The sequence below is a fragment of the Mustela erminea genome, chromosome X (genome assembly GCF_009829155.1).
Source record: "Mustela erminea isolate mMusErm1 chromosome X, mMusErm1.Pri, whole genome shotgun sequence".
NCBI classification, from domain to species: Eukaryota; Metazoa; Chordata; class Mammalia; order Carnivora; family Mustelidae; genus Mustela; species Mustela erminea.
This window is the reverse complement of record NC_045635.1, coordinates 89,485,898-89,628,576: the sequence shown is the minus strand read 5'-3', so window position 1 is coordinate 89,628,576 and position 142,679 is coordinate 89,485,898. Positions and strand designations below refer to the sequence as shown.

The 142,679-nt window shown below is 49.7% G+C and overlaps 2 protein-coding genes across 3 annotated transcripts; both read right to left on the bottom strand.

The window, feature by feature from the left end:
* Window positions 1-6,273: 6,273 nt before the first annotated feature.
* PRPS1 (phosphoribosyl pyrophosphate synthetase 1) lies at window positions 6,274-26,659 on the bottom strand. Its single transcript, XM_032330571.1, has 7 exons — window positions 26,384-26,659; window positions 15,715-15,898; window positions 14,655-14,753; window positions 13,475-13,599; window positions 10,394-10,567; window positions 8,090-8,249; window positions 6,274-7,364 (listed from the first exon to the last, which is right to left on the bottom strand). Exons 1-7 carry the CDS (start codon window positions 26,503-26,505, stop codon window positions 7,272-7,274), a joined length of 957 nt encoding a protein of 318 aa, XP_032186462.1. The 5' UTR covers window positions 26,506-26,659; the 3' UTR covers window positions 6,274-7,271.
* An 11,915-nt stretch (window positions 26,660-38,574) lies between these two features.
* FRMPD3 (FERM and PDZ domain containing 3) lies at window positions 38,575-113,056 on the bottom strand. Of its 2 annotated transcripts, XM_032330570.1 has the most exons (14): window positions 96,067-96,229; window positions 92,852-92,954; window positions 89,932-89,977; window positions 80,554-80,658; window positions 76,821-76,928; window positions 73,976-74,107; window positions 72,179-72,298; window positions 67,452-67,588; window positions 66,997-67,123; window positions 64,793-64,882; window positions 62,764-62,943; window positions 53,835-53,979; window positions 44,216-45,037; window positions 38,575-42,554 (listed from the first exon to the last, which is right to left on the bottom strand). In XM_032330570.1, exons 1-14 carry the CDS (start codon window positions 96,110-96,112, stop codon window positions 39,523-39,525), a joined length of 5,193 nt encoding a protein of 1,730 aa, XP_032186461.1. In that variant the 5' UTR covers window positions 96,113-96,229; the 3' UTR covers window positions 38,575-39,522. The 2 variants fall into 2 exon arrangements, with proteins under 2 accessions (XP_032186461.1, XP_032186460.1); XM_032330569.1 differs by lacking the exons at window positions 89,932-89,977; window positions 92,852-92,954; window positions 96,067-96,229 and adding an exon at window positions 112,229-113,056.
* Between the last annotated feature and the right edge of the window lie 29,623 nt (window positions 113,057-142,679).

Sequence of the window (142,679 nt, the reverse complement as noted above, 5' to 3'; positions counted from 1 at the left end):
TTTGAAAACTGGATCACTCATTAATTGCTGGTAGGAATGCAAAATGGCATGACTGCGGGGCGCCTGGGTGGCTCAGTGGGTTAAGCCTCTGACTTCAGCTCAGGTCATGATCCCAGGGTCCTGGGATTGAGCCCCACATCAGGCTCTCTGCTCCACAGGGAGCCTGCTTCCTCCTCTCTCTCTGTCGGCCTCTCTGCCTACTACTTGTGATCTCTGTCTGTCAAATAAATAAATTTAAAAAAAAAAGTCTTTAAAAAAAAAAATGGCATGACCGCTCTGGAAACCTGTTTGGGGGTGTCTTAAAAAAAAAACAACAACAACTTAACATGCAAATACCATACAACTCAGCAACTGCATTTCTGGGTGTTTATCCCAGAGAAGTAAAAACAGGTTCGCACAGCATCCTATACGTGAATGTCAACAGTGGTTTTATTCTCAGCCAAAACTCAGAAACACAAATGTCCTTCACCGGGTAAATGGTTAAACAAATTGGTCCATGTATACCATGGAATTCTACTGGTACTAAAAAGGAACAAACTATTGAAACATACAACTTGGATGAACCTCCAGAAAATAAGGCTGCAACTTAAAGAAAAAGGCAAAATGTTACATGTTGTCATATTCTATTTATACAACATTCTTGAAATGACAAGATCTCAGAAATGGAGCACTGGTTTGTTAATTGCCAGGGGTTCATGGGGGGGGGTCCCCTGGGTGGGAAGTGGTCATCGTTATTCAAGGCAGTGGTGGACTCCTTCTGGTGATGGCCCTGTTTGTATCTTCTTTGTATCAATAAATCACTTTCAGTTGTATATTACACTACAGTTCTGCAAGATATTACACTGGGAGAAACTGGGTGAAGGGCATATGGGATCTCTATTATTTTTTACAACTGCATGTGAATCTGTAATTATCTCAGAATAAGCATTTTAATGAAAAAAAAAAAAAGGAAAAGGGACTCTGTTCAGTACCGGCACAAGGCTCTGGAGCCTTCGCCCCGCCCCCCCCCTTTCCATGAGTCTCTGATGGCCATTCCCTATCTGGGTTGCTGAGGTAGCCTTCGAAGTCTGGCCTTGGACTTGTTAAACTGTTATTGTAATCTTCCTCAGGTAACCTGCTGCTGCTGCTCCTGCTTCGCTCAGCCATACCTTCACTTCTGCTTGCCCTTTGAATTCAACCACCCAGAATATTCAAGCCTGGCCTAATTTGCAGCCCCACCACTCCGGGACTATCTGGAGAGAGCATTTGGGCCCACATGGATGGATGGCCACCTCTCCACTGACTGCAGTGCCTGCCCCTTAAGCCCTCCTTGCCAGGTGCCCCGAGGCCCGGTACCTTGGACTGAGCAGCCCCTCAGCCGAACTTCAGCCTCATCTCCCATACTCCACGGTAACAGGGTCCACCAGGCACTCAGGCCAGAAAGACGGAAGTTGCCCTGGACTCCTCCTCCTCCCTCAGTCCCAACGTCAAAACATCACCAGGTTCTGCAGCATTTTCCTCCCAGATCCACTGTAAACGGGTCTTCTCTCATACCCTCCCCTGAGACCACTGCACAGCTGTCTACCTGGCCTCTCTCTTTCACTCTTACCCCCAACCCAGTCCGGTCTTCACATCAGTGCCACTGTAACTGAGTGACTCCCATCCTGCCAGCATCCTGCTTAAACCCCTCCGGTGGCTTCTCTTTGCTCCCTGGATAAAGTTCAAATGCCACAGTATGTCTTATGGCAACCACAGAATAAGCTTACACTGTTATCCTAACCAGGGCGCTTTTGAGAGCGAAAGGTGGTGCCGTCTATAAATACACTGGGACAACAGGTGTGTGGTCACTCTACTTCGAAGATCTTCATGATCTGGTCTCAGCAGCACCATCCCTCCTCACCACTCCCCACCAAACCCTGAAACACAGGCATACAGAGGCACGCATGCGCGCGCGCACACGCACACGCACACGCGCGCGCACACGCACACGCGCGCGCACACACACACACCCCAGTCTTTCGGGTGCCCACGTTAAGCACATGCTATTCTGTCTGCCTGAAAGATCCTTCTTCCCATTCTCCCTTTGGCGAATTTCTAACCAACTGTTTCCAAAGTCAAAATAATTTTCTCCAGGATGCCTTCCTGACTCCCAACACGGGCTGAGGCGTCCCCGCTCCCCCCGCCCCCACCCCGCCTGCCCCGTGCTCACATTGCATTTTGTTCTTCCCTCTTCACAGTCCTAATCACACCCAACTGTAAAGCGTTTCCTCTCTGCACCAGAGCTCCTGGGGGAGGGGGCCCTTGTCAGACTCGCTTCTGTGCCCCTAGCATCTAGAACAGCGCTTGGCTTGCAAAAAGGCACTGGGCTGCGCACTGAAACTTTGTGCACCTTCCTGTTTGCTGAATGAATGGGAATCAGGCACCCTGTTGTCCCCCTGGCTGCTGGGGTGTTAAGGGGAAGAGCGGACCTGGAGGACCCGCAGGCGCCTCTCAAGGCTGGACCTATTTCCCTCCATCCTCTGCTTGGCTCCCCCTAGTGGCAGCTGGGCAGCAGTGACCGGTCCCGTGGGCCACGTTGGCCCAGGCAGGAAAGAGATAGGCGGGGGAAGCGCCCTCAGCCTGGCTTCAACTCCTACTGGGCAGCCCTACCCTGCCTGGCTGCAGCCACAGAGTCCCCATCCACGGGGACCTACCCCACGAGGTCCTATCCCACGAGCTTTGAGGGTGAGGACTGAAGTCGGGTAGTGTGGCTCCAGGCTAACTTCCATGCTGGAAGGTAGAAAACTGCTGTTCCGTGTTTTGCCCTTGCAAAATGGATTAGTCAAGCCTGGCTGCCCTCTTTTGTCTTATATTCAAACCCTGGACCCGAGCCACAAAATGTGAGTAAGCTCAGGGCAACACTGTGGATGAAACGACAAGACCCAGCTGCGACATGAGTGGATGCGCCGAGTGTGGCTGTGGGGACTTGGAAAATCTAAGAATTGAGTCCATTGAAAACACAAAGCAGGGTGGAAGGGGATGGGATGAAGACCCGTTGGTTTGATTTTGCTGCAAAATGGGCTTTCCCTTCCCCCATTTGGAATTTCATAGTTGGTAGCTGAGCTATTGGAGGAAGGCCTTGGGGAAGAAAGGTGGGCGGGGAGGGGAAGGGAAAGATGGCAGAAGGGTCTCACTCTGGTGGCTTAGGGCATGCGTAGGAACAGTAGCCTGTCACTGAGGGGCATCCAACAGGCCAGCAACAAAGAGGATCACACTCACACAGACTCAGGCTGGAGCAAGGAACCAGCCAGGTTTCTGAGTCTCGGGGCAGCTGGTGAGGTAACCAAGGGCTGCAATGGAAAAAGCTACCTTGCCCCTTAGTCTCTCCTTTCTTTTCACTCACAAGCAAAAACACAAGAGAACATCCTCAAAAAAAAAAAAAAAAAAAAAAGACAAGTGGGCCTAAGAAGCTTCATGGCAAGACTACTTAGGAACCTCAGAGGCCAAGGGCATTTAGGTGTGCAGGCAGGAGAGCAGGCAGAGAGAGGAATGGAAGATGGTGATAAGGAAGAAGTGTCTGCTTTCTTGGAGCCCTTGGTGCTGAGACACAAAGTGATCTCCGGAAGGGTGAGGTCGTAGGAATCAATCCAGCCACCACAAGCCCTTTTCCTTTGCAATCACTAGGGCCATGGAGAACAGAACTATATAATCATTACCATGGGTATGCTGGGTCTGAATATGCCTGTGGCTATCCTAGCTCCACCACAGTTGCCCCACAAATACCTAGACTTTGAAAAAGGGGACTTAGAAGACACATGTTATCAAAGATTCTGTGGAACACTGCACTTTATCCATCAGGATTTGGGGCAGAATTTCCTTTACTCCTAAACAGTCTCAGAGTAGTAAAAAAAAAGGTCTGCAGGAGAAAGACAGGCCTCAAAACATGGCAGGAATAAAAGAGAAGGGGGGGAGTCCTGAGCTGTAGCATTCTTGCCTTTAACTCATGACCTGACGTCATCATAGGAGCCACCTTTTCCAAGCAGCTGTAGGGTGGGCGGTGGGGGACGGGTTTGGGGAGAGACCCCCAGTGTGTTCTTTAGGATAAAAGCCTTTGCAAAAGGCTGAGCCTGTAACAACAGCCTTCTGGGAGAGCCAGCAGTTGGCAAAAAGGCAGCAAATGACTAAGAGGCACAAGGTCAATCCTTGGCCTGCAAATGAGGTGTCAGTTAACTTCCAGTATGTTCCTGCCCCATGGTTGTACTAATTCTAATCCTCCCTTCTCCCATTTGCAGCTACTGAGGGCAGTATAGGACTCTGGTAAGCTGTTACCATGTGATGGGTAGAGGTGGGCGGCACTTTGGCCTCCCTGGAGGATGCATCTGGCGGGAGGCTAGAGGTGCCCACTAAAAGGTAGGAGGCTGCTTCCCCTTCCTAACCGAATGTAATGGCTCTTCTCACAACTAGGGCATTTACTCCTTCAGTGGTCTTTAGTCTGCATGGGGGGCCCCAAAGCAGGGCAAAACCTTCTTCCTTCATCCTTACTTCTGAAGTTCTTTCTGGGGGTGTGCCTCCAATACCCAGATCGCTTTCCAGAAGCCTATTCCCCACCCCACAACCAGAGCTAGTAAGAGACGGTAGGAGGCAAGATCGCTAAGACGGGCAGGTCTTTCTTCTTTAAGTAATTTGACAGAGACAGACACTGTGAGAGAGAATAAAAAAACAGGGAATGGGAGAGGGAGAAGCAGGCTTACCGCCGAGCAGGGAGCCCGATGTGGGGCTTGATCCCAGGACCCTGGGATCATGACCTGAGCTGAAGACAGAGGTTTAACGACAGCCACCCTGGCACCCTAGGTTTTTCTTTTTTAAACTGCAGCCTTTCTCCATGAGCCTTATAACCCTCAGGTCAAGGGCTGCATGCTATTAACAGTCCAATTAAATAAACTCTCTAGCCGAAAATGCTTCTATTCCCAATCTGGCAGGGAGATTGGCCCCAATTTGCAATGAAATCTCTTATAAAGGCATTAGCCTGGGGACTCCATTGAGGTGAGGTTTCCGTTGTTCCAAGGCCTCTCCCCTCCTCTGGCTCAGAGGGTGGGAGGTGAGGGATGTGGAGAAGCTGGGGATGCCTTTCACTCAGCAGCAGGCATCGGGCCCTTACAGGTGCAGGCCGATCCATCCTGGCTTTGGTGCCTCCCCTCTCACCCCACCACCTCTGTTCCTGCCGCTGTTCCCTAGTCGAGACCCACTTGTCTTCCAGGGCACTTGGGGGCTCTCCCGCTTAGAGGAGCTTGTGGCACTTGGCTGGGTGCCATAGGGGACTGAATACTGACCCTCTCCCAGGCAGAGGGGCCCAAAGGTGGGGACCAAAGGCCTCTCCTGAGTGACCTTAAAACCTCATTCTAGGAACTGGGTGACCCAAGGGGGCCCACAGTAGTCGAAATGTTTGGACACAGCAAGCCCTGACCCACTGACCCAGTACTTCAGGAAGCTGCATGAAGGGCAGGTTAGGGCACTGATGCTTCACGTCAGTGGCTCCTGGAGCAGCAGCCTGACCAGGTGAATGAGGACTAGCGGGTCAGAGGCACATACTTCAGAGCCCACCTCAGTCTCTTTGGAATCCACCCTGTTTTTTCCCCCAAAAGCCTCACTGTAAAGTTGAGATCCCAATATTCAACGTAAAGTGCAACCAAGGCAAACAAAAGCAGAACCAGGCTTCAAAGATAAAGGGGCGCTGAGCTCTGCAGAAAGCTCTGGAAGCACGTGGCTTCTCCCGAAGAAAAAGGGCACCCTTATTTAATGAAGCACCAAAAACAAAAACAAAACCAAAACAAACAAAAAAACCCCACTGAACGTTCTGGAATGCATTATAATTCATTCTTTAATTGTACACATTTATCTTCCCCAGTTTTTAATTAGGAGGCCTGATATGAAATGCCACACGTGTGTCTACTACCAATGGAGGGAAATTTTGCATTTGGCAAAATTGGTTCCAAATGAATAAATGATAGAAACTACACTCTTCCTATGAGAAAGTACTGAATGTCCAGCCTTGGGGAGAACCAGAGATCCAGGAGGCCTGACATGCAATGTACCCTCCGGTATAGAAGGCACAGAATCACACCATATGTAGTTCTCGGTAAACCCCAGACTTCTTAAGGTCTTACTATTGAACAGAACTGTGGCCAAGGTCTTCTCTTGGCTGAACCATGCAGCTAACAGTCTAGAGACGCAGAAGAGCTATCATTGGGCAGCAAGATCCCTTTAGACCAAATCTGCAGCAGAAAGATCGGTACAGACACGGTAAGGACCCACAAATCACACACAGACACTTTATTAGTTTCCTCTACAAGAGACAATAACATCAGTCTTTTTAACAGAAATCTCAGGTCACTGGAGAGACCAAAGAGATGGAAGGAAGATGAAATATTTAAATTAATCAAAAGGCACTACGACCCCACCTAAAACCTACTACCATGGTGGTAGCGGGCTACGGAAGATTACTCTATGACAAAAATAATCCGTGTCAATGTCAGAGATTACGCAGCAGGAAGCGACTTTGCTTTCCAGAAGACTGGTACGGGGACCACTTGCGCCCGGAGGACATCTGGCCAGGGGAAGGGCAAGATGGCTGAAGGTCAAGCCAAATGGAAAGGAATGGCCACAAAGGAGAATCCAAGCGACACAATCCCCGAGCAGGGGATGAAGGATCAGGCTTTTTCCTCCCAAGAAGCAGTCATTGCCCTGTGTGCTGCCTCCCCAACCAACCCCGGGCACCCCCACCCCCTCCAGAGAGTGGCCTTAAAGGACTCAGAGGCCCAAGCTGGGGCTGCCTAGGGCTCTTGCTGCCATTTCACAGAGACTTTTGAGAGCCTGTCACAGACTGGGGGTGGAGGGGGGAACCCGGGTGGCTCTGTTGCCCGGAGTTCTGAACCAAGGAAACCCTGAAGTATTCACATGCAAAGTAGTCTGTGCTTTCCCCCCTCCTCCCCGGGCCACATTCAAACACCCCTGCACAGCGCCCTCCAGAGCCTGAAATCTCGCTGCTGGGCTACAGGTAAAGCTACAAGGCTCAAAGCAGCGTCAAGCCAGAATGAGACAATGCAGGCGAGGGGGGGTTTTGAGGGGGGGTGAAAATCGCAGCAGTTAGTCTCAATCCGTCTTTCTCTACATTTAGGAGAAATGCTAATACACCCGATGAGGGGTTTAGAAAGCTTGGCTGGAGCAAGCTGGGCCTTCTGTGGAATTTGTCATCAAATACCAAGGGAAAACAGGGGGTGGGGTTCACTTTGTAAAAAGCCTCAGCGGTTACTCTATTATAAAGGGACGTGGCTGAACAGGTAGGAAACGGATTCCCCGTTGTGAGTTCTCCTGATGGCTTCTGCCAGGATCATGGAGATGTCGATCACCTGCGGGAGCCAAGAGGAGCATCAGGTTAGTGGCACACAGATGACCGACCCGTTGGCCGACACTGGTGAGCAGCCTCACAGGGAGCCTTCCCCTTCAGACCGCAGCACAGGGCTGCGTCCCCTCGTGAGCCACCCCAGCTATATTCTGCATAGTATTTCTCCACATGAAGTTCAGAGACTCAAGGGATTCTTGTACACACTTTAAATGAAGCAAGGCCTTGTTCTTTCAGCACAACAGCTCTTAAATAATTACTTGGAATTAAAGGAGTGGTCCCAGGACCTCCTGGTTTTGTGGGTCTCAAATGGAGCCAAGGAATCTGTGTTTTAACAAGAACCCTAGGTAATTAACTTAGGCTGTTTCCATAGCAGGCTCTGAGACACTGAAGTTCTGAGGGGTGTACCCCGCCCCGTTCACAGGTTTCCCACTGTGTCTGCAGGGGCCAACAGCTAAGAGTGACACACGCACAGTGTAAAGCATGGACTTGCAAAGTGGAGTGTGTATCACCATCACTGAGAGAGTCCTCTGTCCTCCAGAGGTTCGCCTTGCAATCTGAACTTTTAAGCGTGCTTTTTTTTTTTCCTTTGGGGTCACAGGTCCCGATGACAGACTCAGCCCTTAAGGGCAAAGGAGGACATCTTCAGAATCCAGACCCCCAACTCGCCACAGGCAACCGCCTCCTGAAAATACCTCACAGAGACTTCTTTTGCAAGAGTCCCCTCCTCACCTGTATTTTGGAGCAATGCTTCATCTTATCCTCCTGAGGTATGGTGTTAGTGACAACTACTGCTTCAAAGCATGCGTTGTTAATGCGAGAAATGGCTGGGCCAGAAAAGATTCCGTGAGTCAAAATTGCATAAACTCTGGTGGCTCCAGCTGAGAGAAGTCTAGAAGAAAAAGCAGAGTTGCTCTGGATTACTCACTTGTCTCACTTGTCACTAAAGGGCCTGAGTTAGCGGGGAGGGGATTTTATCAGAACTTGGGTGCCTTAGAAAAACACATCTTGCTCTCAGTTCTAGAGGTCAAGATCAAGGTGGTGACAAGGTAGCTGTCACCCTGAAGCCTCTTCTCTTGGCTTGCTGGCAGCTGCCATCTCTCACTGTGTGCTCACACATGATTTCTGTGTGCACCTATGCATGGGGGAACCAGCTCTTGGGTGTCTCTTCTTACAAAGGCACTATTCCCATCATAAGGTTCTCCTGCCATGGCCTCATCTAAACCTAGTTACCTCTCCCAAGGGCCCCATCTCCAAATACCATCACTGGAAGTCCTACGCTTCCAGTGAACTTTAGGGGGACATGATTCAGTTCATAGCAAGAGAAATAACTGGACTAAGAACTTACCTGAACTGGTTCGGATTAACGAATTAAGACTGGAAAAGACTGCTAGGCTCAACAAAATCCATCGCCTTTTTATCCTGGGCACACAGCTGGACTACATTTCCCAGCCTCCCTTGCAAAGTTAGGAGTGGCCCTGTGACTTAATTCTAGCTATCAGAATGTGGGCAGATGCAATGTATACCACTGGTTGGGCTTAGAAGAATCTTCCATGGTGATTCTCCATGCTCTTGTTTTCTCTTTCTGGCTGGCCAAACTGGAAATGTCTTCTAAGGTAATCTTGGAAGCCGTATGTTAAAGATGCAGCACCACAAAACCCAAAGAGGGACACTTACCTGCACCAGAGTAAACCAGGAACAAGAAACTATCATGGTAATGAACAGACATTTCAGGGAGCTGATCTGCTACAGACATTAGGGTCACCTTAATCATACAAGGACGATATGAGTTTTATCAATGTGTACTCCAGGATCCCAATCAGGAATTGCTCAGCCCATGAACACTTTCTTAGCCCCTTTTATATGCCAGGCCCTGGGCATGGCACAGATACCCCGAGTTTAAGAAAAAATTAGAAACAAGGCTCTCCACAGTCGTGTGGATTATAAGCAATGGGGAGCCACTTAAGGTTTTTAAGGAGAGGAGTGATGGGTTCTAGCCTTAGTTTCAGATAGATTAGCTAGTGGGGAGGCAATGAGAGAGATGGACTGGGGAGGTAAGAGACTGGTGGCTAGCAGCAGAATGAAGAGAGTGAAGGCACAGCTTGGAACAGTGCAGGCAAGGGATACCTGGGTGGCTCAGTTGGTGAACTGTCTCCCTTCGGCTCAGGTCATGATCTCAGGGTCCTAGGATTGAGCCCCACATTGGGCTCCCTGCCCAGCAGGGAGTTCTGCTTCACCCTCTCTCTCTGCCTGCCACTCCCCCACTTGTGCTCTCTCTCTCTCAAATAAATAAATAAAATCTTAAAAAAAGAAAATCACAAGGAAAATACATTTCTAGTACTGCACTGTATTTATAAAAGCAAAATGCATAAATGGACTCACACAATTCAAATCTGTACCAAGGGCCAATTCCTATCTTTTCAGGCCCATACATATCTACTTAATTTGTTTTTTAAAACTACCAAACATTGATTATTCAAGGGCACCTGGGTGGCTTAGTTGTTAAGCATCTGCCTTCAGTTCAGGTCATGATCCCAGCGTCCTGGGATCAAGCCCCACATTGGGCTCCCTGCTTAGCGTGGAGCCTGCTTCTTCCTCCCCAACTCCCCTGCTTGTGCTCCTGCTCTCACTGTCTCTCTTTCTCTGTGTGTCAAATAAATAAAAATAAAATCTTTAAAACAATCAAACTAACAAAAAGTTGAGTATTCAGAGTGGTCAAAACATTTTGCAAATAAAGTGGTGACAGTCGCACGACACTGCCGATGTAATTAACGGCCCTGAATTGTACACTTAATGTTCAAAATGGCCAATTTTATACTCTGTATGGTTTACCATAATAAAGTCAGGAGATATGGGGGGGGGAAATATTCATTAACGTATGCACACTGCAACTCAAGCCTCAGGTGATAAGTCTCCCAAAGCTAGTTACCATCCCCCTCGACTCACTTCCATGAGAATCCGCTGGCGTAAGGCACTGAGATGGCAGCGGGCTACGTGTTCCCCTTCTGACCACCGGCCCCACCTCTCCTCACTCACTTGTCAGCAGCATGGCAGATTGTGCCACAGGTGTCAGCCATGTCATCCACTAGGATGGCCACCCGGTCCTTCACGTCTCCCACCAGCACCATGCGGTCTACTTCGTTAGCCTTCTTCCGTTCTTTGTGAATCAGAGCGAAGTCCACATTCAACCGGTCTGCAATGGAGGTCACTCTGCAAAACAGGGTGTTCGAAGTTAAACCCAAGGACGAAAGACAGGGACTAAACGATGGGCTTGTTTTCCGGCGGGGAGGTGCGGGGGGAGGGAGGGAACACTCTTTGAAACCAAACTGTTCCCAGGGCTGGAAGAAAAGAGCTTTCATTGATTGACTTCTCAGAGGCCAAAGGCACAAAGTGGGTTTTATAGACTAAAGCCTCCTATCCTGAGAGCAGTTTATGAGCGTATTAGTCAGACTTCGATTATAATTAATTCTGGTTTACAGCGAGCGGGGGATAGCCAGATGCCTCACCAGTCCCAGGAAGCAGTAGGATGCGAAGGCACGTTCATTTAATAGATTGGCAGCAGAAGGGGGAGAGAGAGAAGACGTCATTAACTAAGGCCGCGAGTGCACAGATTGGCCCAATTTGACATGCGGATGTTGTGAGAAGTGAACCTGGTCCTGGCAGGAGAGGAGTCAGAATGCCTGTGCTCTCACCACACTCCCCTCAGTGCTCCACCAACTGTCAATGTCAACTGTACCTGGACACCAAGCTTGGAAGTTCCTTTTAGGAGCGCTAGAAAGAAAGTTATACCAATTAACCAGGAAAACTGGACATCTGGCCGCACAGCCTAAAGTATCTCCAAGTCAAAACGTCAGTCTCATTTTGCTATTACACAATAATACAAACCGAACTAGAAGGTGGGACAGGAAGACCGATCACTAATGACCAAGTCCCGTATAATAATTCACTCAACCAGAAATCGATTCAGCATAAATGACAGCGAGCTGCTCAGTGTAAATGGCATGCAGGCCTGTGGTCTGCTGTGCCATCCTCCCCCCCGTCCACGAAGAAGCCTGTGCCTTGGGTCTTTTTTTTTTTTTTTAATGCAGCACTGCTCCAACCAGAGCATTATGCCTGGTTTCTGCTATGACTATGGTCACGTGACTGGTGTTGTGCTGGATAGGGGAGAATGCATGAGCCTGTCACAGAGAACACAGAAGATCCGAACCACAACTTGGATGGCATCTATACCCTGACCTAGGGACCACACCCTGTGCTCTCCCTGACTACTGGGTGGGCAAGAGGAACATCAAGAATAACCCATCTGCTTGGAACATTTATTATCCAAAACAAATGCATGATCAAATTAGCTCAAGTGTCCCCAACCGTCCAGACTCGATGGCCAACAAACTCAATGACCGACAAAGCAGAAGGGCTGGAAAAGTCATTCCCTAAAGCCCTGAGGGGAGAAACTGCAAGTCACCAGCACACCGGGATCTCCACCAGTATACTCCGAAAACCCTACCAAGGCAGAAGTGATAACAGCCACTCACTCTGAAAACACTCCACTGCTGTAAGAACATTATCAACACACACACAAAAGAGTCACCTACTGAAGGCAGTTTTCCTGTACCCAACTTTGGAAAGAAAAGCTTGCCTGATTATTTATTTAAATCAAACATGACTATTTTCTAAGTCCCATGGCAAGATGGGAAAATAGTGGCCAACAAGTTAAGACAAGTTTGACAACTACCAGTAGGGGGATGCTTCTTAGGCGCACCGCTGTTACTGATGGTAACTAGCAATTACGTGGGACTCGTGAAGCCATGCCTCTGGCTGAATAACGGAACCCAAGTTCTCAGTTTGGTGGTTCTGCTGAAGTTAGTGAAGTAATAAGGTTGTTGGGAAACAGTCACTGAAAATCTGAGTGGCTTCAGAAGGATCTGAATTAGCTTTTCCTAATCATCTGTGTTTTGTAGCTTCTCCATTCTATTTCCACCAAGAAGAACACGTGTTTTCCTTTTGAATGCATTACTATTGAGGAAATCAAGAGCTCAGTCTGCACCAGGTGAACTGTAAAGCCCCTAAACTGGTAATCCTTGGCAATCAGTTTGTTTAAAATGTTAAAATAAAGTTTTTAAATAAAGTTACTCCACTTTATTTTCCTTGCTGCTTATTATCTTCATGCCAGAATGAAAATGGTCTAACCACCAGCATCATCAGGCAAGGAAAAACGCCTACTTGTCCACTAATAGCACGTAGTTTGAAAGTGGGTGCCATTCATTAGAAATCCCAATTTCCCACCATTCTGGATCGCTTCCCAGTGGTGTGGCTAGCTCTGCAGTGCCAAGCTGACTCATGGGTTTCAGTCAAGCCTACAACATGGTAACTACTTAAGGGCCCCCTTTGTGCTGCCCTGCCTTTCAGGCATGACTCAGGCCAGTAAAAGAGGGTTAGTAAAACTATGCCCAGCCTGTGCCCCAGCTCCACCCACTCTGAAGTAGAGCTGACCCTTGAAAGACATGGGTTTGACCTGTGCAGGTCCACTTAAGAGCCGATTTCTATTGGTGCAGTGGAGTACTGAAAACATATTTTCTCAGTAACATTTTCTTATCTCTTGCTTTCTTTCTTGTAATATACTATGTAATTCACATCAAATACAACAGGGTTAATCAGCTGTTTATGTTATTGGGAATGCTTCCAGGTAATAGTTGGCTGTCAGGAGTTGAGTTTTGGGGTGGTCAAAAGTTCTATGTGGATTTTTGACCACATGGGTGAGGAGGACGACACCCCGAACCCCCATGTCGTTCAAGGGTCAACTGTACTTAAAAACTGTCATCTGCTAGAAAAGTATCACTTTCTGGGGCACCTGCGGGGCGGTGGGGGGCAGTTAGTTATGACCTGCCTTCGGCTCAGGTCATGATTCCAGGGTCCTGGGATTGAGCCCCAGGCCAGGCTCTCTGCTTAGCAGGGAGCCTGCTTCTCCCTCTCTCCCCCACCCATATGCTCTCTCTCGCTATCTCTCTCTCTTAAATAAATAAAATCTTTACAAAAAAAGAAAGAAAAATACCACTTTTTGACACAATTGTCTGAACGACTTCCCCAGTACTTTGAGAATAATATGCATTCCAGCCATACCTCTTTGCTCCACCAGCATCAGGTGAGACAATAGTACAGTTCCTCCACTCAGAGATGTTCTCCCTTATCCATTTCAGGACAGCTGGCTCGGCATACAAATTGTCCACGGGGATATCAAAAAAGCCCTGTAGAAAGAAGCTGAGTCGTGTTTGCTTTGTTTTTCTGCACTTCCATTTATAAATGACCAATACAAAGAGGTTAATAATAATCTGCCCAACGAATACTTTCCTGTAACGTTCAGACTGATTGGGAGGCATGCCTGGTGGAAGAGACTAAAAATGGCTTCCTCAAACCTGGGCGGCACAAGACAGTCCAGCCAAGATGGGCAAGGCCTGGCCTCAGCTAACCCATAACTGAAGAAGGGGACATGAGTGAGCCCTTGGGAAGCATGGCCAAGTTCAGCCGATACCAGAACAGCCCAGTCAATGTGTAGACTCGTGAGGTCATACTGCCTTATGCCACTAAATGCTGGTTTGTTAGGGAGCAAGAGCTAACTGCTAAACCAGTTAGAGAAGCTAGTAGAATGTATTTATAATAAATGGTCACACAGAGTAACTCTAATACTAGCTGCTATTAATTAGTTGTGTTTCTCAACAAATCTGTTCCTCTTCTATGAAATGGGTAGAATCACCTACTCCGGTACCTCACTGGATTGCCACAAGCCTCCGAGGAGGATCTGAAAGTCCCTTTAAATAGTACAAAATAGAAGGTAGTATTCCACTCCCCTTTCTCTGGGTTTATGCTAGGAAGTAGGTTCCGATAGCTATGCCTCTCAATTTAATGATGACGGTAACAGTTCCTGTTTATTGAGCACCTGTCCTGGGCCAGCGTTCCACCATAAATTTCGTACTCACAGTGACAATGCAGTGTGTGTTCGGGAGGAGTTAAAATAACCTGCCCAAGGTTACAAAGCCGCTGACTGTCAGAGCCAATATTCAAACCAGGTCTGAACCCAAACCCAATGCTCTTTCTCCGAATCCCAGCCAGCCTCCCCTACCCATCCACCCCAGAGACTAAGGTCAGGAAGTATGCTGATGGTGAGCGTGCTTGCAGCGGTGTCAGTGTACTGGTTAATCTGAGCGGCACGTGGGCAGGTTTTTGCTCCTCTGCGGTCTCCAGCATTATCAGCTCTCTCCTCCCCAACCCCCTTTCTACTGCCCACTATTTCGCTTCCAGATACCTGAATCTGAGAAGCATGCAGGTCCATGGTGATAATATGATCCGCGCCTGCTACAGACAGCATATTTGCCACCAGCTTGGCTGAGATTGGAGCCCGGCTCTAAACGGAGGTGGAGGAAAGAAGAACAAAAAAACCAAACAAGCCTTTTTGAGAAACAATTCATTTGCTGGAGAAGCATCCCTTTAATGTGCATTTACTAGGTTCAAGGCACTGTGCTGCCAGGAAATTCATAGAAAGTGCCGTGGCCACTGACTTCATGAGTAGCTCAGTCTAGCATGAAGAGTAAGCGGAGTATCCCTTTTCCAAATCAGGATAGGCTTTCCGAAAAGTAAAATACCTTCCTACCTTTTGTTTTCTTAACTCAATGTGCATAGTTTCAGCCTATCGAGTGTTGCAATGCTCAATTATTTAAACCAGGCAGACTTAAAAAAGAACAGGCAAGTACACCTGCTGCACTATAAAACAGCAAAGGCGTTGCGCTTTACTCTGTGGGAGCACCATACTCTCTCAGAATAAAAATATCTGGCCTTCTCCCAGACATTGTATGCAAAATCTAAGCACCGATTATTACAACAGTCCTGGCAAAGTTTTATGTGTATTACCTTAGCCTCTAATACAGCAGACAAATGAGGTGAGATGTGTATGTGTGTAATGAGACTAAGCATTCGTGTAACCGACTTCCAAGTTTGATGAAGAGGTCACAGCTGGAACCCTGAGAGGGTCCCAGAGGAGCTACTAGAGTTTAAAAAATAATTCTCCTCCATGGTAGCTGGTGCTTAGTCCTACTGACATAATGAAAAAGTCGCATTGAGCTAACTGGAAGTCACATATGAATAGGTGGAACAAACACAGACTATGAATGTGTTGATTTATATAAACCAACCCCACATCAATTGTTTCTGAACACTGGGTGATACCTATGAGAGTGTGGTAAAAAAGTAATACATCTTCTACATATGGGTCTGAGGATTAAGGAGTTTTTGTGACTTTGGGCAAGTACTTCATATGATTTTAAAAAAAAAGTGTTTTTTTTTTTTCTTAAAGGAGATTCTGCTCCCACCTTATCCTTTTTATCCTGTCGGGCATAAGGGAAGCATGGGATGACTGCAGTAACCCGGCTGGCTGAGGCAATCTTGCAGGCATTAATCATGATCAAAAGCTCCATTAGATTGTCATTGATTTCGCCACAACCACTCTGAACAATGTAGACATCCTCTCCACGTACGCTTTCTCCAATCTCCACACTACAACGAGAAAGGAAGGAAAGCAAAAACAAGGAAGATATTTTATTTAGAATTTTTTTAAAAGATTTTATTTATTTATTTGAGTGCGAGAGAGAGAGAGAGAGAGAGAGAGAGCGAGCATGGCGGGGGAGGGTCAGAGGGAGAAGGTGACTCTCTGCTTAGCGGGGAGCCTGATGTGGGACTTGATTCCAGATTCCAGCACTATGACCGGAGCCAAAGGCAGAGGCTTAACCACTGAGCCACCCAGGAGCCACAAAAAACAAGAGATTTTAAAGCACTATCCTACACTTCTATGGACAGCAAGGTCTAAAAAGTACACCTTCCCTACTACTGTGCTGTTCATGGGTTACAGCCCAGTGGGGGTCATGTGGACACGGTCATGTGGACACATCCCCTCACTTTGGGAGAGCCCCTGTACCGAAAACAGTCTACTGCCTCAGTTTACTCCAGTATGCCATACAAATAGCTACTTTTACATGTGATGTGGCAGGAAGATTGGCTAAAGCACTCAGAAGTACTTGGAACGTAATTTCAGTGAGCTGCCTGTATCTCATTATAGAGAGGAACAAGACATGTGCATGCAAATTTGATACAAAATCTGTGACTGTCACAATCCACCCAGAACAAAAGCAGAAGGATCACGTAAGGAGTGAGTCACTACTGTTCTATAATGATGCCTTCTACAGAAGCCAATACATCTACCACACTGGCACTTCACTCAACAAATAGTCCATGTTCATATGCCAGTCACAGTGCTAAGTGCCAGAGACACATGGAGAACAAAACAGATGTGGCCCTTGCCTCCATTTTATGCTAACTGTATTCTGTCCAATTAGTAAGTCTTGTTTAAAAAACATTCCACAGGAATTATGGAGTAGGGCTATACTTTACCATAAAAAGAAAGTTTTAACAGCCACGCTTGAATCCTTACCAAGAATAATTTAGGATTAAAAAATCATAACCTCCGTGACACCTCACAGCAACACCACTTCCCGAATTAAACCTGCAGGGGCGGTGGGGGTTATTTGCGGATGTGTGTGTACAGTATGTAGTGTGTATCAATCAGGACTAGGCTAGAGAGCTGATGACTTCTAGCGATCAAGAGCAAAACTTCAACGGGAGGTAATTCCATTGCCAGAAGCAGGTGATACAGAAGATAATTATTTAATATTTATTCCTTTCCAATCCAAACGACAGTTGATTTTAAAAAGAATGGGATTAGTTTATATTACAAAACAAGAAAAATAAGTGCTAATGGTAAAAATCAAGCCAGAAATCAATGAGAACAGGGAGGCTGAGATTCCTGGTAGCCAGAACAAAGAAGAAAACACATTGGTCTGGAGTATCTGGAGATAAACCTTCAGGCACTGAATTCAAGAAGTATTTTATACCAGGGATCCTCACATTAAAAGTGCATTATTTTCTCAATAATCAATATCAATAAGGCACACCTGGGTGACTCAGTCAGGTAAGTGTCTGCTTTTGGCTCAGGTCATGGCTCAGGGTCCTGGGATCAAGCCCCACGTGGGGCTCCCTGCTCAGCAGGGAGTCTGCTTCTCCCTCTCCCTCTTGCTCATGACTCTCTAGCTCAAATAAATAAATAACCTTTAAAAAAGCAAAAAAAAAAAAATCAGTATCAATAATCTTAGTTCCTATACCGATAAAGTAGAAAATGGGCAAAATAAACCCAAAGTAAGCAGAAAAAAATTACCGTAAGAGCGAAGTCAGTGAAACTGAAAACAGGAAAACAAAAGCGAGAAACCAATGAAACACAAAGCTGACTCTTGGGGTAAGGGGAATTAAACTGATAAGCCTCAGGGCACCTAGCTGGCTCAGTGGTTCTTGATCTTGGAGTCGTGGGTTTGAGCCCCAGGTTGGGTACAGAAATTAGTTACATAAACTTCAAAAAATTTTGAAAACAAACAAACAAACAAACAAACAGATAAACCTCTAACAAGACTAACCAAAAAACAGCTTCACTGGAGAGCTCTACCAAACATTTGAAGAATGAACACAAATTGTGCACCATCTTTTCCAGAACACAGATGAGGCAACGCATTTTACATTTTAAGAGGCCAGTATCCGCGAGACACCCAAAGCAGACAAAAGCAAGCTAAGGAAACTACACAGAGGGAGAAGTGTGGGTGTGGTTACAACAGGAAGGAGCCTTGTGGTGACAAGATGGTTTTGTATCTTGACTGCCTCAAGGGCAGTATCATGCCTCTCGCATTAACACTACAGTTCTGCCAAAAAACTATAGTTTGGAAGAACTCTGGTTGGGAGACTTGGGAAAACTGGGAAACGGGTACACAGGATTTCTCGGTATCGTCTCCTACAATTACATGTGAATCTACGACTGCTGTGAAATTTGGTTTTAACAACAAAGGGCATTACGCCCCTCTTGTCCAGTTGGATTACGTTCTGAGAAACTACGTTAATACGGTGAGGGAATCTGGAAAACTCGGTTTTTTGATTTGATAAATAGCTCTTCTCCAAATACCTTCTCCCTAGTTTACTATGCAGCAGTCACATGGTCTGTCTTCCTCTAAGTTCCCTGCATCCATCCCTCCTCACGTCAGTGCCCTGCACTTCATCCCACTACCTGGAATGGTCTTTCTGTGAGCAGCTCATTTATTTCTCAGGTCTACAATCAAAGTGTGTCCTCTATCTTAATTTGAAAAAAAGTGACATCCCTGAGGACCAAAAGATTAAAAGTGACTTAAAAAAAAAATCAACCGGGGTGCCTGGGTGGCTCAGTTGGTTAAGCATCTGCCTTCCACTCAGGTCATGATCCAGGGGTCCTGGGATCGCGCCAGGCATTGTCTGGCTCCCTGCTCAGTGGGGAGTTCTCCCTCCTCCCCACTGCTCGTGCTCTTACTTGGTCTCTCAAATGAATAAATAAAAAATCTTAAAAAATAAAATCAACCAGGGCATCTGGGTGGCTCAGTGGGTTAAAGCCTCTGCCTTTGGCTCAGGTCATGATCTCAGGGTCCTGGGATCAAGCCCCGCATCCGGCTCTCTGCTCAGCGGGGAGCCTGCTTCCTCCTCTCTCTCTGCCTGCCTCTCTGACTACTTGTGATCTCTGTCTATCAAATAAATAAATAAAATCTTTAAAAAAAATTAAATAAAATCAACCAATTGTGCCATATAAGCTTCATTTGCATGCCGATTCAAGAAAGCAAGGCCTCCCCCATTTACGAAACAGGGAAATTTGGAACCCTAGTGCTCTTAATTTTTTTAGGCAAGAAAATGGTATCGTGGTTACTGAAATACATATGGGTGATAGAACATCCATGTTTGTTTCAAAATAATTGTGGGGAGGTGTGTGGGAGGGGAGATTGATAGATGAAACAAGATTAAAGCCAGTAATTGATACCTGCTGATCTGGGTGGGTGATGTGTACACTGGAGGAGACCTTTATACTATTCTGCTTCTGTTTGTTTGAAATGTTCCCTAACAAAGTGACTCTCCCCAATTACTACCTTCACAACTTACTACTTATCATGACTTGTTATGGGTTTATTTTTTACCCACTTGTTAATGGTTTTCTGTTCCCTTGGACTGCAAGCTCTGTGAAGGCAGGGACCAGATCCGTTGTGCTCTTCTGGACACAGTGAATTAGTAAGCACCCCCTCAGGATTCGGCTGCCCCTTGAGAGCCACTCACTTGAGTCAGAATGCAAACCTTCTGCAGGTGCGCTACTGAGAAGATTCAGAAGCCTGGCTTCCATCATCCCTCACAAAGTAACTCACTTCACCCTAGAGGCAAGCGGGTCCAACCTGTTTCTTTAGGATTTTGATAAATCTGCTCATACCCTTTCCACAGATAGATACCCAGCTGGCAGAGATTTTGTTTTGGGTAGAACCACAACCTGTTGGGCCCACCAGAGTGGGGAGAGTTACGAAGAATTTTATGGCAGGATCCTGCAATCTTGATACAAGAGGCAACCTAATGAACAATATGGCAATTTTGTGGACCCTGGTTTAGCTTAACCGATTGCTAGTTGTTTTTTTTTTTTTTTTAAAAGATCTTATTTATTTGAGAGAGACAGAAAGAGAGAGAACGAGTCGGGGGGAGAAGCAGAGGGAGAAGCAAGACTCCCCACTGAGCAGGGAGCCCCATGTGGGACTGGATCCCTGCAGCCGAGGTCATGACCTGAGCCGAAGGCAGACGCTTCACCGACTGACCAACCCAGATGCCCTGTGAACTGCCATCTATTAATCACCAGGATCAGCCTTAAAAAGCAATGGACTCTGTCGGTAATGTTAACTATGCCAATGCCAAAACTGCTTTCTGAAGACACTCTTCAAAAATTCAAATAGACAAGGAGGAGGGAGCCAGGAGGGGCTTTCTGGGAGAGCAACTTCCACGTTTCCAAAGTGTAGGTCCTAGAATGGCACTGTTCAATCTGGGAGGCACTGGACTTGTGTGGTTACCAAGCACTTGAAATGTGACTAGTGTGAGGAACTGAACTGAAATATGCTAGAAGCATAAAATACACACTCTATTGTGAGGATGGTATAAATAGAAGGAACAACATATCTCAATTTTAATGTCACTTAAGTGTTAAAACTACCCTATTTGGGGATATGCTGGGATAAATAAAAAATAGTATTAAAAAATTACAAACCACAAGCAGACAAGGCTGAATAACACCTCCCGGAGGAGACCATGTGCTGGTCTCCTTTAACAGGCAGTGGTGTTTAAAGAGACTTCTCACATCTCCTTTACTCACACTGCCCACCCACCCTGTGAGAAGTTCCAGGCTACAAGAGCTCCTTCTACGTTTTATGGTGCACAATTCCGGGGTCTTGACCTGGTACTTCAAATATCTGAGCAACTTCAAAACTCAAAATTCTTATGGTGAGAGCCCCATACCGCATCACCTCCTTGACTAAGATCTTCATTTCCCAGGAGTAGAACCAAAGTCAGGCACAATGATTTCCAATAAAGTCAACGGTAGTCTCTACATCTGATATGCGGGAGGCCTACGGCTCTTATTTCAGTCAAGAACACAGAGTATCATCCGTGGTCCAGATGTTCACTCAACCAGAACCAGGTTGTTTGATGAGAAGCTAGGGGAACAGTAGTTTAACAAGTGGTCCAAGAGAGCATTAAGAGAAGGGCTAAGTCTCTATTTCAAAGGTTTCTTATTTTCAAGTAAGACCAGAAAGCAATATCCATAGACCATGATGCCATCCCTCTTCAAAAATGCCTCAATTACCGGGGTCAATATAAAAAATACCTAAAAGGAGCGCCTGGGTGGCTCAGTTGGTTAAGCCTCCGAATCCTGACTTCAGCTCTGGTCCCGGATCTTGGGGCCCTGGGGTTGAGCCCCGTGTTGGGCTCCATACTAAGCAGGGAGTCTACTCAAGATTCTCTCTCCCCCTGCCACCTCTTCTCCCCTATCCCCACTGGCTCTCTTGGCACTTTCTCTCTCTGGAATAAGTAAATACATCTTTTTAAAAAACACCCACAAAATTGCTTACATTGCTCCTTATGTTACTCAATATCGTTATTTAAGGATCCCATCCATAAAATTCCCAAAATTTTGTGCTTGGAAGTGTCTAAAGTATCTTATGAAAATAAAAACTACATGATCCACTGCATATGTCTTTATCTTTATCCCTTTGGCTGCCAGGAAGTCAAGGGATACAGTTAAATTAACACTGAACTTCAGTAATCACTTTATGCCAAATTCTTGGCATGATTACGATAGTCCTTTGTTCTAGAAGGCTTCTAATGCATCTATTTAGTGAAATTTTTGTACGTGTGACACACATGACATGTGACACATCATGAAACATGCTTCAAATCCTTTTTTGAAAGCAGATAAGGTATGAATTGTAAAATTAAATTATCACTGCCAACTTACACATCAGGACCATTTGCTGAATATAATACTTTAGTAGAGGTGATTCTTTTAGAAATTATATTCTAACATCAGAGGTTTGAAAAATAATTTTTATAAAAGCACCAGCTCACTACCCTGTACAATCGCTGGGAACATTTCTGTGTTATTGTATCACCCAGCCATTCAGCCGTTTCCCAAAGCCAAATTCAGTACTAAAACTTACCCTCAAGCACAGACAGGTGTTATGACCAGGCATGTATCTAGTAACTTGGAAATTTTCTTTATTAAACAATATTCAAAATAAAGTGGTGCAGGGGTGCCTGGCTCAGTTGGTTGAGCTTTACACTCTTTGTTCCGGCTCAAGTCATGATCTCATGGATTGTGAGATGGAGCTCCATCAGGGCTCCACACTGCGGGGAATCCGCTAGAAGAATTCTCTCCCTCTCCCCACTCATGCACTCTTGTGAGCCCACTCTCAAAGAAATAAATAAATCAAAATCAAGTGGTGCAAGTAAAGTAGGACATTGCCTTATTTTACTGTGCATAGCTGATCTCGCTAATTAAGATCAATCCCTCCCTCCAGTAGTACTGTAGTGCACATTTTCCTAAAGCCTAAAAAGCCTGCAACCTACACTCAGATTATACAGCTCAGTCAAGAAACAGTTCAAGGATTCCTCAAAAAAATTTAGTATTTTTCTTATGGCTTCCTCTAAGTCAAAGAGATGATAAATTAGGCAAAGACTAATAACAGAACAGCTGTGCCTAAAACCTGTTTGCTCTTAATATACTCTATCAGGTGGAAAAACCTGGTTTAGCAATTTAAAGGGTAACATCCCATGTTCTCTCCCTCTAGCTAATGGTGTGTTTTCCAAGTGGCTTTGGGCCAATCATTCTCCCAATCTCCTAGTGAGGCCAGACTGGCTATGTCCATCCAATGAGAAAACTAGCTTTTCCTTTACTTTTCCTTTAGCATCAGGTGTAAGTGCATCCAACTAGCATGGAAGGCTACACAGAAGGAAATCAACTGAAATCTAGAAAGCAATTAGTAGTCTTAAGAAAATCTCAAGAATTCAGACGGAGACACTGGCATGTGCAAAATGCAAGGGATTAACTAACCAGGGGATATGGTTCTTAGGAAAATCCTCGGCAACCGAAGTTAGTCTTCCCCCTCTCAGCCTATCCAGAGTAACGAAACAAACCAAAGGTCCTTATCACTATTGAAGAGAGTAAACAAACAAACAAAAAGCCTTTTGAATATACTAAAATTTTAAAAGCCAGATGAGATAATTTATCAGCAAAAATTTAAACAGTAATACCTAGAGTTGGGCAAATTACTTAACCTCTGAATCTTAGTTCTTTCACCTGTAAAATGGGGATAATAACTTCTCAACAGGGTTGAGGGGATTAAAATGGATAAAGCACAGGGGCCTGGGTGGCTCAGTGGGTTAAGCCTCTCCTTCCCCTCACGTAGTGGTCCCGGGGTTCTGGGATCGAGCCCCCCATCGGGCTCTTTGCTCCATGTGGAGCTTGCTTCCCCCCCACCCCCGTCACTCTGCCTACTTGTGATCTCTCTTTCTCAGTCAAATAAATTAGTAAAATCTTAAAAAAAAAAAGAAATGGACAAAGATTTATGTTCAAAGGTTTTCATATAAAAGCATTAATAATAGGAAATAACTACTAGTAGGGACTTGGTTATCTAAAATAATGGTAAAACCGTCGGACAAGACTCTACAGCTATTTTAAACCATGTGCACTAAACATTAAGGGGAGAAATTATTCAAAAAATATTGCTACGTGATGAAAGCTAGGATATCTCAATATTTTAAGAGATTTCTTTTATTTATTTGAGACAGAGAGAGAATGAGTGAGAGGGAAAGAAAATCTGAAGCAGACTCCACACTGACCAGAGTCCAGTGCAGGGCTTGATCATGCAACCGTGAGATCATGACCTTAGCCAAAAAACCAAGAGTCAGACAGTTAACTGACTGAGCTACCCAGGTGCCCCAAACATCTTACATTTTTGAAAAAGTACTTAAACACACACAAACATCTGGAAGGTCATAGCTGAAAATGTGAACAGGTGATCGTGGGTGCTAGGATTATTTGGGATTTTTTTTCCCCTTGTCCTCTTCTGTATTTTCCACATTTTCTGCATATAATCACTTCCACTTCTCATCAACATTCACTGTGCATTTACTGTGTGGGACAGTGTTCTCCTTTACTCCTATCTCATTCAATCTTCACAATAATTCCATGGGTAGGGTAGATACTACTTTACAGATGACATTACTGGGGCAAAGAAAAGCAAAGATTTCAAATGCCAGTTCTCTGATTCCAGAGCATGAACTTCTAATCCCTCCTATCTACCTGTGTGTGTGTGAGACACTGACCTACATGTATGTATGTATGTATGCATGTTTCCTATATAACTGGATAGCAATGGATGATCTTGACTCGAGAAAAGCCACTCTGCTCAAAAGAGCACCACCCCTCATATTCTGCCAAATTGTACAGATAGTAAAATTGGCTCATTTGAGGCTGGGCTCTGCAGTTCCTCTCTCTGATGACCCAGAGTACCCACTGAGCCACTCTGTCCATGTCCTTTAGAGACCAGGAGTCATGCAGAAGAGCCAAAGGTTGGGGAGGGGGATGGAGAGGGGGAAGCTCCATAGGTAACATAGTCCATTATGTTCAACGAAGATTTTAGACCATCTAAGGAACCAAAAAGCTAATGATTAAGCCTGAAACAGGGAAACCAAACCAGTCAGCAATTTTCCACGTTGGGCTTAATCTTAGCCAGGATTTTCAAGCATGCTATTGTTCAGCTGTTTAAAAATGAAACCAGCCTGATCTCCGAAGTAGATTGGGATTGCTGATGAATTCAGATGAGTCAGAACACTAAATTATTCTCACCCTCCCTGTCTCCCAGTACAGCTTCAGGTTCTAGGATAATGCATTAGGCAGAGGGTGAAGGGGTAACACAAAGAAAAAGTCTTTGTATTTTTCCTAGAAGGGTAGGAAAAGAATTTAACAACCAGAGTTAAGGGGGCCAGAAAACCCCTCTAAATGAAAATCATTCTTGGCCCCTACCATACTGCCACTGGCAAAGTCTGATCCTGTAATGTCTTCTTATTATGGTGTCATAATGGTGTGGTCACAGCCAAAGACAGCAGCTTGGCCAGCCTCTTCTGACTAAGCTATTGCCTGGTTACAGACTGTGTCAGTGTTTGCACTATCATCTGCATCACAACCAGCGGCACAGTAAGTATCCAGAAGGAAGCTGTCCACTACACATGAATGCTTTTATCAGCAGGTCTAGGAAGGGTAAGGGAGTTACACTAGGGTAGTAAGTTTAAAGAAAGGAAAAAGGAAAGGCATCTAGGAATAAATGTTGCAAGCAACCTTAACTAATTTAACTGATTCTTGGGTTTGGAGTAAACTTTCCCCTTAACAGATGACTGTGCCCATGATATTGTGGGCACTGTCCTGATTTGATCAACAGGGCAAAGAAACACAAAGTATGAATACCAGAACAAGAAGATTCTACATTCTGGTGGAAGGATCAGGTAATTAAGTTTATCTCTAAGATGGCCCCCAAGGTGCAGGAGGAAGTTGAAAGTGGGGGGAGGGAGCAAGTTTAATTAGCAAGGCAATGAAAAAAATTCAAGCTGCAATGCACTATGCTCAATTCCGGTCTTGCACTCCATTATCTTTCCTCCATTATCTTAACACTCAGGGATAATAAAACTGTTTCCTAAATTCTCTACGGGGGCCAAGGGAAGTGGACAAGTTCAGGACAGAGTCTGCTAAATGAAAAACAGGTTTCTGTATGTATCATCCGTACCAGTAGCTGCACTGGGGAAGGTCAAGGATTCCAGAACTAAGGTTCCCTACCTAACATTTTCTGGATGGCTCAAGCTGAGATGCTGGCAATCAGGATGCAGAGTTGATGCACCACTTTAACTGAGCAGCTAGATTTAACTTCAATAGAGCTCCGCTTCTCAAGATGTGATGCTAAAGATGTGAAAAGCGAACGCCTGCCAATCCAGCGGAAGTCTTTAGTAATAATTTTGGCGCCCTCAGTACCTAATGTCAATTTTCCTCACTACAAAACCCGACCGACACCATTTCGAATTGAAAAGCTGCTTCGTAGACTCTAAGAGAAACACCGGGAGGGCTCAGTACACAGTAAGGTTCTCCCAAGCAAGCTGGTCCAAGAGTTAAAGCGAACCCAGTCCTGTCTGGATGGCTCAACAGCGAAGCGACAAAGCCACGTGTCCCCTTGGCTGAGGCTAAGCGTCTTTCCCTTTCCGTCGCTCTAGGCAGCCACTGTCCCCACCTTGGGTCCTCCAGCCCTTGCCTTCAAACCCAGCAGCTTTGCCTCACGCTCCATCTTGACTCCACCCCACGGCACGGTGAGAATGAACGTGACCCTCCCGCGAGAGGTAACATAACGGAAACAACCCGCGGGGCACGCTTGCCACGGAGCTGCCCCTTCCCCTACCCCAGCCCCCCACCCGGGTCGCACAGAACTCCCGCGGCGGCCCCATTCCCCCTACCCTCTGTCCCCCCGGCGTCAACCCCACCGCCCCGGCAGGTGAGGCCGGTCGGGGTCTCAACTTCGCCCTTACCAGGTCTCTTGATTACTGAATTTCTTAGTCACCACCTTGCCTAGTTCCAGGCCCAGGCGGTCAGCAATTTTCTGGGATAAGTCCTGGTGGGAGCTGCCGCTGAAGATTTTAATATTCGGCATCTTGGCTCACTACCCTAGGCACTCTCCGCCCAGCGATCACTGCTGCTGCCGAGACGGGACCCGAAGTCGGCCAAGAGACTCAGTGCTAACCGCTTAGCGTTGCTACTCCGCCATCTTACATTCCCGCCCGGCGCGCGGCTCTAAATTGCCCAGCGCCGGGGAGGCGGGGTCAGCGGGGAGGTCCCCACCCCGCCGCCCCGATTAGCTGAGCGGGAGCGAGGGGCGGGTTTCTCGCGGCAGCTCTGCCTGCCTCCAGTTGGCTGGAGGCCATGAAAAGGGCGAGGCTAAGGCATGGCCCCGCCCCCTGCAGCTAGGCTGTTGGGGAGCGCTGGCTCCCATGCGCCAAGCCGAACCACGCTTGATTGGGGGGGTGGAGGGATGTTGGTGACGCGTCGTGCCAGCTCTTGCTCGCAAGCGGGAATTCAGGCACGCTTATTTATCCCCTTTGGCAGCAGAGAGTAAGTCTGGCTCTGGTTTGCAGTTCCGTTTAAGAAAATCTGTTGATCGGGATGGCAGCCAGTTTGTCAGAACGAAGGGGAGATTTCTGAGCAGAAGTTTGCCTGTTTCTGAACGTGATTTTTATCTCTTTATAAGGGCTGGGTTGATATAAAACACGTCGACAGCACCGAGAGACACCCGTGGCACAGGTGCATCCAAAGGGCGTGTTTGCCCTTTGCAACTATGCTGTTTGCCTTTGCCTGGGAGACAAGTCTCAAGGTTTGGAAGTGGTTGAACGCACGCCACCTCCATCATCCAGAACCACGGCTAGAGAAAGTTGTATTTTGTTTTGGGCGATGGAACCAAGTGTATTCAAACTAGTGAAGGGGTGTGGATTTTCCAAAATACCCTGGCGATAAAGGTCTAATTTAGCTAACCCTTGGAAAGGAGAGAAAATATATGTATATATGTATGGGACTTGACATAAGGAGCCCGGAAGGAATCAGAAAACCTAGTTTTTGGTCTTCTGCCTCATGTGAGCCTCAGCGTCATATCTGCGTGTTGCTAATGTGGCCTTTTACACGGTATTTTATTATTTTTATAATGATACATGCACTAATGGAATCAAAGAGAGCCTTCATCCCTATACCACATTTTCATTCAGCATATTCGAAACACAGGTTAGAAGAGAAAAATCATACAATTTTAGAATCATACAATTTTAGCCATGAGCACCATAACTACAAGCTGTAAAAATAGAAGGGACTTCAGAAATCATCTAGTCTCCTAGCTTCATCTTACATATGCTGAAACTAAGTCCCAGAGATGGGAAGGGATTCGTCCAAGTGGCAAAGGCAGAAAATACTCAAAGCAGCATCCTGTGTTTCTCTCATTGCCATGTTCAGCAGTGTCCACGGAGGACCTCTCCTTCTGACCTCTTGTTATACTTTTAAGAGTGCAGAAATTTAATGTAGGCCCAGGTGTCAAGGGGTACTTGGAGAAGGCAGCAGATAACAAGGCAGAATGTTAGTAGTCTTCCATCATAGTTGATTCCTCAAATATTTACTGAGTGCTTTATTGCATACAAGGAAGTGTGGGAGTGCCTGGGTGGCTCAGTCAGTTAAGCATCCGACTCTGGGTTTCGCCTCAGGTCATGATCTCATGGGCCCTGGGATCCAGCCCCCAGTTGGATTCTGCATTAAGCAGGGAGTCTGCTTAAAGATTCTTTCCCTCTGGCCCTCCCCCCACTCCCTCTTTGTCTCTCGAAAATAAATAAATAGATCTTTTTAAAAAAGGCAGCAGGCTAGGCAGAAAGTATTTGCACCCAAGGGATTTGTTCATTCAAAAAACGTTTATTGAATACTTTTAATTACCTGTTCCGGGCACTAAGAATATGATAGTAAACAGTTCAAAACCCCTGCTCTCATGAGGTAATGTTCTCAAAGAAGAAATATTTATTTATTGATAAATAAAGACTATATATAATATGTCCAATGGTGGTAAGTACTGTAGAGGAAAATGAGGCAAGGAACTGGCCTAATGTGCCAGGATGGTAGTAGGGGAGAGGGAGTTTAAAGTGGGGTAGTCAGAGAAAGCCAACCTGGGAAAGCAACATTTGAACAAAGACCTGAAGGAGATAAAGGAAGGAGCCATGTTCCTATGTAGGACAAGCAGAGGGAACAGCAGGTGCAAGAACCCCAAGGCAGGAGAGTGTCTAACTTGTTTGCAGAATGGTACAACGGTCGGTGTGTCTGGTGTGGAGTGAGTGTTGGGGCAGTGGGAGTGGAGCATACCTGTAAGAGAAAATAAGGAAAATTAAGGTCAGTGAGGTAAGAGCAATTGGTGGGAGGCTGCTGACCATGGACCTTGTAAGACCTTGTGGGCCATTTGAAGGATTTCTGCTTTTACCCAGTCCAATGGGTTTTTGTTGTTGTTGTTTTAAGCAAAGCATGACATGCTCTGACTTCGCTTTTAAAAGGATCATCTCAAGGGCACCTGGGCAGCTGGGTTGTTTAAGTGTCTGCGTTCGGCTCAGGTCATGATCTCAGGGTCTTGGGATTGAGCCCCTAGCGGGCTCCTTGCTCAGCGGGGAACCTGCTTCTTCCTCTCCCTCTGCCCCTCCCCCTCCTCTCCCTCTGCCCCTCCCCCCTGCTCATGCTCTCTCCCATCTCAAATAAATAAATAAAAAGTATTAAAAAAAAGATAATCTCAGCTGAGAATAGAGTGTAGGGGTCATAACAGAAAGCAGGGAGACCAATAAGGTGTTGGCTTCTCAGTAGAGAAAATGAGACACTTATAAGCCATAGAATGATTTAATACACTAGCACATACAAGCCCCTCAAACACAGCGGCTCAAGTAAGACGGATGATTTCTCTCTGACATCACATGCTGGCCAGCCTAGGCCAATGGGACAGTTCTGCTCCATGCAAGGACATGAGTGCATCCACAATTCTAGCTCATGGGAAGGAAGAAAGAGGTCCAACAAAGGGCCCTCCTCGGAAGTGAGTCAGGTGGAATTTGTTCATTTCATTTTCTGTCATATCCCTTTGGCAAGAGCTCTGTCACATGGCAAGGGCTTAGTTGCAAGTCACACCTAGCTGCAAGCAAGACTAGGAAACACCTCGGGAGGTGGCCCTGTGCCCAGGCAGGAATGGAAAATTGATTTGGGGGGTATAACTAGAATAGACATCGGCCACAAGATCCAAACAAAGCAATATGCAGACTCAGTGGTAAGAGGTGTCACCTCTGAGCTGCACAACCTGGGAGGTGTTTTTGGAAGTCGAAGTACATGAGTTAGGCTGAAGAATGAGTAGGGTTTGACCAGGCAATGACTGGGAGGAGGTCTCCCTGGGCTTGAAGCAAAGGTAGTAGAGGGGGTTTTAAGAGGGAGTAGAGAGGGGTTTTCAGGAAGGAGAAGTAGTCTACCTTGGCTAGAGCATCAGGTACTATAGTGAGAAGTTATTCTGCAAGGATGGGAAGCCATTGTTCTGGAGAAAGGGAAGGACATGATCATAATTGTGTTTTGGGCAAATTTATCTGTAGAGGATGGATAATAGAGATTGGAGGCAGGTGACCCAGGTTGGGAAGGTAAGTTAGTCATGTCCCCAACTGGGCCACTAGTTAGAGGGTTTAACAAGCGGGTCGGGAAGAATGTGATTTGTGAGTCTCAATGTTTTGGAGATCACGGCTGCCTTTGAGAATTCTGTGAACACTGTGGATCATCTATCTCTCCAGATAACTGATCTTGGGACTGTGGACTCATCCGATTAAAGCTCAGGGCCACTGGGAGAATTTTGTAAATACCCTCTTCCTTGGAAGGGCTCCCTCCCTTTCAAGAGGTTTTCTCATTTTAATGATGAGGAATGACAGTGGGAAGAATGGCCTACAGGGACAAGGGTTCTTTCCCTAAGAGGAAACCGCCCTTAAAAGGATTTTACACCCCTTTGGAAGGAGCCCTCCACCCTTTCCCAGGTGATAGGTAGATGACAAAAGCCTGATTCCTGATTTGCTGACAGGTGCATGGAGGATTAATCAGATTAAAACAGCCCACCAACAAGCCAAAAAAATCCCCGTAGACTCAGAAACTCCTGTAGCAACCCTCTCGGGTCCCCTCCCTCTTCCAGAACTTTATGCTGTCGCTCAGTAAACTTTGCTTTGCTGCCCACCGCCCTTCATCTGGTCTACCTCTTCATTCTTGGAAGCCGTATGACCAAGAACCATGGGCACCCACCGAGGGGAAAGAAATCCTGCAACCATTTCTGTCTTCTCTGTTCTGTTTCTTTTCCCCTGTAGGTTAACATGACCTGTCCTCATGGTTCATATAGTTCGGTGATGGCAGGTGGGCATCTTGCATGTAAGCACAGCGGAGGGCTTTCAGAGGCCACAGCAAAGCGCATCACAACTGGAGAGAGTTCCCCACGTGCTGTCACCCCCCTGAGCTCACCAGCTGTCAGCAGCTGGCCTTTCCTTTGGGCCCTGAACTCTTCGTCTCACGTTCTTTGTCTTCAGGGAGCATGCAAGCTCTTTGAGGGCAGAGACCATGTTCTCCCATAGCCCCTAGCACAGACCCCTGAAGTGGGGGAGATAGGTGAGGAGGTGAGTATCTGGGGATTTTTCTAAAAGATTCCATGTAGGAGTCCTTTGAAAGAGCAAAGGACATATACGTAAATCATGGCTTTTATTAACAAAGTCCATCTTAAAACTAGTCCCATTCCAGAAGCTTTATCTCACAAAGCCAAGTTTGCTGTTTTGCCTTAAGTAGGATCTGGCCAGACCCTTCAGATGCATTCTCTCCTAGGGTTCTCATAAGTTGGTTTCCTGTGATTGTGGGCTTGATTATACAAGGTCCGTGTCCCAGGAATCTAGAATCATCTAGAGATTTAAGAGATGGGAGACTTCAGCACCCCCTGGGCAGATTAGCACTGGATAAAAAAACCCTGCAGGGACAAGTGGGCTCTGTAGTTTGCTCTGGTGTTTGACTTTTATGAGCTTTGGAGTCCTCCCAGTCTAATGACTGATTTGGGGAGTGTTTGGGTGATGCCGGAGGTACTTGCCTTTGTTTTAAAAATGCTTGGATCAAAGAAGTCAAAAAATGTGCCTTTTAAAAGCTAATAGGCCCTCCAGTTCAACCTACTCATTTTACTTAGAGAGAAACCTGATACCCAGCCAGAGAAAGTGAATGCCCAAGGTCACACAGCTAGTTCTTGAAAGAGCTTTGAGTAGAACAAAAGTCTCCTGGCTCCTGGTGTATGGCTCCTGCTTGCAGCTCTGTTACAGAGCCAAGCGAGCACCGAGAATTGAGCATCAAGCATCGTGGGCTTGGGGCTGCAGAACCTGCAATTCAAATCAGTTTTTTTCTAATGCTTGGGGCAGGGGGCGGGGGGACTGTCCACCTTCTACTTGGTTCTTTTGAATTTCTTTTCAGGTTCCTGGGGGGCATTGTACAAATATCCCTGCCATGCCAAGTTAGGAAAGAGACAAGTCTGTCCTTGCTCACACTTTTCCTACTGATTCCTCTGTCCTTGATGGCCAAGAGTCCTGCCATTGTCATCAAACACTGTTTTGCCTATAAGTGATATTAGGAAGAAGGAATGACAGCTCCTCCCAAGAAACCTGCTTGGCCATCCTGCAGATTTAGCCTCAAATGTAGATGAGGCAGGGAGAAGCAGATGGGCTCCTGAGTTTACAAGTGGGCAGGCTGAAGTACCAAGTGATTAGGGTTCTAGAAAAGTCAAAGAGAACGTGTTATCTCAGTGGCTTGGCCACTCCCCATGGTCAAAATCCCATAATGAGAGAAGGGATTTCCAACAGCCATGTTACCAACCAAGGCCACGCAGCATGCCTACCAATTAAAAGAGCAGTTCACCGCATCCCTATTGGTATGACGATATCTAACATTGCAGGAAGCCCTTAAGGCACAACACAAATTGCTTTATTTGTTAATCAGATGGCTTAAAACCGAACATATGATCATAATACCGGTTTCTGCTGGGGGAGAGGAAGAAGAAGAAGAGGTCTTTTAGAAGGGAGGCCAGGCCTAGCGGGTGGTCAGCATGTAGATCAATGAGAAGCCAGAGGAACACATGAGGACCCAGGATGTCCTGATGAGAAAGGGGTAGGGAGGGCCACCAGGGGTTGGGAAACAAGACCACCTTGGCCTCCTAGGCCATTTTGCCATGATCCTGGGAGCTGAACCCTCCCCCTCAGGTCTTTGAAATTCATTTCTCTTGCTGCCCTCCGCAGGACACCATAGGTTGGCACATGGCTAGGGTGACGGTGGGACCTCCTCCACCCCCAGAACTAAACACTGGGCATAGCAGCTAGACCTTGCAGCTGCCGCTGGAAAACTGGCTAAGGGTTTGGGGTTGAAAGCCCTCTCCTATGAGCTAAGCTTAAACGTTGATGAAAAATTACAAATTCGAGTCTCCTTCAATTATAGCTGCTTCTAGCAAGGAGCAGAATGCAGAGAGGATAGGAGGATGTCAGGGAGACGAGCCAGGGCCCCGGCCAAAGGCCAAGAAGAGCCTCGGGTCTGCCTGAACGTGTCCACACAGAACAAGTGTTCTCCACTGAGGTGCCCAATGTCAAAAGAAAGGCCCAAGGGGGCCAGGGGTCCTGCATATCCCTTTTGAGGGGAACGGACCGACAGATGGCTTTGACCGAGGATGACAGGGATTTGAAAGAAACAGGTCCCTGGGTTTCTAGTCGCAGGCTCTTGGTGCAAGCTTAGTTTCCGGACCAGTTGCAAAGGGGGGACATTGCACTTGTTAAGCTCCAATAGCTTGAACAGGGGATTTTTATAGCTGCTTTTCAGCCTTCTGAGCCACCAAGAAAGGCTGAAGACCCAGTCATCTTTGTTTTAGAGAAGAGGCACAAAGAGGTAAAATGACTTTTACCCCCATCATATATATAGTAAGTCAGCGACTGTGCCCAAAATAGCACGGAGCCCTTATTCTGGGGAACCGCTCAACTTAGCCCACACGGCCTCCCTGCTTCTCTTGCTCATTGCAGGTGCAAAATTCTCCAGCTTGGAGGGAATCTGGCTCTCTGTCTATTCTTGGGGCTGACCCTCTGCTACAGTGTGTAATAGGCAACATGGGAGGCAGGGGCTGGGAGGGAGGGAGGGAGGCTGACCCCACTTTTTCCCGGCACCGTGTCATGCCAGGTGTCTTATTCCTGAAAGAGTCCCTGACCTCTGCTGTGTGCCCAGATTCACGGACATAGGCCAGTCCTTGATGTCCTACTACGCTCACCTGATGGGCCTGGAGCGTGCCCAGTGTTTCCACCAAAGCGTATCTAGTAGTAGAGGATAGCGAACACTGGGTGGGTGGGCATGGAGATGAAGCTGGAAGTGTCAGACATGAGTCTCAAGTGTCTGAAATGGTATGTATTCTTTTTTCTTTTCTAAGATCTTATTTATTTATTTATTTATTTGAGAGCGAAAGACAGAGAGCATGAACAGTGGGGAGGGGCAGAGGGAGAAAGAGAAGCAGGCTCCATGCTGAGCAGGAAGCCCAATACGGGCTCGATCCCAGGACCCCAAGATTATGTCCTGAGCCAAAGGCAGAGGCTTAACCGACTGAGCCACCCCGGCACCCCAAAATGATATGTATTCTTTACAAGGCATGCAACTTGTGCATTCCTTGCTGTATTTTTCCACAAAAAAATATTTAATGTATCACTCACACGATATCCTCCTCCCAAATCTTTGAGAAAAATGCAAATGCATAAGGAGTGTGGACTCAAGACTCTGGTTTGGAGCATGGAGTGGGGGTGGTGTTCCATAATTTTGATGGTGGCCTTTTGGACACACTGTTCCACCCACAAACTTGAATGCACAGGTACTACTCCACCCCAGGGTTCCAAGGGGCATGTGGCACTGGGGCAGCCTGATGAAGAGAGGTGGGGGGCGGGTGGGCTTGCAGCATCCTGCACTTCATACCCCAATGTTGCCAGTGAATCTTCTGATGAGTGTGGCTGCATCTGTGCCTCTGTTTGTAGGGGAACTGCCTCAAAGGTGGGGCTGGACTGAGTCGTGGGGGTCAGCCTTTGAAAGCCTGGGTAGGTTTGAACCCTGGCTGGCTTACCACTTACCGGCTGTGTGACCTCGGGCTAGGGATTGAACCTTTTTCGGCCGCAGTTTTCTCCTCTGGGAAATGAATATTTTGTTTTTAGAATTTTATTTATTTACTTGACAGTGAGAGAGAGAGAGAGAGAGAGAGTGAGCACAAGTAGGGGGAGGAGGAGACGGGAAATGAGGCTCCTGGCCAAACAGAGAGCCCGAAGCCGGGCTCACTCCCAGGACCCTGGGATCATGACCCAAGCCAAAAGCAGACACCCAATCAATTGAGCCACACAGGTGCCCCTGAGAAATGAATATGATCATAGTCTCTCTCACTTTAGCTTAAAAAAACATATATATATATATATATATATATATATATATATAAAATTATCATTTTATTTTATATTTATAAATTTTATTTTATTGTATTATTTTATATTTATAATTTGATTTATATTATTATTTATTATTATTGTTAAGTAAGCTCTTTGCCAACTGTGGGGCTTGAACTCTTGACCCTGAAATCAAAGTTGCATGCTCTCTCTCTCTCAAAGGGTTGCTAGGAAAATTAAATGAGATCATGCGTGTAAAGTACTTAGCACAGTGCCTGACATATGGCAAGTGATCACACAGTTGTTTTTGCATATTTAAGGGCAGGGATCAACTTTTTTGCATTGTAGAAGGCTCTCTCATATTCCTTTTAGCCGAAGCCGTGAAAATAAGAATGAGGGGTCACCACCCAGAGGGAAAGACAGACATCACAGGCAGGAGGGCTGGGGCTCTTTCCTAAGTGGTGGGTCCAGAACCTACAGCTGGAAATGTCTGAGAGGGTGCCAGAATGTGCCTCAGTAATACTGGGAGTGTGGGAAGCACCCAAGGACTTGGGGGCCTGGGTGAGAAGTTGCTAGAAGCACTGAAGTGATTCAAGAGCTTCTGTCCTGTGAGAAGGCTGGCCTCCATAATTCTCCTCACAGTGGCTTCCAGCAGCTCAGGCCACTGGAACTAAGCGACCCTCCTGGAATCCAGGCCAGTGTTCCAGGGCCAAGGACTGACCCTCAGTGGTTATTTCCTCTGGCTGCATGGAGGAGCTCCTCTTCGCTCTGGATGCACACCCAGAGTCTGGCCTCCAGCCCACAGGATGAGGAATGGGATGTGGTTCTCACTCTCATCCTAGCAGCTGTTGGGAGGAATTCAATCCTAAGGTATATACATCGATGCCCCTTCCCAGTGCTGGCAGCTGATCTTCCCTTGCCCCTTTTGGCAAAAGAGAGTTCTGGCTGAGGCAGTTCCTTTCAATTGATTTCTGATGAAATTGCCTATTATCCACAGTGCCTTGACAACAGCTTGACAAAAATGTGACTCTGCCAGCACCATGGGCTTCCTGGGTCTATGCCAACTGCACGAACCCATTTTCCCATAATTGGCTGCAGCCAGAAAGCGGCAGTCAAGCTCTGGGGACTCAGGTCTGATAGGGGGCAGCTGAAAACCTCCGCCTCGGGCTCTGGTTCAGGCTGAAGATGGCGGGATATATACTTGGTGGGAAGATGGCGTCCCCCAGTGCTTGGGGATACCACACAGTGGTCCACACAGAAAAGGAGACCATCGGTCATCTCAGGAGAGCTTCTGAAGCTTTGGGAAAGTAGTGTGTGGAAGTCTGCTGAGTGAATGGGACACTGGACGATGGACCTGACTTCTCATTCTTTGACAGGAGAAGGCCAGGCTGCCTGGCTTCATCCAACTGCGCTGCCCTGGGTTAGCCATTCCCAGGGCAGTGAGGGCCCTTCGCATGAGGTGCAGAGGTCTGGGAGGGCTCTCTTATGACAGTCATCTCATCCAACACTCATTCATTCCATAAAAATTTCTTGAAGACCTACTACATGCAGGTCCTGTGTGGATGGATAGGTACCCAGGGTCTAGAACCGAGTAAGAATGCTTTCTGACTGGAGGGAGCCACCCATGGGCTAGAGGGCCCCAAATATCTGGACTGCCCCGTTGGGTTCTCTTAAGTGGTTGACAGGTCTCACTTTACATTGGCACTGCCTTCCTCTGAGTCCCAGCCCTTGGGGTTGTGGGACGGTATCCCCAGTGGGCGGCCCCCAGAAAAGCTCTGCGGCAGGGGCCAGGCCTATTACCTCGTGACCTCCCGCACGCAGAGGGGGTCTCTGACTGTGCTGTTTCTGCCTCCTCCTCTGTGCCCTGCTCCCAAACCACTTTAACCAGGACTTCTGCAGACGGGAGAAGATTATCTGGGAGGAAGTGATTCATCAGGGCGAAGGTACATGGTTGTCTTGTTTGCCTACTGGACAGCAAGGCCGGGGGAGGCTGGATGGAGCTGAAGCCGTCATGTGCCCACGGATGCCCAGGTGTCACCCCGAGGATGATTTTCTTTCTAATTCATCACAGGGAGTGTGTGTGGCAGGGAGAATATTTATCTTGTTGGCATGGGGGTGCCTCATATGCTCCTGGGGACCTGTGATTACTGGAAGAAAATAAGAGGATGGGAGAAGCGAAATCATTTCTCTCCATTAGCTATAAACTCTGAAAAGCCAGAGAGGTCAGCCCTCTTAGGGTCCTGCTGCTCTTATCCTTTTGAAACACCCCCCCCCCCCCAAAAAATTACCAGAGGGCATTGTAGGGGATTTGCGCCAGCCAAGCTATACTCCGAGGCAACTGGTCACGTTTCAGAGGGAGAGTACCCATTTCCCAGCTCCACCCAGAGAGCCGCCCAACCCTGTTCATCCCCTACCTCCTGGGCCCTTCAATCCCCACCCTCTGCTCCCTTCAGCTCTGAGGTCACAGCCAGGCTCAAGAGAAAGGAGTAGATCATATTCAATTCCCGTGATTATGACCCACGGGAGGCTTCTAAGAGGGGCAAAGGGGAGGCAGCACTAGCAGGGTCCTAAGCTCTTGTCACTCGCTGGGGCTCAGAGCAGTCCGGGGCGGGGGCGGGGGCCCACCACCAACCAGCGATTCAAGGACACAAGGACACCCACAAAGAGGCACTGCAAAGATATATTGGGATAGTAAGATGAATAGATTTAATCATTCTTGTTTGAAAAACAAGACATAAATTAGTATATATATATAATTTATATATTTTATGTAGTATATATACTATATACAGACATTAGAAAATGTGTCCTCTCCATGAGGCTGAGGGAGAGGTGAAGGGTGGTGGTGGAATGACGCGGACGGTGGACTGAGTGGCGAAGGTGCAGGATCAAGAAGTCGGGAGAAGAGGAAGACCACGACAGCCCTGGGGCTTGCAGTGGTCACGGGGGAAAGGGTTCCCCACTGGCTGCATCTCTGGCCCATTGAACGACTTGGTCCTAGGGGGAAGGAGAAGCAAGGAAATGGGGGGCTGGCTTCTGCAGAAGGGGCTCCCCTGATCCTTGCCAGTAGGAATCACCACTCGGGGAGGTGGGGGGGAATTTATTGCGCTGGGGGGTGCGTACCAAGGACGGGCGGGGGTTAAGCACAGTGTACATCTTTATAAAACTCACATAAGAACGAGAGATTTCCCACAGACCTCTCACATAATGGTGAAAGAGAGGCAGACACAGGGCGTGAGCATGTGGCAAACGGTGGGGCAGGTATGGAGAGGTGGACAAGAAGCAATCTATACAGAAGAAACATTGGCTTTCTTTGTTCCCTACAGTGGGGCAGCTGGTAGGGACTCCGTGTCTTCACTCCTAGGAAGGTTGTGGGGGACGGGGGTGGAGCTGGGGCCGGGTAGGGTGGGGGACTGGAGGGGGTGGGGACATGGCAGCAGTGGTAGATGTGTGTCAAGGAGGATGCTAAACAGTGTGAATTCCCTTCCAGATGACTCCGGAGAGAGAGAGAGAAAGAGAGAAAGAGAGAAAGAGAGAGAGAGAGAGGTGCAGGACTGCACCGGGTAAGGCGCTCAGCTTCTTTTCTTAGAGAGACAAATCCACAGGGTCAATACACAGCCAAAAGCATATACTCAGGATTAACATATCACGCTAGCTTCCAGAAGTTTAAGATATAGTCATCAACACCCCCCACCCCTACCCCCATCCCCCCTCCCCCCACCCCCCATCCCCAATCCGTAGCTAAGTCAAACTCCTAAGGACAGTCTGTCTGGTAGATGTTGAGAGAGGAACCGCTCGCCTGGAGCGCCAGCCCTGGCGCTGGGCTGGGCTGGGCCAGGCTGGGCTGGCCTGGGCCGGGCAGGCTCCGGGGCCTGCTCCGGGTCTCCCCGGGGCAGACATTTATCACCAGGTACCTAACCCAGAACGAGTGGGGTGATCCCAGATGCTTGCTCCCTAGTGGACTGAGCCACCCTGCCCATCAGTGAGGGACAGGGCACTTTGGGGATGGCTGGTGTGGAGCTACTGGGCCTGGGGGGCGAGGGCTCCCGAGGCCGCCAGCCTGTGAGGCAGGCCACCTACAGCCCTGCGTGGTGGCTGTTTTCTGCAGACCTGCCCCCCGGGCCCAGGCCCTCTAGGGTGGCTTCTGCCTGGTGAGTGTGAGCCCAGGGTGGGCGGGCACAGCTGGGGGGAGTGCCCTTGGTGCACCCCCCACCCTGCCGCTGGGCATGGTGTCTGGTGCTACAGCTACTGCTCCGTGGGGGGTGGGGAGCAGATGCCAGGAGGAGCTCAAGGCCTGTGGGCCTGCCTGCTTCGAGCCCTGGCTCCCCTGGCCCCCCAGAATGGAGCAGGAAGGTGAGCCTGATGTCACCTGTCAGCCCTAAAGAAGAGATAAAAATCCAGCTCTGCGGCAGGCAGGCAGGCGCAGTGACGAGGGGCCTTGGCCCTCACAGTGTCGACCAGAGGCCGGGGAAGGGGTGAGGGTGCCCAGGGTGGTGGCCACCCGGAGCCCTCAGGGAAGAGCCTTCATCCGGGGAGTTCTCACTCCCCGAAGACTGAAGGCCCGCGGACCCCGACTGGCCGGGCAGACACAGACACTCACCACGAGATGCAAAGACCACGAAGCTCAAACCTGGGGCCGTGGTTGGGGGAGGTGGGGAAGGGGGCAGGCCAGGGCGGGTGCCCTACTTGATGAGGGTTTTTAAGGAGCGGGTGAATGTGCTCATAACAGTCGCTGAAGTTGGGGAGCCCGGGGGGTGCCCAGTGGCCGCGCTAACAGCTGCCACCGCCTGCTGCTGCTGCTGCTGCTGTTGCTGCTGCTGCTGCTGCTGCTGGCTAAGGTTCCGGGTGGTGGACTCCTCAGCGGCGCGCAGTAGAAAGGTGTAGTTCCTCACCACCTCTTCGACCTTGGCCAGCAGCTCTTGGCGCTGGGCCTCGGAGCGCACGATGAACACCAGCCGCACGAAGGTCTCGATGAGGCTGCTCAGCACCTGGAAGCTGCCCGTGATGGCCGCCAGCATATGCGTAGGGCTCTTGTCCACGTTGGCCACGCGGCGGCACGAAGCCCGGAGCTCCTTGAATTTGAGAGCCAGCTCGAGCTTGTACTCGGAGATCTGAGAGACATAGGGCTTCGGCGCACGGGCCTCGGGGCTGGCCACGCACTGGCGGAGGACAGTCAGTAGCTCATTGGTGTCCAGCCTGGCAGCCAGGAAGCCGTCGGGCAGGCCATAGGCATGGGCCCGCAGGGCATTGATCTTGGCCAGGCTCCCCTCGAAGGTGGACACACGCAGGTCGATCTCCTGGGTGCGGGAGGCCTCGGGGCTGCTGCTGCTGCAGGTGGCAGCATCCAGCACCTGCAGGGTCCTGCTCACCACAGGCACCACCTGCTCGTCCAGCTTCATGCCGGGCAGGATCTTCATGGGGATGGAGTAGGAGAGCTCGTCCTTGCCGTCACTGGCGTCATCCGCCATGTCACACTTGCGGTAGTAGAAGCAATAGCGGATGGAGCAGCATTTGCCGCTCTCGCTGTCCTCGTCCAGGTCGGCGGGCTTCTGGTACACCTCTTCCGGCAGCGAGAACACTGCCATCTGTCTGGGACCTTTGGTCTCGGGGGCAACCTGAACGTATGAGGGGTCTCCCAGGGTCGGCGACTCCAGGGACTTGGTTTTAGGACCCAAGCCTAGGGGGAGGCCTGCCTCTACCTCCTTGGGCTCCCTGGGCAGCATGCCCAGGGGTGGGTGTGGATAGATATCGGAGGTCAGCGAGGCCCTGTCGCCCTGGTCCAGTTCACTGATACTGTAGCGGCGCATCAGCTTCCTATAGTTGGGAGCACCGAGACACTCCCCCCCTGAGGCACACGTGGTCAGGCAGGACATACCGCTCTCAGGGTCTGATCGGCACTCCCGGGATTCCAGGCTGGTGGAGCGGAGGCGCCCCGCGTTGGTGGGGCTACTGAGGCTCAGGCCCGGGCCGGCCTCCGGCTGCCTCTGGGTAGGGGGGACCCTGTCCCTCTCCCGCCCCCGGAGCCCGGGCACGGGCGTCTGGGGGGCCTGTGGCCGGCCCCCACGGCAGATGCGCTTGCAATCACAGCTGCGCCTCTGTTCCCGTGACATGCCTGGCCCCTGCTGCACGGGGCTGCTGCGCAGTTGGCAGCTGCAGCGGCCCGGCGCGGGGGGCTGCAGGTACTCGGGGCCCGGCAGCTCCCCTTGGCTGGGAGGCTTCAGAAGTTCCTCGAGGAACTCTAGTTCATACTGCTTCACCTTCTGCAGCTGGGCCTGCCGCTCATCAGTCTCCTTCTTCTGGCGGGTTGGAAAGGTGGCCGAGAATAAATTGCGGAGCCGGAAGGGCCCTCGGGAGGATTTGGGCTTGGTGGGGCCTTCGGAGGCCGAGTGGCCTCCATCCAGGGTTGTCTCAAGCTTCCTGGAGGGCATAGTGCTCACCTGCCGGCTGGCAGCCTGGGGCCTCAGCGGGCTCTGGCCTCGAGGTTGGTAGCTGGGGCTCTGGCCTCGGGACTGGCTGCTGGGGCTGTGGCCTCGGGACTGGCCGCTGGGGCTCGGGAGAGCCATGGAGTAGCTGGCTCGGGGCACCAGGCTGGTCTCCTCGATCTTGCTGCCTTGGGGCACACTCTCCAGCTGCCCCTTCTCCCCTTGGCTGGAGATGGCGGCCGGCTTGTGCAGGGCAGGCTTAGCCCCCTCTGGCCCGGCCTTGCCTGCTACCTCCCCTATGCATTGCTTGCTCAGGGACTCTCGATTCGCTCGTGAAAGATAACTTTTAGGAGGGAAACTTTGCCCAGGCAGCCGGTCCTCTTGTGGGGAGAGGTGCAGGCTGTCAGCCCGGCTGCCTGTGGGCGCTCTGGAGCCAGAAGAGACCTCTGGGCTCAGCGGCTGCTGGGAATTCCGTGAGGTCTCTGGAGCACCGGGGCTCATTTTGAACTTCAGATTCTTAGTTGCACTGCCGCCCATCATGCTAACTTCTGATCTTCCCATGCTGACCTCAGGCCTCCCCATGCTGGCCTCCAGCCTTCTCTCCCCGCTGCTGGGAGGGGTCACTATGGCCCCACTGGGGGCAGGTAGGCTCTTAGGGTGAACTACCTGCTGGAGGGCGGCCGAGATGATAGCAGGGGTCACACTGCCCTTCGGGTCCAGGATAAGCTTGGGGCTCAACCTGACTTCTTTGGGCAGGTTCTCCCTTAGCTCAGACACCTGCTCTTCACTGAGGGATGGTGTGGCTGCCCTCAGTGACATCTCCAGGCCTGCCCTCGCATGGCCGGGCCCTTTGTCCTCAGGAACTGGGGACAGCAGGCTCAGATTCTTCTGCTCACTAAGCTGTGGGGACAATGCTGGGTGCACAGCCAGGGCGTATGCTCGCTCTCTCTGAGGTGGCTGGGATTCTGATGGGAGTAGCTTCCTCCGAGCGCCAGGGGGGCCAGGACTCTGGCCTGTAACCGCTGGCTGCAGGGCTGGGTTGGGATCTGGGCGCCCAAGAGAGTAAGGGGCCGTGAGGACAGCCTGGGCGGCGCAGCTCTGGATCCGGAAGGGCAGGTCCTTGCGAGCCAGGAGGCTCTCCTTGTTGAGGTGCTGGGCCAGGAAGTAGGTGGTGTTCTGGTGCTGCTTCATGGCGGACACCATCTCTGACATGTCTGTGAGCTCTGAAGAGTTGGTTTCGTGGCCCGAGTCCAGCGATGATTCAGGGGTGATGGTGGCCAGTACAATCAGACCTAGAGGGACAGGGAGGGGGCTTGCTGCACTTACTCCAATCAAGTCCTTTCGCCAGCCTTACGTAGGAAGTTTACGGGCCGGGGGGGGGGGGAGCGGTGAGGGGGCAAGGGCAGCCAGCAGTATTTGCAGCCAGGGAGAAAGCCCTTAGATCAGTCCCAGGACTGGCCTGGAGGAGGGGGCAGGCAGTGGGAGGTATAGGGCTGAGGGGGGGAGGAGGGGAGGGGAGGGGCAGAGGGAGACAAGCTGGCAGAGGGCTCCTGAAGGGCGGGAATCCGAAAAAGAAACAAAAGAGGCATAGAAGAGATCGACAGGGCAGTGTGACGGCAAATTAACATGCACAGCGCATGCAGAACAACGTGCTAATCATCACTATTTTTAGACTCAATAGCGAGGAAATGTTTGTCAATTGTCCTGAAGAGGGCTGGCAGAGAGAGGCCCCTCTCTATCTGGCCCTCCTCATCTGGCCAGGCCAGCCTACAGCTGAGGCCCTTGTGCCTCAGTGTGTCCTCTCTCTGGCGACCACAAGGGGCCTCTCGCTAGCCAGGGAGCGGGTGCTCCAGACTCTGAACAAAGAGAAATGATGGGGGTGGGGGGGGTCAGGGAGGGGGGTGGCCAAACGCATGCAGACTGCCCACCACCAAGGATGCCCTTGCATACAGAAAAGGGAGGGGCTGGGTCTCTCCCTGGTTAGTCAGGCTGCCTCTGACCCCAAGCTCTTCTTCTTCTCTGCCCACATGTGCCCCCTGCCTCACACGCTTTCCCATATGCCTTCTTTTTCCCTGTTCCTTTTGTGTTGCTGTAGCATTTACCTGTTCTTTTTAAGGTGTGTGTGTGTGTGGAGGTATGTATCGTGAGTAGGGGTACAGTCTGACACGCATGCATGGCTACACGGTGGACGCACGTGTGTCTGTAACAGGGAATAGCATGCACATCATATGGCTCTCCTACCAAATAATACCCGCTGCTTCTAGCTACTACTTATGATGGAGACTAATAGCTTTATTCCTATGTGCTAGGCAGTGCTTTGTATGAATGATTTCATTTTGTGCTCACAGCAAGCCTCCGTGATATGACTATTGTTACCAGACCCATTGAAAATGACAAAAGCGGGGCTCAGAAAGGGTTAAGTGCCTTGCCGAAGGTCGCACTGAAAAAGAGTGAAGAAGCTAGGACTTGGGTGGCTCTGACTGGGAGCCCATGTTCTCAGGCAAGGTAAGGACCTCAGCCCTGAGCAGTGATGGCGCCTGGCCTCCCCTGACCCCAGGGCACTAGGTGGTTGGTTGGTCGTTTTATTTTTAATTCCAGTCATGTGCATGCTGGATGTTCTTTGCCTGTCTTCTAGATCTCTCAACAGTTTTGCTCTGATCCTCCATCCTGGCCTGGCTCCGTAGCTGTCACAGCCCTAGTCCCTGAGGTCCACCTGCAGGACATTTCCAGAGATGGAATGGTGAGAGCCAGAGCTCCAGCCGGAGCTAAGCAGCCGGTCCCTGACTCGGCGTTGTTGATCCCCTGACCCTATCTGAGCTACCTCTGGCCGTCCACTCCCCTGGCACCCCGCGGTGACTTTGACCTCTGCTCCGGAAGAAGCAATATCACCCGCTGGCCCTGCCTGGCCAGGAGAAGGAAGGGGAGGCAAGAGGGAGGAGGAACGGGCCGTTACCTGCAGTCTGTGGGGGTTGGGGGTGGGGTCCATCCTCTGAGGCTGCCAGGGCTTCCAGAGCCTGCAGAGTGGACACCAGGGCATCATCTAGTTCCTGGGCATGATCTCGGACTGTCCGGGTCTGCACACTGTCGATCAGTGTCACTGGAATCTCATCATACAGTAGCCCACGCAGGTGGCGTCCTTGTTCCTGGCTCTGGACCGCCCGGCGCTTGGGGTCATCCTCGTCTGAACTGTTGTCTCGGAAGCCAGGAGGGGGCGCAGCAATGGCAGGCAACAGCGATGTGCTCTCATCTTCCTCCTCTTCCTCCTCCTCACTCCCAGGGGGTGGGAGGGACATCAAGTCTACCATATTGTCACGAGAAGAGCCGGGCCTTCCACCTTTGCGAGGGCCCAGCTGCTCCTGAAGTTTGGCTTTGCAAGAGTCACAGTAGAAATTCAGGGCTTCCGCCCCAAGGGAATTGTCCAAGGTGTAGGACCGGGCCCTGCTGGCGCAAGGCTCATGGTCCAGGCTGGCTGCATCAAAGTCATCAGGGATCACATCGTAACCTTGGCCAGAGCTTTTGGACGTGGGGTCAGACTTGGTCCGGGGCCTGGTCTCCTCAAAGAAGATTAAGTTCTCGTTGACATCAGTCCGGCTTTCCTGTTCCTTCCTTTGTTCCCGCATGTGGAGGTAGCAAAAGCTGACAAGCTCAGAGTCGGCAGGCGGGGGCGTGCTGCGGCTCGACTTCCTGGGGCTGGTGCCCACGCTGCCCACATAACTACTCTCCTTTTTCCCCAGGTGGCCCCCAGGGACAGGGCGGTGGGCACTGTGCATGTAATCTAAACCCAGAAAGAGAATCAACAGATGAGCCCTGGTGTCGAGGACTGTGGCTGAGCTCCCTTGGCATATCTGGGGTGCCACTGGATTGGCAGGTACTGACAGAGAGGATTACCTGGCCGCTAGAGGTTAGGGGAAGGGGCAGCCATGTTGTTGCCAACCCTCAAAGTAGAGTGAGGAGACCAGCCCCATGGGAAAAGGCATGGGGTGATGGGGGAAGGAGCTGAGCACCTTGTTATCTGGGTACGCCTGGGCTCTCACCCAGGTATACCTGGTCTGAAAGTTAGCTGTCCACATACTTTAAAAAAAAAAAAGTGAAATTTTTTTTATGTCCCCCTGGGAACTGGCCCAGCACACCCTCCCGCCCTCCATCCCCATATTTTTCAGAGCCTTTCCAACCCCAGTGCTCTATTATGGATCTCTACTAGCAGAAGGAAATAACCTGACCAGTTCCTTGTGCCTTAGTGGGAAAATGCTAAACAGGCCACATATGGTGCCTGAACATTCCCATTTCGAAGAGGACTGTTACGGAAGGACCCTAGAAGACTAAAGCGCTACTGGTAGTATTCTGGGCATCTGAATGTGTAAAGTATATGGGAAAAGAGGCTGGGACGTGCGTATCTGGGAGGAGGGTAGGGGGAGCATTCTTCCAAGCCCTCACATCTCATTATTTCTCTGTATCTGGGCAGGGCTAGCCTGCATGCTACGCAGTGTTCTTGCCAACAGCTTTTTAATGACGGTCGGTATGCACATCTGAGAATTATCCATAGCGAATGAAATGCTTTCTCTCTAAATGCATTCTCTCTTGTAGACTGTTTTGGGGGCCCTTCTCCGTGTCATCTGGGAGAATATACTCAGATAAGGCCAATTCATTTTGCTAGCAGCAGACAGAACAACAGATGGCAAGAAAGCACTAACGAAGGCTAAGGTCACCACACATGAACCCATTTAATCCTCACAACAAGCCAGTGAGGTAGGTGAGGTCACTATCCCCATTTTGCAGAGAGAGAAATGGATCCATTTGGTTATGTGACCTATCCAAGGTCACATGAATCATAAATGGTGGCCTGGATTTGAACCCAGGTCTGAGGGACTACAAAGCCCATGTTTTTAACCAGTACCCTATTGTTCATCATGGCAGTCAAGATGCTAGAAAACAAAACTTCAAAAGGCCTTTCAATTTCCAGTTTGATGGAGTCAGTGTGTCAGTGTTGCTTTTCACAAGAGCTTCCAACCATCACAAAAACATGGTGTTGGCACTTTGCAACAGAGTCCCAAAATACATGAAGCAGAAACTGACTAAATCAAAAGGAGAAACACACAATTCAACGGCAGTCATTGGACCCTTCAATACCCCACTTTCAATAATGGATAGAACGATTAAACATAAGACCAACAAGGAGATAAAGGACCTGAACAACTATAAACTAAGTAGACATTAAGTAGTCACAGAAATCTATAGGACATGCCCCCTACCAACAGCAGAATATACATTCTTCTCAAGGGCATCTGGAATGTTCTCTAAGATAGACCAGATGGTAGGTCATAAAATAAGCCTCAATAAATTTAAAAGAAATGAAATCATACAAAATATGTGGGTTTTTTTTAGCATAATGGAATTAGAAATCAATAACAGAAAGAAATTTGGGAAACTCACAAGAATATGGAAATTAAACCAAACATCCGCAGATAGCCAATGGTTCAAAGAAGAAATCACAAGGGAAATTAGAAAATATTTAGAGATGAATGAAAATGAAGATACAACATATCCAAACTTAAGGGATCTAGCTAAATTAGTGTTTAGAGATTAAATTTATAGCTATAAACACATACATTAAAAAGGAAGAGTTTTTACATCCATATCTTAACCTTCCACCTTAAGAGACTTGAAAAAGAGGAGCAAACTAAACCCAAAATAAGCAGAAGGAAAGAAATAGTAAAGTATAGAGGACAGAAAAACAATAGAAAATCAACGAAACTAAAACTTGGTTTTGTTTTGTTTTGTTCTGTTTTGTTTGAGAAAGAGCTTCCATGCATGTGTGAATGGGGGAAGGGGCAGGGAGAGAGGGAGAGAGGGAAAATTGCCAGCAGGCTCCACGTTCAGTATGGAGCCTGATGCGGGGCTCAATCTTATGACCCTGAGATCACAACCTGATCTCAAATCAAGAGTCGGACGTTCACCTGACTGGGCCACCCAGGCACCCCAAAAGTGAGTTCTTTGAAAAGATCAATAAAATGGACATTTAGCTGTAGAGACCAAGCCAAAAAAAAAAAAAAAAAAAAGAGAGAGAGAAGATTCAAGCTACTAAATCAGGAATGAAAGAAGGACCATCACTACTGACTCTACAGGTACAGACTTGATTATATGGAATTATTATAAATAAGCTTATGCTAAAAAAAAAAACCACTAGATAACCTTGATGAAATGGACAAATACCTAGAAATATATGCTTAAAACTGACTCAAGAAGATAGAAAACCTGAATAGGCCAATAAAAAGAAAATAAATTGAATTAGTAATTAAAAGTACCCACCCATGCCCCCACTAAAAATAAAACTTGGGCCCAAATGGCTTCACTGGTGAATTATGGCAAATGCTCAAAACACTTAAACAAGTTCTTCATAAACCCTTCCAAAAAAACAGAAGAGGAGGGAACACTTCACAACTCATTCTACAAGGTTGATATTACAATGGTTCCAAAACTAGACAAAACATCACAAGAAAACTATAGAGCAACATTTCTTCCACATATTTCTTCCACAAAGTTCCTCAACAAAATACTAGCAATCTGAATCCAGCAACATAAAAAGTATGATACACCATGACCAAATGGTATTTATTGCATGAATGCAAGGTTGGTTTAGCATCCAAAAATCAATTAATGTAATACACCATGTTAATAGAATGGTGGACAAAAAACACATGATCATTTCAATAGACTCGGAAAAATAATTTGGCAAAAGCCACCACCCTGTCATGATAAAACTGAAAAACTAGAAATAAAAGGGAACTTCCTGAACATGATAAAGATTGTCTATGAAAAACCCATAGCAAACATACCTGATGGTGAAAGAGAGAAAGCTTTCCCCCTAACGTGACGACAAAACCCAGAATTTCTCTTCTTAACACTTCTATTCAACACTGTACTAGAAGGTCTAGCCAGGACATTTTGGCAATAAAATGAAATATAAGGCATCCAGATTGGAAAGGAAAAGTAAAACTATCTCTACGTGCAGATGACATGACCTTGTATAGAAAAAGAATCTCAAGGAATTCGCAAAAAATTATTAGAGCTAATAAGCTCAGCAGGATCACATGGAAAAGGACAATACAAAAATTAATTATATTGTTACGGAGTATCAATGAATAATCCACTAATGAAATTAGGAAACACTCTATTTCCAATAGCACCAAAAGGAATAAAATACACAGGTATAAATTGAACAAAAGAAGTGCAAGACTTGTGCAATGAAAACTACAAACATTCGTGAAAGAAATTAAAGATTTAAATAAATGAAAAGACATTCTATATTCATGGATTGGAAGACCCAATCTTGAGTGCCTTCCAATCGAACATAGCAGTACTTCCCAAACTGATCTACAGATTCAACACAGTCCCTATCAGAATCCCAACTGACTTTGAAAATAACTGATGAGGTAATTTAAAAAATCCATATGGAATCACAAAGGACACGTAATAACCAAAACAATCTTTAAAAAAGAACAAAGTAGGAGGACCCACACTGATTTCAAAACTTAATACAAACCAATAGTAATCAAGATGGTGTGGTACTGACTTAAGGAGAGACACATAGGTCAATGGAATAGAATTGAGAGTCCAGAAAGTAAACCCTCATGTTTATGGTTAAAGAGCCCAATTAAAAAATATAGACAGTTCATGAAGGAAGATACACAAATGGCCAATAAGCACATGCAGAGATGTACAACAGCATCAGCTATGATGATGCAAATCAAAACCACAAGATACCAGTTCACACCCACTACAGTGGATGTTCAAAGGAAAAAAAAAGATGGACAGGAATAAGTATTGGTGAGGATATGGTGAAATTGAGTCTTCCGATATTGCTGATGATAATGTAAAATGGTGCAGTCCTCTTGGGAAATAGTCTGGCAGTTTCTCGAAGTTAAGCATAGAGTTACTGTTTGACCAGCAGTTCTGCTCTAGTTGTATACCAAAGAGAAATGAAAACCTATGCCTCCAAAAACACTTGCACATAAAGGTTTATAACATGATTATTCGTAATAGACACAAGGTAGAAACAACGCAACTGTCCATCATCGGATGAATGGATGAACGGAAGGCAGTCTTTCAGCACTATGGAATATTATCTAGCCATTAAAAGGAAGGAGTTAGTGATATAGGCTACAACGTGAAGGACCCTTGCATTACACTAAATGAAAAAAAAAAAAAAAGCAAGCCACAAAGAAGACTATATATTGTATGGCTCCATTTACCCAAAATGTCCAGGATATGCAGAACTATAGACCCAGAAAGCCAGTTCATTCATGGTTGCTTAGAACTGGGTGGTCACTAGGAGGGAACCAGGGAATGAGTGCTAACGGGTACAGCGTTTTTTTTAGGAAGGGTAAAATGGTTCTAAAATTAAATTGTGGCAATGGTTACACAATCCTGTAAATATATTAAATATACTAAAAAAATGCTGAGTTGTTGGGGTGCCTAGGTGGCTCAATCGGTTAAGCAACTGCCTTCAGCTCAGGTTATGATCCCAAGGTTCTGGGATCAAGCCCCATGTCAGGCTCCTTGCTCAGTGGGGATTCTGCTTGTCCCTCTCCCTCTGCTGCTTCCTCCTGCTTGTGTGTGTGCATACTCTATCTTCCTCTCTGTCAAATAAATAAATAAAATCTTAAAAAAAATGCTGAGTTGTGAACTTTAAATGGGTAAATTTTCTATCTTTGAAATTATATTTCAACAAGGCTGATTCTTTAAGGAGCGCCTGTGTGGCTCAGTCACTTAAGTCCAACACTTGGTTTCAGTTCAGGTCATGACCTTGGGGTGGTGGGATTGAGCCCTGAATCAGGCCCACGCTCAGCACAAAGTCTGCTTGAGATTCTCTCTCTCTTTCTTCCTCTGCACCTCCCCCCTACTTGTGCTTCCTCTCTCTAAATAAATGAAGAAATAAATCTTTTTTTAAGATTTTTATTTATTTATTTGACAGAGAGAGAGACAGAGAGAGAGGGAACATAAGCGGGGGTGGGGGGCGGTGGGAGAGGGAGAAGCAGGCTTCCCGCTGAGCAGGGATCACAACCTGAGCCAAAAGCAGATGCTTAAAGACTGAGCCACACTAGGCGCCCCAAGAAATAAAATCTTTAAAAGAAAAGCTGTTTATTTAAGAAAAAAAAAAGCACAGCACTGGGCACCAAGTGTACTCTCAATCATTATAAAAAGGGCCAAAAAATGCGCTCTGCTCTTGAAAGAACTTCATGGGGTTTATCTCACCATAATCCTGTCAAATCTCTCCTGACGTAGGAGCTGTTATCGTCAGTTTCCAGATGAAGCAACTGGGACTGTTTATGGAATTTGTTCATGATCACGCGGCTAAGACATGGTCTCTACCTTCAGATTCCAAGCCCTCGCTGTCTTCCATGGACCCCACTGCCCTTTTCAATACAGAGTCCACGTAATCAGGTCAATCAGGCCTTGGTGGCTGTATCTAGATCTAGGGTACTTTGGATCAGCAGGGGGAATATTAACGTCACCACCCTCTGAGCCTCAGTGAAGAAGCGCTCTATAGCAGAGCTAAGCCAGGAGCACGAAAGATCAGTTCCGGAGGTTTCTATCCTCAGACACTGACCACAGGTCCGGGCCACGCACCAGGTGCTGACTACCTACTAGACAGCTGAACAGTCAGCCCAGCCAGCCTGGCAACAAGTTGCCATCAGAGGTGGCTCCCGGGGGCATGTCCCAAAGCAGGTGGTGACTCCTCTCAGATCAGGGCTGGAGGTCTAAGGATGGCTCACCTCCCTGCAAAGTGGGAACATTTCCCCACAGCAAGCTGACAAGGCCAGGGGAGGCCTAGCCCACTACTTGGTACTGTGATTCCCAGATCCGAGGAGCAATACAGTGCTGTGCGAAGGAGAAAATATGTTTGGAAAAGCCCAAGTCTCCTCCAGACATAAGGTTAGAAATGCTAGGAGAGCCAGGTGCGCTGGGCTGATGGCTGGAACAGTGTGCCTCTCAGATTCAAATCTGCTGTAAATTGCTCATCAGCTTTCCCCAAGGGGGATGTCCTAGTCTAGCTCTCTGTACTCAGCCACTCAGAAGACTGCCTTTTAAAAAAATGCTTGCAAAGAACAGGCTGGTGATCCAACTAGAGTTATGTTCAAAATATATGCAGTGTGTACACACACACACACACACACACACACACACACACACACAGTGCAACACGGAATCAAACAGCTTCCTATTAGTTGTCTTTGCTGTATTCTCAGTCTGATGATCAATACTGGTCAAAGGGACGATCTGGAGGCCTTTAGAGGCCCTCAAGTTCTTTCTGAATCACCCAAAAAAGCACCTAGTATGTTCAGTCAAGCTTTAGATCTCTTGTGTGTTGCTGGGCTTTAACTACATGAAAATGGGTGAGCCACGCATGGGATATACAGTAGCCATTAATCAGAATATTCAATTTACCAGACCAAGCTGTTTCCTAACCATGGCAGAAAATCAGGGACTTCTTCTGACTGGGGTCCCCACTGAGGCCCCCAAATCCTTCTTTTGCTGGATTTCTCCCAGGATACTGGAGAGAAATGGCAGCTGAGCACTGAGTTGGTGGGGCTAGCTGGCAGCTGCTGTGGGACAAGAATATGGACGGAGGCAGACAGATCAGCCCTTAAGTGGGCTGGAGCTTTGGCCCTGAGGATAAAGCCCAGAGGAGGCTTGCAGGATGCCCGTTCCCTAGAGATCTTCACTAAACAACAACTGGGCACCGGGGCTTCTTTTTTGGGATGAAAGTGTGGGGGGGTGGAACATGGAGGAAGCATCTCTCAGCTTTGTACCAGGAACCGATGGCCCCGCACTGTGACCTGGGTGGAGGGCTCCTCAGGGTGCTGCTTGAAGTCCTCCTGCTCGTGTCTTGGGGCCATGCGGTCAGATGTGCACGCCAGCCCCCGAACGGCAGGGCTAGGGCTCTAACCCTGCCCCAGCCGCCAGGAGCACTTAGTGGTTGCCCTTGAGCCAGCAGCTAACAGTTCAAAAGGCTAAGTACTGGGCCCAGGCATGGACCCACACCCCTGGAGAGGCAGAGAAGAACAAGGAGAATGCCACCGTGGTCCCTTGGGCTCCTGCACCGAGATGGGCCCTGTGCTAGCGACAGCCAAGCCACTGTCCCTCTGCAGGCCCCAAGGGGGATGCTCAGGAATCAGGGAAGGGCTTGGAAACCATGCCTGGCATTTATAGAAGCCTTCTTTCCAGGCTGCAACACCTTCAAGGGAATCCCACGGTCCTGATTTGCCTCTGGAGAAGCAACAGGGATGCAACTCTAGGCGTGTTCAGCGAGACTGAAGGGAAACAGGAAGCCTGTGCCCTCACTTGGTGCCATTATCCCTACAGAGAGATGCATACTTAAGAGCAGCACCGACCACGGTGCTGATGGGATGACAGAACACTCTGGAAGGCAGGTGGGACTACAGAGCCATTTCTCACTCCCTCATCTTGTTCTTGGCTGGGCTCCAGGCTCCTTCTTCTGTATTCCCTTCTCCCTTTCTCTCTCTCCCTATCCTGCTTAGCAAAAAGCATCATTGACTTAGCTGTGCTGACAGAGAGGACCAAAGAGGACAATGACAATACTAACACAGGCTTGGCCATCACTTGGCCATCTGCAGGCCTGGTAATACCTATGGCCATCTGCTTGGGAGCTATTTACCTGAGGACGCATGGCAACTCGGCCTCCTGGCTTCTTCCTATTTCTAGTCAGTTCCTTTGCTTCTCTATGTGGAACCTCTGTCTATGCCTTGGGGCCACCTGTCCTTAAGGCCACCTGTCCTTTCCCCAGTCTCTGTTCGGTGGACTGCCTTCTACGTCTTGTGGGCAATGTTAGGAGATGTACACATGGGCTTGTCATGAAGAGAAAATGACATGAGGGTGTGCTGTTCAGGTCTCCTGGCTTGGTTTGGGGCAGCAGGATCTGGACTGGGCTGATCGTTCCCAAGGCCCCTGTTTGTGCCAGCACCAGGACAGCTCCGAGGGGTAGCTGCACGGAGTTGCCTAACTGGGAAGCCTGGTGTTGGGGGCTGCACTTGACCTTGTTCTTGGTGGTCATCCCGTCATATCTCTGATATATACTCTAAACCCCCACAGTCTCTCCTACCCCAAGCTTCCATGGCCTCTTAACTCCAGGCAGCTCTGTCAATCCCCATTATGATGAATAAGAGAACGATTTTATCTTCACTTTCAACCTGCACCTTCCACAAAGCCCATGCCTCTCTCCTAGATCACTGTACCTCTAAAGCTGTGCCTTAGATCTACTGCAATTCTCTAACTGGTTCTACTTATTGCTTATTTGTTATTTTTATCTTACGTGCCTTCACTGACTTGATTGTGATGTGTTGTCACAGGCATCCTTTGTGGGACAGGCCCATCTGAACGTCAGCTGTCTTTCCCACTGGCTTGTGCCAGGAAGGAACCAGCCATATAGCACTGGCTCCTGGGAAATCAGGGTGCTGGGGAAATGGGGGTAAGCACTAAGGCAGCAGAGCCCCCCCCCGTCTCCAGGGTCCCAGAGGGGCTCCGGCATACTGAAAACTGAGGCTGAGCCCTACCTGCCTTGATCATTGGAGGCGGAAGAGGTTGGCTGGCCGGCCTAGAGAAGACCATCTTCCTGGAGTCCAGCAGGAGACGGCAGTACCCCGCAATCAGGCAGGCAAAGTTGGTGGCTTCAGGCCACTCCATCAACAGCACCAGAGGCTGGGGAGAAACGAGAAGAACCATTAGGACATGGGAAGGAGGGGAGCAGGTGCACGTCCAGGGGGACCACAGTGAAAAGATGACTTGCAGAGGTACAGGAGTCATACTTTCTAAACCAAAAACCGAGGCGTGTGGACTGACAGACTCTTCTGGTTTGAGAGTTTACTTATAGTGAGCTCCTACCCAGGTATCAAAATTAAATCAAACTTTAGTTTCACATTTAACGAACTACCTTTACTGAAAAAAAGATTAAAGTCATATAATATCATGTGCCTGCTGTGTGGTTGTATTTGTGTTTGTCGGGAGCCCGGCAGAGGTGTGGGCCATCTGGGAGAGATGGGGTGAACCTGGGAGTCCTGGCTGGACTGGGGAACATCCCTGATAGAAAGTTCCTGAACCCATAAACTATCTCTTGCTCATCTATAGCCCTTTGCGCCCAGTACCCAGAATGTTCCATGCAACAAAATCCTCACTGTGCCTTCTGGACACAGACCTTTCTGGCCTGCAGCCCTGCTCAGACCTCCATACTACCCCCTGTTTCCTAGAGTGTCCTCAAGATGTTAGTTGGTGCCACCTGAAACAGTTCCTTGGTCCAATAAATGTGTGAAACCCTGGGTCAAACAAAGTTACGCAGAGACTTGTACTTACAGGAACTCTCAGACTCTCAGACACTTTCACGTAGGAATGTGCACTGTGAAATGTTAACAGTGTGGCCAGGGGGCTTTAGGAGTCCAACGTTTCCAAATTATTTGACTAAAACCATCTATTTTCACAGAAAATCTCATGGTAGTAGGGTTGTACTTTTTTTAACCTATTTTAGGAAATGCTAGCATACTCTGTTGACTTTTTTTTTTTTTCTCTCTGTTGACTTTTGTTCTTGACCCTGAATCAGTCAAATTAATCCCAGGATTAGCTGGTTGACTGTTTCAGTGACTTGGCACTGATACACCAAAGGAAAGACAGACCTCTCCCAAATCAATATCTTTCCAAGAAACCTTCCCAATATCTGTATCGTGATTTTGTCAAAGTGTGGCTTGAAAGAAGTCTGGGTCAGATTGAAGTCAGCAGTGGGAGTATTCGTCCTGGGACAGGGCAGTGTCCTCCAGATAAAGACCCATGGAGACTGGCTGAAGAGGGAGCCATGGGGCCATGAATCACCTTGACTTTTGGCTGTTCCCAGACCAGGCATTAAGAACTGAAAGAATTAGGATGGAATGAATCCCTTCTCTCACCAGTGAGATAGCCATCGCAACAGTCCAATGAGAGGTGATGAGAGCCTCCATGAGGGTAGCGGCAATAAAAGGAACACCGTGGAAGACTTGGTTGAACTTGGTCACCAATTAGACTAGCCTTCTTGGCCTGGATCACCACCTGGGGAACAATTCTGAATCCAAACCAGCTCACCTTTTACATTAAGTTGCCCGAGTCCCTTTGCTGTCTGCCAGGATCCTGACACACAGCTCGGGTTGACTATTTTGTGGTTCATCAGACCAGGGTCTGGCAAATTTTTCTGTAAAGGGCTAGACAGCAAATGCTTTAGGCAGTAACTCTGCTATCATAGCCTGAAAACAGCCATAGATAATCCATGAGCTAAACAGTGGGTGTGACGGGGGTCTAAGGAAACCTTATGCACAGAAACAAGCAGTGGGTCTGGTCTGGTTTGATCTAGGAGGGAAGCTTCTTTTCAGCCCAACACAATGTTCACACTCATTTTCACAGCTCTCAGCTTGTTTCATTTGCCAACACTGATCCCCTTCTCTTTTGGAAATTCTTCTCTTTGCTTTTGTTCCCATGAGGTGGCACTGGATTCTCATTCTGTAGTCCCTGACCATTTCCATCTCTCTTTTGGGCTCACTCTTCTTGGACAGCCTCCCAAGAATCACCATCCTCTCAGACTCTTTGCCTACCTCAGTGCTGTGTCTCTATCATATAGTCTCTTGCTGGATGAAATCCTATCTTGAATTGTTTAGTTATTCTCTATCCAATGACACTGTGGGCCATGGCAAGGCATTTGGATTCCATCTCCCAGGCTGAGTTGATGATACTCCTGTGGAACTCACTCAGCAACATCAGGAAGAAAAGGGACCATCTGTACCCTGAGGAGCAAGTGGCTCCTGTCTCCAATGAGAAGGGGACCAGGGATGAGATGTCACTTTTGGGTCATTTGTTTTTTTTTAGTTTTTATTTTAGTTTCAGTTAGTTAACACACACCCTTTGGGTTATTATTAAGAAGGGGCAGAGGGAGTGTTTGTACCTCTAGTGAATGGATGCTTCTGTCACAACAGAATGCATACAACAGAATCTGTACATTCAAGAGAACACAAGGCTGACCTTGTGTACAACAAAGGAGAGACAGAAGTGGAATGGGATCGGGGTGAGAAGAGGGCCTTGACCCCCTGCCACCAATGGCAGAAGGATACCCAGAGGTTTGGGTGTGAATAGCTGCTACCACCATTACTAGGAGGGCCCAAGACTCACTAGGTTTGCCTCAAGAGCATTCGCTGACATCATGGTTGCTCCTGCTGCCACTGCTTTGCTTCAGGCCCTCTTTGTCCTCCTCCAACACCAAAACTTCTCAAGGTATGTGTGAATGGGTGACAAGGGGGCTGAGATCCCGACCCCTCGGCCTCTGGGTCCTGTTGCGTCTGGTCCCAAGCTGGTTCATCTGCTTATTCTAGTGGGCCATACATTGTGGCATTTTTCACGATATGGAAAATGTGGGGACACACTAATCTCAGGAATCCCAGTAGCCTCCTGACCAGCCTTCCTGCCTCCAGTCTCTTCACTTCACCTCAATTCCCTCCACTCCACCTCCATATTGCTGCCCAAGGTTCCAAAACACAACTCTCACTTAAAATGTATCTCATCACCTTAAACCTACTACCTTCTCATGTCACATAAACCCTTTAGGACCTGGACTCAACTCAGAGCTCCAGGCATATCTCCCGCTAGCTCGCCTGTGCCCTCCTCCCATCCCTGACCCTCTCCTTATGCTCTAGCAATGACACAGAATTTTCAGTTTTCCAGAGATGCCACGTTCTTTGATCACTTCCTAGCTTGACTCACATTGTTCTCTCTGGCTGAAATGCCTGCAGCCAACTCTGCCCACCGGGTGAACTGCCACATGCTGGTGGGATAGCTCGTGGACAGCATAACCCACTGACAGATGACAGCCATTTGTCGCAGAACAGGGCCAACACAGGTCCTGCCCTCATGCAGCTTATAATCTAACAGGCAATAAGACATAAATCAAATAATCGTACACAAGAATATGAGTGGAAGGTGTGATAAGCATTATGAAGGGAAAGCACAGAGAGTTATCAAAACATAGAATGTTCTGGATCAGTGTGTGGGTAGGTAGGTGTGAACGTGTGCTCCTGTGACTGATCTGTTTCAGAAGCTGGAGAGAGCTTCTCTGAGGAAAGGACCTTGGCTGATGACTAGAATGACATTCCATTTGACCAAAGTACAGGCTGACTGGCTTGACTGACTGATGGACAGATGGACTGACTCGCTGGCTGAGGAGCTGTCTGACTCACTGATGCCCCGGCTCACAAGCTGGCTGCAGGACAGGCAGAATGCCTAATAGCCTGACACCCTGACTGGTTAGCTGGCTGGCTGACTGGCTGGCTGGCTAATGGATGGATCAGAGGCAGAGAAACCAGCTGGCCAACTGACTTACCTGTCTGACTTCGTTTCAGTTTCCCTTGCTTATCTCTTACCCCAAATACAGCCTGATATGGGTAACAAAACAGCATGAAGGCAAAACCCCATGCTCAGAGAAGGGCCCGGGCATCCCCAGCTGGCTCAGTGCAGCACATCAGGTGTCCGTCCTCTGCACGCCCACATGGCCAACAGGGGACACCCCAGCATGGGCCAAAAGGAACTTGTCAAAGGAGCACAGATGTGCTTTTCACCAGCAGGTGTAAAAATCAAATCAAAGGCAGGCAAGCAAAGAGGTTGGATAGGTTTTCTTAGGAACCTTCAAAGACATTTTATTTTAAATAGGATTTTAACAATCGTGATGTCTAATGTAATGCTTGTCCCTACAGAAAGCACTAGAGCAATAAAGCTCAAACATGAGAACAGGAGACACACCGGGCCACAAGAGATCCCTTGGGACCTTTCTTTGAAGGTTTCTTTTCCCCCTTATGTGCTTCTGTGGTAATGGGGTATGGTCATGGCCCAATGGTGTGTCAGTCCCAGATGGCTGTCTATTGGAGAAAGAGCTCTGCAGTGTCTCACGGTCAACCCACTAACAGCAAGTAAGCAGAGTGAAAACTGTAACCAAATATGCCCAGGCCATCTTCAAACATTATTGGAGAAAAGGGGGTGGGGTTGGAAGCATGGCCAGCCATGAGAAGATAGAGCAGGGATTAATTTGCTATGCCCCAGCCCCAACTCCTTTGTGGGGTTCTCAGAGTGTTCTGGGAATTCACAGGCATCCTGCACTCTGGGATACCAACTAGGGAGGGGACTGTTCTTGGGGTAGCCTCAGTGCACTCCACCGTCTCTGAAAACTGGAAAAATATGGGAATCCAGGGGCACAGAAGGGCAAGGGTACAAGATGATGGTCCTTGGGTTCCAGGGGATTTGGGGTCTTGCCTCCAGGGCCCTGGGGAAGGCTAACCGGGCAAAACCAGCCAATCTGGAAACAAGGCAGATTATTGCTGTAAGGCAGTGGTTCTCAGGCCAGACACACATTACAATCCCCTGGGAAGCTTGAAAAACCTATATACCCCAGCCTCAACCCCTCAACATTTTAGTTTAAGTGGCCTGAGAGGAAGGGCCCAGGCAACCAGTGGTTTTTAAATCTCCATACATGACTCTAATGTGCAGCCAGAGCTAAGGATTACTGTTCTGAGTGAAGACTCTTAGCTTCACCAGGGCCTTCCAGAATATTCCCAGGCCAGAGTGACATATCTAGGAGGAAATGAGCCAAGTCTGGTTTCTAACTTTCATGCTCCTAGTTAAGGGAATTCAGACATTCTTTCTTCAGTACACCCTATGCAGTGACGTGCTGGGAAACATTAAACAAGTTCTATGAAGTCCTGATGGGTATTCTTTGTCAATTTCCCAAACCCCGCCCCCCTAATGCTTCCCTTTGTTCACATATATGGAGAGAGGTACCACTCAGTAAACACAGATACTGCTGATATGGGGTACCTCCAGGAAGCCTCCTTAATCCCTGAGCCAGAATTAATTTTGCCCTCCTCTGTATCCTGATATGCTCTTGATACCTCTTTTTTGGCACCCTCTTTGGGAATGCCACATATCGGCATACTTCTTTCTCTTCTACAGAGAGCTTCTAGAGGGCAAGGAGCCATGTTTTTCTTTTCGTTTCATGCTTGTACCTCCCATTGGATTTAGCCTGCTTCCTAGCAACACTGAGTTCATACTAAATGACCTTCAGATAGAAGCCTAGATCTTTTTTTTTTTTCTCCCTCAATCTTCCTCTTTTTCTCCCATCACCACATCCCCGATCCTGGCTCTGCTGCTTTATCTGCGAAAAGTATAAATAACCATCCTGTCAATTTCATAGGGCACTGCTTTGTAGCAATACACATAGCAGACATCTCTGATTCCAGATGCATCTGATCTTATGTAACAAAACTTGGGGGTGAGCAGCACTTTCTCAGTTAAATCCTGTCGTTAATGTAGGGGATGAGAGTTTCCTACTTGAAGGAATCTCACAGTTATGTTAGTTTCCTGTTGCTTCTGCAACAAATCAACACAGGCTTAGTGGCTTAAAGAAGACACACCTGTTCTCTTACACTTCTGGAGGTCAGAAGTCTGACTCGAGTGTCACTGGGCTAAAATCAAGGATCAACAGGGCTTCGTCCCTTCCACAGGTAACCCACAGTCCTTGACTCATGGGTCCTTCCTCTATCTTCAAGGCCAAGAAGGTCCTGCAGAGTCCTTCTCACCTCCCATTACTCTGACATTCTCTTCTACCTCCCTCTTCTACTTATAAGGATCCTTGTGATGACATAGAGTTTACCTGGATAATCCAGAATAATCTCCCTATCTTAAGGTCAGCTGATTAATTCCATCTGCAACTCTAATTCCCCTCTGCCATATCACATGGGGTATTTACATGTTCTGGGGATTAGGGCAAGGGCATCTGTGGGAGCGGGCCACTATTCTGCCTAGCAGAAACATTCTAATGCAAAATGGATAATTCCCCTGTGGTTTTTCACATGCACCGTATTGCCTGCTACAAGTGGGGCATACCTGAACTATCTACCACTTGACGGTTGCATTGCTCACCCAACCGTGTGCTGTTTCCCACTCAGCAGAGTGCAACCTTCTCCTAGACCCCTCCATTCACCCATGCGATGTCCTGTTTATCCCATAATGCGATCTCTCATCTCTCCATGCACCCGCCATTTGGCCCCTCCGTGTGCTGTGTGCATAGCCCCAGCCTTCAGTGTAACCATGATACAGGCAGCAGGCAGACAGAGTTAAGTATAATAAGACAGGTGCGTTGTGTGTACAAGAGGGGAACGTGTGTGGGCATTTGTGCGTGTGCGCTTGGTGAGTCTGTATATTTCACACTGGCTCTTTCTCTTTCTCATGACCACTGCTGTCTGTACAGCTCAGGCCCTGCTCTTGTCACTTAATCCCTGCGCTAGGGCCAGCATCCGCTCCTCACCTCCCTGGCTTCACACTAGCCTTGCCTTCAAAGCTTTTAGCCAGCTTATTCTGCCCACCCTCAATCTCTCCAATCTTTTTTTCTCGTTAGTCTCCTCTCCAGCCAGGCAACTATGCTTATCGACCTGCACATATGGCTTGCTTATTTCTGTGCTTGCTCTCTGCCAGTGAACACAATCCTACTTCTCTGTGCTAATCCGTGCCTATCACTTCAAGATCCAGCTTAAAACATGCTCTTGTGGGAAGTCAGTTCTTGTTAACCCCTTCCCATTCTTTTGTTCCATGTTCTGCACCATACTCACCTGCAAAATTTACTTCATGTTAACTTTTCTTCATTGCTGTTTTGCTTTTCAAGAAAATAACAGGTCTCATTTGTTTAGTACTTACTATGTATCAGGCAGTGTGCTGAGACCTTTTGCCTACACTTTCTCATTTAACCCCGAACGACCACCTTTTGAGATAGGCATTTCATTGTGCAGTTGAGGAAGTCAGTGTTCAGGGAGGTTAAGACACAATTTCAAGGACACACAGCTTAGGAAGTGGCAGAGCTGGGAGCTAAACCTGGTCTGTCAGATTCCAGAGCTCCATACATGTTCTGATGTTGTGTTATTAAGGCAGGATGTGTGTCTTTGTGAGGCTAGTCTCCCCAGTAAGACTGTGGTTCCACCTGGGCAGCATTCATGCCCATACCAGTGGCTGGATCGCTCCTAGAAATGAGAATAGCACTCCTCACTCAGTTAATACCCACTGACCCTGCTCAGCTTAGTTCTTCCCGGGTCTCTGGACCTAGGGGTCAGTGGTTCTCAAATCTGGCTATACTAGAGGATCACTTGGGGAACTAAAAAGTAAATAAATCCTGATGCCCAGGCTGCACCCTGACCAATTTGATCACAACCTCTGGAAACAGGAGCCAGGCATCTGCACTTTTAAGATGTTCTCAAGGAAAGTCTGTTGGGCAGTCAAGTGTTGAGAATGACTCATACAACACAGAAGAAGAGTCATCCGGAAAGTTGTTTCTCTGTTTTAAACCCTTTTTATTTCTCAGGAAGCCATATATACACTGCATGTCTTGTCTTTCCTCTCCCTTACATACCTGTCCACCTGGCTTTTTACCCAACAACCCTGGCAGAGGGCAGCAATCATTTGAGGAGGAAGTAGCCACAAGCCAATTAGGTATCAGCTCCAGGTAGGTTCCTAAACCAACGTGAATGCTGGGAATCACAGGTGGAAAAACTAACATATTAAAGCTTTCTGAGTTTCACAAAGACAAAAATAAATAACTTGGTCTTTGAGAAACAGCAAATAGTGCATCTCTTAATTTGCTAACATCACCCCCCTGGGGAATCCTTTCGGAAAGGAAAATTGCATCTACTCTAACAACTTCCGGCCAGCAGGCAAGCAAGGCTGCCCCCACCCCCACACTGGTGACTTGGGGGTTCAACAGGAGAGCCACGGAGTGGGTGGCTGACCATGGCTGCCAGACTCTACACAGGTAATAGGCGCTTGCCAGTCTGAAGGAGCGGATCTGTGGGGAAGGTTCTAAGATTCTGGAAGCACTAGACTCTGGGAGGTCAGATGTGGACTAGGCTCAGCCTGTTACGGGTCTCCCCAGGCCTCCGCATATTCATGCACCCCCTACTCCATGATTCCAAGTGTGTATGCCTACAGGAGGGCTCCCCAGCTGGTGTGCGCATATCCCTCCAGCCTCTGGGGTGGCCAGACAGGGCCTGGGGAGGCCATAGTTTCTGGGGCTGGACCATTTATCCCATCATTCCGCATGAATGTCATTTTCTGTGTGTGCTGTGACATAAGAAAGATTGGGAAGCCATGGCCTGGGGGTAGCTCCAAGTCCAATTGCCCTGCCCTCTGCTGAAGACCCCTTGTGGGTTGCTCTGACATTTCCTAGCCTCCTTCCCTAGCACTGGCTGACCATACTATGTGGCCAAGACAGCATGTCCCACAGGGCTGAGAAAGGAGAGAAAAATGAACCCAAAGCGGCCCAGGCTCTGAACCACTTAAGAATCACTGACCCTCACTGGGAAGGCTCAAACTCTCTTTCTCAAGTTTACTCCTCTCTCTGTTCCTAAGGCCTGTCCCTGGAGAGGAGCAGCAATTCAAAGCTGGGCTTACCTTGGCATCCATGATGCTGGTCTCCACCCGGGCCACGCCCTGGTTCTCCCGGAACAGCTGGATCTTACTGATCTTGCTGAACTCGGACAGCACAGTGGTGAGGTTGGTTTTGAGGTCAATAACATGGCTGATGCCATGACGGGGTCCCACCAGGAGAGTGGTGGCCGACTGCTTCTCATCCTGCGGACCGAGTGTGGTGGGCAGCAGTCACAGAGAGAAGGGCAGAGGAGGTGGGAGGAAACAGAAAACAGGCATTGAATCGGTTCTGTTGGGAGGTCTGGAAACATCTGGGGCTTAGGGGCCAGCGCAGGGGGACGACTATGAGGGGTAAATGGTCTTGGAACGCTCCTATTCCCAGGGCAAGCCCCGGGTCACTGGATGCTTTAGCCTCAGCAGCAGGCTGAGTGAGGTGGTCCATGATAGGGCTGGCTCTAGCAAAATCGGGATATAGGGGAGGTTTGTGTTTTAAAGTTTTGCAGTGTCCTTTTCCCCACCAAGCCCCAGGGGCTTTCCATTTGCTGCTGCGGGCCACTCAGTACCCCAACCCAGTGTTCTGCCCAAGCAAGTGGCATCCTGTGTCTAGTCTTCACTTCCTTGCCCAAGAGCCACCTAAGCTTGCACTCAGCCTCAGGTGTTGGGAGTCGACTGGGGGCTTAAGAGCAGGGTCGGGGAGCCCCTCCCTGTGAAGACATCTGTTCTTTGGCAAAACAGTCTTCTTTTTTAAAAAAAAAAAAATTATTTTATTTTTTGAAGGATTTTATTTATGAATGTATTTGTTGGGGGTGGGGGGACACCAGCAGGGGGAGCAGGAGAAGCAGGCTCCCCACTGAGCAAGGAGCCCAAAGCCGGACTTGATCCCAGGTCCCTGAGATCATAACCCGAGCTGAAGGCACAGGTTTGCTTAACTGACTGAGCCACACTAGCATCCCAGCAAAACAGCAGTCTTAACCCTATACGAATATCAGCAGTGGCAGGAGGGTAGACAGGGGTGGAGGGAGGGGAGTAGGCTTTCAGGGATCTGCAAGGACCCGTATGTAAATTTGTCCCTCTGCACCTGAGTACTATCAAGCCTGAGCCCTCTGCTGGCCCATTTTCTGGCATTAGCATCACCCCAAGGAACCTCTTTGGGTCTGCTATAGACACTTTGATAAGCGGCTTTCCATCAGTGTGACCCTCGAGCATGACAGCGTGTTCCCCCGAGCATGACAAGCACCTGCATCCAGAAAGCAAGGTGATCTGAATTCCCTTCCACCATGGCTCACTAGGGTGGACTAGCCTGGGGCGCAGATTTAGGGGGACCTCCCTGTGTGCCACCAGGGAGGGGTGTTACTACAGTGGGGACCCTGGGCAGGTAGGGGGAAGTATGCAGACTCAGAAAGCCTGAGGTTGGCAGAGGAGGGGATGGGGGTGCTGCGGGGGTAGGGGGAAAGGCAATGAAGCTGAGCAGGGGTTGACAAACTCTGGCCCGGGGCCAAATCCAGTCCAACTCCAGCGTTTACACGGCCCACACTCTGAGAATGATTTTTACATTTTTAAATGGTTGGAAAAAATTCAAAAGAACCATATTTTCTGACATGTGAAAATCCCATGAAATTCAAATTTCAGTGTCCATAAATAAAGAGATACTGGAATATAGCCATGCTCATTTGTGTCTGCATCGTCTATGGCTGTTTTCATGCTATAATGGCAGCTACATAGTTGTGACAGAGCCCCGCATGGCCTGCAAAGCCTAAAATATGCACCACCTAGCTCTTTCTGCAACAAGTTTGCTGAGCCCTGAAATCGAGGAAAGGGGACGCAGAACGGTCATGGAGGGATACTGAAAACAAATATGGCCTCCTACTTGACCATTTTACCAGAGGCAGGACTGGAGCACCATGGGGAGGGAGAAAGAGGAGGAAGAGAAAGGTCTTTAGAAGTGTTTGCTGACAGAGAATGCCACCCTCAAGCTCTAGTGGAGTCCCTCCTGCCCCCCACCCAAACCCAGATGCACGCAAGAGACTCCCTCCCCACCACGGCCCTCACTGACCAGGCCCACAGTGTTGAATAAAACGCCTGTGAAGGTCGGGAGTTCGTTCAGAATTCGAAGATACTGGAGCTTTGCCTGAATCGCAGAGCCCTGTGGAAATAACCCATGCAGGCATGTGAGAAGCCTGAGTTGCACAGGAAAAGCAAACCTGTGTTCTCAGGAAGGAGCATCAACATCTTAGGACGGGTGCTAGTCAGATGCGTCAGCAAGCCACGCTGGCTGTGTGAGTAGACCCTCAGGAAAACTGCGGGAAGGTTCCAGTTTGGACAACTCTTGCCTCCAGCCATACTATTTCCCTTTCTAAACCCTCCTCTGACCTCCTGATCCTCCTACCTTAAAAACCCAGCTTACTCATTTTGTTCTCAGGATCATTTCAACACCTCTCCCTAGCTCAGACGTCCCACATCTCCCACATTGTCTGCACCTCTGTCCTGAGATCCCCTCCTGCCGCCTTGGTATCAGCCATGCCCAGCCGGGGTCCCAATCAATGCCTTTAATCCTGAGCACCCCTAAGCTTCAAGCCTGCTCTTCCTCTGCCATCCGCTCATAGAAAAGTCTCTCGAAATGGTACCACTTCCCCTCGGCCTTTGAGCCAGAAACCTGTATCACACTGGGCTCCCCTCACATTCTCTCAACGGATGGCCACCAGCCATGATCTCACCTTGACTGGATCTCCTAACTTCCTCTCTGACCTATCCATACTCCTTTCCCTCAACCCCTCTGCACTGTTCTAAGGGCAGAGCCTAAAACAGCAGTTGGAGCCTGTCAGTCACCCGCTTAAATCCTTCTGTGGCTCCCCGATGCCCACAGGATGTCCTGTCCCGATGTCCATGGCACACGACGTGCTCCAGAAACTGACTCCTACCAGCTTCTCTGGCTTTCTCTCAGATCCCCTCTCTTGAGGCATGTGCCTTGCACTCTCTGTACTTGCTTATGCCGAATTATTTGCATTTCTTTCCATGCACAATGTTCTCTTATACCCCCACAGCCTTGTACAGATGGATCTGCCTGCCTGGGAAAGTCTTCCTCCTCCTCCCACCTCCCCCTCATCTATACAAACCCCTATCTGTCTGTCAAGACCCAGATCTGGCATCAAACGCACCAATTCCTGGCCTTTCCTATCTCCCTAAGGCTGGGCTGGGTGTTCCTCCTCCTCCGTGTTTCCAGAGCCCCCACGCCTGTTGCATGGTGTTGTGACTGACTGTCGCTCTGTGTTGTGACTGTCGTGTTTCCCCACTAGCCTGTGCCTGACTTAAGCTTGGGGAGCAGGCAGGCCTTTTTCATCCGTGCCTCTTCAGCCCAAGCACTAGGGGTGGGGGTGTCTTCAAAAAAATGTGTTTGCTGAGGAGATGGTCAGGGAGCGCTGATGTTCTCCCTCTGGGAGGAAAACAATTTGATTAAATATGCACAGCAAGGTAGGCCTGGCTTAAGTCTCCAAGGAAATTTGCATCTTAAAAGAGAAGCTTGTGGGTAATATAGGGAATCCGGAAGGGTAGTATATTGGTGGGGGGGGGCACTGTGTCCTTTGTCTGCGTCTGTATGTTGATTATGGTGCCTTTAACCACCCCTCCTGCCTCTTGGGCAGGAAGCAACCAGAAGACTGAGAAGGGCTTGAGACCTTCAGGGCTGGAGGGTGGGGACTGGGAGTCCCTCAGAGGGTACAGGGTACTGCAGTGACGTGAACTCTCGACTGGCTGCCCAGTGACCCATTCTCCAGGTCAGGCCGTGTCCCACCCGGCTGAGCTTTCATCTCCCAGAATTCCCTATTCCCCGCCTGACAGATTAGAAAACTAATGAAGAACAGAGAAGTCCTTTCTGTGGAAAACACGCCTCCCCAGAGTCCAGTGCTGTCCACACACAGCAAGTGCTCAATTGGCACAGAGGAAATGGGTGGAATGATCTGAGAACTGCCTCCTCCTGCATCTTGGCCCCTTTGCTTGGAGGATCCTGGGCTCCCCTGGTGATTTGCCCCTGAGCGGTCTCTGGGCGAGGCTCAGACTTAGGGAAAAATCACTCTCCACCATCATCCCCCATATCCAGCCAAGCTGGATGTGTACCTGAGTCAAAAACTGTGTGTGTGTGTGTGTGTGTGTGTGGTGGGGGGGGGGGTTCTCCCAGAAGACCAGACCTGCTGGGAAACCACACAGGAGAGTCCCATGGCCGCTAGCGCCCGAGCAGGGCACCCAATGGATGACACTGGGTACCTTGGTGCCGCTGGAAGGATGTGTTTGGTGGGCCTTCAGCTGCTGAGAGAGAGACTTCCGGAGGTTCTTCTCCTTGATGCCCTGTAGGAGGGAGGGGGGAAGAAAGGGCTCCAGGCCCCATTCCTTCCTAAAAGCAGAAAGAAGAAAAGCAAGAAATGAATGAGGGCGACAAAGTGGGGCAGAGAAAAGAAGGTGGTGAGGCAGAAATTAAATCTGAGAGGCAGAGGGATGCCGTCTGTAAGAAAAAGAGAGGGACAGGGCAAGAGAATTCCACTGGTCATGATTCCCTGGTAGAAGCTGGAGCTCAACAGCATCGCGGTCTAGGGGTGGGGAACCAGAATTCTCACTCCCACCCCAGGTCCTACATTCCTGGAAAGCATAGCACAGCTCAACCATTGCGTTTTCTCCCTTTACAGCTATTTGCCCCCTTCCCAAAGGGCCCTGGCACAACTCACTCCACATTCTTGAGTGAGATCTTCTGACTAGGTCGAGTAGCTGAGACTGTGATATAGATGTGGAGGGCAGTGAGGCCCAAAAGCATCTCCGGCTTGGGGTCCATTCCAAAGCGTTCACGGATAACATCGTTCCGACTCTGCAGGAGAGGGCAGTCCAAACCTGTCAGTTAAAAAAGGTGTTCCCTCCCCACAACCCCCTTCCAGCCTCCCTGCCCCATCTACTCTTCTGTATCCCAGAAAAGAACTGTGGTGTCAAGTAAGACATCCTAGTAAAAGGGGAGAGGAAGTTTCTCCCCTTGGGGGAGAGGCAACAGAAGAATCTTAGGTCTTGGGGACACTATATTGCTTCAGATAGGCTTCACAGGGATAGATGCACACAATGGCAAGGCCCAAATGGGCAGAATATCTAGGTCATTGCAAAAGTGAGACACGACACCACTCTTTCTTTTGTCCCATACCAAGAGGCCTAAACTCACTCCCCAGCCATACAGGGATCCTCTACTAGCTCAGATGGGAATTGAGAGAGATACTGGGAGGAGCTCTCCATAGCACTCTGATCCCAAAGCCCAGGGTGAGAGATGGATTGCAGGGATGGGGCAGATATTCTGATCCTTGGGGTCCGAAGGTCAAAAGCAGCAATGAGTCAATCCTCTCTGTTATCCTAAAGGGGGTCCCCTGGAACTACTGGCTAAAGTTATGACAGCCCCCAAACCCTAAGGGTCAGAGTCCCAGCTCTTGATGATTCAGCCTCGGTTAGACCAGTTGCCCATTTGGTTGAGGTGAAACCAGGATGAGCTGAGGGACTAGGGAGCCACAGTGGTATCACTGCAGCACAGGAGAGAGTGGAAAATGAATGTTTCATCAGTGATCATCTACGTAGAAAATCCAATGGAATCCACCAAATGCTTACTAAAACTAATGAGTTAGTAAGGCTGCAAGACATAAGAGCAACACACAAAAACCATGCTTGGAACAAACGGTTGGAAATTCAAATTAAAAGTCAAAACCGTTTATAATAGCATCAAAAATATAAAATATTTAGGGAAAAATCTGTCAAAATGAGTGAAAGACCTGTACACTGTAAACTAGAACATCCTGATGAAAAAAATTAGAGAAGATCTAAATAAACGTAAAAATATACCAAGTTCATGGGTCAGAAGACCTGTTATTAGTACGATGTCAATTCTCCCCAAACTGATCTATAGATTCAACCCAACCCTAATCATAAGCATAGCAGATTTTTGGTAGAAATTGACAAGCTAATTCTAAAATTCAATACAAAGGACCTAGAATAGCCAAAACAACTTTGAAAAAGAACAAAGTTAGAGGATAATTGCTACCTGATTTTAAGACTTACAAAGCTACAGCAATCAAGAGTGTGATGTTCGCATAAAAAATAGACCAGTAGATCAATAAAGAGTTCAGAAATAGACCCACACCTTTATAAACTGATTTTTGACAAAGGTGCAAAGACAAGACAGTGGGGAAAGCATGCTCTTTTCAACAAATGGTGCAGGCACAGCTGGATATCCATAATACAGAAGAGAGAGAGAGAGAGAGAAATTTAGTCGATACCTTGTACCGCATAAAAAAATTATGTCAAAATGGATCACAGACCTAAAGCCAAGATCTAAAATGCTAAAACTTCTAGGAAAAAAAAGAGAAATTTCCTGTGACCTTGAGTTAGGCAAGGATTTCTTCGATATGGCATCACAAGCATGATCTGCAAAAGCATTATCCATCAAAGTACACACTGAGAAATTTGACTTCATCAAATTGGTCCATGGAAGACACTGTTCAGAGACTGGAAAAAGAAACCACAGACTGGGAGAGGAAACTGCAAATAATATATCCAACAAGAAACTTGTATCCAGGAAGGAAGTCTCATAACTTAGTAACAAGAAGACAAAAAAACCCAATAAAAAAGTAGGCAAAGGATTTGAAAAGGCACTTCACAAAAAAAGATGTACGATGGCAAACAAACACATGAAAAGATGTTTAACATCATTAGTTGGTGGAAAATACAAGTGAGATACCACCGAGATACCACTGAATACTACTAAAATGACGAAAAAAAAAATTACTAACAATACCAAGTACTGATGAGGGTGTAGAGAAACTGGAACTCTCATACACAGCTGGTGGGAATGTAAAATGGTACTGCCACTTTGGAGCACAGTATTGGAGTTTCTTTTTTAAAAAGGAAAGAAAAAGAGATCTCCTGTATGATCAAATCGTTCCATTCTTAGGTATTGACCCAAGAGAAAAGAGAGCACATGTCATACAAAGACTTGTGCATGAATGTTCATAGAAGCTTTGTTCTAGTAGCCCAAACCTGGAAACAACCCAAATGTCCATCAGCAGAGGAACGGATAAAAACTTTCTGGTACATTCACACCATGGAATGCTACTCAACAATAAACAGGAATGGAGTAATGAAATACATAACAAGGGCAGATCTCAAAATCATTAGGCCGGGTGAAAGAAGTCAGACCAAAATAAATGTACATACCGTATGGTTTCATTTATATAAAAACTCAAGAAAATGTGAGCTCATCTATAGTGACAGAAAGCAGCTCATTTGTTGCTTGGGGGTTAGGGGTGGGGAGGGGTGACACAGAAGCCTGATATGCTTTATATCTTGATCGTGGTGATGGTTTCATGGGTATAAACTTGTGTCAAAATCTATCAAATGGTTGCTTTTTATTTTTTATTTTATTTATTTATTTGACACAGAGATAGATCACAAGTAGGCAGAGAGGCAGGCAGAGAGGGGGGGAAAAAGCAGACTCCCCGCTGAGCAGGGAGCCCGATACGGGGCTCAATCCCAGGACCCTGAGATCATGACCTGAGCTGAAGGCAGATGCTTAACCCACTGAGCCACCCAGGCTCCCAAATGGTTGTTTTAAATATGTGCAGTTTATATGTCAGTTAGACCTCAATAAAGCTGTTCTATATAAAAAAAGAAGAAATTACAGGTGAAGTTCATACCATCACGAAGAGGAGGGTCAGAATAGACATGGTCTTGACTTACAAATTCCAAAACAATCGAACCAAGATGATCCCTGGAAGCTTGGATGAAGAGATTTAGGGTCAATGAAATGAGAGAGCTAAACTTAAAAAATTCAGAGAGGAGCCACAACTCATTGCAGCCAGAGTGTTGGTGGAGGAGCCCAGGGCTGTTTTGAGAAATGTTCCTCACGTTTGGGATTGTTAGAAGAGACAACCATGATGTTTGACATCATCAGAGATGAGTCTGGAGTTATTTTTCTCTTCTCATCAAGTACTCTGTACGTTCTATGGGCACCTAGGACTCAACACATCCCCAACTGATCCCATCTATTCCCCAAACCCATTCCAGAAACAGCCTGTATTCCTTAACTTGCAGAATGAGACCACCTCTCCCAGACACGTATTGAGTCAAAGCCCACTGGTTCCACCTTTTCATTATCTCTTGAATCCTCTCCCCTACCCCCGTATCCAAAACTTCCCCGGTTCTGGCCTCCCTCAGCACCTATGTAATCCTTCAGAGTTGCTTATCTGCCCGGACCTGCTCTCCTTTCCACATTTCTGTACCCCTGCTCTGCAGCAGAATTTCCTTACCCCTGGCTACCCGCCAAGAAATCACCTGAGGAACATCAGCGTTTGGAGCGCGTTCCCACGGATTTTGATTGATTTGGTCTTGGGTGGAGGAGAATGGTTTTTTCCCCCCAAATCTTCTCAGATAATTCTAAGTGCAGTTAGGGATAAGACCCAATGCCCTAGAGCAGTGGTTCCCAAACACCACTGGACATCATAATCCCTCGGAGGGCTTGTTAAAACGCAGGCCTAAATCATTTTGTGCAAGTTATGACCTGCCAGCTCCTTCCCCACCTGCTTCTGGTCTCTCCCAGTTCATTTCTTTTTTCTTTTTTTTTTCCTCCCATTTCACTTCTTATTGCTCCTCACCTCCTGTTTTGCACTCCAGGCATGAGAAATTGCCCACTGTTCTCTCAACGTCCTGTGCTCGTTCCTGCCACCAAACCTTGGCAGATGCCTGTCCCTTTGCCTAGAATGCACACCTTCCACTCCCTGTCCACACAAGGCCAATGTCCACGTATCCTTTGAGGCTAAGAGCACACATGCATCACTTCCTCTGTGAGGCCTCCCCTGGCCTCCTCCCAAGAAGAGTTGGCAAACTGCTTCTGGCTGCTCCTGGTGACATCGTACTCTGCCGTCATCATAGGACCATCACGCTATTTTATTATTCACTTGTGCATATGTCTGTCCATGAGATTTAGCAGGCTGGGTCGATTCTTTGTTTATCTTGATGGCCAGCCCCTAGCACAGGGCGTGCTCTGGAGGGAGCGCTCAGCAAATGTTTCTGAATGAGCTGATTTGGGCATCATCTCCTTACGGGAGGGAGGCATTGGGGATAGGGCCCCCCTGCTACTCAAATGGGCTTGGTAAACCTTGGGACACTGTGATGCTGACAGAGTGACATGGGTTACCTGCTCCCCCAAACCGAGGAGCTCTGTCCAAACATCTAGGCGGGACTTGAGCCACAGCCAGCTCTGGTCACTGAGCTGAAAAAGGTGGCTGTGGCCCACAATGGTAGCAGCAAAGGAGAGATCCTTCACCTGGAGGTTGGAGTAGCTTACATAGAGACTTCAGAGTGATGGCAGAACAGCCTGACTGCTTGTTTGTCCATGGGTCTGTCTGTCTGTGTATCCCCAATCAGACTCTACCTGGATGTACAGGTACTCGAAAGCAGCAGGATCTCGACGCAGCAGTTCCACGGGGTCTTTGGGAAAGAAGCTTATTCGGAAGAGGCATTTCATTCCTTGGTAGTGTGTCCGCTGTACCACCTGAATCCCAGGGATGAGAGGGGTGAGGAAAAGAGATCTGGGAATCCGTGGCCCATGGCTGTAGTGGTAAGAGCCACACACACCTTGAGGTGTATCCTCAAGGCTGGGCTTGAGGCTGAGTGAGGTGGCCGCTTGCCATTGCCTCCCACCCGATCCAGCCCAATTATCCTTTGAGGAAATGTCTTGCCTACCCCTCTGGTCCAAAGAGACTAGAATTTTTTTTAAAGACCTTTAAAAAAAAAAGATTGTATTTATTTATTTGAGAGAAAGAGAGAGTGAGAGAGAGCGCCCGCAGAAGCAGGGGCAGTTGGAGGGAGAGAGAGAGAAGCAGACTCCCTGCTGAGCAGGGAGCCCGATGCAGGGCTGGATACCGGGACCCCAGGATCATGACCTGAGCCTAAGGCAGACTCTTGCCAGACTAAGCCATCCCAAACTGACTAGGATTTTTGAATCACTTAACCAGGACATGGCTTTTGTCAACAATGGGGTCTAAGGTCCAAGACACAAGATGGGAAGAGGGGGCTCCTGTTAACTCTGCTGGCACTGAGCCTCTTTACAAGGTGAAGGTGTTAGCCCTGCAGCGAGAAAAGAGTCAGAGAAGTTAAGTGGCTGATGAAAAGCAAGTCAAGCTTTAAAACCCCATCTGGAGGTATAGGTGATGCAAGTTGGCCATGTATGTATGTACAGGTAACTGCTGAAGCCGCCATAGGTCATGACGAATCATGATACGATTCCTTCTACTCTTGCAGATGTTTGAGGTGTGTGTTTTTTTTTTAATAAAAAAGTTTAAAATCCCATCTAGAAAAAGAGACCAATTGGATTCAGAAGGCCTGTTAAGGGGCCAGGGTGGTGTGTAGGCCTCCCTTCCAAGCTAACAATCTTCCTGCTATAGGTGGGAACCCATGAGGCTTTGGACGGCATTAGGGTGAGAGCTAACCTTGAAGAATTTTCTTTCCTAAAATCCCTGTGTGTGTATGTGTGTGTGTGTGCGTGTGTGTGTGTGTGTGTGTATGTTTGATTTGGGGGTTTGCTGCATGTCCATTTAGGCATTTCTACCCAATGGCCCCTCTCCAGTTTCCTCCTTCCCTCTCTGGGAATCCTGGTTGGCGCCCCTGGTTCTTCCTGGTGCCTCCCCATTAGTGAAGTACCAGCCAGCATTTCAGGTCTCCCCAGACTCTTTCTCCTACTCTACCTTGAAAGTTGATGTGGGTGACATGCTGCCCACCCCCCACTTAGCCCATTCTCCGCCCACACCTGTCCAGCCTCAGTGGTCTCAGTAGACCCCACTTGTTGACCTTTTCATATTACAGCCTTCAACGGAAGGCCAAGTTTCCCCTCGGAGGCAGAGAAGTCTAGCAGGCAGGGCCTCCAGGAGACAGCAGGCTTGACACCACTCTCCATCCCAGTATTCTGGGAGCCAAGCTGTGACTCACCACCCCACACTTTCCCCACTAGAGACCGAGACTAACAATCTTCATGCCCTTCTCAGGTCACGAGGAGCATTGCCAAAAGCCCGCTGGATGTGGTTAGTATAGACCTTAACTGAGAACTGTTCATTTCTGGGGGCTGGCTGGCTGAGGAAATCATTATGAATTTTCCAGAAAGAGGATGCCCGGAGTCCTCTTCTCTAGCAGAGGCCACAGACAGCTCCCAAGCCAGGCCGAAGGAGTTACTTACATAAGCCAGGGGCTGCTTGTCCTGGAGAAGCAGGAACTTGTGGTTCTGTTCCGGCCCAGCATACTCAAGGACCAGAGCGAAGTGCTCAATGTACCTCAGGGAAAGACGGTCCTGTAATGTTACCATCACATCCTGTGGAAGAGAAGAGAGCCTTGAGAGGGGGATACATTCCAGTTCTACACCACTCTTGGCACCAAACATGGGAGAGGGGGACCACACACCAAGAGAGATGGTCCTGGGCAGGAGGCGGAGCCCAGGAAGAGTGACCAGATGGAGACATGGGCCTTTAGGGTGGCCCAGGCCTCCTCCAGGCTGAGGAGAGTAACCCATGAGTACTTGGGCTCTGGGGAACAGCAAAGGTGCAGGGTGGTAGACGGAGAGGTTTCTGAACTTGGCCTGGCCAGACATTTGGCAAAAGGTGGTCATGGCTCTCCCTCCCTCCTTGCAGTCAACAAAATGTTTTTGGAGTGCCTACCAAGTGCACCACTGAATAAGGAAGGCATGATGCTGGTTCTTCCCCCACCTTGCACAAGTCAGGACGTTCACTCTAGCTTGTCCATCAACCCTTTCCTCAGGAGCGTACAAGAGCAAGAGCCCCAATTACGTGATTAAAAAGTAGACTATTTCTGGATTCATAATCTAAATCGAATGACTTGAGTCACTGGCAAAATGTTCATTTTTGATTGTAGCTGGCTTTTGGAGATGATCAATTTAGCAACTTGAAAAATATGTCCATGCAGAGAAACCACATCACGTGTCTTGTGTACAGTCATAAATCTGACTACATCGAGGCTCTGTCTGCTCCGCTGCCCTACTTTTAATATTAGGATGTCTGCAAACATGTCCTTGGGGGCTGCCCAGATGTCAGTTTTGAGACTTCTGTCATCTATTTGCTGTGACTGCAGCACACACACTATGTGTGTGTGTGTGTGTTTGGGTGTGTGTTCATGGAGTCAGCACAACTCAGCCCCCAGAGGCCGGAGAACAGCCGGCACGGGAATGTGCAGCTCCCTTACAGCCAGAGTTGCCAAACAAGCCCCTCCGTGAACATTCAAGGACGCCAAGCCATTCAGATGTGAAACTGGAAACTGGTGGGTACTTGAGAGTGTCTCTTTGTAGCATTCAAGTAGTTACAGAGGCGCGAGTGTGGCTGGAGCTCTGGCGGGGACAAATGAGGTTTTCTTTGCTGTTTAGCTGCCCTGGAATTGCGAATGCCCAAGCTGCTGATTGCCAAGCTGGTGTGACAAGTGGAACAGCCCCCGTGCTAGGCTGTTGATTCAATACCCAGGTACCTCTCTCTGGGACAAGTGGCTCGGCAGCTTGTCTGAGTTCCAAGAAATGGCAGCCGCACCTTTCCTGAGGTCAGGATGAGATCACAAGCCAGGGGACACTGCTGTCCTGAAAGGCTGGGGGTACCCGGAGGCAACAATGTTGTTGTGTCATTGGGTTGTTGTGAGGTCGGGGGATGCTCGGAGAAGTCTCTGAGGGGAATGAGAGGAGCAAATGTTCTGGTGTGGAGACAGAGCTTCAGAGGACATACTGATGAAGAGAAATAGCCACATCTGGAGGAGGTGGCACTTGGACACCCTTGGGTGGCCTAGCTGGGTTTTGATGTCCCTTTCAGAGGCTGAGACCTCCAATAGGCCAGAGACCATCCCAGGACACCCTAAGGAATATGTTTTGGTCCTAGGCCCCTTGGGGGAGCCACCCAGGCCTAAGCCTTCCGAAGAGACTCTCAGTTCCATCGTCACGGGGTAGGTCTGGTGTTCTATAACTTGGGTGCTACTGGTACTCTGGGCAGGACAGTTCTTTGTCATTCAGGGACTGTCTCACTCCCTGCAAGATGCTCAGCATCTCTGACCTGGAGAGACTCAATGTCAGTAGCACCCCAAACCATGGGATGACCCCAAATTTCTAAATGCAGTCCGGGAGGGGCTGAGAACCCTGGCTGAGAACCGCCGGCGAGGCCGACCCTGAACACCTGATAATTCCTCTTAGACAATTTTCCTGGCCCAGGGATTTCATTCTTTATAAGGTTGTCTTGTCCCCAGCCTGGGGACCTCAGGACGCCTTTGAGCCAAGTGGGTTTTTTGGGCAGATAGATGCTATCTCATTGGCTGCGTGGAAATTCATTCCGAGGATGGCATTCTCTTTCTTCAGGGGGTCCAGAAGAAGTAGGAGTAGTGATTTCTGTCCCAGATCCGAGTTGAACCTGGGGGTTACTCATTTCCTTGTCCCTCCTCCTCAGGACGAAGGGAATCACTGCAGCTTTTGGACAGCTGGCTGAGCTCTTAAGAATCACAGCTCAGTAACTACTCTTCTTGAGAAAGGAATAGCCAAAGGGACTGTTGCTGGACGTTTCAAATCTTGGTTCAATGCTTAAGATCCGATGGTTATTTAAAAAGCAAAGCATGGCTAGGCTAATCTCCCAAGAGATTGTGTTTGTTGATTTCTGTGTGTAAATGTACATAGGTGTTATCGTAGCAATATAAATCACTTTTGCTTTATAAATGTTTTAATGATCTTCACGCCCCTTAGCTCCTGAGAGCCTTGAAGGACCCGGTATAACATGGACACAGAGCAGTGCACAAGTAGGTGCACACGTGCACATGCACACACACACCAGACATGTGTAGCTGGGCACTCAGAGTCTCGCCTCCCCCCACACACCTTCATCCAAGGGCTATGTGTTCTTGCAGCCTGGGGCTCACAGAGGCAGAAGCACCAAGGCCACCTTGTTCCCCAGCAGCAACTCTCCACAGACCCAGAGACACCCAGGAATGAGCAGCCGTGTGTGACCCAGAGAGGGCAAAGTCTGACCCGAGAGAAGGGAGACTGTATGTACCTTAACAGTAGTCCGGCCATCAAAAGTGAATGATTTGATCTGCCCATTTTCTAAGAAGACCTTCAGGACATTGGGGATGAGGAGAAGAGCTTCTTTCTTCATCATTTTCTGTGAATAGGCAGGGAAAGGTCAAGGAGAGGGGCTCATTTCGAAGGCAGAGGAAAGCCAGAGGAGGGGTATAGGAAGGAAGAGAAGGGGGTGAGTGAAGGAGACAGAGAGCCAAAGGTATGGAAGGACAAGGAGACAGAGGAAAGAACAGATCAGTGATCATGCTACCTGCAGACCAGAACCAAATGCTCTACGAAAACATTGGGCCATATCGAAAGTTCACCTTTCATTTGGTATCATGGCGCACCCCCATTCTACTGTGGCTCAGCCTTCCACAACTAGGGGTGATGCTTGGCCCACAGAGACCACTGTACCCTAAACAGCAAATGGAAGGCCTCCTTAGGACCCACCTCACTCACTGGCTCTTATATGCTGACACTCCCCTTTCTACCAGGCCCTTTGCAGGCTGAGATCATGTCCACCTCCGTGCCTTTGCTCTGCCAACCCCCATAGTCTCCTAGGTCCTTTCTGACCTGGCCCCTGCCTACTTCTCCAGAGTCCTGTCTTGCCAGTCCAGGTACCCAACCTGCCCTTTCAACCTGTATATTTCTGACAACTGATCGTTCAGGGACCGTGTCACTCCCTGCAGGACACTGCGCATCTCTGACCCTGAGACGCTCAATGCCAATAGCATGCCAAATCATCGGCATGTCCCACAACACCTTCCGACATTTCCCAAAGTTGAGAGGGGGCAATGTCGACCCTGATTGAGGACCACTGGCAAAGCCCATGTTTGAACACCTGGTAACTTCTCAGCAAAAGTTTTCTCAGCCTCAGCCCAATGTCCCTTGACTTATAGAGTGGTTAAGTTCTCCATAAATATGTGTTAAATAAAGACTGTTCTCTCTGCCTTCCTCTTTCCCTCTGTGGCCAACTCCTACTCATCCTTAAAAACCCAGCTTAAATACCAATTCTGTAAAGTCTTGTCCAAACTCATCAGGCACTTGGACCTGGTGTTTCCATGTGTTCTCAGGGTAATATCACACACACCTCTTTCAGTGCTCTTAGCATATTTTTGAAGAATGTCTGTCTTTCACAAATGGTGAACTCGGCACTATTTAATCTTTGTAGTTCTGACATTGAGCAGAGTTCCTGGCACATAGTTGGTGCACAATACATGGGTGTTGAATATATGAGCAGTAGATATGTAACGTGTGCTTACTTGAATGATTAGAATCACCAGGAGAGTCCGATTGTTTTCCTGGGCCATCACCAGTTCTAGAGGAACCAAAAAGCTTTCTAAGATGGCCAGAAATTCTTAATTCAGTGGGCATTCACTGAGCCTCTCGTATATACCTCACACTATGCTAAGTAACTTCCATGAGAGCCAGGCAAAAAGAGAGGATTGGATTTGGTCTTATAATCTTGTTGTAGAGACTGGGCACGGCCACGTGAATCCACTAGAAAGCAAGTATAAACCCAAACCAAACCAACAGGTGTAAGATGGGTAAGATTTCCTAGGTGAGGTGAATTAGATTTTGATCTAATGGTGGGAGTGGACTGTTAGAGAGACCAGAAGAACAACAGTCTACATCTGGGGACCCTCACAGACATGAAGAAATGAACAAGCAAGTCCTCCCTGGTTGGGATTCAGTTGGGGGCGGTGGAGAGTCAGGAGTGGGTATAATGTTGGGAAGACGTGGCTCCCTGGTTCTCAGCCTGATCCTGAGATGCCTTTTTCCCACCAGGCCCAGGCTGATGACACCCAGCGGTGGCACGTTTTATTTAGCATACTGGGTTGGACTCAGATAATTACTTAATTGATTTTGCTTAAAAATAGAGTTGGCAAGGAACGCCCACTGGATTTATTTGTGCTCTGGCTGCTAAAGCCCCGGAACACCGAGGCAGAGGGAGGATGAGACAGTCTTGGAGTCACCTGAGCTTGGACTCCCCTAGGTCCTGAGCAACAGTGAGGCTGCTCGGGTCCACACTGGTTGCATGGGGATGGGGGTTGTGACATCAGGTCACTTCTGGAGCATAGCTAGAGTGGGAAGACTGATGTCTGTCTGTTTCTGTCTTAGTCAAGGGCCTTACACTGCACGTGGTGGCCTGTCCAGGAGTGACAGAAGGACCCTTGGGTGGGTCCCAGCCACTCTGGGGCACTTGCTTTGAGGTTTGTCTGGGGTCGGGCCTTGATCTTGACTGTGGCTAGCTGGGATGTAGGAGAGGGGAGTCATGTTGGGGGGAGGGGAGAGTAAGGAAGGGGGAGTAGAAGGGAAAGGCAGAGAGGGGAGGAGAGAAGGAGAGGAGAGACGGAAGGCAGGTTTTCACTGGGCGGCCTGGTCTTCAGTGATCACTCTGTAACACTGAAAGGGGATAGTCTGTCCTTTCCAGATTCAGTTTGCATCTCCTCTGGCTTTTTGAGGGCTTAGGACACACATGTCCCCTTAGTGGCTTGGCCCTTGGAGTGTTCTTCATCATGATCCCAACCTCCTACTTCTCTTGACGGAGATGGAGCCCAAACACCAACTATGCGATGGCTTCCCCAGGGGGACCCTGGAGTCCCCTGGCTTCTCAGCCTTCCCTGAACGGGGATGGAAGAGGGCCTGGGCTGAGGCTGGGATGAGTGCCAGGGAAAAGGCCATGGAAGACACCTTTGTTCTCTAACCCTTCTTCTGAGTGGCTCTGTTTCAAAGAACTACACCAGTGCCTGGCACCCCACTGACTTCCCCGCTCAGGCTGGGCCTGCTGGCTTTTCTCAGTGGCAGCTGTTCCTCTGTACAGACAGGCCATGGGCCTCCCAAGAGCCTAGCCCATAGATGCCTGCAAAAGCCCACAAACGGCTGTTAGCTCAGCTCTCCCCACCCCCCACCCCCACCCCGACCTGGCTATCGCAGACTTCTGCAGGCTCCTGGGGCACTCGGGCCATAATCCATGACTGCTTAACACACACCTCCTTGCTCTCCACCCATCTCTTCTCTGGGCTTATCTGGAGCAGACAGCTCAGCTCAGGGAAACCCCAACAGAACAATGAGAAAGACTGCAGGCTGGCCATAACCTCCCCGCACCCAGCCTGGCAGCTGCACAGCAATGGATTGTCAAGGATCACCTGCTTGTTGAAACCATACCACCCAGTGGGGGACACTGCATCGTCTCAACCCAAACCACTACCCCCCAGAACCCCCCCAACATTACTGAGCGGTATCCAGGGGCAGGGAAGAAGTGTTTCTTTTGCATCCCTTGCTGTGCTGGGGACACAGCAGGTGCCTAATGAAAGCTCTGTGACAATGAGAGTCTGTATCATTTCCCCCAGGCTGCTAGCCGATATCCTCTCCGGTCAAGCTGGGCCAGAGCAGGACCACTTTGATGCGAAGAGAGATCGATTTCACCAGCCGCTCTGGCTTGGGATCTTCAGAAAACTACTACCTCCTTCCTGCTTCTGTCAAACAGCCCAGGGATGTTTGTGGAGCGCTGGCTCTGAGCCTGAGCTAGACTAAGGGGGGCCCACATATTCCTAACTCACTGCTAGCCTGGAGCCCTGTGATTCTCCCCGTCCAGCCCCATAAGGCCGCCTGCTCCGCCCGCTCCAAAGAGCAGCAGATGAGCGCCTGCTCCAGAGGGAGACCTCCAGGGCCCCGCTGATTCTAGCTGAGGGCCGAGGGCAGGGAGCTAAAGCTGCACTTACTGCGTCTGTTTCTCCAACGGCCACCTGCTCAGAAAATCGGACCTTCGCAGGATTCGATCTCAGCCTGGCCTTCTTTGCGGCGCTGATGAAAGCAGATTTGGGGGACTGGAAAAAGAACAGAAGGCCGGTGAGTGCTCCATCCCCGGAAAGAACCTGACCTTTGCCACGCTGGAGTTAAGATGTCTCAGTACACTTCGCCTTGCTGATCAATAAGTCGATAAGTATCGATTCCCTGCTAGGTGCAAGGCAACGTGCTAAGTGCTTCTTCCACGATTGGTGTGTTCTGAGAAAAGCTGGGCGTGCACTGAATTCGGGTAAATTGAATCCCGTTATTAACACTCTAGGCCTAGGGGAGTTGGCAAAAATTCTTTAGTAATAACATCCACTGAATGATTACATATTTGGTGTTCATAGTGTGAGGTATACCTAAATGGTGGCTTTTATTACATCTGAATATGAGCACCTCAAAGGAGTTAAAGGAATGATCTTATTCATCTCACAGATATGCCCTGACCCCAGGAAGGAAATTATAGAACGACCCAAGGAAAACGAGGAATCTTGCTGAGGGGCCCCCTTCATGTCTTTGAGGGAATTTATTCATTTGTGTGGCAAATTTAGGGAGAACCTACTATTTGCAGGCACTGTTCGAGGTGACGAGGGATTCAGCAGGGAGCAACACCAAACTCCCAGGCCTCAAAGAGCATCATTCTCGCAGGATCAGAGAGACAATAAACAAATCAGTTCCTTTTGGGTAGCAGCAGACAAGGACTCTGAGGCCAAATCAAGCAGGGTGGAGGGCTACACAAGAGAACGCACTAGTGAGGAGGGGTGAGTGAGGAGGGCATTATTTTTGACTAGATGTTCAGGGGAGACCTCTCAGAGGAGGGGATATTTAAGCAGAGACCGGAAGCAAGTGAGGGAGTGAGAGCCTCCCAGACAGAAAGGATGATAAAGGCTCTGAGGTGGAAGGATGGGGCGCATGAGGAACCGCAAGGAAGCCCAGTGTGGCCAGAGCAGAGCGATGGAGGGGGAGCTGGAGGAGTTGCGCTCCAAGAGGCAGGTGGGGGCTGGGTCACGTAGGGCCTTGTCAGCCATGGTCAGAACTTTCGATTTGACTCCACTGGAGCGTTTTAAGCAGATAGGGTCTGACTTGCATTTTAAAAGGATGCCTCTGGCTGCGGTGTGGAAAACAGCGTAGGAGGGTCGACACCCAAAGTAGGGAGACCAGTTTGGAGTCTCCTATAATAACACAGTTCAACTATGATGGTGGCCTGGGCTAGGGTAGTCATAAGGGAGGTGATGGAAAGGGAGTGAATTCTGGACCTATTTTGAAGACAGAACCGAGTGATGTGTTGACGGATCGGATGTGGGAGGCGAGAAAAAGAGAGGAGTCAATTGGAAGAACAGAGTTGCCACTTACTAAGGTGAGCAGGACTAGGGGGTACATTGGGATTGGGGCTCCTTCAAACCACCTCCTCTACTGGCTTTGTCATGGAGCCCTGGAGTCCCACAATCAAGAATCCCTGAGAGTGAAGTTCCCGAAGGCCCCTGCCAACTGGGAAGGGGATCCATTACACTATTTTCCGCCATTAATGCTGCAGTTGAAATCCATTTACCAGATCAGCCACAGGAAGGGAGGGCCCTAAGATAAAGACACACCAGAAACAAATGTCCTCATCAGGACTTGGGCCCTGGTCCCAGTTGGGTCTCTTCTGGAGCCAGCAATCTCATTCCCCACAAAGGGTGGACTGTAGGAAGCCACCTGTTCCACCCAGGTACACTCGAACCTCAGGCGGTGGGTCTCCTTCCTGGCTGCATGGCAGAAAGAGTGGGGCAGCTTTCCAAAGCCCTGATGCCCAGGCGCCACCCCAGATCAATGACCTCAGATTCCTGGGGCTGGGGCCCAGGCATTGGCATTTTCTTTCTTTCTTTCTTTCTTTCTTTCTTTCTTTCTTTTTAAAGTTTCCAATGACTTCCAAATGTGGCTAAAGTTGTGGAGAACCACTGAGCTAAAGGCACGGAAGACTTCTCATCCTGAGCCACAGAGGTGGTTTGTTGGCAGCAGACGGTATGGCACAACAAAATCCAGGCCTGGAGATCATTGCAGAAAGTGATTACAGTATTGATTGTTCGTGGGAGTCAAGAAATGCCTTTGGATGTTGTGCAGCTTGGTGCTTAAATCCTGGGCAGGGGCTGCAGGCTGCAGCAGGAGCACAGGGCAAGGGCAAGATAGAAAGATGTGGAACTCTGTTCAAGCAGCGCTGCTTGGCTCCGTCTCCATAGTAGTCTGAATGTCCACCTGAGGCACCACAGACACAAAGCAGGTGAAATCTTCACTTCTACCCATCACTCCCTCCTTTTTCTGTAACCATCTGTCATCGGATGCCTTCATGCACCGTGGGGAATGAGGTATCTCTAGAGGCCTCAGCGGGCTATGTAGTCCACCCTTTATTTTTACACGTGAAAACGGAGGCCTGGGAAGAGGGTAGGGTTTGCTCAAAGTATCAAAATAATTTGGTAGTGGAGCTGAAACTGGAATCCAGATTTCCAGCATCTTGGATTGGTGACTAGGCCCCATAGCCCACTGAAGCGGGGTGTCCATTCCCCATCTTTCCTCCACTGGTTCCGGTTTGATGCTGGTCCTATTGAATGGACCTTTGAACATATGAAGGACCACAACTGGTATCCTTCCAGGTCTTTACCTATGAGGAAGGGACAGCCTCCTTGGGATCCCTACCAAAAGTCTCAGATTGGATCCTACCCAACAGATACGACTATATACAGAAGATCCAGATATTTTTATAGGAGCAAAACCACGAAGGAGGAAGTGGAATTGCCTATATTTTCAGGGCTTGTAATAATTTCCGGTGTCTGTGGTAGAGCTATTTTCAGCTTGTTCGTGCCTCATTCCTCACTGACCCTTGTCCTGTCCGTGTCTAAGACTCCGTTCTATTCTCAGTCTTCAGACTTGATCACTGATGGTGACTCACTCATCGCCAGCTGGTCCTGACTACATGTCACCGACTCACGTCTAGCCTGGTGCCTCCACACAGGTGACATCTGCCTTGCAGTGGGATAGGAGGGGCTCTCAAAGGTCGCCCTGTTCCAAAGCATTTTTGAAGCTCAGCTGCAGGGCCTGAAGTTCTTAATGTGAGGGTCACTCTCTTGAGTGAAAATACTAAGAATTGGGAAGGCCCTGATCAAAGCATGAATGTGGTCCCAAGGAGGAGTAATAAACATAATTCCTGGGCTGGATCCTGCCTGCCACCTGCTTTTATAAATAAAATTTTATTGGTATACAGTTGTGCTCTTTATTGGTATACTCAGGCTTCACCTGTGTTTGTTTTTGCAATATCATGCATCACCTACAAACCTTATGATATTTACTAGACAGCCCTTTACGGGGAAAAAAGTTTGCTAACCCCCGCACTAACTTTTTAGCATGCACTCCCCACTGTTTCTAAAACTTTCCTGATGGTAAGAATCACTGGGGAGCACTTGCCGAAGCACAGATTTCTAGGCCCACGCCGGACTTAAAAAAGTCAGAATCTCTAGGAGCATAAGGCACAGGAATTTATATTGTTGAAAATGTCCTAGCCCATCAGGCAGAGATTAATTGAGTACCTTCAAGCTGGGACATCTGAGCTCTTCACTGACCCCGTTTTTCCCCCTCAAGCAGTTGGGAATCTCATCTTGCAACAGGCCCCCTCGCTGGCGAAAATGAATTTTGGCTGGGAGCACGGGACCAGAATCAGGAAGCACCATTGGGGGCCACTGTAAGCCCCTTGAAGCCAATATGAAGCCAGCAGCTCAGTGGAATAAGCAAGAGACGAGAGGGCCTGCCTCTCGCTCAGGACTGAATTCAGCAGCTGGTGATTCTCTAACCATTTTTCTTTTCTTTTTTTTTTTTTTAATATTTAATTTATTTTTTTTTTATTTTATTTTTTTTTTATTTCCAGCATAACAGTATTCATTATTTTTGCACCACACCCCGTGCTCCATGCAATCCGTGCCCTCTATAATAACCATTTTTCTTTTTAATTTGGTGGCTCTATTAGGACAGATTTCAGGGTTGGGTTCAAAGTCGGGTATATGGCCCAATATTTTAGTGCAAGATAGAGCCCCACTTGGATTGCGAGAGGATAAAGCTTGGGTTCCTGCAGCACGGACAGCCTCCTAGTCTCCTTTCCACTGGTTTATTGTCTGACACCTGAGCCTCCTTCTAAGCAATCCCCATAGTAACCATTGTGGGAGTCTGAGAGCCAACCTAGGGCCAACCTAGCCAACCTAGTTTCATGGGACTACTACTGATAAGGGACCCAGAGCCTTCTGATCTGCTCTTGGGGCCTGGAGGTGAACATGCTCTCTCTTTGGCTTCCAATGCCCCCTGCAAGACACACATGACCCACATTCCTCATCTCTGGCCCCGACAAAGTTGTTCTGGGCACACTGCCCTGGGCACACTGGGCTGCTTCCCACTTCTGGTGCCCACCTCATGCTGCCTCTTCACCATCGTTGCCCTTCTGGGCCACCAGTGTCCCCTTTGCTTAGCTAAAAGCCATCTCTAAAGTCCAGCTCAAATTCCGCCTTGGTCCTGAGTTCTTCCCCAATTCCTCCAGTCCCCTCCCCAGATTTTCTATAGTATTCTCCTCCCCCTTTTCTCCCTCAGAGAGAAAGAGGCAGAGGGAGAGGCAGAGGGAGAGAATCTTAAGCAGGTTCCATGCCCATCACAGAGCCTGACAAGGGGCACGATCCCACAACCCTGAGATTGTGATCTGAACCAAAACCAAGAGTCGGAAGCTTAACCAAGCGAACCACCCAGGCACCCCTATAGCACTTCTGGTTAACCCACACTGCCGGAGCTCATGTCCCCCACTAGGTTGTAAAAGAAGAGATAAGATTTTATATTACTCTATTTACCCCTAGCACCAAGCATAGAGTAGGCACAGACTTAAAGAGAGCGGTTGATTGCTAAGGTGCATAATGCATTAGTTCACCAATTTGGCAGATACGGCCTAAGTACCTACCATCTGCCAAGCACCATACCTTGAGAAGCTCTGTGGAAAACTAATACTTCTGGAGTAGTTCTCATTATTTCGGCCTTTTCTTCTGGGCAGGTGGTTCCAAACAGAGTGGATCCTGGATCTTTGGGTACAAGTAAGTCTTCAGTACTGGAAAACTAGTTTCATTTGAAGGGCCTGTCTACTTTCTTCACGAGGGCCATTTTAAGTCCCAACAAAGTATTTTAAAAATATCAATTGAGGACCTACCATGTGCCAAGGTCTAAGGATACCAAAATGCATATATATTGAGTCAATCCCGGGGGATAGTCGGTCACTCAAAGATTACGGAACTCCTTTAAATACATCTGGGCATAATAAGTGGCTATAGAGGCAGTATGCATAGACGGGCCCTGGGAACGGACCCCTGTGATCACCCCCACTAAAACACCCTCAATGGTCTGACATCATAAATGTCAGTCTATTACAAGAACAGTGTCATCTGAAAGAGATCGCATATTAGATCAGTAGTTCTTGATACGTATCTTGGCTGCATAAGAATCATTTTGGAAGCCTTTTTGAAAGACCAACTCCTGGGTCCCGTCCCCAAAGCTTCAAATTCAATTGCTCAGGACTAAAGCCCAAGTATCAATAGTTTTAAGAACTTCTCAGGTGGTTCTAATGTATAGCCAGGGTCAAGAACCACGGTACTAGACCCTCCTCAGCCACGGAATGTGAAGCCAGAAGGAGCCTTAGAGGTATGAGGATTCCTGGGCCACAGGCTGGACCTACCAGGAGACTGTCTTCTGGAAGAAACAGTAATCACAATGAACACAGGCTTCAGGGCAGGGAGGTGCAGATAAGCTCTTATTATCTTGAGAGAAGATTTTCTGTCTCAGTCCATTTCTGTGACTCATGGTAGTTATGTTTTATAAAGTCACCTCAAACACCGAACCAATGAACACTGAACAGTTGCTCCTGGGGGAAATGCGTGTGTGTGTGCGTGTATGTGTGAGTGCGACATGCGTACACACAGGCGTGCATGTGTGTGTGTGCATGAGTGTGAGTGTATGTGTATGTCTCACAGATGATAATTTTGAATTCTAAAAACAACTCATCCTGGTAGATTCTATTTTCTTTCACTGGGAGAAAATGAAGTTCTGAAGTGTTAAGTGACTTGCTTGAGGCTGCCCCACTAACGGGTGCCAGAGTTGGGATTCAAAGCCCATCCAACTGCTCCTGAGCCTGACCTTTCTGCACTACATGGCACTGCTCCCTGCCATCTCTATCTTCCGGACACGTCCCGTGTGACGGCTGAAACAAGATGGCAGGGCGCTGCCCTATTTGACCTCAGCTGGAATTGTGTGCATTGGGAGACTCTAATTTTTCATGCTCTGCCTATGTCCATAAGTGAGCAGAAAAGCACCATGGGTCTCGGTTTGGTGGTTACGAATAAATTTTAGGGAGTAGGTGAACTTGCACATGCAGAATCCTGAATAGTGAGGATCGACTACACATGTATGCAAGGCTGACATTTACTGGGGAGGTGCTGGCATGGCCATTCCCATTGTGAGGGTTTCTTTCACACTGATTGGTAAGTAGCCACTGCCCTGAGCTTCCTGGGTGCCCCCTGACCTCTGCCCTGGGATCTCTTTATCAATGGTCAACTGAAGGGTTAACACCTGGCCCAGTTAGGAGGCCTCCAAGACTCTGCTCCAGTGCCCATGGCTGGCTTACATTCTGATCGAAAGTCTCTGACTGTAGGGTTAATTGTTTTGACTATGGCCCCTGTGTGTTTGTGCTCACTGCTATGCTCCAAGGGTTTAGAGAGCATAAGGCCAAGTCCCAGACTATAAGCTCTGTGAGGGTAGGAGTCATGTCTGTCCCATGGACTGCCATGTTCCCAGCTCAGAAGAGCACCTTGAATGGTACGTATTCAACAGATGTTTGCTGAACGGACCCACAAATGAGAAACTTTTATTGAGGTTGGTCAGGCTGCGGTATCTGGAAGAGTCTCAAGCCAGGTCTTCAAGGAAACAGACCCATGTTAGAAGAAGGGTGGAGCAGTACAAGGAGAGAAGCCTACAAGGTATAAGAACTAAGACCTGGACTGGGGGAGAAGGAAAGAGCCTGGCCATAGCAAAGAGGTCCTGGAATAGGACAGTGAGGGCATCAGAACTGGAGGGCAGAGGGGTGTTGGGGGTACTGGGATGGGAGGTGGGGGGCAGTGTTAGGCTTTTTATTCTGCACCCATGTTTGGACACTCGAGTCTGGGTTGCCGTGATGGCTGGGAGCTGGGTCTCCTTTATTCCTTCGACACATACTCATCAAATGCTTACTCTGTTGCAGCGAACGATACACAGCCCTGTCCTCGTGGAGCTGATATTCTAATAAGGTTTGGGTGAGTCACTAAACAGCCTGTGGTCCATCTGCACCATGGGACACTACTCAGCAATTAACAAGGGACAGAATGCTGATACTGGCCAAAACTTGGATGACTCTCAAGGGGGCTGTGCTGAGTGAAAAAAAGCCAATCCCAAGGGATTATGTGCTGTATTGTTTGGTGTATATAATATTTTGGAAATGATGACATTACAGAAATGGGTAACATACTAGTGGTTGATGGGGACTGAAGCGGGGGAGGGGGTGTGGCTTAAAATGGGCAAGGTGAGGGGTCTTGTAGTGGTAGGACTGTCCAGTGACTTGACTATGCTGGTGGCCCCGTGGTGGACCCACACCACATGTGACGGACTGACACTGAACCCTCTACACACATTGCATCAGTGTCAACGTCCTGGTTTCGAGATGGAAGTTTAGTTCTGGGAGCTGTAACCCTTGGGAGAAACAGTGTAAAGTGTACACACGGCTGTGTATACTAGCTTTGCATAGCTTTGCAACTTCCTGTGAGTCTATAATGATCTCCCAGTAAAAAGCCTACAGATAAAATATTTCTTTGAGGAAAGAAATGACACAGTATCAGGAGATGGGGACAGGTCGATGCTGACTTAAAAAAGGTAGTCAAGGAAGGCTTCTAAGAGACGACATTTGAGGAGAACTGAGTAACACAGTAACCCACAAGGAGAGGTAAAACACAACAAGCATGTTTTCTTTTCTTTTCTTTCTTTTTTTTTGGGGGGGGGGAACTGGTAGCCATTTCATGACAGGAGCCTGGGGAGTGAAGAATGACAGTCCACTGTCCACTAGGCAACTTGCTGTGCAGAAAGGCAGGGAGGGAGGAAGCGGTCTATTCGTTACACCCGCTAAGGTGGAACTTGCCTGCCCAGAGCTACAGGAGGATTGCTACTGAGAAAAGCCTGTTTGCCAGAGAGCAAGTTATGAGAGGGAGAGGGAGAGGGAGAATGGGAGGGGAGGGAGAGAGAATGTGCCTGTATAAATGTGTGTGTGTGTGTGTGTGTGTGTGTGTGTCACACTGAGGATGGCTTGGGGCCATGGGGAAAGGCAGTTAGTGCCAGAGCTTGATTTGAACCCATCCCTGACTGACGAGCCCTGCACCTGCACACTGTCCCTGGCTTTGTACGGAAAGGCCAACTCTCTGGAAAATCTTTCCCTCTGTCTCTGCCTGGGAAATCCTGCCCCATCTCTGGAGGTCTGGCTCAGGTGCAGCCTCCTCTGTGAAGGCTCTCCTGATTTCATGCCTCCTAACCCCAAAAGGTGGGACCTCTCCTGTGGCCATGGGGGTGGGACATTAGTGTTGGAGGGCAGGGCAGTCTCGGGGACACTGAGAAGGGACAACTAGGCTGGCGGTGGAAGGAGGGCTCTGAGTTTTGCACATTAAATTTCTGCACCTGGGTCTGTGCATTTGAGATTATTATTTAACAACCAGTTAGTGACTACACCAGGATAAAGATGAACCCGTCTGTCCAACTGTACTTTCCCACCAACATCATATTAAATTCCCCCCATTTGGTGCTGGGCCTCATATATTGCAAGGCATCTAGGAAATATTGCTATGAATGAATGAATGAGACTAGCTAGCACCCACCATCTGCAAGGACTTTATGGGAGTTGGACCCTGGGCAGGTACATTTTGAGGGGGCATAGGAAAAAAAAAAAGTAGAAAATCTGTCTGGGACCCCGGGGCAGTGAGCGTGTGGCCTCTGTGGGGGTAAAGCGTAAAGCAAAATGCACAGGGCAGAACACAGCACTGGAGAGCCTTTCAAAACCCCCAAGCCTTGAGGGTAGAAAGCAGAGTCAGATGTTCAGAAGGTATGCCTTGCCTTCACTCCTCACGCCCTGGCTCACAACATGTGGATTCTAGTCTTGCCGTCCACCCGCCCTCCCGTCACGGTCACTTTCCAATATGGGATTCTGTCACCTCCGTAGGGAGGAGGGGTGGCTGGCGCAGCAGCTCACTCACCTGATGAGTGTGCTGAACTGTAAGAACAATGAATTCCTTAGCGCTCCTACAGAGAGAAGAAGGAACAGGACAGTCGTGTATCACGCATTAGGTATTCATCTCACACGAGAAGCAACACCAGAATTCTCCCCTGGGCTGCATTCAGGGATACGGATTAGGCCAGTGGGCACTCTGAATATCTGTCCGGCTGCCTCGCCTCCCATTTTTTGTGGCAGTCAACGGAAACCATCCGTAGAGGTTCATGTGGGCATCTGAAGAAGGCATTACCATAATCTCTGGGGCTGTCATTTTTCAGGTCTTCCCATTCTAGTTCCCTCTCACGTTTGCTCTGTAGAACTCCCCAGGCCTTAGGAGAATTTTTTTTTTTTCTGTAGAATAGAAAATTCTCGAGGAAAACTGAAGGCCTGAATTATAGAACTGAATTGGCAATTTGATATTTAAGCAAGAGGAGGAATTCAAAGGAAAAACCCAAAGGAGGTCATTTGGTTATCATGACTCATACTCAGCAGATTTGTTTTAATTGAAGGACCAAAAAACGAGAGCCAGGGAGCAACAGATGGAACCAAGACTCTCCAGACAGCAAATATTCAAAGGGATGAGGAATCTGAAACTCCTCTGACAAGACTTATGCCAATGATCACACAGGCCATGAGGTATGAAAATTCTCCCCCGGGAATACACAATCCTTTAAAATAACTGAGAGAAATGGAAAGAGTTTGCCTGGAAAGAGCTTCCCCTCTCCTCACTGGACTTTTTCATGTGTTTCTGGGAACAAGGGTATTCAAGAAGCAGAGTCAAGATCACTTGCTTCTAGATATTCAAGGAACACCAAGGCCTCCTGCTCGAGGACTTGGAACATTTTCCACATTCAGTGAGGCCAAGTCCAGGGATGGGGAGCTCCTGGGAGAAGGAAGGAGCTGTGTTCCTGGGAAGCCCCACAGGAAAATCTGTCTCTTGAACAGGGCAGGGCATAGCGTAAGTCAGATTATGTGATCTGTCTGCCCCAGCCCCTGCCATATTTCCCCATTTCACATAGAACAAAGCCAAAGTCCTTATAGTGGCTACAGGTCTTCCCCTCTTTACTCCACTTCACATCCTGGCTTCTCTCCTGCTCCCCAAACATGCCACACTACTGCCTCAGGGCCTTTGCACTGACACTTCCCTAACACCCTCCCTCCTTTCAGTCTTGCTTTCGTTGTCACCTTCTCAATGAGGCTAACTCTGGCCAGGCTATTTAAAGTTGCATTGGTACCCCTGTGCCCAGCACTCCAGGACCCCATTTATCCCGATCCACTTTCTATCCTTTGATAGCCTCCATCCACTTCCGGTTTGCTGTACAATTACACATTTATCATGTTTATCGTTAAGGCGTGTTTCTTTCCAAGAGAATGTACACTCCAATGGTGTTTCTCTCTTATTCACTGCTGTTTATTCAGTGCCTAGAACAGTGCCTGGTGCACAGTAGATACTTGATAACAAATAGATTCATTGAATGAATGAAATAATAAAAATTGGCTAGCCCCTGAGGTTATCAAATGAATGAGCTCTGTCTTGATCCTGAAGGAGCTCCAGAGTCCCTCACGAAACTGGGCTACCTGTTCTAGGGTGCAAAGATATTCACTAGAAGCAGAGCAAAGACTTCTGGATGATCAGGCTGGAAGAACCCCAACATGTCCTCAATGGGGTTGAAAGGACTTACCCCATTTTGGTGTGGTGGCGGAGGGTAAAGGGTGGAGTTGGGTGCGGGGAGAAGCAATGGCCTACTGAACTTGGAGGAGAGACAAACCAAACATCATTAGGGACCAGACACGTTTCAAGATGTAAGCTGGATAGGGGAGCATGTCAAGGAAGACCTGCCCTGGACTTCGGGAGGGAGCATTCCAAATGCTTCCAGAGAAAGTGAGAAGGGGCTGTTGTATCCACAGTGTGCTAAATCTGCCTTTGAAGGGGAGGGAGTGTCTCTGGGGACAGGTGGAATTTGGGAGAAAAAGAAAGACAAGTGAGATAAAGAACATTCTAAAACAAGAGGGCCTGAAGGAGATGGAGGCAGAGATAGGCCAGACCACACAAGGCAGACAGAGAGAGAGAGAGAGAGAGAGAGAGAGAGAGAGAGAGAAGCACATAGTTCCATTTGGGGGGACACAGCCAAGGTCACCAAAGCTGAAGGCAACCCACGGAATTTAGAGCCTTTACCTCTATCTCTTATTCCTTATCAACACATCTATGATCTATGCATGGAGGGGTGTGTGTGTGTGTGTGTGTGTGTGTGTGTGTGTGTGTGTGTTATGTGTAGGGGTGAGGAGGGGAAAAGTCACCCGCCTCTGACACTCCTTTCTCTCTCTCACTTGCCCCCACCTGGAGAGGGAGCTAAGAAGTCCCACACATTGAGCAGAATCCACAATGGCAGCTTCCCTTCCTCAACCCATTAGCCAAGGATTCAACTTTTCTTCTCCTCAGGTTTGTTGTTGTTTGTTTGTTTCTGGTGCTGGGGAATATGGATAGATGAGAAAAAAATAACTAGCTCACACTTCACTTATCTCAGAGTGTTCTTTCTCCCTTTTTAATTTTTTGTCCAGAGTGTTCTTTTAATGGCTTGTTTGGTTCTCACCGCTCACTGGGTCTGTCCCTCTGCACTGAAAGTCAAAAACCAAGGGGTTTCAGTGAGGAACACAGTAAAGGGGAGGAAGGTGAGGTGAGCTCCTGCATAAGGCTGTTCTCTGTCCACATCACTGGAGAAAGCTAAGCCAGAGAGCACGAGGGACCCTGGGGCCCTGGGTAGCCAAGATCCCTGGCTAGGGCTGCTCTGCCTCGAGGGCTTCCCTCTTAGGGCCAGGGAGGACGGAGAGAGCCCCATGTCACTGGTGGGCCGGGTGAGGGGTCCGTGCTCAGCTCCTGCCAAGGCTCAAGAGGCCCCTGTTACCTGATGAGTTCTAAGAACCTTTCCCTGGGGGCTTCACTCACGTCCTCCTCATTAATAGCCACAATCTGGTCACCAGCCAGGAGCTTGTCCTCAGAGGGGCCTCCTGCAGAGGAGAGGAGAGAGGTGTGAGGGCTTGGGACCACTGCTGGGAGAGCAGAGGCCTGGGCGGGAGCCATCAGCGCCTGAGGGAGCTGAAGCGGGTACCCGAGCCTGCGGGAAAGAGTGTAGGCCTCACGGCCTGGTGGTAGCGGTGTTCGTGCCACAGCTGCCTGCGGCAGAGAGAAGGCAGAAGACGGAAGACAGAGCATAGCTCGGACCTCCTGTGGCTGCCAGTGGTGTGGGAGCAAAAGTCCCCAAGCCTAGGCCTGGCCCCCAGAGCAGGTGAATATGTGCTTTCCTGGTTGGGTTCTAAAGAGGGCCATGGGTTTCCCTTTCACCAGGTGGGATCTGCTCAGGCCCAAGGAATGACTTGCAGACCACTGAAGGAGGTAGAAGTGAAGGCAGGAGTGACAAGGAATCTTCTTACCTGAACAACATTTCTACTTGCTGGTCGGGAATGATGTAGGCAGTCACTTGCCTGAAGACAGGGGGACAGACTAAAAGACCCAGAGGGTTTATCTTCTCTCATCTCTGAGAGACACCACTCTTCAGTGAGGGGAACAAGCACAGGTTGGAAATTGGCTTTCTGCACTTCCCATCTCCACTTGCTGAGGTTAAGAAAGCAGACCTGTCTGGGGGCCATACCTTCCTGGTTGGGGTAAAGGATGGGGGTCAAGGGGTACCACCGGGTGTGCTGAATCTGGTGTTTAGCCAAGGCCTTGGAGAAAAGCTGTTCAGAGATTCAGGGAGAATGATAAGTCAGGCCCAGCCTAACTCAAGCCCCCAAAGAAATATGCACTGACAGGGCCCACTCTTGAACCAGCCTTGGCTCTTGTGTGTGCCTGCTTCCAAGGGCTAGATCCCAACTGTTCCCTCTCTCTATAAAGAAGTGCGCTGTGCAAATGCCAGAAGCAAGAACATACAAAACAATCTGTCACCTGAGCATGACCCGGTGGCTCTTGGAGCGTGGGGCCTGTGAGCTGAGGCAGCCGACGCAGCTCAGCCAAGGAGACTTACCACTCCACCTGCACTGGACCTGGCCACCGCCCCTGCCCCTGGGCCAAGTCTCCTGATAGCACAGGGACTTCGGGAGCAGGGAACAGGGCGGGGTGGAGGGTTGTGGTCAGCAGAAGCCCTGCTCTTGTCAGTTAGCCAGACTCGAACTTGAATTCCAAATCTGCGACTCACTGGTTGTGTGAACTTAGACAAGACCTTTCATCTCTGTCTCTCTCCTCATTTGGAAAATGGGAAGATAACAGTACCTCTACCTTATAAGAACGCGGGGTGGATACATGAAATGATGAGCACATAGCACTTTAGGTGGTTGATTGATGTCAGTATGAACTTGCTAGATGGTAGTTACAATCCTCCAACGGGGGCAATTCCTTCAACTCATTGCATTTCTTCTGTTTCCTCCTGCCAACATGCCAATCTTTTTTGTAGCGCGGCCACTGTACCCCTTCCCCACTCCCTCCCTTCCTTCCTTTTGATGGAAGCCAACCTCATGAAACTCAACTCTTGACGGCAGTGGTAGGTGTCAGTCTATTGCCACTTTCCCGGAGGCTGGCCCCACCATGACTGGTCCTCTATAGGATGCTGCTTGTCTTTCATCTTACCATCTTAAACACAGAACCAAAAAATCCTCTGCACTTGAGGGCCACCTGGGCCAGAAGCAGCAATCTGGAGCAACCTATGTCTTTATAGGGCCATGCCTGCCAAGCCCATGGTTTTCCGCGGCTCTCACCTGTGGCTCTCCTTTGTCCCTACCCCTCCAACTCTGCCTCTTCAATTTCACATGGCTTGAAGCCGATCCCCCCTTGTCTAGGAGCTTCCTTTGGCCCTGTAAATCCCGTCTCCTTTGAGGTCAAAAGTGGGGGCTCCTGGTGGCCTGCTACTAAGTTTTTCCTGATTCCTCTTACCCAGGACAGATTTGATTTCCCATCAGGGACTCAAAAACCTTCCAGCAGACTGCACGACTGACTCGGGAGCCTGGGGTCAGCCATGAACTCCTGTACTGGATTGTTTTTTCCTTTATGCCCTCTAGTTGAAAAGGGAGCTTACAAAAACTTTTTTTTTTCTTTTTCCTTTGAGGATTGCAAAATTCATCAAATTTCTGCTAGACCAGTTTGTACTCTGGCTGCTCCTCTTGACTGAGTGAGAAACAGTTGTAAACATCTAAAGCCTCGGGCCCAGAATGTCAGGAATAAAACTCCTTTCTGTCTGTCTTTTCTGTCAACGCCTAGTGGATGTGGAACGCAAGGGCACTTAGGCCATTGCCCCTTTTATTCATGACAGTGGGATTCCACAGTTCAGGTGCAGGCTTCCACTTGTTCCTTCCCACCTGGTCCCAATCAAGCCCCGCTTCTCCCACATCGGCATCAGACTGACCCATCCAGGTCCAAATCCCAGCTCCGCTGCCTCCTACCTGAGTGCCCCTGGACCCATCATTTCTCTTCTTCTATGCCTCGGTTTCCTCATCTGGTTAAACAGGGAAGGGGGACTACTCACTTTGCAGGATTGACTGGGAGGAATGAACAAGACAAGGAATGCACACAGTAGGTGCTTAATCAATGGCAGCTGTTGTTATAGCCACTGTGGCATTTGGAGATTCATTCCCCTCCCCTTCCTCTCCCACCTCTGGTCCGTATCCTGAATCCAGCCCTCGGTGGCTGATCTTTCTTTTGAGTGTGTACCAGTCTCCACAGCCCGGTGGTTAAGTGCTTGGGGACAGGAACTGTGTCTTGTCCTTCCCTATCATCTTGCCTCGCTAAGAGTAGGCAATCCATAGATACTTGTTGAATGGAATTGAATAGACATTTCTCATCCAAGGCAGCCTGGCTCTTTTATGAAGGTTCTACTATGAAGGTTCTACCAAGACTGTACTAAACCATCAACGGCAGTCTCTGTCTAGGCCCCAGGAAGACTCAGGGGTTTGTTTCCATCATTCTTAAAGCCCAGCTCCCTCACGCGGTCCTTAGCCAGCAATACTTTACCTGCTGTCTGTGAATTCTGTGGGATCACCACCATGAATGGGGGGAGCCCTGCTCTTTGGGAAGATGGGTGGGTGCTGGGGGAAGAGGAGCCGGGGCCAGGGGGACACTCTGAGGAACACCTACCTGGCCTCACAGATCGCACCACCACGGGCCGCTCACTGCCAGCCATGAAGCCAAAGTCATATAGAGGGTCTCGGTGAATGGTCACTTGTCAGAGCGTCTCTGTTGGCAGCTGCTCCCATTCCATAGCATTTGTGCTCTCTTCCTGCATCACATGACTGAGGGAAGGGGGAGATGGGAGCAAAACAAGATGCAAAGGCAACTAAGCCTCCTAACCGGCTGGGAGGGGACACGGAGGAGGGTGCTGGCCATGGCACATGGGGGCTCACACACTTGGCTTCCAGTGTCTTCTAGAATCAGCAGAGGCAACGACGGCCTCACAGTTCAGTTTGGAGAAAGAGGAATCTGGCAAGGAAAAGCCACCGTCTATGGGGCCAGAGCCAAAAGGAAAAAAAAAAAAAATCTGTTGCCACGGAACTTGACATTAGCGTCAGTCCTTTCCTCCAAGATACTAGGATTCTAGAAGGAGCCTAAGTGCAGGTATGTTATTCCAAAGGTTGACTGGCACTGCCCGCTGAATTGGCTAGTGACTCCCTAAGGGAAACCAGAACCTCAAGGAAGGGACCACGAGGCGGGCAAGTAAGTGGGGGAAGGAAGGCGAAGTCACTTCAGAATAGCCCTTCATGAATTCCTTGGGCAATTTTAAACTCTGATATCCCTTAGGTTCTATATAAAAGCAAACTATTTAGATGGCGTATATAAACCAATGTGCTGATGCGGAGGACCATTACCGTACACACTCAGTCGTACGTCATGCAGACTTACTTCAGGTAATGGGACAATAGGAAAGTGGCTCCTATGGGCAAGCAGGGGAGCTGTGTCTCATGGCTGCCAGCAGATGTGAACTCCAGTGGGCTGCGGGGAAATCACTGCCCCGGTGCCTGGAAGAGACTTCACACAGCTCTCCCTATGCCCACAGATGGAGTCGTTGAAGCTCAGAAAAGTTAACACGAGGACTTTAGAACGGTTCTACAGCAAGGACCAGGCTAAGGGCATGGGGACCGTGGAGCTTGGGAGGGCACCAGGTGCCAGAGGCAGGGAAGGAGGTAGAGAGGGCAATGAATGGCCAACGGGCAGGCCGGGGCAGGTGCAGGTGGAAGAGAGGGCACCAGAGCAAGAGGCTCACAGAGTCTTAGCTCCAGGATGTGGCACCGCTCAAGCCCCAGAAGAGTTCTGGTCTCACAAATGGGGCTGAGTTCCCTAGCCTCAGTGTGTGTATTCCTGAGAACCAAGGTTCCAGGCAGGGCCCGCTAAAACAAGATACAGAGGGGCAGGAGGTGATTAATCAAACTAGTATAAGGTTCGTAAAAGAGGTGGGAGGTTCTGACATGGGGAGAATGATTGCTGGCGAGCTCAGGATACCGGATTCCTCAGTTGCAAATGGTTTCAAGCGATTAGGTTGTTTATCAGGACACAAATTCGATAATTAGACTTTAGGATTATTTATCGGTGGCGGGGGGACGGTGGTAGTGGGAGATTTAGAGTAATTGTACAAAAGGGAAATACATAGTCTGGGGCTTGTCTCTTTCACAGAAGACCTCAAGAAGGAAGGCAGACCACAGCTGCCTGAATGACAGTCACATCAACTCTGGCTGCACCCAACCAAGCCAGCTTGGGAGGTTTCTATCGTCCCTTAGGGAGGCAGAAGGGGCTGGCCAGGATGTAGTCAGGGCCCCTGAAGGCAAATTCAGAAACTGGCTGCTGCGCTCCCACGCTGGTAGGACAAATGGTTACTTTCAATAGAAAGTCACTCAGAAGCTGGACCATGGCTGGCTGCTGTCCTAAGATAGGCACCCTCCCAGGACAGGGCCCTGATGACGGTGGCCCCAGGCTGGCACCTCTCTCATGTCTGAGCCAGGTGGCAGGCAGGAACTTGGCCTCGAAGAGATACAGAGAGCATCTTTCCTGCAGCTGCTATCTTGCCTCACCCCAGGGGCTGCTTCCAAAATGAGCCCCTCGCCTTCCTGTCTCTCATCTCATTGGGGCCCGAAGGAGCCTCTTCTTAGGGTGACACCAGCTCGTTTCTGACATGGGCCCCAGCCAGGGCAGGCTGGAGGATGTGTGCGGAGAGCAGGGACACTGGCAAGGAACTCCCAGGCATGGGTTCCAGAAACACTCAGTACGCTGTCCTGAGCTCAGGACCCCTGGCTGCTGCACACTCAGTTTTGCTGCCTTTTCCTTTTTCTGAAGCCAGGCATACTTTACTCTTGGCAGGGCCAAAGGCCCCGCCAATAATGATGCAAAGAACCACTCCTGGAGCCAGAAGAACCAGTGCACTAAGAGGCTTTTGTGACACAGGTGTTTTGCTTTCCTGTTTTAACTCACGGTCATTCATCAACAAGTATTTATTGAGTGCCTACTCAGAGCTTCGAGGGACACATAAGTTGCAGGGCTCTGCCCTCAAAGAGCTTCCAATCTAGTGTGGGGGAAGAAAGAGAGGTGTACACCGAACGGGAGAATCAGAGTGGTAACTAAGAACAGTAGCGAAGGTCCATAATTAAGGTCTAATTTTTTTACACATAGGCACCCCATCTACGCCCAGGGATCCCAGCTACTTCTCCTGGAGCCGCAGACATGTCTCACTCCCAGGTGGGCCTGAAGCACATTCGCCCCTGGGCTGTCCCTAACCGAGCTGGACTAACTGTCCCCAACTAGATCCTCCCCCCTCCCCCAATCAGCAAACAGCCCTTGCCTTCCACTGCCTGAGCCTTCCCAAGTTATCTCGGGTCAGGGAAGAAACACTTCCATTACCAGACAGAAGGCGGTTTTACAACGCAAATGGAAGTCAGCCCTTCCCTCCTGGGGTCTGCATCTTTCAGGGACAGTAGTGCAGTCTCTCTGAAATTTTTGCTAAGTGCCTGGAGACTTGGGAGTGACAATGAAAGCAAGCGGTGATGGATGACAGGAGCTCAGCTGTCCACGGGTCACGTGGCTTCCCTCCTGGGGCGGGGGGGTGGGAGGCAATTTCACTTTGAAAGATGTTTGGTTTCTGATCTCTTCCAACAGGGCAATCGGGAACAAAATCATGGAGCAGCTGAAGCTTGTGGTCCTCCCTCCCCTACCCACCACTCCCACCCCAGCTTTGTTTCTGGGACCTGCTCTATGTTTCCAGACACGTGCAATGCCTTTGTTCTGACCCCTGCCTACCCAAGGCCCCCGAAAGGTGTCCCTTCGCCCCGCTCCAGGCTTGCCCCCTCTAGTCAGTGACCTGGGTAAAAGCCTAGCCTTTCTCTTCTGCCTAATGATAATGACACTTTATAGCCAAGTGCTTCTTTTCATTTTTACACCCATTACCTCATCTGAGAAAAGGTGCTTTCACATCCATTATCTCTTCACAGTCTAACTATCCTGCCAGAGAGGCTTGGTGACTGCTCCTCCTTCATCTCGGCCTCCAAGCTAGGTGACGAAGTAGGGACCCACGGAGGCTAAGCACAATAACAACCCAGCTGGAGCCAGGTCTCTCTCGGGTGGGGCCCTCCATCCTGGCGTCCCCCCACCCCCACCCCGCCATACTGCCTACAGTCACACAGGGGCCTGGACCCTCTCTCTGGCTGTTCAGTCCTCACTGCAGGGCTGGCCTGGCCCCACGGCCAGCAGCACTCCACGTCCTGGCTGAGTCTGGAAGGCCGGCCCACATCCTAATTAACCTGTCTCTGATCCTGTTCACTCAGCGTTGTTGGGAGAATGAAATGAGATCATGGCTACAGAAGCACTTTGGAAGGTTATACACATCACATAGTTGTGGAGGCGGCGACATTAGCCGTAGCCTTGATCTGGGTGGCTGGAGGGGCAGGGAGAGGAAGCTGAAGATAAACTTCACCGGCTTTCCGAAGCCCAGGCCCATCCCCCATCAACTCCTTGCCTGCAAGAGGCAGCCCCACAGTGGACTCGGTCCCCTTGCTTCCCAGGCAGCGCCGTCCCTAATCCAGCTGTCAGGTGGCCTGGCTCTCTGTGGGCACGGACACTAATTCCTCTGTGGGCTAAACGGATCCCTCCTTGCCATCCAAAGACAGACCACGAGCTGCAGCGCCTACCGACAACTGTTGTTAGGCAGGACATGGCTAAGGGGCAGGCGAACTGAGAAGATGGACTGGTTCGGAGCTAATGCTCTTTCCCGGGCACTTCTGGGCAGGAAGATAGAAATGTAACAGCTAGATTCCCAGGCATCAGCTTTCGGCTCTCCATCTCTCCTGGCCATTGGCTCCTTTTTCTTTACATTTGGTTGGCTCCTTAGGGAGTCTTGTCACTCCCCTCGCAACTGGCAGGATTTGGAGCCAGGTGGGACCAATTAGCCCTCTGATTCCAATCACAGGAGCCGGGTTCTTCCAGAAGCTCCAGAGATCCAGCATGGCAGCTGGGCCGCCAGGAGAGGCCATCTATTCCTGGTGTCGAGGATGGAAGCCCTGTCCTTGGGGTTCTGACGTCGCTGCCCTGAGTGTCCTCTTGTAAGGAGCTCGGGCACGAACTCTTCTTCTTCTTTTTTTTTTTTTTAAAGACTTTATTTATTTATTTATTTATTTATTTGACACAGAGAGAGAGAGAGAGAGACCACAAGTAGGCAGAGAGGCAGGCAGAGAGAGGAGGAGCAGGCTCCCTGCTGAGCAGAGAGTCCGATGCGGGACTCGATCCCAGGACCCTGGGATCCTGACCTGAGCCGAAGGCAGAGGCTTAACCCACTGAACCACCCACGTGCCCCAATTCTTCTTCTTTTAAGGGGGCCTTGCTTTGGCTAGCTGCTCCTCACTCACTTGCATGCACATATAAATCACCTAGGGGTATTGCTACAATGATGCTGATGGAGAACTGACTGAGATTCTAGCAAATTCCAGGGTGGTGCCCATGCTGCTGGTCCACAGACCACACCCGGAGAAGCAAGGATCTAAAAAGAACACAATTCTCAGACAATGGGAAGGTCACAGTCCAGTGGGAGGACAGAGGGGTTTTTATTTCACTGGGTTATGGCATCAGAGGCCCCGGTTAAAACAAAAATGCTTTCCTGGAAATAGGACACATAAAATCATGCCAACGAAGGACTCACTGTCTGAACCAGGGAACAGGGAGGGCTCTAAGTGGATATGAAATAGGACAAGTAAGGTTGCATTAGGGAAAAGGAGAGTGGGCTTGAGTTAGCTCCACTGAAGAGTTTGGTCAGCAGAAGGACAGCCTGAGGACGCGAGACATCCAGGACTAAGGCCAGGAGGACGAACAGAGACAGGAAAGTGCAGAAAACAACTCTGTCCACATATGGCTTCACTCTGGTCCCACAACGACACATTTTACAGATGAGAAAACTGAGCTTTGGGAGGAGAGATTAAGCAACTCATTTTCCTACACCATTTCTGCCAAAAACCTGTGGCCTGAGCAGATGCCCAGCAGGTGACATCGAGGAAACCAGGTGGAAGGATTCAGCAGACCCCTCCTCCACAAGTGAAATGGGACACACCCCTGCACTCTGTCACAGCGGCCTCCCTTGAGTCACCCCAGCGGAGGAGACATGCTGCAGACTCAGAACTGACCTCTCACACGCCTCAAAGTCTACCCTCCCAGGTGGGGGCTTCAGCTCATAGGGTCTGACTATGGGCCCATTAACTTCAGTCATCACCAGAAAGATGTCCCCTCACCTCCGGCTGTCCCTCGGACACCTACAGTCTCCTCTCCCCACAGTGGTCTGTTCACACACTAATGGTACCCTTCCCCTCCCTTCCAACACTTCCATTATGCCCTCTGGAACTCTCAGTCAGCAGTGAATTCTCCCACGTTGCCAGTTTCTTCTCTGAAAGGACCCTTCACCCTTCTCTCCCCACTAAGGCCTCATTTGTTCCTCGAGGAACAAACATCACTTGCCTACCAGTTCCCTCAAATGGAAGCTGGCTCCCCCCACCCCGACACACATTCAGATCTCAACACCTTCAGGACCTACACATGGGGGTAGGTGGCCTCCTTGCTTGCCAGTGCCACCTCCAGGCCAGTACTCCCGCTTCCTTTTGCCAGAAATCCTGCTCCTTTGAGGACCACGCCTGCGGCCCACTTCTACCACCCCATTTCCCCCATTGCTGCTCTCTACAGCTTCCTGGGTAGCCCCACATTCACTGAGGACTTCAGTTCCTGGTTGCATGTGATCTTACCCTCTACTCCAATCCCTACTCTGACAAAATATAACATGAACATGAAAGGTACTATTTTAGTCACTTTTTCAGGGTACAGTTCAGTGGCATGGACTTTATCACATTGTTGGGCAACCATCACCACCATCCATCTCCAGAATCTTCTCATCATGCCAGACTGAAACTTGGGACCTATAAAACGCCAACTCCCCATACCCCTCCCCTCTCCCCCACAGTCCCCAGCAACTACCATTTTACTTTCTGCATCTATGAATTTGCCGAATCTAGGATTCTCACATAAGCGGATGCGTAGGACATTTGTAGCATAATGTCATCTGTGTTGTAGCATGGGTCATAATTCCCTTCTTCTGAAAGTTTAAATAATATCCCATATGTGGGACACCTGGGTGGCTCAGTAGGTTGAGCGTCTGCCTTCGGCTCAGGTTGTGATCCCAGGGTTGTGGAATCTAGTCCTGAGTTGAGCTCTCTGCTCAGTATGGAGTCTGCTTGTCCCTCTCCCTCAGTCCATGACCCCCTCGCTTATGCGTTCTCTCTCTCTCAAATTAATAAATACAATCTTTAAAATCTTTTAAAAATCTTTAACATCTTTAAAAAATAAATAATATAAAAAATAAAATAAATAAAAAATAAATAATAATGTATACATGTGCCACATTTTGTTCATGTGTCAGTGGACACTTGGCTTGTTTCCACCTTCTGGCTCTTGTGAATAAAGATGCTGTGAACCTAAGTGTGCAAGTGTCTGAGTCTCTGCCTTCATGTCTTTCAGGATAGATACCCACAAGTGGCATTGTTGGATCGAATGGCAATTCTAGGTTGAATTTTTTAAGGAATTGCTCTAGCATTTTCTACAACAGCTGTGTGGCTAGCACAGTGCTAGCACTGTGGCCAGCACTGTGCTAGCCACAGTACCAACAGGTTCTGGTTCCTCCACATGCGTGCCAACACGTGGTACTGTTCTCTGGTTTTTGTTTTTTTGTTTTTTGATGATAACCGTCCTAGTCAGTGTGCCCACTCCAACTCTTGATATCATCGTTGGTGAGCTGAGCATACCATGATCATGGGGAGGCCCCAACAACAGCTTCCTTCACTCAGTCACTCACTCCATTGTCACACCTAGACTTGGGGCGCACCACCTCCCTGGTCACCCTTGCCAACCTCCCATTCACTACTACCCCACTGGGGCGCCGGGGTGCCTCAGTGGGTTAAAGCCTCTGCCTTTGGCTCGGGTCATGATCCCAGGGTCCTGGGATTGAGCCCTGCATCGGGAATCTCTGCTCAGCAGGGAGCCTGCTTCCCTTCCTCTCTCTCTGCCTACTTGATATCTGTCTGTCAAATAAATAAAATCTTTTTAAAAAAAGATTACACTGCTACCCCATTTATCCTGCCAGTTTCCCTCCCCAGGACCCCCACTGCAGCAATAATCAGAAGCATCGTGATCGCTTATTCACTTCCCACTTGGTACTCCCTTTCCCTAGAAATCTCTTCCTCTAGTCTTTGCATCGGCAAGATGACTGTGTCACCCTTCAGGTTTCTGATTAAATGTCATCTCCTCCGAGAGGCCTTCCTGGAGCCTTTCTCCTAGTAGTTTACTTTCTTACTGTCCCCCAACCTCCTTCTTATCTTCATTTCCCTTCATGTTCAAATTAGAGCTCCTGGCCCACCGTTATGATCATTCTCTCGTACCCACCTTCAACTCCCTTCCTTTCCTCTCCCTTTACTACTCTTGCCTTGCAAAACCTCATTCCGTGATGAAATCAGCTATATGCTTTCCCTATGCCTGCATCCAACTAGTTGAAGGCAGCTGGAGAAAAACCACACAATTGGGTCCAAGGCTTTCACTTTATATTCACTGTCTCCAACCTGGTGTGGGCCCTCAGTGCTGTCTGGCCACCACTTTCTCACTCTCTCAGATGACTATATCATAGTTCCTCCTCTCTCCTCGATCTTCCACACCTCTCCCCCTCCCCCACTGGCCCCAACAAGCCTCAGCTGATGACCTTGCCCCGTATGTGACTGAGAAAACGTGAACCATCAAATGAGAGCTACCCCAACCCCATCATCTTACCAACACCATGTCTATACTGCACCCCACCTATTTCTGAACCCATGATTCCCTTTCCCCTCCAATGAAAACGGGGGATGTTTCTTTTCTTCTACCAATGGCAGGTCTCTCCATTTATGCTCTGGTCCCATCCCCTCATCTTCTCAAGGATTTTGCTCCTTTGGGCATTCACTCTCTTCCCTAAATCATGGAGTTCTCCACCTCTCCGGAATCATGCTAGCATGCTGATGAAAATCACCCATTCTTAAGAAAATAAACAGAAATCACTTCCCTCCACTCTATGGTCCCCTTACACAGTCCCTTTGGCCCGCTCCCCTTCACAGCAAAACTGCTCAAGACTTTGCTATACCTATTGTCTCCACTTTGTTATCTGCCACTTGCCCCTCGATCCCCTATAATCTGCCTTCCACATCCATTACTCCCCAGAGTCGTCCTTGTTAGGGTCACCAGTGGCCTCCAAGCTCTGGGGGGTGGTGGGCAGGCTGACTTCGGATAGCCCTTCCCATTCTCCATTCTCATCTTACTCAACCTCTCCCTGGCCGTGGACAGAGTTGGCCGGTCCCTCAAGGGGCTCTCCTCTCTTGACTTCTGCGATGATCTCCTGAGTCTCCAACAACCTCTCTGCTCGCTTTTTTCCTCGTCCCTTTTATGGGCTTCTCCTCTGCTACTTAACTACTGGATATTGCCATGCTTCCTGACTCAGTCCCAGGCCTTCCCTCCTCTGCTCTCTTTCCAGGTGATCTCACCAGTCCCCTGGCTTTAAGTACAACCCATATGCACACAATCCCACATTCTCAGTCTACCTCCACCTTCTCTGTGAGCTCCCAAACTCTTATTTCCAATGATCTATTCCAACTTCTCGGCTTTGGTGACTCACAGGGATATCAAACTCAAGATGTCTCAAGCTGAACGCTCGATTTTCTTTTCCCCTCTAGCCTAGGCCTCGCTCAGCCTTCCTCATCTCAGTACGTGGCACCATCATCTCTTTAATGACTCAAGCCAGAAACCTCAGAGTCATCCTGGAGTCCTGTCTCTCCCTTTCCATCACCACCCCCTCCCCCGCCCCCCAACAGCAAATCCCTCAGTAAGTCTTGGCAGCTCTTCCTTCACAACCTGCCCAACTCTCCCCATCTCTACGGCTATCACCTTGTTCAAGCGACCATTATCTGTCCCCTGGATTCCTGTAGCAGCCTCCTTCCTGTTCTCCCCTTGGAGATAATGCCAAGTCCAAATCAGATACTGTCGCTCCCCTGCTTAGAACCAACCCCAGAGACCTCTCCCGCTACAAGTGGATAACATCTAGACTCTTCTCTCCTGGCCTACAAGAGGCCCAGTGTGGTCTCCTCCTGCCTTCCTTGCCAGACCCCCTCTCATGCTATTCTTACTCTTGCCTGTTACAGTCTGGCCCCACTGGCCTTTTTTCAGTCTCTGAACACATCCAGTTCTCTGCCACCTCAAGGCCTTCCTGCTTGGTATTCCTTTTTCCTAGGGAAACTTCTCTCTCCAATCTCTACATGGCTGGTCTTCCACCCTTCAGCTCTCCACCCATATGTCCCCTCCTCATAAAGGCCTTCCCTGAGAACTCTGGCCTGGTGATTCCCATTGCTACAGCTTGTTCATTTCCTTCAGGAGACTCATCACGATCTATATTCATTTATGTGATTATTTGTCTATAAACTCTCTAAGACTATTGACTGGGTCTCTTTTGTTCAACATTGTGTCTCCACCAACTAGTATGGTACCTGGCACCTAGGAGGTGACTAATAAATATTTTCTAAATGGGTGGATGGACGCATGGGTTGGAGTGATTTTGAAGCGTACAGATCATGATTCTTTGGGCAGTCCATGTGATGCATTACCGAACGCCTACTGCTCTGTCTCAGCCTGTGAAAGGTTTCTGGATGGGGAGTCTGGCCAGTGAGAGAAACTCCTTAACATCTCTGGGCAGAGACAAGGGCAGGGAGGGATCTGAGGGAAAGGAAGATTCCGGGAGGGCTACGATCTAAGAAGAAATGGAAGCTGGCATGGCTCCAGTCCTTTTGGGGACCTGAGGGTGGGAAATCTAACAGCTACTCCTTCTCAGGGAAGGAATGTTTCTTTTAAGGGCAAACAACTCTCCTTTCAGAATGGCCAGAGGTCTGGGGGGTGGTGGGCAGGCTGACTTCGGATAGCCCTTCCCATTCCTGGCAGTCTCTGGGTAGAAGATCTGTTTCTTTTTCTGAGGGTTGCCTCCCTCCCTCTGTTCCTCCAGGTCTTCATGGCCCTGCAACTTCCTCCTCAGCTGAACCTGGAGAGGCATCTTCTGGAAAACCTGCTGGTGTCTGGATTCATTTTCTGGTTGTCCAAACAGTTGCTTTTCCCCAGTGGGCTGGAATGGAGAACACCTGTCACCCGTTCTGGCAGCTCACGAGGGGCAGGTAGAGAGACAAAGGCTGTTTGTCCTTCCACAAACACCTGGAAGCCCGGAGTCACCTCACAAAAGACTGACCCTTTGATGCTTCTGGGAGGACATTGTGGGGGACCTCTGGGAAGCGCCCTCCCTCCTCCCTACTGCTCCCCTCAGGGGCGACGCATCCTGTAGCCTCAGACACATTGTCTAATAGGCCCAGACACGCTCCTAAACCCTTCCTGCTGGGGCTGCCAGCCCAGTGACAGTTGTGAGGCCTGTGCCAGATGTGAGGCTGATGCCATATGGCACCGCGGGTCACAAGGTCTAAAGTGGCTGCCTCTGAGCTGTGGCAGAATTAGTGGGGAGGTCCTCGCATTTGAGTCCCCACTCACCTGTCACCGGCAGAGATGGGGGGAGGGGGAACTGGAGCAATGGACTCCTCACAGGAGCTGAGAGGAGTTGTTGTGTCCTTCCGGAGAGCCCTGGGGACCCCAGCCCCCACTGTCCACATACCACACTGAAGACTTCCACTTCCGAGGGAGGGAAAGGCAGAGATTGAGCCAGACCCTGGGGAGAGGACAAGGAATGGAGGGGAAGACAGCTGGGTGGGAAAGGGGGCCAGGCAGGGCCGGGGTGGGGGGAGGGGGCATGACAAGAGGCAAAGAAAAACACAGATATGGAGAAGTGAGACAAGAGGATGGCCTCCAAGACAGGGAAGGAGAAAGGACCTGATTGAGGAAGGCAAGCCTGGCAGGGAACCCTTGGCCACCAACTCCAGTCTGCATTAGCCCTTTGCAGGTTGCTCTTTAAATGCCCAGGTCACCCCCAGCTCTGCCCTCAGTCTCTCGCAGCCATGAGAGGGCCACATGGTGGGCAACGAGAAACTTCTGCTACAGGACTTGGGGTGACCAAGCTCCTTGGGGAAGGGCACTGTGACTACGCACCACTGACACCACTGACGGCCCTGCCCGTCTCATGGATGGGGCCATGGTGAGCCAGGCGGCCCCTCTGAAACAGCCTGAGGAAGACACCCAGGACGCCATCCGAACTCGGCCTGATTCCCCAGCCGCCAGAGGCTGTGTTTTTTTCTTGTGAAAGAGGATGAGCTCAGTTGGAGAAAATCAGAAGGGGAGAGGATTCCAGAAGGTGGGAGGGAATGGTCATGATGAGAAAAGTAGAATTGGCAGAGAAGGGAGCAGCAGACCTGAATTCTTCCCCTCAGTGAGCACGTCTCTCCGAGGCCAGGCCGGGCGGCAGTGCTCTGACACAGAATGCTAGGCCAGGAGAGGGTCCCTGGCCACCCAGCTCTCTCTCTCTCCTCTTGGATCCTAGCCGCTAGTCTGCCAAGGGCTGAACTGTAAACAAGGCTTGGAGGCCCGAGATGGGGAGCAGGTGTGGGCAGGAGCTGCTGGGAACATCCCAACAAGTGGCTGCCTCCAGCAGCCAGAGATCCAGGGCTCAAATAGCGCCCTTCAGGGGGCTGCCTGGCAGGTTCTGGCTGTACAGGGCTCCCAGCAAAGCCTCCTGAAGCCAAACAGGGGCCTCCTTGGCTGGCTGGCTGTGCAGTCTCCCTCCTCTTCGTGAGGCTGTCAGGCACTGATGGCCTGGGCCACCAGCCTGGGATGCCTCCAGGCCCTGACTCTGGTCAAATCCCACAGTTGGCATGGACCTGGGAGGTTATTTACTTCACCCTTGCCCACCCACTACAGACTTCCAGAAGCGGCAGGGAAAGGCTTTCTAGAGAAGGGTCTGCCTTTGGGCAAGTCTGCAGGGCAGAACGGAGAGCATGCTGGTCTGGAGACAGAAGGGAGTAGGGGGCTATGGCAGGGGTGTGAAGATGACAGCGGGAGTGGGGGAGGGGGTGGGGAAGTGGGGAAGGGGGTGGAGGGAGCAGTGGGCCAGGAAGCAGGAAGCTGAGCCAACGCAGGGAAATGGAGAGTAAACATTTGCTCCTCTCCTCCCTCGCTCTTTCCCTCTGTCTCATCTGGCTCTGCTGGGGCAGAAGGTCTTCTCCCTAGTGCCCCCGTGGGGTGCCTGTGAGGAGATGGGCAGGCCAGTCTAGTTATATCTGGACAAAGAAAAGCCTACCTATCCCGTGGCTTTGCCTCCATGCCCGTCTGCCCTCTCCTTGCCTGACACGACGCAGGTGGTATCTGAAACCCAGGCACCATGCCCAGCAGGCACCAGGCTGACCTCCTGGGAGGGAGCAGACGGGAGCAACCCTCGGCTTCCCCCTCTGTGCTCTGTCTTTGCGCTGTCGCTTTTCCTGCAGGAGTACCTGGGTGGGGGCAGTGCAGGAATCAGGCCAAGAAACAGCTCCATAAAAGAAGTTATGTGAGCAGAGGCCTGGTAAGTTCCTATCACCCAGCCTGGAGGTGTCCTGAGGTGCCAAATACAACTTCAGGAGCAGAGCCCTTCTATTCTGCCTGATTGCCTCTCCCCACTGAGAAGGAGGAAGGAATGGTAAGGTCTTTCCTAAAGAAAAGGGAAGAACCTATGGAATCAGAAAAGGGGGAGGGAGGTTGGTGGACCCTCTGCCTAAGAATATAAGCCAAGGGCATGAGCAGGTTCAGAGTTAGTATCTCGGAGAGCATGAGCGAGCACCCAAGCACTCTGCACTTCTCCTGTGATGTTAGTCTGGGGTGGGGGGTGCCTGCTTCCTGGAGGTGGGGACAGTCAATTTGCAAACTTCAAAGAGACTGTGGGCTTGTCTCTGGTGGGGATGGTGGTGGTAAGGAGATTGCGCCCTACTCTCCAACCAGGCGTGGGGAAAGACATTATCCTAGGGGATCCTGAGAGCTTGCAGGCTCCCTACTCAGCAACACAGATTCAAAAACGGACCCCAGAGTTGACTCACTAAGGTAGAGAACCAGAATCAGGCATTTCAAAAAGAAGAGAGAAGGGTAAGGAAAAAAGGGTGTTTTTTGTTTTTTGTGTTTGTTTGCTTTTGTTTTGTTTTTGTTTTTCTTTGCCTGAGCTTCAGTCACCCAGAACGTTCTATTAACCAGAAAAGCCCTTCCCCAGGCATTCAGGTTTTGGGGTTTTGGCATTTCAGTGTATTTGTATTTTTTTCAGTGATTAAAATCTACAGAGCTGGAACTCTGTTCCAGAACAAGACAAGCTCTGTTTCTGCCTCCCTTCTTGTAAGGAGAATAAGAGCGGAGTCTCTTGCTTGAGCACAGGCTCTGCCCACCAGTTTTTAGATACATTCACTCAGGCATGCGTTATTCATAGATTCAACAAAAATTTACCAAGTACCTGCTATGTGCCCGGGCATGGTGCTGAGTACTGGAGACAAGAAGAGAAAATAGGCCCTTGAGGGAGGCTGCAGTCTGGAGTGGGGGGTGTGGGGAGGTGTGTGGGGGGGTGGGAGGTGTGGGGGGCGTGGGGAGTGTGGAGGGTGTGTTGGGGGGAGGGCAGATATGTGAACAACATAAAACCGTGCATCACCTGGAACCACAAGGGGCAGCAGAGGATGTGAGGAGAGTCCAGAGGAGGGCCCGTTGCTTACCACCCCCACGAATTCCAGCAGACACCCACCCTGCCAGGCTAAGCTGAATGGGGAAGGTGAAGAGGGGGAGTCCAGCCAATGGTCAAGGCAGAGAAGGACATTCCAGGAAAGGAATGTCAAACGTGACAGCAAACAAATAATAAGGACGATTTAGGAAAGAGGGAAACTTCTAGGTATTTGAGCCACTGCAATGAAAAGAAGAAATCAGAGAACCAATTCAGGCAAAACTGAAGGGAGTCTTCAGTTTCTGGTTGCAGGAATGAGGGCAGAGGACTTATGTGACCCACGGGTTCCTTTCATGCGGCCTTGTGAGATGATGTGCTGCACTCAGAAGAGGCCACACTGACAGCCAGGGACACCGCCCAGCCCTTGGGTCGTCAGCCATGCACCCTATGTACTACCCAAAAGGTACACATGGGAGGCCCCCCCACCACATCACAGAAGGAAGAGGGAAGGTTAGACTACCCACAGATACACTGAGACGCACCCATGGTAATGGAGACCAAAGTAACAATGCTCCCATACCCTATTATGCCCACACTGAAGAGGGCCTGTGGAAGCCAGCTCTATCCAATGGGCCGGGGCCCATGGTGGGGAGCTAGCTACCAGCAGAACCACAGCAGGACCACAAGAGAAGCAGGAAGAGCCCCTCCCCTTGGGACCTGGCCATATTCTGTTCAGCCCACGGGGACTACCCTGGGGGAAGGAGGGATGACTTATTAACAAGCGCTGGGCAATTCTACTAGGCAAGTACAGGCAGTGTTTCCTGCTGCTGGAATCCTGGCCAAGAATCAAGCCCCCTCTCCCTCCCCAGGAGGTGGGAAGACAGCTTTGCTCAGCATTGCAAGTAAGGCTCCAAAAACTTTTCAGAAAATAATTCCTAACAGAGGTGCTCAGATAGAGCCATAATGTTGGATTAACAACTCCAAGCCAGCAGACCAGACACTTGTCTAATTAATAAAACTTATAAAGCAGAACAACTTATTGATGTTACAGGCACGACATTAAGTAGTACAACAAAGCCCAGATCCATGCAGAATGCTGCATGCTCTTTAGGAAACCCTTTCTTCTGCAACCTGTACGATCCCTTCTTTCATACCAACCGGGGCTCAGGAAAAGAGGGAACAGTGCAGAACTCCAGGCAACTGGCAAGGGTGGGGGGCAGCTCAAGGGGCCCAGCTGGGGTAGAAGAGAGGTGATGGGGGCATTTCTGCTTCTGGCACACATCTCCCAAAGCTTAGCTCCCGTCTGGGCTCTGGAGGTAGTGGATCCGGGCTGGAATCCCAACTCTGAGGCAAGTTACTCAAGCTCCCGAGTCTCAGTTCCCTCATCTGTAAAAGGGGGCTCCTGCTAGTACCTCCTTCAACCCACCTCCGTAAAGATTGATTATACAAAGTGAGCGCTCCATAGATCATGGCTATTAGCAATGATTATTAGATAAGCACCTACCAACAGGGTCTGCCTTCCTGTTGCAGCCCACTTGGTCTGCCTTTCCCCACAGAACGTAATGAGGGTGGTTCAGATCTCTCTGGACCTTGAGCCCTGACCTCAGATCTCCAAAAGGACTTAGCTTTTCTGTGGGGGGGAAACAAACCACTTTCCTACTTCGGCAAAACCCATTTCTCAGAACATTTCTAGAGGTTAACAGTGGGGCTGCTAAGTAAGACAGGGTGGAGATTCCAGCTCTGGTTCTCACCAGCTGCGGGGACCTGGGGCTTGTCCACCTTTCAATTTCCGTCTTTTCCATTTCCTCATCTGTCAAATGGGATAATAGGAGGATCTATCTCCTGGAAGGGGGGGGGTTGGGTTGTGAAGATTAAATATAATACATGCCCAGCACTTTCAACTGTGGCAGGCACACAGAAAGCTCTGACTGAGTGCCAGCTACCTTCCTTATCGTACCAGGATTCTTACTGCTGCCTAAAGAGCTTGTTAGCACAATGCTGGGCACAAAAGCAATCAGTACCTACTGTGATCATCCCTACCGTCAGTAAAGATGAGTGACTGGTGGCAGAAGAAGGAAGGGGGATCTTTTCTGAGCATGGGTGGCACTGAGTGACTTAGGATAAACTCACCTTTGTGATCTCAGCTGTCCCCCAACCCCCGTATTGTACACAGCTCAAGAAGAGAAAGTGGCAGGTATGTGCCTGCATGTCCCGATCTGGAAGGTTTCTACAAGTAACGCACCACTTCATGGGATGATCTTGTTTCTCGGCCTCATGATGCTGCGTGAGCGCTGAGAGCACTCCAAGGAAGGCAGGCCGGCGAGGGGGCCGAGGCCCTGGGGAAGCCAGGGTCTTGGGTACAGGAAGCCTGGAAGCCTGGAGTGGAGGAGAGGGGAGCTCCTCTCTCAGGGGCAGGTGGGAGGGTGGTGGGAAAGATAGGCTGGGGCGTGGGGGGGGGGAGTCCTGCATAGGGGGAGCGGGGGGAGCGGCCCGAGCCCCGGGAGGGGTCGCCCCTGCCCCCCTCGCCAGGCGCTGCCCTCCCGGCTTCCCGCTCTCCTCGCTCCTGCTCGCCCTCCTCGCTCCCCCCCTCCGGCGGAAAACTTCCTGCTCGCGCCGCCACTTTTCCACCGGCGTCCACATCCTCAGCCCCGCGCATCCTGTCCTCTAGTCTCCTCGGTGCGGAGAAGGGGCCCCGCGGGCTCCCTGGGGGGCTCTGGGCCGGGTGGAGGGAGGTTGGCTCCCGACGCGCCAACTCCCGCCATTGACAGCGGGCGCCGAGGGGGCGCGGGCCCGGGACCGGGGGGGGCCCGTGCCCGCGCCTCCCGGAGTCACTCTGAGGGGCCGGCGGGGGCCCAAGCGCTCCGCTGCCGGGCCCTGGCCCCCCACTCCCATCCCGTCCCGTCCCCTGCAGCCCCCAGCCTCCGCAGCCGGGTGCCACGCTTTCCGGCCCCTTCCCAGGCGAGCCCGACCCCGGCTGCTCGGAGCGCCGTACTTACTGTTGGCGCCCTCTCTGGGCCGGGGCTGGGCTGCTGCCTGGCCCCGGGAACCCTGTCGCCGTCTGCCCCTCGCGCTGCCCCGGGCTGTGCCCCGCGCCGACCGGAGCGGCCGCGGCGTCTGTAAGAAGAGAACGATCACGACTGCCTTAGAAACCCAGCCCCTGCTGTGACTAGAATCTTAAAGAAGGAGGCGACTGGCTCGGCCCCAGAGCCGCGGCTGAGGTGGCGAACTAGCGAGGCCTCTGGTAAACACGGCGTCTGCTGCCTCTCGGCAGCCCGCAATCCGCCGCGGAGGAGCCCCCCTCCCGTCCTCCCCCCTCCTCCGGCCGCGGGGCGGGGGGGCGCGGGGGAGCCGGGGAGCGCCCGTGCGGATAATCCAGCTGCGGCCAGGCGAGCATTTGGGACCGGCCCCCGTGCTCCACATCCATTTTCCCACTCGGGCATCCTCCCCAGCTCGTAGAAATTAAAACCGACGTCCAGGGGCCGAAGCAAATAACCTCAGATACACGGGCTAGTAATAAGTGTGTGTGTGGGGGGGATCTCAGGTTCGCTGTCGCCTGCCTCAAAAGCCCCTCGGTGCTGCTGCAAAGCAACATTTGAATACCCACGTCTCCACTTCCCGTTTCCCCCTTTCTGTGACAGGACTTGTGATAAGTAGCGACTCCAGCTGATTTGCTGGGGACGGTGGAGGTGGGGACCCCGGGAAGCAGGATACTTACTGTCTGCAGCGCCGGGTGCCAGGGAGTGGCCATCCCTCTCTACCTCAGATGAGTCACCTACTGTGTGCCTGGCCTTGTGGGACACTGGAGAAGGTAGAGGACTTAGTCCTGGTCCAGGTGCTATACAAGAGATAGGCACTGAGCCTGGGAGGTCTGGGTTACGCTAGAAGGATCGAAAGGGGAGGGGTGCAGAGGCCCTAAGGGGGCCAGCAGCCAGTGTTCTAACGGAGCCTCTGGCAGGGACAGGGGGAGAGAAGAGACTCAGAGGGACGGGGTGTGGAGGGTGTTCCTCCTCTAGGGCTGATTGTGACTCCTTCCTGGTCCCGGAGTGAGGGCCCACGTCACTCATTCCTCTTTCAAGTGTGTGTAGAAAGCAGCCAGTGGGGAGATTAAGCCTTGTGGGTTCCCTAAGGGAGCTACCCTCATCTTCCTACCTTGACAGTGACATCTGTGAAATGGGAACCATCTCTTACTTCTTCCTTTTTGGTCAAAACAATGAGACAACACAGTATTCCCACCCTTCCATTCTGATCACACAAAAAAGAGCAGTCTGTAGTCCACTCTGCCTCATTCCTGCTTATCCACTCAGTTATTCATTTAGCAAACTTTATTAGCCTCTCTTTATGCCAGACAGCATGCCAGATGCTGGGCACCTCCATGATTCTGTGGGGGCGTCCGCACCCATGGGAGGGGGGAGGCACACAGGACTGGAAGTTTGGAAACAGATTTTAAGTCCCAGTTCTTTGCCTAAATAGTTGTGTGACCCTGGATGAGTCAAGTATCCTTTTGAGACCTCAGTTTTCTTGTTTGTTAAACAGAGGTAATAACACCTTCCTGTCCTAATTCACGGGGGTGTTTGTGAGGCTCAGTGGACATAATGGTTGCGAAGGAGCTTTGAAAAGTATAAAGCCACTAGACAAATGTCAAGGATTAGTCCCTCTCCGAGGTGGAAGCAGGGCTGCTGGGAAGTAAAGCTTAAAAGAATTCCTGGCTGACTCTCCCAAATTGATTGCACTGAATTCTGTCTTCCCCGAATCACCAGTCCTGCACCTGGGCAGGAGGCTCAGCTCTGTGAAATATCGTCCGCCCTCAGCAGTGCCCCTGACACTTGGGTTAGTGATGGCCTGGCTTTAAGCCAGGGAGATTGTTTGGGGGACTTGAGTGGACCCAGGGGACAGTCTTGGCTCTGGGTCTCTAATTCTCTAATTCCTGGTAACAGCCGCGTCCCTCCCCCAACTGGAGCCCACCAAGCCCAGGACCACACACAGAGATGGGTAGAAACCCCTTCGAGGCCTCCAGAGACACTCCTTTAGGGAGCAAGAGGCTTATGCCAGACAGCCCAAGCTGGCCTTGAGGGTGGATGCTCTCTCTGGCAGGGAGCTAGGAGTTCTGGGTTGGCCTGGCTAGCTGAGATCTATAGCAGAACTAGAGGAGCCTCCAGGAGGGTCTTCGGCTGGCTCAGCTCACCCCAGCAAGCCACCTCAACCTAAATAGAGCCACAGTCTAAATTATGACACTGTGCTTGCTGTGCAAATGCAGCTTTGAGCGAAATCCCCCAAGTTCCCAAAGCACTCTCCCCAACCCCCTGCCACTCCAAGTGAACACAGACTCTAAGGAAACGCCAGCCAAACCCTTTCCAGACAGATCGGATAGCCTCTTTCCTCTCTCTCCCCCTTCCCATCAGACTGTCACCCTGAAGCTCCTTCCCTAAGAAAGTGCTAGAACTGAGGAGGAACAGGAAGGGGGCTCAGGAGCCTGGGTACCAGGGCTGCCCAAGCCTGCAGTGGCTCTGCCCAGCTCTGGAGCCACAGGAGAATGGAAGTCAGAGGCGGCAACAGAAAGGAGCCCAGTCTTGGCCAGGGCACCTTCAGCCGGCAGGTGCCTTGGGGAGGCGCCGAACAGGCCGACTCCACACACCCAGCCTCCCTTGGCAGTCTTGGAGCCCCATTCCTCTTGCAGCTGAGGCTCCTCTCAATGTCTTCATAGATTCGCTTGTCACATCCATCTCTCCCAGGCTGCTCCTCTTAATAAAGTGCCCCTGCGGCCACTCTAGATAGCCCAATGTTATCCTTCACTCTCCCGCCCTTCTCCCCAGCATGGGCCACACAGCAGTGATTCAGGCCTCCTCGGTCACAGTACCCTCTTGGAGAAACGTTTCCTGAGCACCTGAGCCAGGGTATGATGGAAGCTTTGGGTGTGGGCATATCAATTACTCCTTCTTGCTGCCCCCCAACCCCCACCATGGCCTGGGCTCTGGATTCAGATCCTCAGCCTGAGTCCGCAAGCCTACCTCAACCCGCGTCCTCTTCCAGGGGCCGGCTATTGCTACTCTCCTCCAATGACATAGCCTGAGTCCAATTTGCAAAGTCTTTCTCTCAATGATTGTCAATAAATCCCACACCTATATCCCCCTGAAAGACCGGAAAGCTTCAAGATCCAAAGGAGAGTCTCCCTTGATGGTGAAATTTCAGGCAGAGTGACAGGCAACTGAAAAGACATATTTGATCACATCATGTTTACCTACGGGTAAGGCTGGCCCTGAGGATATTCTGGCATTTTCCCTCGGCTATAATGAAGACTTGGAATAATAGCAAAGAAAGCAATAGAAAATACACTGGGCGCGGAGCAGGGACATCTTGCTGCTCATCCCGGCTCTGGAGCTAATTAGATGTACAGCCCTACACTTTCCCTTTCTAGAGCTCGGTCTCTCCATGTCAAAAGAGAGCTGATCTGTAGGGTCCCTTCCTATTCTTCCCAGGCTCAGATTCTAGGCTATACAGCACTGAGGTAGCCTGATATCTCCTCCAGCACGGGCCCTCATTCCAGGACACTAGGCATGGCACTGTGTGTGCACAGGAGCTAGATGGGGGCAAAGGACTGGCGCTGTGGGCGTGAGCCTGACCTTGCTGTTCAGCAGTGCAACCAGGGTCCGACCCACCTTTGCCAGCGAACAAAGGTGGAATCTGTTCATTGCTCCTGCCCCATCTTGCAGACAGGACCGTTAGGTGGCCAGCAGCAGCTCTCTGCAGGTTAATCCATCTGGTGCCCTCCAGGACTGATTCCAGCTGTCCCAGGTCAGGGCTGACCTTACCAGTGAACACCTGTCCCACAATACCATCACATCTTCAGATTTTACATTCCTGACTTAGTGATCACTCAACACGCCCCCACCCCCACCCCCACCGCCAGGGCCCTCTGACGGGTCCCAGACTCCTTCTGATCCAGCAACCAGAGGGTTAATGCCTGGCCAAAAAGGGCCCACAGGAACACTGCTCTAGTTCAAAGGGGCAGTTCATCCTGCCTGGTCAGTGTCCAGGCCATACACCCATAGGGATATTCTTAATATCACCCTCCTCTGGGATTCCAGTTGTGTCTAATGCCCCTCCCCTTTCCCAGCCATTTCTCTGTGAAGATTTGTCAAGGGCTTCGCAGACAGAGGGATACCCTGCTCCTTGCCTCTGAGTCATGTGGGTCCTGGTCATTTCAGAGAAGGAAGGAAAATAAAGAAGCCGCAAGAAGCGGGGGGTCTGGCTCTGTAGTTAGTAGCAGCTGCCCTGGTGACCCTCCGCCTTGTGGTCTGGATCCAGTTGCCAGCGGGTGAAGGCAAATGTGTTGAAGTTGGAGGCACCCGTCCTCCTACTAGTCCCCAAAGGGGGCACTAATTCCGTATCCCACCGCCCATGGTTCCCTTCTGCTCTTCGCCAGAGCAAGCTTCCCTAGCACTGAAAACCCCCCTCGCTTGGCCCCTGTCTCCCCTCCCTCTGCTATTCTTCCGTTCCCCCTCCCCCCTGCCAAGGCCTGGCTGCTCCAATGGGTGCTTTGCCCCTGCGGTGCGAATGTTCTGTTCTGGCTGGGCCCTGTGTTAATTTGCTCGCATTTGTGAGCTGCTTTGTTAATGCGCGTGGCCTTTTCTCCATGTGCAATGCTGTTTCCCTCCTGCCGCTGTTACCTCCCCACCCACACCCTCCTTAACGTTGTAATAACCGGCCCTCCCCTGTAGAGAGGGGGTGAGGCTCTTTCAAAGCCCTTCCTTGTGGGCGCTTCGGTAGGTCTAGGTCGGTCCACCCACACCACCGCTGAGAAAACAAACAGGGTGTTGATGACTGCGCCCTGCAGGGCTGGGGAGAAATCTGGGGCTCCTAGAGGTGACAAGGCCAGTCTGTGTGGGCAGATACTGTGTGATCCTAGAACCACAGCTGTTACCCGCATGCTTAGGCCATCACTATGGACACTGCCCTCTGAGGCCCCAGCCAAGTGCCCAGAAAATGGCACAGAGGCGTACGCATGCATATCCAGTTTTGTTTAGGATTGTGTGTGTGTGTGTGGGGGGGGTCACAGAATCTCTCAAGGCCGCCCCCCACCCCGCATCAGTCTTTTCTAAAAGCTACCCCAGTGTTTCTCATATACACCCAGGGGTGGGGAGAGAATCATTGCCTGAAAGGAAGACGAGGGTGTAAAAACTTTAGCAGCCGAGAGCTTTCTTGAAAACCGTGGCTGTCTGCAGAAAGAACTGAAGGTAGGTAGCATATGGATGCTGGCCTCGCTTCCCTGCCTCAGTTCCCTCCTTTTTGCCTGAAGGGAACCATCCTGCAGGCCTTCTCAGCCCTTCCCCAGGCCCTAGATGGCTGGGTAAATCACTCGGCTCTGAGCGTGCTGTGTGGAAGGGTATAAAGAAATAGACACGTCCCCCTCCCCATGTATACTTGCTGGCCAATTACTGTGTAAGTGTAGCCTTAGAATCTTCTGCTGGCAGGGGTGGAGCTAAATTCCCTGAGTACGGCTGCGGGTCTCTCCGGAGGTGAAGGACGGAGACTTTCATGTCAATCACCTAGGAAGAGATATTCCTCAGGTAAAAGATGGGAACTCCCAAGGAATAATAATCACCCTAACCGCCATTTCACTTCTTTTAGCTCACTTAATCCCCTGAAGTAGGTAGTGGTATTACCCCTCCTTTATATTAGGGAGCTGAGGCCCCCAAAGGTGAAGTCACTTGCCCAAAGTTCACCCAGCTGGTAAGCAAGTGTGTTTTGTTTGGCCTGCACAGCATTAAAAATAACCAAAACAAAACACACAATTGATTCATTGCTAACACTGAAAAATGCTCAGAGTTCATGGAAGAATCTAGATTTCTGGCTATCTGGCAACCCTGGGCCTGTGAAGTCCCACCTGACCGTGAGCAGCTGGAGGGAAGGAGCAGTGCCCCTTCTAGATGAGGGGATGGGCTCTCTCCAGGTCACTCTAAACCCCACCATGCTTTCTGTACCTTAGCCACGGGGTCAGGTGTGGGCTGCCATTCAATACTGCTCTGGTCCTGTTGTGGTGCTATTCTTATTAAGAGAACAATAAAGAGGAGACTGAAATATTTCTTGGGCATACATCTGCTCTTGCCCTAGTGAATATATTGTCTCCTTTAGCTCTGGCCCTGGAGGTGTCCGAGCTTATGATCCAACCACCCCATTCCCCTTGACTGCCTCTTTTTAATGTGGGGAGAGGGAAGGCTGGGTGCTCATTGTGGTGGGGGCACTTGTAGGTGGCTGGGACTGTGTAGGTGGCCTCTGGCCCATTGAGGCATGCTGGGAGTTAGGAAGGAAGAATGGGTCCCCAGAGGACCCTGGCAGTGAAAGATGGGTGGTACTTTCCAGGGCAAGCTGTCTAGATTAGCTTCCTGGCCTTTATCTATAAAATGGACACAATGATAATTATAGGACCATGCCTACCTCATGGGGTTATTTTGAGGATTCAGTGAGTATAATAATACATGTACATTTAGAATAACACCTGGCTCAGAGAAAGTCCTTGACAAATGTTGGTTTCCCTTTTGTCATCCCCTAGACTTTAATATAGGGTTTTGTCTGAAAAGTGTCCACCTGATCGAAACAATACCCTGGGATGGGTCAATGAGACGGGGGAAGGTGAATCTTACAGATGCTTCTTCCGCACTGAAACGGTCTCCTTCTCGGGGCCATCGTGGAAGTTCTGGGTCACATTTTATTCTGGAGGACGACATTTCCTTCTCTAGGGAGAAGGCAGTCTTGCCCTGCTAGTGGACTCTTTCATACCTCCATGCTTTTACACTTGCTCTTTCCTTACACAGAATGCCCCCCACCACCTTGTCTTCCTGGCAAACTCCTATATATCTTTCTGGACTCTGCCTGAGTCACCTTTTCTGGGACCCCCACACTGAGCCTCCTCTGCCTCCCCAGGCGGTGCGAATTTAAAGGTCTACCCTCCTTCAGAATGTGAGCTTGTTGGGGGCAGGGCAAGGGAGTAGAATAGAGGTACTTGGGAAATTCTGACTGACATGGGCCGGCCAGGGGGAGGGGGCACGGGGATGTCAGGAAGAGGAAGGTTCGAGAGGACAGCCTAGCAGCTACATTTTCTGGGGCTCTCTGGTCCGGCAGACCTCCTAAATCTCCTTCTGCTCGCCCCCGCAAGCTGTTCAAACTCACATCCTCAATTCTCTATGCCCCCCAAGGGGGGGTTATGCTAAGGCTCACCTGTGGGGCAGGGGCAGGCTGATGTGCTTCTCTGCATCCTTTTCAGCATGCCCTGGTTCCTTGGAACAGCCCCTCACATGCTTCCATTCCCAGGCTGTTCAGGGTGTCCCCAAAGCACCAGGCACTTCCTGGGGGATCCCTCCTGCACATCCACATGGCGATATTTCATGGCCCCATTCCCTTTAGGCCCTCCCATGAGGGTCTTCCTTCCCAGAAAACAAATATCAATCTCCAATGCCTCCAACCAAAGTGGACTGCCAGCCCAGGGAGGCTAGCTGGGGAGCTATTTCTAGGTGAGAGGGGTTCCAATACCCCTTCAGTCACACCTCACAGCCTGTCCCCTAGGTCAACAGGGGATTTTTCGTACTCTGTTGTAAATACTGGTCTTTTGTGAGGGAGCAGGTGAGGACAGCTGGCGTGAGATCTCTACCACCCACTCTGTCTGCCCACCCCGCCATGAACAATAACCCAGGGCAGCCACGGAAGCCTCCCGGCTCTGCTCGGCAGTCTTCTCCTCCCCACCCCGACCCAGGGTGGTCCGTGTCACCATCTCCTACTCCCATGCAACATCCCTCCCCTGGTTCCTCCTGATGACTGAGTTCCTTTGCCAGGAGTAACCTGCTGGCATACAAAAACAACTTGAGAACCATTAACTGGAAAGAGCATCTTTCAGAAAAGTCAGATGATTCTAAGGCATTAATGGATACCTTTGCAATCCTGTCTCAGGAGGAGCTAATGTCTCGTAAACTGGCACTGGGCCAAAGACTGCTCGGCACAACAGCCCTCCAACCCTGAGAACACATGCCTTAGGAGCCAGAATGTGCCAGAAGAGCCCGATGAGACCTAGCAAGCAGTGAGAAAGCCAAGGACGTGAGCTCCCATAGAGTGCGGGTCCCAATGCCACATGCACGCACGTGTGTGTGGGAGCGCACACACTCATACACACACACACACACACACACACACACCCAGAGACATAGGCGGGGCCACACGCTGGCACTAAAACACCACCCACATTTTTGCTATAAGATCCACATGTGATTTGCCAACAAATTGCAAATTAACCTCCTAGTGAACAGATTAATGGTATTCATGGTAATTTACACTCCAAGTTTCATAGCAACAGACTTTGAGCATTCTGGTTGCATAAGAATTCAAGGATTTTCAAGTTCCTGGAGACATTGTAGTAATTAACCTGATAAGCCTATGCAAATTAGCCCAAATTTGACACTGTCATTTTTGAATCCAATATCTAGGGTATTTGCCCAGAAGGTTGCCTGTCGCAGCTCCAGCTCCTTGGCTTGAGGTGCTAAGCTGACAGATGCCAGTTTGCATTTGTCTATGCAAATGATGCCCCAGAGGAGAACGCCCCATCAGGTCCAGAAAGGGGCTGGACAGGTACAAACGATCCACTTACATGATGATGAGAATGAAGACAAGGTTTCCAGAGGAATGGGAAAGGGGTCCCGGCCAATTCATACAAGACTGACAGAGCTATCTTTCTAAGATCCTTGGTCTGAGGACAAACATTTCTTACTTGTGCCAGAGTTGGAGCTCTCCACGTGAAGGTCAGGAAGAAGCCTCCTTTTGGCATGTAACCAAGTGTCAGTGGAGTTTTTTGTCTTTCCAGAAAGATCAGCTTCCTAAAATAAAACCGAAAGCTAGGGTTCCCTATTCTTCCCTGGGAAGGTTTAATTGGCTCTACTGCCCATTTTGAGAAAAAAAAAAAAATCACCGACTATACTCAACTCTCATCAAATCAATCAGCCAATGGGCACAGCTTGCATGCTCTCTCCATGGGTGGACTGGCTCCTGTCTAATAGTGGTTAGCCTCAGAGGGTGGCCACTCCTCCTCACCCCTGTCCCCCACATTGAGCTCCATCCTTAACCTCCTTCTTGTTTGATCTCTTGAACCACCAGGACTCACTGAACCCTCTGATTAACCTGCCCTGTGTTTCCCGCTCTGTAAGTGCCATGGTAGAAAGTATCCCTGCCCACTGGCTATCCACTTCTGTTCCTAGATCCACTATCCGCGGGTTGGTTGCTCTTGGTGCCACAGCCCCCACAGAGTGTCTCGAAAACAGTTTTCTGGAGCCGCCATCTGGGGGGTAGGAAGCAGACGAGCGGAAAATCTCGCAGAGAAAGTGTCCAGGTCACCCAGACCAACCTGCCACCAATGGGCTACCATCTGGAACTCAGGATTCTCTGGAATGCAAGGCCAGCTGCAGTGATGATCACAGCAGCCTCATCACGCGCCAAGAGCTAACACTTGGAGGTGATAAAACACTTCCAGCTTCTACTGGGGCTATTTGGTGATAATCATCTTTGTCCATCTTCCTGAGCCATCTTTAGAACAGTGAGGATTTCAGAAGGGTTGGAAGGCTCCTTGAGTAGGTGCTTGGCCTCCTCTCTGATTATGTGCACTTGGCCACCATTCCCAGGTGCCTGGGGCCATTCTCCCTCTTGTCTACCTTCCCACTCTCACCATGCCCATGCCCCTGCCCCTATTCACCCAGTAGCCAACCCTTCTTCCTCGACTTCCAAAACCATCCACTGTCTACCACTCTGGCTCCCAGAATTGTGGGCCCAGTATCCCAAGACTTCAGAAGACTGCAGGAAGGATGGCAGCCATACACTTGGCAGCATCCCCTGTAGATATGTCAATCAATAGGCGATGATGATGATGGTGATGATGACAATGACAATGACGATGATGACAGTGATGGCAGCACCCATTTGAAGAGCACTTACTCCATGGCGTAGACTTTACATAAGCCTGACATGCAAGATCTCATTGAGTCTTTGTAACAACCCTATGAACCTTGGTATTCTCATTAGCCTTGTTTTGCAGACAAGGACATGAAGACAGAGGTTTAGGCAACTTGATCAATATCATACGGGTAATTGGTGGCAACGCCAGAAATTGAATACTGGCTGACAGATGCCGAAGATCTGGCATTTAAGCACTACCCTAAAACATCCCACACAGATACATATCACTATTTTCCAAACATTAGGCAGATGTCATAATAATTAACGAAATTCATGTTAAAATTGCATATGTTTATATTAGTTTGTGGTCATTCCATGTTCCTCAATCACTGGATGTGAAGAGTAAAACTGCTGTCAAGAGAGGTCCACGATATGGTTCCCCGACTTTAGCCAGGTTAAGGATCATGGGCATTTTGTGCACAGAATACTCCCCACATTCTCTCACCTACAAAGGCACTCATTCTCTTTCATGTTCACCTCCTGTTTTGGCTCAAAGAGCCTGTGTTTCTCTGCATATCTGACAGGGGTGGGAAGCCATGGTTTTTTGGTGTTGTTTTAAAGATTCTGTTTATTTTATCTGACAGAGAGAAAGACCACACAAGCAGGGGGAGCAGCAGAGGGAGAGGGAGAAGCGGGCTTCCTGCTGAGCAGGGAGCCCGACGCAGGGCTCGATCCCAGGACCCTGGGATCATGACCCTATCTGAAGGCAATCACCCAACCGACTGACCAACCAGGTGCCCCTGGGGGACCATGTTTAAAGCTCTCTGCGTATTTGGTCACTTGTTCAATAGGTATCTATTGAGCTCCTACTATGTGCCAGACACTGTTCTAGATGCCAGGGATATGGCAGTGGACAAAACAGATACAAATCCCTGTTCTCACAGACTTTGCATTTCAGTGACAATGAACAGATCAACAGGTGAAATGATTGATATTTTAAGGAATGATGAGTGCTTTGGAGAAAGATGAAACAAGGAAGGGGATATGGGTTTCTAGATGAATGGTTGCAATTCTAAATAGGGCGGTCAGGGAAGTCCTCTGTGCTCCTCAGCTGAACAAAGACTTGAAGGAAAGTAAGGAGTGAGTTCTATGGCTCCCAGGGGGAAGATCCTCTCAGGCACAAGGAACAGCATGTGCAAGACCCAGGGACGGAGTGTGTCTCAAGTGACCAAGGACTATGAAGGAGGCCGGCAAGCCTGGAAGTTGGTCTGGGGCACTGTGTAGGAATGGCTATGTGTATACAGGTGGAATCAGGCTGGGCTCTGTCATTAGCCCTCTAGGTGGCTTTTGAGGTCCACCTTAACCTTAACCTTAACCTTGGCTAGCTTGCAGGCCTAGCTCTAGGCAAAATTATGAGGCAAATGCTCATGTCTACCACTCCTTGACACCCTAGTCCTTTCGCTTTCCCGGGAGCCCATTTGCTCCCCTCAGAATTCAGAGGCTTTCTGATGCTCTCTGCCATGAAGGCCAGTCCCCCAGCTTGATGAATAAAGAGCATTGCTTGGGAGCCCCCTAGATCTGGGCTTTCCTCATGGTTTGGCAGCTAACTCGCTGTGACTTTCTTTGGGTAAGTCACCTACTTCTCTGAGCCTCAAATGCCTTATTTTTAAAATGGAAATAGTACGGTATTACAAGGATTAGATGAGTCCTGCATGTAAAATGCTGGGCCCAGTGCCTAGCACATAGTAAACACCCCCAAAATGGAAGCCATACTTAATTCATTCACACCTAGGTATAAAGCATAGAGAACAATCTGTGTGCCTTCAGTCCCCTAAAAGCCTATGGATATCTTGCAAGGAAAATTCTTGAATATGTCAATTGTAGATCAATCAGTAGAGTGAAAAAAAATTCAAGTAGAATCGCTATCATGGGGAGTGTCCTACACTTTTTAACACTACAAATGGGCATTTGTCACATGAGAAAGGTTGAGATGATCTTGGCGTCGATGGGCACCTTTCCTGGGTGGGTTTGAAGTAAGCTCTAAACTGATGGGGCTCAGAACAGTAGCGTTTCCAGCATCACTGAGCAGGTAAGACCTTCGGGTGAAGCCTTGGATCTTCCGAACTAATGTGAGGAGGTATGTCCATGATCTATTCCCTCTTTTCTCTGCCACTTCTGTCCTGGGGGGAGGGCGGGAGAGATCCCAGCGAAGGTTCCAAACCCAGAGCAGAAAGCCTCAGGGGTCAGCAGGCCCTCTGGCCTGAGGGGCCGCTTTCACACTTCCCTACATGACATCCTGCTGCTCGTGTCACTTCCTCTTCTCGTGTGATTGCTCTGAGCAGGCAATCCTGGCCAGCCACTGAAAGTGGCCAAGGAGAAAGTGGCCCAGATGACACCCACCAAGAAGCCTCGCTGAGAGTTTTGCCCATGTCCTAACCGGAGCCTGGGCATGGCAGCCCCTTCCTCTACAGAAGGACTGCCTCCTGGACAAATTTCTTGCAAATCAAATTTTCACATATCAAAGGCTATTTTCCATTTAACTTCTCACATAAAATTGGAGATGTATTTCTCTGAGGAGGAAAAAAAAATGGAGCCCTGAGACTTAATAAAAATCACGTTTATGAATGCAATGCAGCCACACACTTGAAAATCACAAATGTGAATGGAAAAAATGAGAAGTTCCTTATAAAATATTAACAATGCCCCCAAATGAGTCGCAAGATATGAATACAAAATAGCTAGTGCTATTGTAGTGTTTGGCACAACAGCTTAAAGGCCTAAGAGAAAAACAGCGACAGCTTAACTGAACAGAACACACCAGACTGAAAAGTTGCCCAGCTTTTAGAAAATTGCCTTTCTAATGTCCTACAGCAGGGGACCGACCATGAGACATTCTTTAGAGGGTCCGATCCTGAGCTCTAGTACTCCAGAGATGCTTCCAGATTTCCGAAACGAACATGTTGATCTGGGCCAGAGAACAGACCAAGCAGTGCTGTTTAAAAAATGCCCCAGGAGGGGCGCCTGGGTGGCTCAGTGGGTTAAAGCCTCTGCCTTTGGCTCGGGTCGTGGTCCCGGGGTTCTGAGATTGAGCCCCGCACCGGGCTCTTTGCTCCGCGGAGAGCCTGCTTCCCTCTCTCTCTCTGCCTGCCTCTGCCTACTTGTGATCTTTGTCTGTCAAATAAATACATAAAATCTTTAGAAAAAATGCCCCAGGAAAGTGAGTCTTTGGGTACCATGTAATGAATCCAACCCCCCCCCCATTTCTAAATGTCCTTTTGGCTGATGTCTTCTGATGGAGTCTCTAGACAATGAGAAATTCCTACGAAGGCCTTTCTAGCCTTAGTCTCTCCCCCAAAAGTATGTCTCAGAGGACACAAGACACAGAAGAGGCTCCATAAAGGCCTCTGAACCAGCACTTCTTGAGACTGAACCTGTGCACGGATGACCCACAGATGCTGTTACAATGCCGATCCTGACTCTGAAAGTCTGCGGTGGAGGTCTGAGCATCTACATGTCCAGCGAGCTCCCAGGGGTGGTGCCTGTGCACTGATCCTTCGGCCACACTTCAGGTGGCAAGGGTCTAAGTGTCAGTCCTCTTGGGGATTCACCATTCTCATTAACACGTGAAGAGCTCCGCAAAGCCCTGTGTCGTAACTTTAGCTTCTCTAACCCAGCATTTGTCAAACTTGTTTGTACTCAGAAATCTTTTTTTTTTTCCTCTCCCCATGATACCTATTAATTCCTCGAACTCAGGGTACTATGGAAGCCAGTTTGGGAAGTGCTGCTTAGGCCGATACTCCTCTACCCAGAGTAATTTTGCGTCATCTGAGAAGTAGACATTTGGGGTCACGGCCCCGGGGACCTCATCTGGGGCCAGTTAACAGTTCTGCAAAGACGAAGGTAAGCCAGGGTTGTGGATTGCCATTGGTTTTCAGGCTCCAAGCTCAATGACAGCAAAACACCATAAAACTCTATTTACCATCCTGCCATGCCTGCTCTTTTCCAAAATGCTTTACAACCTTAATGTGCCTTGAGCTGAAATGAAAGCAGGGAAAAGTAAGGTGATTTGGAGCAGAGAGGAACAGGTATTTTCCAAAGGGGAATGGAAGGACGTGATGAAGAAATAACACTGAGAGGAGACAGGAGGTGAGGGACCAGGAGTTAGCGGAGGCCAGGGGCAAGAGGGAGGCATCAGCAAGAGGTGCTGGTGGGCAGGATGCCCTGGGGCGGGGTGTGTGTGGTCATAATGAGGAGAAAATATACACTTACTGGAATCAGCCCCTAGAGAAGGAGGAGGAAAAGACACAAAGGGAGGAGTTACCTCATTTGCCTGACCCCTGCCTATACGGGTCCGGTTGCCTATTTTCCCAAGGTTCCGCTGTGCAAAGTGTTTGGCCTGGAAGGCCCTCTCTGGGCGGATTTCTCATGCTCACAGCCTTGGCTACAGGATGGAGAGGGTCTGGGCTGTCAGCTCCTGTAGGAGGGCGTCTGCTCACGCCCATGGTGGTCCGCTACGCCATGCCCTCCCCCAGCTGGCAGATGGATCTGGGAGAGCTCTTCCATTATCAGAAGCCAATGGCAGGCAGCACTCCTGAACTGGAAAGCAAGGGAAAAGCACGTACCCCCTGACGTGGGAGGCTGTACAACACAGGGGGATCAGGTTCTGGAGTCAGATTGAGGTCACACCCTAGCTCTGCCACACGCTTGCTGGGAGCCTGTCTGAACCTCAGTATTCTCTTCTCTAGAGCATGGCTATGACTAGGATCTATCTGATAGCAGTACAGTGAGGAAGGATGAGTGAGGAAGGATTAGGGTGATCTTGATAAGATGGTTAGGACAGTGCCTGGCACATAATAAGAATTCAGTAACTCTTAACTGTTGGTAATATTCTTTTGGTTTATTATTACTGAAAGCTGTGCTTGGTACAAAGGTGTTTGACAAACAATCACTGACATGATGTTGACAGGATGACAGTGACCATGATGATGATGAGGGAGCTTGCTTCCCCTTAGCCCTGCTTTGGCGGCTAGTGTCAGGAGGTGGTGAGTTTTGAACGGCTTTGTGGTCACACAGTCTTGGGTTTGAATCCCGGCTCTGCTACTGAGTAGTAGGTGAGCCGTCTTTCCAGCTGTAAAACAGGTATGATAATTCTAGTTATCTCCCAGTCTTGAGGGCAGAATGAGGCGACCTATGTGAAGCCACAAGCTCGGTGCCTGGGGTATTGTGAGTGCTGAGAGCTATTAGTCAGCTAGCTAGTTGAGCCAGTGTCCGAGAACTTGACAGAGCTCTGGGAAGGTTTTACGAGTCAAGGTGTCCTCACAGTCTGGTTTGAGAATCACAGACTAACAAAAGACCACCGAGTGTCTTTTAAATGCTACCATGTGACACACATAAAAAGGAAATGTGCTCAGGCCATATACAGAAACACACCTGTTTGCCGAGCAGAATTTCCAGTGTGTGGAAACTCCTGATTTGGAGCTCAGTGTTCAGTTTGTTTGTTTTTGAAATCGTGCCTTTTAGTTCAAACAGAGGAACTCAAAGAAGAGAGTGCTGGAACTCACTAGACTAGAAGTACCAGGCACACAGGTTTGGGTTACCCCCAAGCCAAAGCCCCTAGACCAGCGGCTGGCATATGATGACCAGTAAATATCCACTGAATAGATTGTCATGTTTTCACCTCAAAGTAGTTTTGTAGTCACAGTATATATTCTTTCAGGTCCTGTGTCAGGGATGTTTTTCCCTGGGAAAGTCCTGGGAGTCTGCAAACGGGCCAAATTTGAATATTAGCCATAAGGGCTAGACACCCACAAGTACACAAAGACTCCCTCAAGTGGATACACAGACAGTCACTCTTCAAATGCTTTGCCAACTTTGGGCCTCCCCTGCAAGATGTGGGCCCTGCTTCTTTGGATGGAAATAGCAGAGCCCGCGTCTGTGATGGTTCTCGGAGGCAGTGGAGATCGAAACGATGAGGCCATCCAGGGCTCTTGTCGAAACCATGTGGATCTGGGGTGAACTTTCAATTAGCTCGCCAGTTGGCACCAGAATCCCTCTGAAGGAGAGAACTGGAACTGTCTTTAGGGAAAGATTTTTGATAAGCTGCTTGCCTTGACAGCACGGGTAGGCAGGTGCCAAGGCAACAGAGGAGAAAGCGTAATGCTGGGTGGTGAAAAGGAACAGAACTTTGGGGTGTGGGGGAACAAAGAGGAGGGGAGTAAACGGAGGGAAAAGAGGGGAGCAGGAACAGGATAGGAGGTGAGAGCCTCACTGGGAGAGTGACCACGGACTCCTTAGGTCCGGGGCTTCCTGACTTCACATTTTAAGTTGTCTGTGCTTCTGTGAGCTCACTCCCTCTGTCCCTGAAAAGCCTTTTACGCACAATTCCTCTGGAGGATGGTTATTTGGGTGGGATTAAGGAAGAGGACCGGGCTCCACATTTTGGTCGGCATGAAAAGCTACAAGACGTGGAAGGTCTAAACCCACACTTCTTATCGCTAGCTAGCTGCATATTCGAATCACCCGAGAAGCCCTGAGATGCCCTTGGGGCCTCCCCTCAGAGATTCTCATGTGTTTAGTTTGGCGTGGGGGGGGTGTCTGGCATCAAACCTTCTCAAAGCTCCCCAGATGATTCTGAATGAGGAACCTGGGTGTAGCCCCACCAGCGTGGCTGGAATTCTCAGGAGAACCAGGTGCTTGCAGCCTAGGGTGGGGGACAAGAAGGGAGGCTTTCCCTGGAAATGCAGAGATCTGGGAGGGCATGGATTTTTGAAGGAATCTTATCTCTTGGGGAGGCAGGGGAGAACACATGGACAACCAGATTCCAGGGATAACCGGTGGCAGTTGTTCGATTTTTTTCCTGGGCTGTCCCCAGTCCCCCCTTCTCTGGCTGAGCGATGATCACTCACGACCTAGCTAGCTCACTGCACTCCACCTCGCTGCAAACATATCCTGTCTCCCCTTCCCATCAGGCTATATTTGCCCCGGATCTCATTTATTTGTGACCCTGCTTTTGACAGGTAGAAGCCAATGAGTCTGATAGATGAAAACTTCTCTCAGACATAAAAAAAAAAAAAATGTCCATTTTTAATGAGGGTCTTCAGAGGAGGACAATGACTCAACACACAGTAATATAATTTTCGGGGATGATGGCCAAGCATGGAGAATGTATTTTGTGGCCGGAAGGGACGTGTGGACGTTTTCAAAGCACGCCATGTAGGGGCTTTGAAGCTGCTTACCGGAGAGCCCCATCCGAGAAAGGTCTGGAACAGCTGGGCCCATTCTTTGGGTGTGCCCGGGGATGGCCCCCAGGGAAGACCCAGACACATCCCAGCCTCACAGGGCTCCTCCCACATCTGGCCAGGCCACCAGTGTCTTCCTCCCTGCCCCTCTGTTGGCCCTCCTCACTCTTTACCCCTCCAGCATTTTTAAAAAAGATTTTATTTATTTATTTGACAGACTAAGATCACAAGTAGGCAGAAAGGCAGGCAGAGAGAGGGGGAAGCAGGCTCCCTGTTGATCAGAGAGCCCAATGCAGGACTCAGTCCCAGGACCCTGATATCATGACCTGAGCAGAAGGCAGATGCTTAACCCACTGAGCCACGCAGGCGCCCCTACCCCTCCAGCATTTTATGCGGCTTTGAATAAAGTAAGCTCTACAGGCCGTGCTACTCCATGATGAATAAGGCAGGAGTCAGCGTTTCAGGGGTAGTTTAGCTGCAGCCAGAGAAGGCAGAGGGAGAGAATGGCAGATTGCAGGTGCCAAGTCCCTAGTTTTTATAGGCCCCGGCCTGAGGGATGGATCATTCTGTCATACCTCCTGAAGCTAAATGTGACAAATAAGTGCTCTTCCGGGGGGGGAAACCATTAAGCAGGATAGGATCAAGGAGGAAGGGTTCCCTTTCCTCAGTACCCCTCCCTCCCTCCCTGCCCTCCACCCTGGTACAAGAGCTAGAGATAAGGTGAGGGTGCAAGGAGCCCGAGGTCCCAGAGGCTACCATGGCTCCCCCAGGCATAGGAGCTTGAGTTGAGCAAACCGTGAACGAGACGTGTACTTAGCTGAACTTTTTCCTTCATGGAACTCGAATTCTTTTCTTATTGAACACAGAGCTGGGGTGCTTTTTTTTTTAATTTTTTATTTTTTATAAACATATATTTTTATCCCCAGGGGTACAGGTCTGTGAATCGCCAGGTTTACACACTTCACAGCACTCACCAAAGCCCATACCCTCCCCAATGTCCATAATCCCACCCCCTTCTCCCAACCCCCCTCCCCCCAGCAACCCTCGGTTTGTTTTGTGAGATTAAGAGTCACTTATGGTTTGTCTCCCTCCCAATCCCATCTTGTTTCATTTATTCTTCTCCTACCCCCTTAACCCCCCATGTTGCATCTCCACTTCCTCATATCAGGGAGATCATATGATAGTTGTCTTTCTCTGCTTGACTTATTTCGCTAAGCATGATATACGCTCTAGTTCCATCCATGTTGTCGCAATGTGCAGAGGACATGAACAGACATTTCTGCAAAGAAGACATCCAGATGGCCAACAGACACATGAAAAAGTGCTCCATATCACTCGGCATCAGGGAAATACAAATCAAAACCACAATGAGATATCACCTCACACCAGTCAGAATGGCTAAAATCAATAAGTCAGGAAATGACAGATGCTGGCGAGGATGCGGAGAAAGGGGAACCCTCCTACACTGTTGGTGGGAATGCAAGCTGGTGCAGCCACTCTGGAAAACAGCATGGAGGTTCCTCAAAATGTTGAAAACAGAACTGCCCTATGACCCAGCAATTGCACTACTGGGTATTTACCCTAAAGATACAAACGTAGTGATCCAAAGGGGCACGTGCACCCGAATGTTTATAGCAGCAATGTCCACAATAGCTAAACTATGGAAAGAACCTAGATGTCCATCAACAGATGAATGGATCAAGAAGAGGTGGTATATATACACAATGGAATACTATGCTGGGGTGCTTTTTAAGACCTAGCAAACCAATTAAATCTAGAACGAAGCTGTATATTTTGTAACATACTGAACAAAATTTAAGCAAGGGGACTGAACATTTAATTTGGTTCAGGAACTTTCTCCAGAGCTGGTAGATGCTTGTTTGGGAATGCTCTTCTCTGTCTCAGTCTTCTCTCCTGCACTCCCCATCTTCCCGCCCACTGTCCCCACCCCCCTGAGAAAATCCCAACAGATAAGTTCTTGCTGTGAGGTCCTCAGTCAGACTCCTGAGAAAGAAGGGCCTCACCAGCAGAGGAACCCACGCTCCACGGCATGAGAGGCTCTTGCGTTGCAGGCCACCTTCTCCCTTCCTTCCCCCTCACCAAATTACTCCGTTGGCTTAGCCCACTGGCGTGACTAAATTGGAACATTCTCCCGGGCTGTGTGGCTCTTTCCAGGAGAGTTCAAATAACAGGGAAGCAGACATTTCTGACGGAGAGCTAACTGATTTGGGGTTCCCTCCTCTTTGTAAGCCTCGCAACTTGGCATGACCAGATCTTTGGCCTTTCCAGTTAGCTAACAATATCTGTCTGGGCTTTGCACCCACCTCTGGGTAATGGCCTGGGCTGTGAAAAGTCCTGGGGTGGGGGTGGGGTGAATGTGTGGATATGGTGGTGAAAGAAGCATTGGGAAACCAGTGGTTTCTATTCCCCAAGAGGCAGCTGAGGAACTGCTGTTGGACTCTATAAGGCTTGGCTCCTGTCTAGTATCCACTCAGCGTTGGACTTACCCTGGCTTGCCGGGGCCTCTGGTACTGTGGAGGTACATCCCAGCCTTCTGCACTGGTCCTGGCTCTGAGACTCAGAACCCAACTGCCACTGTCTCGTGCCTCAAACCCCCTGTTCTTCTGGGCCAGGACCACACCCAGCTCCCCTCCCCAGGGGAGTCAGCTGGAGCCAGTGACGCCCATGACCCCGCAGCTTGTGGGGCAGAAGATTGACGGCAGGCCCTCTGCTTTCCTTCCCTGCCCCTTTTTCCACTGTCTGGCTCTTTCTAGCTCTGGGATTTGGAGAGGAGGGAGGAGGCAGAGAGGGAAAATGCTTTGCTGTTCCATTCACATTCTTCTTTGTTCAAGGGCTTTTGCTTGTCCTCACTTGAAGCGGCTCAGCTGAGAAGATGCTGGCCTCCCTGTTCAGAGTGGAGAGGCTTCAGGAATCTGGTTGCTCCCCCTGCTCCCTGTCTCCTCCCCTCTGGCTAGCCCCATGCTGGTCCTGACCTGAGGCCCCCTTCTTCCCCAGCAGCACTCTATTGGGTGGTTTGTTTCAGGCCCATCTAGCCCCATAATCCACTGGCCTCTGGGAGGGCCTGCTGAGTTCATTTGGAAGCCTTGGGCCTGTGTGGTCCGGGAGTTGGGGAGGGGACATTTTAGGCCTAGCCAGAAGGAGCTACTCTGATCCCAAGGACAACCTGGCCGCCTTTCCCCCTCAAACCTGGAAGGCTTCTACAGCCCGTTCCTACTCCTGACACAGCCCCTTCCCTGCAGTCCCAGGGGAACAGGCTGCGTGTCTGGTGGGGTCCTTCCACTGCACTATGTGGATATGACAAAACTCTCCAGCCAAGGACTCCTGGCCGCCGTCATCCTCCCGGCCTACCCTGCACATATGCTCCTCTGTAATGCAGAGCATCGACAAGGAGGCCTCCATCCAGACCAGCAGGCGGGGAGCCAGAACAAACTGCTTGCTCCAGGCGAGTCGTCGGCACCCCCCTCCCTTTGCCCTCGCATCTGGGCCCTCCTGGCCTAAGGGCTATGTTCTGGCTTTGACGGTGGACTACAGAGAGGCAGCTGGGAGGGGAGGGCACAGAAGACAGGGGCCATGGCAGTCAGAGCCCCGATTCAGAGAAGCAGTTGGCACCAGACTCCTGGGAAGGGAGCAGGCATCCAAGATGTGGCGGCTGAACCGAACAGGTGGGCGGAGCCCAGGGCCAGAAGGATGCAGGGCTCAGGGAGCTCAGAAGCCTAGGACTCTTCATGTGGTGGTCTCCGGCCTCCAAGACACCTGCCTTTGCTGGATTTCTTGCCCTCGTACTCAGAAGGTGGCTGGCAAGAACAAAGAGCCTGGGACCAGGACGTACACGGGGAGGGAGGGAGCCTCAGTGGGGAAGCTTAGGAGCCTGGGGATGGGTCACCATGGAGCATAGGAGCCCACGGCTGATGGCAGCCAGAGCCACAAGTAGTCTTGTCAGTGCCTTTGTGTATAAAGCTTAGAGGAAGCTACTCCCTCTGCGTGAGCACAGCCTCAATAACGGTATGGCTTTGGCAGAAAAAAAAAGTACCCCTTCATCCAAGTGGACTCAGCCCTGTACCAGAGTACAGGGTTCAGGAAGCCGAGCAGGGCTGGATTTCTGCCCCCTACTTAGCTCCTTGGCTAAGCACCTTTATGTAGTTGACAACCTGCACAACTGTGCCTGGTAGCCCTTACCGCAGCCAGCGACTCTCCTCCTTCACACTGAGGTGCGGGGAGACTGAGCTGCTGGAAGCCTTGCCCTCAGCCCATCCTCATTGGTTTAGAAGCAAGGAGAGATCTGGGTCTCTGGACAGGGATGACGGCAAAACCTGGCTAGGGCACCAGACCAGCAGGAAGCTACACTGTGACGCTGGGATGCTGACACCTTTTCCTTTCTGAGGAAGTTCTTTTCCAGGTCCTTCTACCCTTCAAGGACTTTGTAACTTTTGGCTTTTCCTGCGGTGTTATTTTGGCATGAAAATAATGCTCATATTTTTTGAACTCCTCAACCTGTCTCCTGGACTCCCCTCCCCCAAAGCCCCCTAACCTCCCGCTTCACTGCCCTGCCCAATACTGTCAGTGCTCCTACACAGCCAATCTCTTTGGGGACCCTGGTCTCTCGTGTCCTGCTCTCAGGTGGAAACTGGGCTACGTTAGCATGACGGTGAACCTCAGTTTCCTTATTGGTACACTGGGGGCAGATTGAGGTCCCTTCCTGTCTGAGGTTCCGTGACTCCTGTCCTACTTCTTCCCCCAGGTTCGCTCCCTCGCTCTGCCTTTCTGGCAACCCGACAGAGGACTGTGCCGCCCTCAAAGCTGTGGTGGGAAAAAAATATGGGCCCCAGGGCAACACATGGTGACCGCTGCGCTCAGCATCGCGGGGAAGAGGAGCTGGGCCAGGCGAGGCACAGGTCGGGAGCCTCAGACGAGACCAAGGGGGCTGGGCCAGCCTGGAGTCCGCCAGCGGCTACCTACTAACAAGCACCTCACAGGCATTAACTTCGTCTCCCAGCGGCCTTTCCGGCCTTTCCAGTAAGCCTCTGCTGACAAAGGAGAGGGAGGGGGAGCAGGCTGGAGATGAGAGTGAGGACCTACTGGGGCTTGGCCTGACTCCAGAACATGGCCACCTTGCTGGGTAAGACAGGAAGGGAGGAGGTGCAGGCCTTTTCCAAGAGCCGGTTTCTGGAGGCGCCACCTTGCAAAGACGTTTGAGAGGAAAAGCGCCCTCAGCTCAGGGGGGTTTTGCTGGCCAGCACGGGGTGTTGTGATCTTTTTAAAAAGGACTGGCTTAGGACACAGGGGCTCCCCCTGGGCTAATTCACTGTGTGGCCTTGGGTCAGTCCCTTCCCCCCTTGCTGAGGCTCAGTTTCCTTATGTGTGAAATTCGGAAGGAAACTGAACTAGTAAATAATCCCTAGCGCCCTCTCCTCCCCTCGTCTGTCCAAACTCCCACCTGCGCTGCATTCCTTTGTTCTGAAGACTCTGGCTTCGGCCATGCTTATGGCCTGATTTCTTTTTAGCCCCGGACTCCATTATTTTTGGAATACGGCTGTCAAATATGACATGGAAGGAGATCCAGTTTTCCAAAGGCTGAAGTCCCAGAGACTCAGGAGATGAAATGAGCGCTCACCAAGGCTTCATTCTGGCCTGCTCTTTTCCAGACCAGCTTGCTTCCGTCACCCTCCTTTAGGCCCCCCTGCTTGCTCCAGGCACTCCTGTGTTCTGTCTCTCTCTCTGCCTCCCTCTCCCTCTCTCACTTGCTCACTCTTGCTCTTCCTGGCTTGCTTCATCCTCTTGGTGGCATTTATCCTTTATGGTGATTAATGTAGACGCCAGGCAAATGCTGGCCAAAGGAAAATGCAAATTAAGTCCCTGTTCCTTTCCCTTGTGCCCTGGGAGGGTCAGTCAAAGCTCTTCTGTCTGTTGAGGAGTGATGAGGCCCCAGTGGGGCTGAGGCTGGGCAGGTCCAGCGACGCAATAGCGGGGTCAAAGGGATGCCCACAAATGACAGCTCATTGCATTGTTTTTTTTGTTGTTTTTTGTTGTTGTTGTTGTTGTTGTTTTTTAGGGGTGGCAATTCTCACCTAGATGGCTCTGCTGAGTTCTGAGCTGACCCTCGGCCCTGGCAGCAGGGAGATGGATGCCACCTTCGTGCTCCAGGCAAGAACATCTGGAGGGCCCCGAAATGGTGCCAAAGCCTCCCCTTCCCTCTCATCAGCAATAGCTCAAATGAGGAACAGAACACATGCAGCTAGGGGCTTAGTGACTGACTCACGGGATCCTTCCTTTGGATGACTCCTCTGGCCAAACTTTGAACCACCAAGTCCCTGGGGACCACCTTTCGGAAAGCCCTTCTGACCCTCCCCTGGAGGATATGCGATTGGATGAGATTTCGCGGGTGCAGCTGGGAGGCACCAAGGCCAACCCAAATGAACTGATGATGGTTTCGGCAACTTTTATTTCTCTGCCTCGTTCAGTCATGGAGGACTTGCGACCATGGCCATGAGCCAGAGGAGGTGGGAGGCAGAAACTGGCCAGTCAGCCTCTGAATAACTTGGAGCTCCTGAGATACCCCTAACTGTAAGCTGTCTCATGCTGCAACCTAAGGACCCCCTGTGGCACACCTTGCCTGTAACCCACCCCAGGTAACATCCAGAGTGGAGAGCCGGCTCAGCTCTCCCATCTTACTGTCAACTGACCATTAGTTGACCAAGCACACGCAGTCCAGCCTTGCCTCCTCTCTATCACGTGTTCCAACCTCCCACATGCCCTTTGGGCCCGACACCCATCTTTGGTACAGTCTTTGACTAAGATAGACAGCAACATGTCCATTTCTCCATAGGCCTGCTCATGTTCACGGCTTTTTTGAATCCTTGTACTCTGTTACGAAGATTTTCAAATATACGGAGCCGCTAAAGTGGCCCCAAACGATCCAATAATCACCTTCATATTCATCACCTAGAATCAACATTTATTGGTATTCTTGCTTTATCTATCTCTGTGTATGTATTTACATATTTTTATTGTAAAATATCACAACACAAAAATAACCATTTTAACTATTTTCCAGTGTACAATTCCGAGTACACTGAACTCATTAAGTACATTCACCGGGGTGCATCAATACACATCACCCCAAGAAAGTGGGGTGTCGAGGGGCCTTATTCCTCACCTCCAGCACTGTCCCCCACCCCCCACCTCCAAACAGAAGCTCTGTGCCCCTTAAATACCAACCCATCATCCTCCCCAGCCCCTGGTTATATCTTTTTAAATGCTGTATCATTTTAAAGTTTCAAACATCATGACACTTCACCCCTGAATACTTCCATCATTCATCTCCTAAAAATTAGGACAATCCAATATATCAACCATGCCCTTCTCACAATGAAGACAATTAATCTACTACCCAATTGTCAGAGTCTTCTTAACTAAACAAAGGTTTCCACATGTAAAATGAGAGTCATGAGTCACAGCTCGTCATTTCATAAACTTATGAAGTGCTATATAAATGTGAGATATTAATAACCTTATTAGATGATCTTGTAAATTGGTTTCAGCTCTAAAATTCCATTAGTATTTATCATTTTCCAAAGGGTTCTGCCTCCAGATTAGCTGAGGTGCCAGAGGCCACCCCCAACCCTTCCCAAGCTCCCCAGGGCAGGGAGACACCCCCGTGAGCAGGAGCCTCCGTTCCAGCCTGGCCTTTTCTACCCTCACACCAGATCAGCAATAAACAACTCTGTCAAATAAATCCATACAAATCCCATTAATGATTCCACAACGGAGTAAAAAGGCTAGAAAAGGAGGTTCTCAAGACTTGAAACAGGAAAGGAGCCTTCAGGGCTTGGCCACAGTCAGCGTGCCCAAGAAAGTGGGGTGTCGAGGGGGCCTAATTCCTCACCTCCAGCACTGTCCCCCGCCCCCTCCCCCCACCTCCAAACCAGGTTCTCAGCTCTGGGTCTCAAACATTTGGGCTCCTTAGTCTCCGTGTATTTGTCTCTATCTCCAGATGATCTTCACCAGGTCACCAATCACTTGAGTTTTCGGCTGCTTTTCTCCCAGCCATTCTAACAATCAATTTCTGTATGATTGCATGACTCGGCTTTGCAGTCTAGCACAACCAGGCACTGAGTCAAACATTTTCTTTTTTCTTTATTTATACTGTGTCTTGTTTCAGAAAGGATTTAAAACAAGGAGACAAACATTTAGTAAACACCCTGGACCAGATGCTCGAAACTGTGCGAGGTGTTGTGGGAAATGAGAGAGAACACTTTTTTTTTTTTTCCCCCTCATCCTCAGTTGAGTTTACGATTCCTGGGGAGACATGACTCTCTTGGGAGGCATCTAAACCACGACATCACTGGCCTGGGAGCTGGGAGTCCCGAATACCTGGGTTCTTACTCCCAACTCGGCCCCTCACCAGCTGTGGTGAGTGGAAAACTGATCTCACCTCCCTAGGCCCCAGTTCCTTACAGGTAAAATGAAGGAGCTGTGTGTGTCTGTATGAGCAGAGAGACAGTGCAGGGACGCTGGTAATATCAGTTTTCTGAGCAGAGGGGATCAGAGGGGTTTGAAAGGGAGATACATTTTTTTTTTCTTTAATCCTCCCTGTATTTTTGACTTGTTATAATGAGCATGTATTACTTTTGTGGTTAACTAAATCTAGTATTTACAAGTGGGGGTGAATGGAACTAGTTAAATTCTGGTTTAGCTCGAGCCTTGCCCCCTGATTACATGTGGTTCACACAATACCAAGTCTCTGGAGTAGGAAGGAGGGAGAGCTCAGTGAGGACCTGGATAGTCGGTAAAGGCTTCCCAGGAAAGGTGAGACTGCAGACACGCCTTGGACTGGTAGGGCCCGGGAGAGACATTCTTGGCAAGAGGTAGGGTTGACAAGAAACTAGCTGAGGCTGTAACAGGGAGTGCAGGGCAATGAGGAGAATAACTCTTTCCCAAGGACCAGATTCGGCCTAAGGTTGGTGGGGCAGGGGGAGCAGATATCATAGGCTGGGGAGGGAGCCTGAGAGCAGGAAAGACGCAGTGCAATGCCCTCCCCAGGGGACAGGTCCAGGCCCACCGGCCATGAAAGCAGCTGCAGAATCTTAGCAGCAGAAAGTCTAGAGGCCCTAGCCTGGTGCTCTTGGATCACAGAGTAAGCATAACACTTGGGTATTAGCTAATCAATCTCGTAAATTCATCTCCCTTTTACTGGGATCTGTCAGGAAGCTGATTAAATGCTGTGCGAGTGGGATTTGGCTCAGATGCTAGCCCGGAGCTTGGGGCTGAAGTTTTTCAATGTTCAGCTCATGCATAAAATTCATAGTTTATCATTACCCAGACTTGCTTCTCTAGAACTATCCAGATGGGAATATTTCTATATGACAGTCTTATCCTTGGTGAGCGGGATGCCTGGCCCCTCTCCCCACAGCTTTCTCTCTCTCTCTGCCCCCCCTCACCCCGCCCCCCCCAACCCTTGCCCCCGCAATGTAAGCTCCGCTCTGTCTGCTGAATCACCGAGCCAGAAGGCCAGCAGCCCTGGGGCATTCAACTGGCTCCCCCTCTTTCCTGGGGCTCCAAAGGGATTCCTTGGGGCAAGGCCAGGATCCTATACTTCAGGTATCCTAGGGCCAAGGTGGGGAGTAAGCTATGTATGCCACTGCTATCACCCCCCCCCCCCGATTCCCTCTGGATGTCCCTCTAGCTCTGTTGCCCCACTCATCCCTACTCTCGTCTCTGCAGGGCCCAAGTTCCTCCAAGTCACCTAGGCCTGGATTCCTACCCCTGAGGCCAGTCCCTTCTCAGTCCTGAACCCTCAGCCTAACCAGGTGAAGTAATCCCAGGAACGAAGCAGATGGGAACGACATGGGGGAGTGATTGAGCCCAGACCACAGACGTCAAAATTGCCCCTCTACCTCCCTTTCCCCTATCTGCTCCAGAGTCTAAACTTGCCCCCTGCCCTGCAATACTGCTTGATTTAGGAGCCTCTGGCCTTCATTTCCTCAGCTGGAAGGCCTCTTCCAGATGTGAGATTTCCTCTTGCTGTGATGACGCATTACAACTCCAGCAGTCACAGCGGAATTTGGAAAGCCCATGCTCATTCCTAGTTGTCTTCCCCAGTTTGGCCCCCAAAGAACAATGCCACTAGGGCCAGCGCTACCACGTACGAAGCACTCGCTAGACACCGCCCTGGGCTTGCTCAGAGGTCTCACAGCAGGGAGCCTATCTGAACCTGCGGCCTGGCCTGTCACTGTCCTGGAACGGTGAAAGAAGGGGCTAAGGGGTTTGAATGGCTCGGGGCCAACACAGCGTGTCCTCGGGGGTGTACATTTTGGTGAAGAAATGGGGCAAATGATTAAACTTCAGCCAACAAGGGTCCAATCTTCGGACCCATCACTTTATCATATACATTTTTTTCTTTATTCGGCTGTTTGGAGAAAGAGGCAAAGGGTAAAGAACTCGGCCCGTATGAGGGGATAATTCAAGTAAGTAATTTCAAGCGGGGGTGGTCTGCTTTCTGTACCCATTTTCACCTGGAAAGTGGAATCCTGGCCCTCTGACTTCCAGAAGTCAGTGCTCTGTCTGCTCTACCATACCGTCTTCCTGTGATCCTAAACATCGGGGCTGATATTTAGAAAGCAAGGTCCCTAGTGATCAAACACCAGCTCTATTTCACTGGACCTTCTATCCTAAGGCAAGAAAGAGGCCTCGGACTTTTGGGAGAGTTTCCACAATGAATCAAAATGAAAGCCCCTGACCTGCTAGAAAACTATGTTATTATCTGCCCATCCCCAGACATTCCCGTCAACCGAGGTTTTGCTCCATCTATGGATAATTCTCCTTTAGGCATCTGGAAACAATGACTGAGCTGACATTTCATTGGCTCAGAGATTCTTCTCGAACCAATGATTGCTTTCCCCTTTGGATGTTGTTGAGGGAAGAGCAGCTCAGGCTAAGGTTGGGGCAGAGGAAAAAGGAACCACAGAAAACAAACATGCGTTCCCAGCCTAGGGCCCCTCTTCCGCAGAGCAGGGCAGACTCTTGAAGGCAGCACAGGGGAGGGAAGGCAGCCAGGGTTCAAAGGCCTTCACAGGCCACAGGAAGACCGTGCTGCTAGCCGGACAGCAGACAGAGAGCACCATCCCTCTCACACACGCCGGGTGTGTCGTCCACGTGTGTGACACGTCTGCATGCCAGGGGAGAAGCTGTTCCTCTCTGGGAACGCACACGCACATATGCATATAGATATTCAGACACATTTAGTGTCCTTACTCTAAATTCAGAGCTAGTCCTGCTGCTGGTGGAGGTGGGCCTGATAGTCCTCTAAAATAAGATTCTGGAATCAACACCCATTCTCTTTTGGGCGTCTCCCATACCAGGCCTTCCTTTCGTCAACCTGTTCCCCACAGTCTTGCTGAGCAGAAAGCCTCCAGCCCCCCTGCCCTCCTTCCCACTTCAGGGCATGTCAACCTGTTGCAGCGTTCGGGGCCCCTTTGGCTTTTTCCCCTCCTTTGCTTCCTGCTGTTGCATTTTCTTCTACCCCGTCATCTCCGGCATGTGGCAGGCACTTTACAGATGGGGCTCAGCAGTGGCAGCGGTGCCAAGGGGTGGTGAGGGGAGGAACCACCCTTTTCCATGAATCTCTAACAAGCACCTGCCCACCCCCACCCCCCGACTAGTACCCCCAAGAAATATGCAAAGGCAGCTTCCAGACAAGCCTCCTACACCCACTACCAGGGAGACTGTGGCCCCTGCTTTCTTCCTGTATGATGATGCTGGCGGCCTCTCGTTCAGGATTTGTCTGCATTGCGATCTGAGTCTGCCCTCCTCTCTCCTCTGTTCCTTCAGGTCTCCTGTACTCCTCTCTTCCTTGATTTCCTCTTCCCTTTCTCTTAGCCTTTCTGTCAAACCTCAGGCCTTTTCTTCTTCATTCTCCTTCCACCTCTCAGATCTGCGTAGTCCTCAACTCGCCTCCCTGTCTCTAGACCAAACTTTACTTCTCTGGCTTCTGAACTGCAAATTCCTTACCCTGGAGCTCCCCAGGGTTTCGAGCTCTTCTTTCCCTGCAGCTATTGTAGACAAAGGAGGGGATGAGTCTGTCCTGAGCTGTGAAGCCAGGGCAAGTTGTGGCCGGCCCAGATCCCCACCTCCCACTGCGGGAAGTGAGGTTTCCCTTGGTAACGAGGAGCGGGCATCTGGATCCCTGGGAGGATGTGTTTTGAACAGGTCCTCAAACGCTCACACCCACACCTGCTTCTGTGTTTCTTGGTGTCAGAAATGTGATCAAAAGGAAATTAGCCATTTGGTAGAAAAGTGCATGTGTGTGTCTGTGTGTGTGAGTGTATGTGTGCATGTGTGTGTGTGTGTGTATGTGTGTGTGTTGTGATGGCGGGAGAGTATCATGAAACAAATCAGAACCT

Coding starts and splice junctions, on each gene's coding strand:
- PRPS1 (XM_032330571.1), bottom strand. CDS start 26,505: ATGCCGAATATTAAAATCTTCAGCGGCAGCTCCCACCAGGACTTATCC. Junction 14,754..15,714: donor GACAGGATAAAAAGGATAAG/GTGGGAGCAGAA, acceptor ACCTCCGTTTAG/AGCCGGGCTCCAATCTCAGC. Junction 8,250..10,393: donor ATCTGCCATGCTGCTGACAA/GTGAGTGAGGAG, acceptor TTTTTCTTCTAG/ACTTCTCTCAGCTGGAGCCA.
- FRMPD3 (XM_032330569.1), bottom strand. CDS start 112,738: ATGTGGACGCCGGTGGAAAAGTGGCGGCGCGAGCAGGAAGTTTTCCGC. Junction 74,108..76,820: donor ATGGCCGGACTACTGTTAAG/GTACATACAGTC, acceptor TCTCTTCCACAG/GATGTGATGGTAACATTACA. Junction 53,980..62,763: donor CCAGCATCATGGATGCCAAG/GTAAGCCCAGCT, acceptor GTTTCTCCCCAG/CCTCTGGTGCTGTTGATGGA.